The following is a 144179-nucleotide window of genomic DNA, read 5'->3' on the forward strand; positions in this document are numbered from 1 at the left end:
AATGTAAAATAAATAAATAAATAACGAAGTGATAACTGTGGTAACATTTTGATATGTTCTTATTACCACCATGCTATTGTACTATTACAGATGATACTAAATGTTACATATGTAGTACTTCCTTGAGATAAATATACAGTATATATCAGGTGCCTTCAAGAGAGCTCAGGCTCTCAACTGGCTCAGCCATGTTATTATTGTTATTATTCTCCACTATGTATCTGTATTTTTCTGGATAATTAAACTGTTTCAATATCAATATCAGTATTAAATTAATAAGTGGCGAAGATATGAAGATGAGTGGAGACTGTTTAAGCTTTCAAATGATTGAGTAAAATGTTGTCAGTCATAACGTAACACTTTTTTCTAACAAAAATTAACATAACATAAACTAAAGAGCTAGTGACAAAAAATTCTAGCATAAGCTGTGAAAAATGCTTGTAAAATTATGCTACGTTTAGCATAATTTTGTAGCAAGTTTAGCACTTATTACCACAAAAAGATCTGGTAATACTGACTCAGAGAGTTTGTTGACGTTCATCAGGGAAGTAACGCAGACACCATCCTCTCCACTATGCCACGAATAACAGAAATATTAAAATGTGTGTCTGATATGACCAAACAATCTTCAAATCTTCCGGAAGCATATATAAAACGAGCCATGGAGCAGGTAAGCAAGGAGTCTGTGTCCAATCCTTCAGAACACTTCCTTGAGACCTAATCGCCCGGTATTGGTGAGGGTAAAGCACAAGAAATTCCAAAAGGGCTTGAAACAGAGTAGATAATAATCGAGAAGCAACAGAAACAGACTGGTAGGTTATACATAAGCAGACGGTAGTGGAGTAACAACGGCGAGGGCGACCAATATGACCATGCCGTAAACAAGATTATTAGAGAAGATGAGGTAGCTGCTGATAATGCAAAGGGTTTAAAGTCATTAAAAGACTTTAAATCTGAATTTAAAGCTATGTACACAAACACACTTTCCTCAATAAAAAAAAGTTTAAAGCCAAGTTACGGGACCTAATGCTTAATATAGTTTGGTAGGTGTTACAAAACTGTTGATTAAAACGAAAAAGAATAAACCGGACGGATTTATGCTTAATATCGACTACTATGACTTATTTACAAACCTCTCTGAGTTAACATGTAAGGGGGGTGTGGTTTTTTATGTTAGACCGGAGCTTAAGGTCACTCATGTGAAGGTGGAGAGCATAATGATTTTATGGAGTCAAAGTGGTGTAAAAGTAAACTGGGGAGAAGATAGGCGTATTATTGGATGCATCTACAGGTCACCAAATTGTGATCCATGAAGCAGAGACCAATTAAGATTGTTAATAGACAGTGCAAATGCTCAGTTCTAATTGTTGCCATATGGCATCACAAAATTTGTGACAAATTCCCAGGATGCTGATCTGACTGACTCTGCCTCATTTACATACAATTGCAGGGTCTCAATTGGGTATTACTTTAGTTTCGGTCATCTGGGGAATCTTTGGAATTTAACTACTGTATTGGAATCAGTAGTTTAGACAATTCTAAGACACTTGACCCCCTCCAGTTAAGAGGTTAGGTCAGGTCATTAGTAAGGGAGATGTCATAGAATAAAAGTGTCTTAAAATTGTTTAAATTATTGATTGCATAGATAAAATTTCTAAGATTCCCCAATGTGGGTCGGTGACCTGTACCCTGGTGGGCTGATCCCCATAAAAACCCAGTGTTCTGGTCTCTTGTATCAAATGCCTTCTACAGCTGAATTATTGTTTTATTGCTTGCCTGACTTGTACTGACTTGTATGCATTGACAACCTCAATTAGGTTTTCAATTGTATATTGAACAGTATTACTTACGAAGCTTGTATTTTGCACTGCACCGAAGATAATTTAAGTTTAAAATTGAACTACGCATATTTTTCATTCCAGGTTGAGTGGCGAACTCCTAAAGCCATACAGTACAGGCAAACTGAAATTAAAAGAAAAAAGTTCCGCTTCACTACAAACCGACCTTGGACACAGCAGTTTGAGAAGCAAAATCAACCTGGACTCAGGCGTAAAAAAGTGTTCGTGGAACCAATACTGGAATGGACCTTCTTCAAGTAAGTACAGACTCTAATGTGTTTCTTTTGTGTAACTGACATATGGGTCATAGTGAGGGACCTGTGTGATGTACACCACGAAACATCCCTGATGAGCTACACTGACTAGGAGGCCTAAATGTTTAATGGAAGACTGCAATTTTCAGATGAATGCTTCACAAGTTTTCTGATATAGAGAAAACTTCTCAGCCAGATAGCTCAGAGTCAGTTTCCATTTGTATCACAGGTTGGCTCAGGTCCAGTGAGGCTTCAAGTCAGAAGTTGCACCCCTTTCACATGTTTATATTCAAATAATCTTTAGTGCCAACCCTTTCAGACCTAAGTTTGGTTTGTTTTTGTATCCTGCAATAATTTTTTAAAGAAAAAAGGGAAAATTGACCATACAAATTGATGAAATATCATGTTAAAAGTCGTAACTCCCTCAAAAAACCTAAATCTCGTTTATTAGCTGCAGTTCCATTATGTTTACTTAGCAGTACAATAGCTTGGGCCACTACATCTTCCTGGCACCTCCCTGTGCTGACAGGTTGTTATTATGCACAGGCATCTCAAAACCGTCAACAGTAATGATCATCCTAAAGAATGTCTAGCATTGCATATTCACGGGGATATTTCATTGTGCTTGCCCTTCTATAGATATACTTAATCACTGTTCTGATCACTTACACTTATAGTACCATCACCACTCGCCCTCCTTTGGTTTTGATGGCATTTATGAGGATAGACTCCTAGCTTTTTATGGAGGTATTTCATCTTGCAGAACCTCTGCCTACCAAATATCATTTACTGTATTCTGTATCTGAACAAGCAGTCTATGAAACTCCCTCCCACAAAGTATGTTTCCTATATCATATAACGTTCATCAGTTCTAAAAATTTTGCTTCAAAGTGACACTTGGCTGATCTCTTCCTGCACTTTTTATTTGCTAAAAAAAATTATATATATATATATATATATATATATATATATATATATATATATATATATATATATATATATATATATATATATATATATATATATATATATATATATATATATATATATATATATATTTGTAGTTGAACTACTAGAACAAATCTTTTGACATATAATATTCCATTTTGTTCTGCATCAGAGGTGACCGTGTTGAAATCCTAGAAGGGAAGGACAAGGGCAAGCAAGGTTTGGTGAATTACATTATTCAGGAGAGGAACTGGGTCATGGTGGAAGGCCTCAACTGTCACTACCGCACCATTGGCAAGAAAAAGTAAGTGCTGTTGTATATTGGTGGTACTTTAGTACTATACATTATTGGAGGTTTGTTGTCATCTATGATTTATACAACCAGTCGCTCAAGATCCTTAACCAAGCTCACTCCTTTTACCCGGGGTTTGCAAATCCATTATACGAATATAAAGCTGTTACTGTATATGGTGTTTACAAACTTGTTTATTCATCATGGGTATTATTCATTAATTCTCTTTCCTGAAGGGTTATGATGTATACAGTATTAATAGAGGTATCTCTTGATTTACAATAATCCACATTAACGTTAGTTTGGTTTTAACACTCTTGTGATTTACATTAGGCAAATTCCACATTAACGATAGTTGTCAGGAGGCTAAACTTGCTGACATGGAATGTAAACACTGGGAAATTGTATCTTCCCGGAAGTGTATCTTCCCCCTTCTGTTGTCAAATCCAAAATGGCCGCTATGCGCAGAAACTGCTCTTTCATCCTCCGCCAGCTTCACTTACCCGTGCGCCACCTCACGGCCACCCTGCGTACGTACAGTCCCGCGCTTTGTTCCAATGTGATCGCTCCTACCCTCACTTGTGTCACCAACCTCATCGTTGTGTAACCTTGTGATCACTGTGATATTTGCCATTTATTGGTGAGAGGAAAACACTGTCCTTCAGATTTTGCTCTGTTTTAGTGACTAAAGTAATTAACTGCTAACTTTGAAAATGGCGAGCAAGCTTACTGCTGAGTCTCCTGCCTCTGGGAAAGCCAAGGCTTCGAGTAAGACTGTGTCTCTGGAGACGAAGTTAGACATTATTAAGTGGCATGAGTGAGGTGAAGGGTCGTGCTTGTTATTATGGATGTGGTGAGTGTTGTTTAATTGTTTGTATTTATGTAATTAGTGTAGGATAACTTTTTCTGTGATACATATCTGTGTCGGACAGGCCAGGAGTGTATCACATTGAAACCCATGTTAAAAGGCTCCTGATTTACGTTAATTTTGTTAGGTTTTCCAGGAACGCAACCCTCTGTAAATTGAGGGATACTTGTATTCATGATTAAAATACCATTAATTAAATGCAGTTTTCTCATAAGAAATGTGATATTCCAGAAATTATCCAGGAATGATGGTCAAGAGTGAAGCACCTCTTCTGGTAACAACTCAAGTGGGTCTTATTGATCCTTCGGACAATAAACCAACACAGGTGTGTTTTTGGGCTGCACATTATGGTTTTATGGGCTGTGATACTTATCTAATTACTTTCTTTACTGAGATACATATTTGATTGACTGATTTATGTCTTTTACTACTATATTGTACTATACTCTATTGTCTCTGTTATCATTCAGAATGTACTCTCTGAGTTGCTTAGAGTTATGTACAGTATAGAATTATAGTACTTATTGTACTTATTAAAACGATCCTGTGAATTTTTTTTATAGATTTTATAGAGACACTGGTGTTGTAGCTGCTCTATACAGTATATACAGTACAGTACTATATTTCATAGTGTTCATGGCATACTGTATATAAACGTTATGAGTAAAGCATATTTTGGGACCAGTTATCCAACATTTGGCAGCTTGTGTAGTGTGCTCTGTAAGTAATTGGTGTAGATTCTAGACTAAATAGGCCTGACATTAGTGGCTGGGACTAGTCTTACAATTAGTATGACCTCCAATACTAGTCATTAAATTATTCCTGACCACTAATTTCAGGTCTTGTGCATTTAGACCAATAGCTTAGTGAGTGCATTATGAGCCTGCCTGTTCCAGGCTTGGCCAGGAGAGACACCCATCACTTGACACCAGTTAAGCTCAATGCAGATGATTTTCTTTCCAGGCTGAATGGCGCTACACAGAGGAAGGAGATAAAGTAAGAGTCTCAGTACGTTCTGGAAGACTCATCCCGCTGCCTAAACTGGCTGAGGAGACTCAGGACTATAAAACCAAGTCAACTTACATAGAACAGGAGAAGGACACGCCTGCTGAGGAGCTAACACGGTACGTACTGTATAAATATGTACTTGCTGTTATATGTAGTCTACATCCTTGTCTTATTTCTTGGTCACTCTGCTGTTTTGCAAGGTATTGTATACAAAGTCTTTAGAGTAGCTGATTGCTACTGTCCTCTCTCCCTCTTTCTGTCTCTCTCCCTCTTTTTCTGTCTCCCTCTTTTTCTTTCTCTTCCAGGTTATTGGTACAGGTATACTGTACATACAAGAGCCAGGTTATTGGTATACACACTTTTTCGGAGTGAGAGTTGTGAACTCTTGGAACAATCTGCCAGAAAGTGTTGTGATGGCACCGAGTGTGAGTTCTTTCAAGACCAGACTTGACCAACACTGGAGCAGGTTATGGTACATTCAGGAGCCGGTGCATACCCAGTACCTGCCAACAGAGCGTAACAGAGAGCCAGTACATGACTAGTACTTGCCAACAGTGCGTGACAGAGACGTGACCGATCGCCCAAGCGGCTAACGAGCTGATCAATGGTGAAGAGGATAAAAGTAAAAGTAATATAATGATGGCCAGGTTATTGGTATAAACATAAGAAGCCATCATTGGTATACATATAATGGAGGCCAGGTTATTGGTATACATATAATAGACCAGGTTATTGATACTGTATTCATATTTAAGAAAAATTGGAGACTTAGTTTAACACCAGACTAAAGAATAGCACTCAACTAGATGGACACGACAAATTCAACCAGTTTGGATTTTTTTTTTTTTTTTGTGTGTGTGTGTGTGTATGCATGCGTGTGGGTTTCATGAATATTTTGTTTTCTTGGGAGTTGTGGTTAAAGTGCTGCTGGATATTAAAGAGGTTGCTGTTCTCTTCAAAATTCTGATTAAAGACTTGGCTTCAGAAAGTTAGCTATGCATGTACAGTATTGTAGTTTTGATAATAAGTTCTGCTACTGAACCTTGATAATTTACTCCCATTTTTTAGTGTTGATTATTCATATCCTCTAAGAATTTAATTTTTTCTCTATTTGACTGGAACAACTTTACTATTTGAATGTGATGATTTTCATTTTCAAAGCAGAGAGCATTTTCACGCTAAAAACTGTAAGGTTGATATAATTCTATGCCATTTTCGTATATTATAATATGAGTGCTACCCAACTTACTGATTAAGGATCTACAGCTTTTTTATTTTTTTAGTACTGTACAGTACTATACTGTATTGTGTTTAGTTGTGATAGGTTACTCTTAAGTTAAAATTTCATCAGAGTTGGAGCACTAAGTTATGCTCACTGTTTTTAGGTATTTACCCCCCGGTATATGATAGACTGAACTTGCTGAATTTATTCAACAAATCCAAGACATAACATGTTTTTGTTACAAAAATTTTCAAGTGCAATCCATTTTATTAGATTTTTCAATTTTTTTAGACTGTACTGTATTGTCCAATATATCAGTATACTGTACCCTGTAGGTACAGAACTGTTCTGTATTCCCCAACAATCATTGAAACTCGGGGATAAAAAAGTACGGGGACCCCCCAAGTTTGTGGATTTTTATTTTGCGGTTCTCTATTATTCACGGATGTCTGTGGGTAGTTTTAAAGTTGCCGGCATTTTCGCGGCTGGGACAGTGAGCCATAAAGGGCATATACATTTCTTTGTACACAAGTAAAAATGTACACCCCCCCCTCCTCCGCAAATGTTATTCGCGGGCATTTTGAGAACCTAACCCCGGCGAATTTGGGGGGCACCCTGTCATTAGTTGTGTTAATGACCCTTGATACAATTTTGACCATTTACAAGTGCAGTACTCTACATACTGTACAATTGAGGTGTTCCGTGTAAGAAGAGCAAGAGTTCAAAGATTAGGGTTTGAGAGAAACATGTTTGAAAATTTTTTATCCATCCCTGTCCATACCTCAGGCAAAACATTATCGATTTTCTTCAATTTTGTCTTATTTTGTAGTTTTAGGGAAATACTTTATGAATATGTAAGAGTAAAATGATTAACCAGCGCAGTTGGCAAGTTGTCCAGTCTTCTCGGATTGTTCCTTGACATTGAGCCATACAGCTCATTAACTTAAGGTGTAGTTGTTGTGTTGGTGACAGCTTCTACACTTTAAATAAATTAATTCCTCGGTGACTCTAGGTCAGCCATCCTTGAACACGGGGGGCAACCATTATATTATAAAATACTGTATATGTGTTTTATTTATTTATTTACAGTTATTTATAGTGCAGTTACACTTAATTACTTGGTGAAATGAATTACACAAATCATGATTGTTCACAAAGGAGCATCTAATTTGGAATATTTCATAAGAAATTTTCACAAAATTCCACCTAATTCAGAAATTCTTTAGCCCCAATTAATCTGAATAGTGTTTATTATAAATTAACTATATTTCTGCTCCAATATATGTAGCTTATCTGTATTCAGGGTCATCCATCTTATTATTTTTGATACAGCACCTATGCTGCTACAGACCTACAGTAATCATTCCATATAATGGAACAAAGCGTGTAGATCAATTCCGCTAAATCGAATACTGTACTGTATATGTTATGTCCAGGGACACTTTCCTCTGCTTCAGACGGAATAGTGTTGGTAGGTAAATCCTTCCGAAATTGCCAGTTTTATCACCTTTATACATTTGGAGTCATGAAGATTGTTCTCTGTATGGAACTTTTTCAACTCCTCCTTGAAGGGAGCAATACTGTCAAGATTGGCACTATGCCTCTCCCTTGCTATCTGCCAGTTACTGATGTTATGGCAAGTACAGAACTTCTGCAGCCAACCACTATTGGTATGAAATCCTTCGACGTTGAGGAGTGTTAAAAATTTTTCACCTGCTAATTGTAGCTCAGGACCTCGTACAGGTTAGCCCTATGCTCGCAGTTGTTTATACCATTTGTAAACAGCCTCATCAACTGTTGGAAACACAGCTTTCTTCAGACTTCATTTTGCCATGGCCTGACACTCTTTTCTGTAGCTTTCCTAATATTTCTAGTTTCTGTAAAATTGAGAGCTTACCTCTTTTACCCTTCTATTCACTGGATTTAGCATTCACTTTAGGCATAGTGACATTGATATACATGCACATATGCTGGGAGAATATGAAAAAACCTGGTAGACCACAACAATGTGCAGCGAGGCGTGGCAGGAAACTGACTGATCGTGCCAAAACAATGATGTGAGCCCACGTGGGCGTTAGCGGAAACTCCCTTCATCTAGATGGAGAAGCAGATGCCAGCATAAATTTTTCTGCTAAATCAAACTTACACTAAAAGGAATTATGTTATAAGGAATGATTACTGTAGTTATCTTTCCACCTCTTAGCTGGATGTTTCAATTCTAAAAGAAAATTGAGGATTGTTCTTATATGACTGAGAGATTATAAGACCTCCCGAGTCCTTCTCAACAGACTGTACCTCTATTGTCTCCCAGTTACAGAAAACATAAGGAAATATATCCTCTGTTTTCATTTTCTATTTGTCTTACTAATCTAGCAACTACACCAAAAGAACTAGAAGAGATGGCATGCTCCAGGTCTTTATGATTTTTCCAGGCCATTCACTTGCCACTGGTCATAAACAGAAATTTTAAAATCAATCCTGTATTTTTTTCACAGCATCACCTTTGAACCTCAACTGAAGACATTTGCAATGGATATAGCGGACAAAATGGGCATCAAAGAAGATAGAATTCCTCGTAAAACTTACTGGTATTAGATTTTTAAACAAAATCACTGTACATATATTTGAATGTAACAAAGTAATAAAACTTGTTTATATAAATGAATTGTATCTTACTTCCTCTCCAACTAAGTGGGGTAAAACAGATACACTCTAAACTCCACTGAAAATTGAATAATCTAAGTGCTGTTATCATAAACATCCTTAAACTGTAATGTAATCAAGTCATTCACACATAAACATGCTGAGAAACTTGTGTAAGTCCTGCAGTTTTCGTGTAAATCTGTTTAAAGTTAAAGTTCTAAAAATGGAAAAAATTGGTTAGCAGAGATTTTTAATCAATTCATAAGTTATGGTAATAAATATTAGGTTAGGTTAGGTCCAGTCAGCAACTTAAGTGTAATGTACAGACTGTGTTATTCTCCCTGTCTTGATGTTATCTCTCTCTCCTCATACTGACAACCCGTGTGAGGAGAGATGTAAGCACGAAGTGACTAGCGGGTAGTTTTACTTAATAGCAAAATCGACCATATTGCCGCTTCCATTCTAAGTAACCGGGTGTCTCTCAGGATACAGAGGTGGGTTCCCTATCATTTTGTGAATTAGTCTCAATTTTGACCATTTTGGCACTTTGTACACTCTGGTCATATGCACCTCATATTGTCTCCTGTCTCTCCAAGGAGACTCGCAAATGTAATTTAGATAATGATAGGGACCACAGTTAAAGGACCAAACTATATGTTCCCTGCAAATGTAGTGGGGGAATAAAAAGGTTAAGAAGAAAAATTTTCCATTCAGAACTTATATACAGTAGTACTGTGTATACTGTACTGTATTGAGGACATTGGTAGGTGCTTAATACTGTAGTAGCAGACCCTCTCCTTACTACAGGGTGAGATTACATTGACGATCATACATCTGGCAGCAATGCTACAGTGGTCATGAATCTGCAACTTTCATAAACTACTTATTTGACCTAGTTTAAAATATTTACTGTACTGTACTACAGTATTAGGGAATACGCTTGAGCCTGCCACTTCCTCTACAAAGATTAAATTGAAAATCATTATCATTTTATGCAGAATAAAATAGATTAATAATTTCATAATGGAAATAGAGTAGTGGATGAATGGAACAAGTTACCAAACATCATCATTAACTCGAATACGCTCAACAGCATCAAACATAGGTTGGATGGACGTATGAGCAATAGGGGTTGGGTGTAAATGGAACTGCCCAGTATGGGCCAATAGGCTCGCTGCAGTTTCCTCCATTCTTATGTTCTTATGTTGGTGATGGTGTTGGTTATTTTATAATTAGTGATGGTGGTGGTTGTGTAGTTTATGAATGTTGTTGATGGTGAAGGTGATGTAATTGGTCATGATGATGGTGATGCAGTTGGTGATGGTGATAAGGGAGACAATGGTGGTGAGGGAGACAGTAGTAGTGGTGGTGGTGGTAACAATGGTAGTGATGGAGACAGTAGTAGTGGTGGTGGTAACAATGGTAGTGATGGAGATAGCAGTGGTAGTCTTCCTGTTACGGACCCCACCAGCCAATCAACAAGTGACAGTAAATACACCCTCCATTTTTTACCATGATCACTTGCCGACTCCACCCGCTCCACATTGTATCATTTACCCTTTTTGTTGAAAAATATGGACCATGCACCGTGTTGGTCACTCCATTCACTTATTTAGAGCGAGAATCATGTGCGGGTTAGTATATACTGTACGTATGTGTATGGCTGTGTTGTGTATGTGTGTGAGTGAATGATATTTATTTGTTTGTGAGTAGTTTGGTGTTGGTGAGTGTTGTGTTGTTTTTAAGGATTTTGTTTGAGAATGTTCTGCGTTTTGAGTGTTTGCTGTATGTTAGTGTGTTGTGTTTTTGATTGGAATTGTGTTTGTTGTTCGAGGGTTTGTGTTTGTTTGTGAATGTATTGTGTGTTTTTTAGTGTTGTTTGTAAATTGTGTTTGTGTGTCGTTTTTTAGTTGTTTGTGAATGTGTTGCGTTTTTGAAAGTTTATTGTGTGTACTGTATTGGAGTTGTTAAAGTGTTTTTATTAGTAAAGATCACAGAATTCACCTGGACTTTTAGCGAGCTGGTTGACCTTGTAACGCTACCTCGAACATATCCTCATCCACACTTCCTTATATGCTCCCGCCTCCCGGACGATGCTTTAATATACGTACTAATAACATTTCCTTCCGCTTTGTTCAGAATGCTTTTTGACTACGATTAAAATGGTAACAAAACTCTACAATATTATTCAAGTACCTGTATATATTTGTCTTTTTGGTATCGATATAAACAAGTAACAAAAATGGTATTGTAAAAATCGCTCCCTCAGTCGTGGAAGTAAGTGGGTTAGCTTATTTCTCCTAAAGATAAACTACATTATCCTAACCTATCCTATCCAATCCAAAGCTATCGCTGACCTAACTTAACCTATCCTATCCTAGCCTAACTCCATCCTACTCAAATCGTACTGTAATGGGGTGTTTAATCTTCAGGTGATCCCAAATAACAGGTGTTGATCTACGCTATAGCTGTTCGTATGCTGATGAGGTGTGCATCACAAAAGGTGTTAAGAGGGTCGATAACAAGAGCCGATTTACACTACAGCTATTACCAGGATCAACAAAAAGGTGTTAGAGAATGTGACATTGTGTTGACCTACATGGTTCCCTGAGGGTGACGGTAGTGGCTGCCGTGTTCGTGACCCATACATCAGACGCTTATTAACCAACAGTGGGATAAAAAAATTTTTGGAGGTTTTTGTAGGACACGGCAGGTAACCCGGGTGGAGTGTCGTAGTGCAAGTCATGGGTGGTGTTGCTGGTACTGTCTGAATGAGCTCTACTTATTTATATTTAATTTATCATTTCCATTATTAATTTATTAGCGGTTAGGGGCGTTCGGGCTGTTCTTTGTTGTGACCTCTCAGCACTACAGGTACTACTACCACTAACATCACTATACTACTACTACAATTACTACCATCACTACTACTACTATTGCTACTACATGGTTAATAAGTTTAAGTTAGTGTTGCAAGGTTTTGATTTGGTGAGATTAAATTTGTATTTTGGTCTCGTGGGTGGGTGTGGTAACACTGGTGTCTCCTCACTGGTGTCTGGTTCAACCCGGTATGTACAGGGTGTCCCAAAAGCCCTGTGAAAGTTGATCCCACCAGTGAACCAGGAGCATTTACGACGATATCTATTTAATCACATCACCATTAAATCGCTAAAGACGGGATGTAGTTTGAACATGCGATAATAAAAAACCTAGTGAAATATACCTTAACATCATTTATACTGTATGTTGTTTAATGTTTCCTCTATCACAAAGCCATTAAGGACATCCTGTGTGTGTGTGTTTGTGTCCTAAATTTTCTGTTATCTTTCACTATAAAGTTCCAGGGACGCTATTTATCATCAACTATGGCGTACCTTTAGCCAACAATAGGACAATAATACACATTGTATGGTTACTTTTAGAGTTTATAAACGTTAGTATACTCCCGGACACTGTAAGGAATGTGTACTTTTGTGTGACATCTTGTAGCATGGTCGGTTTTATACAGCCGGTTACAGCGTCCAGTAACGATAGTACAGTACAATATATATTTTAACACGTTTGTATGTGCATTTGTATATCGGTTCCTTGTTGTCATACATTATACATGGCAACAAAATATCGATTTGTACTTGCTTATTATATAAGTGGACAGCGAATAAGGAATAAATTTATATGTACAGTACAGTCGGCGTCAAAAGGTCGTTCCCTCCCAAAATGAAGCAGCATCGACCCCATGTGAGATAAAATAGCACAACCGCACCAGATGACACGCGGGGTAAATAATTTCGGAGAATCATTCCCGTGACTTAATTTACCGGGGAGCAAACTTTTGGCCGCGAATGTACACTGTACTTGCTAGGTGCATAAGTGGAGTGCAACATGGGGTCCACCCAACCCCTAATAGGAAGAAAAATAATTTCATATTTTTTTGACGAATTACAAATCAGTGATTCTCATACCACACCAATATAATTTGAATATTTTCCACATCTAATCTTTTGCACCACTAACCTAGCCTATAAAATGGTACTGCATCAAATTTGCCAACAGTATAGGAACTCCTGTGGTCACTGAAGCACCGTCCAGGGGAGGAGTTCTGGTTTAGGGCCCAGGGCTGCTATTTCCCGGAAACAGAAATACTAAGGAGATAGACATTTGGATATTGGCGTTTCACAGAGAAATTTAAATCCTTTTAAAGCCTTTGTCTCTGACTAAATCTTATAAACTGAACAAATATATTAAACAGGTTGTTGTCCCAACCTCCAGTTCCAGCTGCACCTAGCCAATAAGTTCACAATTTTGCTGCCGTGAATGAGTCAGGAAACAGGAAGTGATAGAAATCAGTGGTTCCTCGTTGTCAGTAACCGTTCAGGCATGGCGCTCAACGCGTCACCCTGGTTACCCATAACACTATACTCGTATGCCATTTACCATCACCAGCGACCCATAGTGTAAATCTGGTGTCAATTTGCCTTGTCCAAAGATATATACAGTATATGGTCACTGATCTGGCACTGGCTTTAAAGTGTCACTATCCTCATAGTTTCGCGTAGAAGCGAAGAGGGAACAACACAAAACACTGGTTTTGCGAGCAGCCAGGTTACGCCCAGCTGACTAATATGGATGCCACGCATTTCCACCCTATTTAGGCATCGCCTTTACCAGGACTGAATAACTGCCACACACTGATTCTAAATCTAAAAAAAAAAGAAGGGCATATGTTCTTATGTAATTTAAGATTTTAAGCTGTGATGGCAGTGGGGTCCATCAAAGCATTTGACAGAGTGCCGCATCAGAGGCTTCTGAGAAAAGTTAAGGCTCATGGTATCAAGGGAAAAGTTTTAAATTGGATAAAATCATGGCTCACCGATAGAACGCAGAGGGTCAGCGTAGATGGTGTTAAATCTGAGTGGGGCTGTGTAACCAGTGGGGTTCCCCAGGGGTCAGTATTAGGCCCACTCTTGTTCATAATCTACATAAACGATCTAGATACTGGGATCAGCAGTGACATAAGCAAGTTTGCGGATGACACCAAAATAGGGCGGCAGATTAATTCAGGGCAGGATGCAAATGCACTACAGGAGGATCTAAATAAACTGCAGGGGTGGTCTGAAAAATGGCAAATGAAATTCAACACCAGCAAGTGCAGCGTACTTAATATTGGAAGAACAAATACTGTCAATGTATACAGCCTTCACAACATCAACCTAGAGAAGTCGACTTGTGAAAGAGACCTAGGGGTACTTGTAAGCCCGGACCTACGGCCTAGAAAACAGTGCGTTAATGTTCGAAATAAGGCAAACAGAGTATTGGGTTTTATATCTATCTAGAAGTGTAAGTAATAAGAATGCAGAGGTCTTATTGCAACTATATCTTGCACTAGTCAGGCCGCACCTCGATTATGCGGTTCAGTTCTGGTGCCCCTATTATAGAATGGATATCAATTCACTAGAGTCGGTGCAGCGAAGAATGACGAAAATGATTCCGGGACTTAGAAACCTTCCATATTAGGATAGGTTAAAGAAACTAAACTTGCATTCCCCAGAAAGACGAAGAGTGCGGGGAGATATGATAGAAGTATTTAAGTGGGTGAAAGGAATCAATAAAGGGGATATAGATAAAGTTCTTATAATATCCGAGCAGGATAGGACTCGTAGCAAAGGATTTAAGTTGGATAAGTTTAGGTTTAGGGAGATAGGAAGGAACTGGTTCACAAATAGGGTGGTGGACGAGTGGAACAAGCTTAGCAACTTTGTAGTAAGTGCGGGAACTCTGGAAAGTTTCAAAAGGAGGCTGGATAGATTCATGGATGATAGAGAGTGGTAGTAACTCTCGACAGGAGCTGCCATGCACAGGCCAACCGGCCTATTGCAGACTCCTTATTTTCTTATGTTCTTATAATTTAGTGTGTGTGTGTGTGTGTGTGTGCACAATATTAAAAACACGACAATTAAATTTTAATGACAATTTTTATACTTAGGGTAAGGAAAGGTGAACTTGGGCCAGGTGATTCGATAGTGGATGAGATTGTTGAAAAGTCTAGGTAACTCAGCGCCTCCATCAGTGACTAAGAGTAAGAGCCAGCCTCCACCCTCCCCAGCGCTTGTTTACCCAGCTGGTGCGGTCACAGTTACAATGCAGTATAGCAGTGTAATAAGGTGTGACTACGTATTTACAACCATACACACACGAAGAATTTTTAGAGGACAATAATACTGATATCTGTGTGAGGGAGCTGTATAGATCCCATTATTAATGCACTGCGAGATACTAGTGGACATGATAGAAGCCTTCAACATGATACAAGGTACAATTATCAAGTTGGGTCAACCACTGTGACCACTTGACAACACTAACACAAGTCATAGTTTTAAGCTTTTCAGTACACGTCCAAACACTAAAAGCTGAGACAAAACATCCCCCTGAGCAGTTGGTCTTGTCTACAAATATGATGATCTTCGAGAAAAGACTAGACACGCAGTCGGCAGATCAAGATGCCATGTTCCATTATAAAGCCTTGAATCTATGTTGTAATAGAGCTACTCACCCGTCCGCTTTGGTGTGGAATGACGTCAGGAACAGACAAGGAGCTGAATATCCTGAAGAGTAATAAGTAAAATGATTAAGTATAACGTAGGATCCGCGAGAGAGAGAGAGAGAGAGAGAGAGAGAGAGAGAGAGAGAGAGAGAGAGAGAGAGAGAGAGAGAGAGAATCGGTTCAGCCACCATAGCCGCTTTCTGTAACCGGAAGTGTTCCTCATGATGCCAGGAAATACACCCTCTGTTGCTGTTGCCTACACCCACCCTATCCCCTACACCTTCGATACACCATCATCTTCCCTTACACCCACCATTCTACACCCACGGTCATCTTTCACCTGAGTATTTTTTTTCCGACGATTTTCTAAGGAAGTAACAGTCTGGAATATTTTTCTAGCTATTCAGTTTGGCCATATTTGATTGGTAGTAAAATTTGTATACGAATTATTAAATGGCAGTGGAACATTAACTCAGCACAATTTAATATCCAAATGTATAGTAACAGTAGTGAACACAATAAACGCACTTAGTCACTGGAAGTGACGCACTATGGCACAATAACTCACTAGTCATATAATGTTATCTGTTATTTTCCGTATTATACGGATTGCAGTCCCATGTCGCACAAAGAACATGGCGAGTCAATTCCAAAAATAAAAAAATAAACACTATCTGGCAACTCTTTCAATGAGTGTATAAAACAAACAAATTTTCGGACAGATCAGATCAGATCATTCCCAGCAAGCTTTGGGAGTATTTGTGCTGAAGAATTATTGGAATTTTTACACGACGAATTTCATAGCTTCTGCAGGATATTTGTAACTTCTGGAAGGACAGCATAATTATCTTCTGCCGGAGCATTCTCAGCTGAGTGGGTAATATATTGATTTGAAGATGAGGAATTGTGCATGTGTCTTCGGGTAAAAAAAAAAATAATATGTTTGCCTTTGTCTTACGATAGAAATTTTAATTTAGGGCTTGCATTCCTTGTTGTGTAAATTAATTTCGACCAGTAATTTTTAGGGTATTTGTGCTTATCATCAGCAATAGATGAAGTGGGCTCTCGTGGACATAGCTCACAAGTGTTTTCGTATTAATTATCTTATTTCTACTGGCAATAGTACAGTGGGTAAGTTGTACCACCATGGCGTTACTATAAGTGTTCAAACGGACTTAAACACTAATATATACAAGTGACAATTGTTGATTACAATTTTTTATATATTAGAGAAAATGAAATCAGGCATATCAATACTAAACAAAAGATTAAAATTATATATTTCACTTTTTTTTTACTTCCCCGGTTGATTCTCTCCCCTCCAAAGGAAGTATCTTTGGGTTCTCTCAGTAGAAGGCACTTGTGAATCTATAGAACGCTGCACGCTCCTGTTTACGGGCAAGAATGTGAGAACAATTCTGTAAATTTTAAAATAAATGTATTGTGCAGAACGTACGAGTTCAGCAGACCTGTGAAACGACACAAGCAGATCACGTGTTAAAATTGGCAAATACCGTGAACCTCGTCGACCGTTGTCCATCTACGGCTACGCCCCACACACGGAGAGCCAATTAAAATGGGAGGTTAAACATAGGCAAACAACACATAATTTAGGAAACCCACACAAAAAACGCGTGGGACTACAAAATACATCAACAACGTTCTTTTGTAATATAATTTCTATTGATCAGTAGCACACCCGAAGTACAGTATGATAACACATGCAAGTACAGATATTATAGCAGTGACTCGATGACCAATACACCGTCATTAATACTGGGTTTAGATAATTGTGTTGTCATGCAGTCCTGTACATATTCATTTAAGATATTGTTTATTATTTAGGAGTTCAGTGTAAATTCGTGGATAGTACAGCATGTCTATACCATTATGGAATCATTAGTACTGTACATGCTAGACATACCCAGCTCAGTCTGTTTCTTCAATTAACCTTTACATCCTCTCCGATAAGGGAGTATAATAAGTTCACCTACTGGAGATAATGTTCTTGCATTTTTAGTGGAAATACTGTATATGCCCTCATGTTGTGGGAATATATTTGTATCTCCACTAAAATGCAAGAACGTTCTTTCCTTCGACCATGCTCGATGCTGCCTCTCTGCTGGGTTTTGTGGTTTACAAAATACAGTTCAGGATGCAGTTTACAAAAAGTATGCGTTGTAGTACAGAATGTAGTTTCACCATCCGGTTGACTTTTTTAACACGGTTTTGCTTCACAGCTGCAAAAATATCCTATACTTCCGCTTGCGTTACCTGCGTCCTCTCCCAAACCTGAGTCAGCACCTGCGTGTGATAGCCTTATCAATAATTGTAAACAACTACATTCACATATGGATGAAAGTAGCAACCACAATTTAATAATTTAATACTAAAATAACATAATCCAACATTGTTTGCCTTTTTGAAGCGATTATGGGCCAGTGTTTGAGGGGCTAATAACTTTTTAATTTCTACGGGCCCTTTTGCTGTGTACAGAAGGAAGTTGATGCTACACAAAAGCTGCCTCGTGGATAAGATAATGGAGAACAAATTTGGGATGCTGGTGCGGATGTATAGTTAGGGGTTAGAGGTGATATGAGACATTATATTGAGGTATCGATGTGAGTTGTTTGTTTTACAATATCACACTGCGCCGCTTCACAAGTGTAAAAGGAAAGTGTTTGAAAATTACTTGCTGGTCCTTATAGCTATGAATATTAACAGCTGACTTGAATGTGTATTGAATCTGTACCCGCCATTTCTTTTTATAATGCCTCCTGTCATAAAACGATTTTCTTTGGAGCAAAATTATAACGGCATATTAGCTGTTTTAGTGAGGCGAACTTAGTCGAGAAGAGTGCGCTACCATACCAGTGAGTGTTTAATCACTCTATACATTGAGGGTGCGTTAACTGCCTTCCCTCGTCTCACATTGTCCCACCATTTTTTTTTCAATGACATTCTAAGTGCGGAAACGTAGGGATTACTGTTAGAGCGCCATTAACACACTCCACTACTGTTGCACCACAATAACGCTTCCTATTGCCCACTATACTCCAACAGGGACCAAGATGATCTTCCTGGTGGTGTTGGTGACCGCCCTACTGACGGTGGCGGCCGCCCACCCTCACCCCATGGATCTACACGGTGCGTATTATACAGGTACTCCCTTTGCTATGAGACTAACACGTGTACCCGACTTACGAACAAGGTACAAATTAGCCTTCTTATAATGTAGCCCCCAGTTTTTGTCAGCTTTGTTATGTGTAGTCTCATTAGTGTCAGCCCTCTTATATGTAGCCTCCTGTTATTGTCAACCCTCTTATATGTAGCCCCCTGTGTTATTGTTAACCCTCTTATATGTAGCCCCCTGTGTTATTGTTAACCTTCTTATATGTAGCCTCCTGTTATTGTTAACCCTCTTATATGTAGCCCCCTGTGTTATTGTTAACCCTCTTATATGTAGCCTCCTGTTATTGTTAACCCTCTTATATGTAGCCTCCTGTATATTGTCAACCCTCTTATACAACCCTCTTATATGTAGCCTCCTGTTATTGTTAACCCTCTTATATGTAGCCCCTTGTTATTGTTAACCCTCTTATATGTAGCCCCCTGTGTTATTGTTAACCCTCTTATATGTAGCCCCTTGTTATTGTCAACCCTCTTATATGTAGCCCCCTGTGTTTTTGTCAACCCTCTTATATGTAGCCTCGTAAATCACAACTGAAGCACATGCCAGTTTTGATGACGGCAGCACTGTAACTTTAACACTCACATACCATTAGAACACTTAACCATATCGACTAATTACCACTACTAACTACGTTCCACCGCCGCTAATGAACCCCCCCCACCCTCTACCACCCCTCCAGGAGAATGTATGGCTATGAGGACTCAGCATGAAGGTCGGCAGATGTTTGGGGTACCCATGCCCAACTGTCTCAAAGGGATCCAACCCCCGAAGAGCCACATCAACACCATGAAACAGTGTGCCATTATGGTAAGGTCCTGACATCTTATAATCCAGCCTACCTCAACACGTTTATAGTTTTTTGGGGGGAAATTCTATGATATATCGGAACATTTCATTTTTTGGGCATCACAATATTGCTATCTAGAATATTATCTCCCCTAACAAAGAAATAAGAGAAGATATATAATTTGAATTTGTATCCTGTAATAAAAACGAATTGCTATCTTTAGATATAGGTAAGCTAGTGTCCTCCCCTACGGACTTAAAGAAACCTAAGAGAAGATATATAATTTGAATTTGTATCCTGTAATAAAAACGAACCTTGCTTTCCGTCCCGCAGATCAAGAAGAAAGTCATCATGGTTCAGAAAGAGAGATTGTTGTCTTTGAGCTTCGATATGGAAGGTAAGCTCAGGCGAGTGTCCGAGATCCCATGTACGGGAAAAAAATAAGTGTGGCAAAACGGATCTTAAAGTCTCGCTAAAACCTAACTTAACCTTATCATACCTAACCTAACCTATGAAATGTCTAATGTTTTATTACGACTTCGAAGGAAATAATTTGTACATGTTGACGATCAATTCTTCATTGTATACTATAGACCTTACGTTTGGTTATACATTTCTGAATCCTACTTAGACTATACTGGTACTATACGTTTCCTGGACAGGGATGATGGGCATGGTGAAGGAGGCGCTGAGTGAGTGCCTGGTGGAGAAGATGGAGCTGGTGGGGGAGGATGACGCCCTCAACATCACCAAAATTCTTCAGACAGTTTCCGAGATCAGCCACCATTTTATTACCCTAAAACAATAGGAGTAATAGGTATAGAAATAGTGGTACTTGGCTGTAAGAGTAATTTAAGTAGTAGTAATAGTGTAGTAGTTGTAGTAGTAGTAACAGTCAGTAGTAGTAGTAAAAGTAGTACAGTAGTAGTAGTAACAGTATTACAGTAGTAGTAGTACTAATTGTAGCATCAGGAGGAGGTTCTGTTGACCATCCTTTTCTCTGTCGTTTCAGGTGATGTACATGAAGGTGGTTGTCGCGTCCTGTGCCTCCAAAACCACCGGCGACAACACAACAGAGGTGAGGTCACGTCTACGTCAGGTTAGGTGGAAAACCAATAACATTACAGGAGGTCAGATGAGAAAATAAGAATAAGGGGAACTATTAACCCATACTATATATTTTTTTTTATAGGCAGCCCTGTTTACACCCAGCCCTTAACACTCGAATGTCTATCCAACCTATATTTGAAACGTCCCAGCGAGTTCGAGTCAATGACGATGTTAGTTTATTTGTTCCACTAATGCACAACTCTTTCCCAACCAATGTTAAGTACCTTAGTTAAATCACCTTAATTTAATCTCATCTTTCATTTATACGTTTGGATCATATATCAAATATCACCCTTCACTCTAGTACGGTGACCAAATCTGAATCGAATAATCCAAGTGTAGTCTCATTAAAGCAAGGTGTAGTTGTAAAGTTAAACTCAGGTAATTAATTAAAGGTGAGGAAAGGTTAGGTATTATCGTGTCCAGTTAAGGGTGATATATATAACTATGGGTCATAATTATGTCATAAGGTTCATATATTGTGTAGTTACGGGTTAGAGAAGGTTAGGTCAGATAATGAAGCCATGAAAACAATATACCAGGTCTGAATTGGTCAAAGGTTACGTCGAAAGGATAGAAGATTGATAAAGTGATAAAGTTCAAAGATTACACACTACAGACAATAAAGGTCAACTTAATGAATAGAAAGTTCAAATAAGATAAAATGTATTTCTTGTTTTCGATGATTTAGGAGTTTTCGTGGTTCTTGTGGAATAAATTTGACTTCTAGTTTAATTTTCAATATTGTGATTTTTTTTTCTCGATTTTTCTCATTCTCTTCTGTATTTTTCTTTCTCTTTATGTGTCTTAACCCCGTGAGTGAACCATCAGTTGTGTGTGTGTGTGTGCTTTGAATCTCTCTCTCTCTCTCTCTCTCTCTCTCTCTCTCTCTCTCTCTCTCTCTCTCTCTCTCTCTCTCTCTCTCTCTCCTCATCAGGTGAAATAAGCTGGGTTGCCTGATCTTCACGTGATCCCTTTCAATTTCAGCACTTCATGAACCTGATGGACTGTGTGCGCGAGGAGATGATAAAGTTCTGTGAAAATCGTGACTCCATGCTCAAGATAGCGCTCCACAGTTTCACCGAGGCTTCTGTGTGTTCCCCTGTCCAAGTTCCCCCTGAGGTGAGTTCTCCTGTCTGTCCGTTTGTCTGGTTAGTCTTTGTCATTCTCTCTGGGGTATATTATTCACATTATTATTTTTCTCATATATATAGTTCTTTATGAGTATATTAACTAGCCTATTGGTGTAAAATTACTTATCTACTATCAATATATTAAAATAAATTCCTCCATGGGTATACACTAATCATTGTTATATTGACGATTTCAAGATTATGGTTTTTTTTAGTCTCAAAGAATTATTAACATTTGTAGCCGCTGATGTACTGCAAGGAATGTGCCAAGGAGCTGGGAATTGGCGGCTTCGTTTGTGGTACGTAGTGGTGAGCTAAGGGGGGAGGGGTGGGGGGGTGAGAGAAGGAGTGTAGTGGTGAAGGTTGAAATGTACAATATATAGATCAATTGAGAAATGCATGAATTTAGATACAAACTGTATAAATTTAAAGATATAAGCTTGATAGATTGAAATATATAGAAAACAGAGAACAATTAGAAAAGAATGAGGAAAGAGACACATGTATAGTAGTCACATTAAGACAATAAGCACTCACTACGCCCACATATCCAACAGGAAGTGAGGAGGATGAGGAAGAAGGAATCAGAAAGCACGGTGGCCACTTGAGATGGGAAGAGGAGGAGGAAGAAGTAAGTATTTCCTTCGTTATTATTTGTATTAATCTGTTGATATATAATGAATCAGCAACCATTTTTATTCACATATTAAACAGCATTTTTTTCTGTGTGGTCTGCTTATATAGTGTCGTAATACTGAACACAAAAGGTTCATAGCAAAAATAAAAGAACGTACCTCCCGCCCGAATGGCTAGTATGCTAAGTAGTGACATGATAAAAAAAGGCCAAACAAATATGGATAGGCTTTACATATTTCCTCCCTCCAGTATTAAATTTCTGTGGTTTGTCATGCTTTCACTATCTGCATATTCAACTGACTGTGACTGTGGACTGGCGAAATAAAACATATGCCAGTCATTCTTGAGGACTTTTTCAACTCCTGAAAAATTAAGTAATTTTCCTGGTGAAAACTCCACTGTTACGGCAATTAAAAAAAAAACTTATATGACCCCTCAATAAGCTCCTCTCCTTCCGGTGCTCAAGGTAGTATTCCCACACCCCCAGCAGGAGTGGGCTGTACGTCTATGCACCAGCGAGAAAATGGGCTGGTATAACGCGAGTGACAAAACCTTCGACTTCGAGGCTATGGGTAACACCATTGCTAATTTCGATGGTTGGCAAGACATTCCAGAGGTGAGTTTAACTGAATATTTATACATTTGTGGCTGCGTGAGTCATATGATTGCTTATGTTTATTTGTCACTTGTAATGTCTTTGTGTATATGTGACTTGAGGTTCTCTGTGTGTAAATGCGTTCATGCTTGGGAATTCATGATTATTTGTATATACAGTAATTATATTCGCATGTGTTGGTATATACAATTGTATGTATATAAATGTATTCATATGTTCGAGTATACATTAGTGTATATGTGTTCGTCTCTATATACGTCTACAACCGTGTACTCACCATCACACACTGGCAGACTCTGGGGAATGTGACGAAAGCGATCGTGGAGTGTGTGCCGCAGGAGGAGGGAAGCATGGAGGTGCAGGCAATGCTCTGGACCTCCTGCTTCCTCCCCAGGTACTTCGACAGCTGCGGCTTCAAGAGTGAGTACCAAGCTTCTCCCGCCTCCATGTATATATATAAGTTAATTATGTGTTCTTAATCCTTCATCAGGTAGTGAATCATTTAGAGTTTTTGGGTGTACCTGAACGTTAGCCTTGGCGAGTTAGCAATGAAATTTAGTTTTAGTGAGAATGTTACGTAGAATGAATTTCGGGTATCAATTATCTCTTGATTGTGTTTGTTGTGTAATAACCGAAAGTGATTATATTAGATAGATGACCTAATTATTAGACACCTTGACATTTCTTTTGATGATTATACACCCTAACGCACCTTGGGGGGTTGTTAGGGTATTTTAATGATCAGTTGAAATAAGCCATGGTGTCTAATATTCAGGTGATATGATAAACTTATACAATGTAAAGGAATTAACACCTTAGAGGGCAGCCCTACACTTAGTACACACACATACACAACGTCTTTAAGAGTCTCCTCCTCGGTACCTACAGGTAATCTGACGAGGCTGTTCTTCCCCGGGTTTGGGAGGAACATTATGAGGGAGATGAGCAAAGTTGCGAGGAAGTTCATAGGCCTGGGGGAGGAGTACCTGGGCTTCGATGACGATGAAGATGACTTGGACGCCGAGATGGTGGACGGTAAGTGGTCATTGTGTTTATAAAGTCCCTTGATGTTTGTCTTTACTCCACTTTATTTACACGTTGGACTTTATTTCCACACTGGACTTTATTTCCACGTTGGACTTTATTTATATGACTCCATGGCAGCTTATACTGACGTGGTTTTGTGTGTTCTTATTTAGCGGGCTTGTTGGCTGGTTCACCGGAGGAGGAAGAGGGTGCTGGGCTACTGGAGGAGGAGGAGGAGGAGGGTGACGGAGAGACCATGACAGCAGATAGCCAGGAACCTCAGCCTATGTCTGCCCCGATGAAAGTAAGACATGGTGGTGGTCATCACTGTCTTGTTTAGTTTCTTATTTTGAAATAATGTAATGTGTGTGTGTGTGATATCAGTAGTGTGTAAATTTTGAAGCCTGGTGTGGTTCATTGAATAGGTATATACATTCGCGTATTTGAGAGAGAGAGAGAGAGAGAGAGAGATTCGCGTATTTTAGAGAACGAAAGAGAGATTTGCGTATTTTAGAGAGATTCACATACTGTATTTATATTCCAGCAGGGTGAGAAAGCAGATGAAAATTCCAATGAGAAATCCACTGAGAACTCCGAGGGTGAGGACACATCGACGGAGGTTACGTCTGAGAACACCACCACCAAACCTCCTTCCACTTAATATAATGGACAAACCCAACTCCTGGTCATGGAAACTCAAGCCCTCAGTCCAACCAAGGCTATCCTAAGTTCGGTCCAACTTAAATCATCTTAAGCCCGGCCAACTTGAATCATCCTCAGCCCGGCCAACCTAGACGATCCTAAGTTCGGTCCAACCTACACCATTCTACGTTCGGTCCAACCTAAACCATCCTAAGCCCAGCCTACCTAAACCATCCTAAGCCCAGCCTACCTAAACCATCCTAAGCCCAGCCTACCTAAACCATCCTAAGCCCGGCCATCCTAAACCATCTAAGCCCGGCCATCCTAAACCATCCTGAGCCCGGCCATCCTAAGTCTGGTACAGCTTATAGCCAAGTTGGGAGAATAAAAAATATCAGTACGGAAAGGAGAAGAAATTAACAGGAAGAATTAAAAATATCAACAGAAAAAATCATCGGCAAATAAAAATCGGTATAAGGAAAGAAAAGAGAAGTAGGCGTCAGAAATAAACCTCCTCCATCCGTCTCCCTGCCTTCAGTGGCGCCAGAAACAGCTGTGACCTGAATACACGATAAATAAACCAAGACTGAGTTAATATAGTAATTGAATTAGTTTGAGTATTATTTTTATATTTCTAAAATTTCATGTTGTGGAAGATGTTTATTATTCACTGAAATCCTTCCACTTTAGTTATGCAATGAGCTTCAGGAATGTAAGAATGCCATCAAAGTGTTTATACAATATGTTAAGGGACTTTTTATATGTGGCTTCAGCATATATAAGTAAACTAAACCCACATAGACCTAGAATTAGCTTACTAACAAGGGGAGTGAGTGAGTATTCAGGGATGAATCGACCAAAAGGGACCGTTCCAGCCCATCGCCAATATTAACTTGAATGAAGAATGTAAATCAAATGTATTTCAAAGGTGATTTATATACAGTACAGTAGTGTATACATATTGATAAATTAACCGAGCAGAGAAAAGTTGGAGAGGCCTTGGTCAGCCTGATGGTCGATACGTCCTTGGTAGGATTAGTGTTACGTACTGTACTGTACTGTCCATTATTCATAACTATCCGTAAAGTATATATCCTATCTAGGCATATTAAATAGTACGTTACTTTAGATACATCAATTCTTTTCCAAACTATTCAATACACCTACCCTATAAAATGTTCAGCTAAGTATTAAAGGTGGTAGATGTATTAAATAAATTCAGCGCTGGTGAGACTAATAATTCCTGATGGAGAGTTGAATAATAAATTTGAGTTGTGACAAATTGAACACCAGCAATAGCTCACAGATGTTGGCAAATATTATAGAAATTTATCGTCAAAAGTAGAAAGTTTTGTATCGTGTTATCTGTTAATAATTAATTTGACCCATTAAAGCACTGCATTAGAAACTCCAATCTTGTTAATAGTGATCCTGAAAATATAAACTACACAATATACAGCAGTAAGTTAATACCTTATATCGCGATTATCAAAGAATGAAATATTAAAAAAAGTAACTGGTCTTTTTTTTTGGGCAACGCGTCTAAATTTATTATACTTTACTCTATTAAATACTTATTCAAAATGAACTTCAAATTACCAAATCAGAGATATCTTTATTAATCCATTTCTAAATGTCATGAAAATTTAAGGAAAACTCATAAAACTAATTGTCCTAATCTGGGTGTACTTCATCAGTTGGGGGATAGATAATCTTCAGGTGATCCCAGTAATATATTATGCTATCAACCAACACATTTCCTTCATTGATTAATAGATGTTACCAGAACCATTTATATGCAGGTGTTAAGCATCAGGTTTGTAGTTAATAAAAAAGTCATGTGTCCGTCATCGGCAAAACATTGGTTCACTTTCTCTGTGCCGGTAGGCCTATACTAGACGGAAGACCATGCCAGAACGTCAGCCCTGGCCTAGATGGCCCCGAGCCAGCGCCCTCTTTAGGGCTTCATATTGATCGTATGACCTAGTTACGGTTCCTTATGGTTCAAGGTGCAACTCTACAGTATGTGTTAAGAGGAAGGAGATGTAACAGTTTCATAATGCTGCAAACTTGGTAAATAAAGCTCCTGTTGCATAATCCGTAAGCTTTTTCAATAACCCCCCCATATTTTGAAATTAATTACTCTATTATTAATGTTGAAGAACGCATATTCTTTTTGATGCAGAAACCTCTTAAAATATTAGTCGATGAGTTCCGTAGAGTAGGCAATAACAGAGGCGGTGCTGGGTCGGTGACGTCACAGAAATGGGGGTCTACTTTAGTGACGTAGCAATGGTGGGCGGAGCGTAACGGGATCTCGCTGCTTAGTAACAACAGCGTACGCCACTACTCTCCCAACTACCGCCCGACACCCAACTGGTGCTCCTCAACCAAGTAAGTTCTCTTATGTAATAACCTTATTGATTTACCTATTAATTTATAACGTTATAGTTGATAGTGATTCATAGTTGCCTCATTTCTTCGACTAGGAGCACTAGACTGACTGAAGCAATTATGGTTCGTGAAACGTGTGTTGAAAACTCTTAATTTGAAATTCCTAATTATGTTCACAATATGATGAAGAATTCACTATCGTATATTGAACAGGTAGGGATTTCAAGGGGGTCTGGTTAAATAATTAGCCTCATAACACAGCTCATGAGACTTCCCTACTTGAATGTGTCTGTAAAGATTTAAGACTCACTTGTCTGTAAAGATTTAAGACTCACTTGTCTGTAAAGATTTAAGACTCACTTTCATTGATACTTTCGGACGCCTTCACGACTCAAAATACAGACGAACGCTTGACTCCACCAGAACCTGATAAATAATGTGTACGCATAGTCATAAAAGTAATACTCACGTTAGCCTAAAGATTGTATTACAAGTTTAAGCAGTTATGTTAAACTATTCAATGATGATTAGAGTATAGTGAGGTAGATAACGATGGTAGTTTAGGGGGGGGGAGTGGTGTAATAAAGAGTTGGAGAAGGATAGAACACAATAATTTCTCACCACACGACGCTGGGTCTAGCCTAGTGTGTATCATGTTCCCGCAACCTCCCTGACACCTACACCCGACACGAGGATATTATGTTCTTTCCTGGAGTGGGAACTGGTTGTCTTTAGTCATGAGTGTGACGCCCTTTCTCGTTCCTCCTGTACCCAAAATAATCTCAGTGCGTCTCTTGCAATACCATCACACTACCTTGTTTCAAGCAGTCTGAACTCTTGTGAGAAACTCTGCATCTTTTCATTAACTTTTGCTTGTAAAGAGATGGCAGGTACTCCCCCCTCCCCAGGCGAGAGTTTGACGAAGGTGGTCTCCCCTGACATATTAGTGACGCCCTTAACTTGTTGCAGAATGTCTGACGAACAACCCGCCGCATCTGTCGAGACTGAGGTTGCGCCCGCGTGCCCAGAGACCAACAACGCCTTCACACTGTGGTAAGTATTCACCATCACAAGTTTATTCCTTGACGAGAAAACCCGGCAGCCAAGTTCTTCTCATACGATTTTAAACGACGGACCGAGAACAATTGTTATCACCTTAATCCTACTCTTATGGCCCAGGCCAAGAATAAAGTCTCAGAATGAAGTAATTTACTACAAGTGTTCATTTCCGAGCCGTAAAAGTGTTAGACGATGAACTTATAGATATAGATCAAGGAACGTGGACAATGTTTACAGTGAACAGTGTACCGTACATCCACGGCTTAACCACACGACCTGGAAAGCGTATTAAAAGAATAAGTGGATTTAACCAAACAATGAATCAGTCCTCCCTAACATATATCTCAAACAGTTGAATGTTGTTATACGTATAATGTTAATGAACTTTGTCAAGCTCTTAATTACGCCTCGAGACATAATTATATTCCTAAACGTATTCTAAGTAGCTTGGTGAAATACAATATTTATTTGAAGGACAGGCAATATTTTTTAAGTTTTTATATGGGGAGTTTTAACCTTTTTTAGTCTGGGGGTAAAGACAAAAACCAGAGCGTATAAGTCGGCGGCTGTGACAATGAGGGAGGGGTGACGGGAAGCCTTATTGTGTGTCAAGGTTACGCCTCTGTGTATACCTAGGTCCATAAAAGAGATTTGGCTGTGAATGTGTACACCAAAAGTATTGTACAGTACTTTGGCAGAGTGGAGGTGTTCGTATTTCACTTTGGCTGTGTTTAACACCACCAACATACCAGCATTAGCTTGGTTACCCCCGCTCCCATCTTGTGTAATGACGCCTAATACAAATAAGGTAGACAATAGTGTTAAAGGAAACATTTAGAGTAACCTTATTTTATTTTTATATTTTATGAGTTACAACATAAAACATGCTCCTATGAACTCTTCCATCTCTAATACCTTCAAGGAAACTCCTAAAAATATTAAGGGACCCACAACCGTATTACTTACATCAGTGAACTTGTATACATCAACCTCTTTAAAGGGAAATAGTGAGGATTTCCTCTAAATTGTGCGGGGTGGCATCTCTGTGAGCCTGACGACAAGGACAGAAATACCTGCATGTGTGTCGTTAGTGCCGTGCTGTCGTGTATTGTATGGATGCCCAGTTTGTAATTTCAGTTGTGAAATTACCAAGACTTAGGTAAACAATTGACCGCCTTTTCTTCCTCAACTGTAAATTTACGTACCCATTTACAGGCGGATATCTATACATGATTACGTATAGAATTTTACGATGTGATATTTCTACATTGTCTTCAAATTAGTTGGCGATGGTGTACGAAATGCCCAACTCTTATAGAAGCTCCACAAGGCCCTCATGTTCTACCCTATCACCGCCCCCTCCCCCTCCGCCTCCCGGTGCCGGCGTGGTCGCTTACATAACCCCCACTGAGTGTGCGGTGTGCCAGCTCCCGCGATCAATATAAACTTCTCTCACGGCAGATAAGATTTTTGATCAGTTCACCACTACCTCGGTACTTATAGCGTGGCCAAGCAGTCTCAATGGTATTGTTATATTCTATTTTTGTTATAAACCAAGTAACATAATATCGTTTGACTATAAATCTTCTCCCAGCACTTACACGAGATATGGCGTATTCTTGCAGTGAGAGTACTGTACGTGCACGATTATTTCTCCGCCAAATACTTCTTACAGCTATTTTGTGCTAGTATACTTTATTTGGAAGAGCGGTTGTTGGCAGTTGGTGGTACTGGTGGAGGTAAGTGTTCATGTAGTGGCTGCAGGAGTAAAAAACATTCCTGACTTTGTACCTGCCATGAATTTATGAGTAGTGACTGCGTGTGTACTTGTCCACGACTGTGCACTTGTCCACGACTGTGCACTCGCCCATGAAATATGTATTTGTACCTGTTCATGACTGTGGGTACCGATGTCTGCCACTTAGATTTCCGTGTGTGCGTGACGTGCGAGTATGGGACATGACAACGATTTAAACACTGTAGAAGAGCACTGTCAGACTATGAGGGACCAGTGGTCTATATGTTTCCTCTGTACGCCTTACACTTTAGTTTATCCATGACTTTGAAATATCCAGAACATTGCCGCCATTCCTTTGCTCGAATACGCTGAATAGCTTCAAACATAAGTTGGATGCTTATTTGAGCAATAGGGGTTGGGTGTAAACGGGACTGCCCAGTATGGGCCAATAGGCCCGCTGCAGTTTCCTCCATTCTTATGTTCTTATATCGCCATAGACTTTATAAATGATGTATCGGAATGGAGAGCCTGCACATCAGTTAGGGATTCACTGCGCATGACATTGTGGATTTGGAGGATCATCTGCGTACGATTTAGGCCTATTCCGGACATGACTTAAGAAAATCTGCGCATGAATCATTGTGTTCGTAGTCCTGAGTAGGCTTATAACACATCTTAAAAATTTCGGGGGCCTTGTTTGGGCCCAGTAAGCATTATTGAAGGTCAAGGAGGAAAAATGAAGTTCAGGGAGCATAACGTTAATTCAACGAGCACAATCTAGGATTTTGAGCATAATTTAGGTTATCCCTGTACATGACGGTGTGTAAATGATCGTGGTGGGACAGCAGGAGAACTGGCACCTCCTCGCTGGGGTCGTCGTGACCTTGCCAGTCCCTTGGTTATGTAACACTGGTAGGGAGGACTAGTGGCGCCTGATACAGCAGCTTCAAGTCCACGCTGGCCTGCCTTAACCCTCCTCTCCCCGTTTGTGTGCGTGGGTGGTTATGTCGCAATGAATGACTGCTTGTGTGTGTAGTATATGCGTGTAGTAAATGCGTGCGGCAAGCGTGTTTGTACGTGCGTATAGTGTCTGTGTGCGTATGTTTGAGTATATCTACAGTATATTCCCATTTCAGTTTGTAGATACTAGGAGATTACAGTATATAAATTTCAATATTTATTCAAGTTATTTTACTCAGTGATATAATACTGTACTCGTTGGATTAATAAAATTTATTCCGGAAAATTAAGGACGATGTATCATTTAAAAGTTTTGTTTTAAGTTATTACACTGAGCAGACAATTTGTTATACAAAGAGGGCTTATTATTACATTCAATGGAATATTCCCTGATGTTTTAAGTTATTTTACCCAAAAGTAAAAATATCATTGGTACGCAATGAAACAAGGCGTTGAACCTAGAGTTTCATGTTGCACTTAGAATCGTACTCCCTAGGACCTCATCGTACCACTTTGACAGGGTCAGGATTCAAAACAATTCAGAGTTGTTGTTTTTGTCTTCTAACTGGTACAAACTGAACATAGAATGTCAGTGTAGTTTTCATGCAAATTTGGATGGATTTTTTTGTGATTCCGCGTAACCTTAAAGAATCCGGTCTCTGTCATTATGGGCCATTTCAAGGGTTCACGGGTGATGTAGTATTGTTGTTGAGCTTATGTGTATAGAGATGGTAACAGTGTATTTATGGGAACCAATATCACGAGTGCCATGTCATTTCAGGTGTGCAGTATGTTAAAGGTTCACAGTTGACACGATACCGGTGATTTTGGACACGTAAATACACTATCAAGGTTTCCTGTACATAAATAACTCGAAGACAGTAACATGCCACCTTTGAACCCGTAATGACTCCTTGAATTACCTTACTTATAACCACTAATTGCTTAAACCTTTCTCAGTTACTCTGACCCCAGGAAACAGTCATCAGTATTTTTTTATTCTGTACTTCAATCCATATTGTACACAAGAACAATACATAAATCTGATCTAAGCTGACTCACTCACTATGGCTGGCAATATCTATTAATAAATAAGTATCATGAGAGGCAGAGTACTGTGAACAACATGAACTCGCCTCCAGCCACACTCGAGCTGATGGTGTCTGGGCAAGGTTGAGTACGTGATGGAGGAAAGAGCCTGTTCCCCCACTGCGCTGCTCCCCTCACCCCTCTTTGTGCTCTTCACTATCACTGAGGTACTCGTAAGTACACTTTTTAGTGAACGCTCAGTACAAGTACACTGTCTCCGTTGTCAGTTCAGGGTTACCCAACTTAGAGAGAAAATTCTGTAAAATATGACAGGACCCAAGTTGCAAAGTATTGGTGTGTGACATATCGTCCGTTACTGATCACAACTCATTATACCGAGGGTTAACTTTTCTGAAGGTCTAATATAACCCTTGGACTAGTGGATTTTCGGAATATTGGATACTATTTTTAATCCTTTGAACTTAGCTGTCACCTTGTTTTATGGCCAAACTCCTCCAGTAATTATACTGCAACTATTTTATTTTCTGTTATAAAAGATATAGTAGTTCGGATTATAACTTCCTGTTATAGGAACTCGAGAAACGTGAGTAGATCATAATGAAAACGTTTTATGAACCGAATTTCATTAAACTTGTGATGACGAATTATCACTTTAGTACTAACAAAACTACAGGTTTCAAAGCTTCTAATGTTATCCAAATTATCCACAAGGAAGTGATGAAGAGATGGGGTTGGAAGTTGCAGCTTGAAGGTCACCACCATGAATATGTTAGCGGCGGCGGCGCGGGAGTTACGTAACGGCGCTGGCATGGCGGATGGAAGTAGGTTGTAGGGGCTGGGGCCAGCCCTTCTCTCAATATAAACATGCAGCAACGCCAGCGTAAACGTTTCCTGCGGCGACAGCGTCACCCCTCCACCTATATACTGTGGGCCAGCTATTTGGGTCTCGGCGCCATGGTGCAGGGGAGCTGACAAAACTTGGCCTTCTATGTAATTGATGATCAAGTAAGCTGTTGCTAGGAGACCAGATGTAGCAACCAGTCAGTTTGTGTTTTACCGTCATGAACACAGCTGAGGTGACCAGCCATCAGCACCACCCACTTATCTCCTATGAACTGGTTTGAAAATTACACTGCTTTCTTACGAACACTTAAAAGTGTGTTTTTAGCGCTATAGAAATATTTTAAGTATTTTGAAGTGATATTTACTGTGTTATTATCATAGTTACGGTGCGCAGTGTAAGTGGTATTGAAAATCTAAGTGATATAACGTTGACTGTAGTGTAGCCTATCTGCCAGCCGCCGGTAACAGATAACCGGTGTGGTAGACTCCACACCTGTCACCATGGGCATTAATTGTTACACAAAAGTAGAGGGCACATTACTCCCTAAGAGAAACACTCATGGTTGATGCTGACACTAGGTCTCTGGTGAATGGTGAAGGAGATACAGAACCAAATTTCAAACTTGCTGTGTGTTTTGTTAGTCATTCAGTGTCCCAGAGCTTCTTGGTTCATGTTGGCCATCAATTGCGATGAAGTCTGGACTATAAAATGATTTTTGGGGGGCGTGTGATCCTGACTTATAAGTTCTATGGTTAATAATTAAAAGGGCCTCGTCTTCTGCCTGCTGAACACCTCAAACAATATCTGTATAATGTTCCTGTTCGTTTTTCAGTAGTTTTGTTAAAATTACTGTATAATATTGTTTGTTCCATTCTTTCAATTTTGAAGATTTTCTATGTAAATCTTAAAAAGTACACACAAGACTTCACATATAAAATATAATTTGTTTGTTGCTTCTCCACAAAATGTTTGAGAGACGTGATCCTGATCCCCGTGACCGACACCAGTGAGCGAAGTTTTACCTGGTGTCGCTTGTGACCACCAGTCTAATTTGGCCGGACATTTAAGTTGGTTCCCAGCTTGGACTGGTTTTTTCTACGACTGAAGCTTCAGAAACCATACCAAGACTTTTCCTTTGTTTGATTATTATTCGGAGGGATCCTTAGAAACCCAGTGAGACCTTTTTTCTAGTCAGGTTTCTTCATGACCCCGGCAGATGAATGCTCTTTACAAGTTAGTAGAAGGTATACATAGATTTCTTACGTATCCTGTTCGCCAGTTGTCAGCTTGCTAATAAGTCGGTCAGTGCTCTGCTGCCCACTGTTGACAGGTACTACAGTATATAAGATTTTATAAAGGCATGTACGTGCTGGGATCGATTTTTCTCCTCACACATGGCCAGTTTCACCCGACGGTGTAAAAAATAGTCGTGGCGTTATCAGGGTTACTTCAGAGGCAGGAAACATTGTAATGTGAACGGTCAGGGCCGGTGGGTGAAGGCTGGTGGTAAGCCTAACCATGATCTAGTTAGATCATGAGCCAAACTAGCTATCAGCTGGCGGGGTACTCGGGTACAGCTACACCTGGCGGCCCAACTGAAAGTGAAAGCGTGTACAGTATTCAGAAACAACATTATAAGTACACTTATTTCTTATTAAGTTATTCAAATGTCAACGTACGGGTGTTGTCTATTATACCACGACTTTTCCTCATGGTAACTGTGTTGAACTGTACATGTCAAGGGTAAATAGTCTATTGGGCTTAGGTTTATTTCCATTGATTTAGGTGACATATTCTGTCACACCGATATCCTGGTGTCATATTTAGACAACAGGAAGTTAGGGACGAACGTCATCTAATTAATGGGTTCCATGTATCATCTAAAGTTTAGGCACTACAACATCATATTAGAACTCGTTTATATTACCCCTTCGTTTGTGTAATTTATTGAAAATGTCAATGAAAACGGGATCAGCTAAAATAGGTCATTGACTAAACTAAGCAGCACTACAAAAATCTAAATCCCTCGAGGAAAACCTCCAGTAATGTTGTCAAGTTAAGAAAGACAAGATCTGGACATAAAACAGTAAAAAGCGTATGTTTTGTTATGTCATGAATCACCTCGTGAGTTAGGATAATCCCGCCATGTACTGTACGTGTCAGTACAGGACCATGGATTCGTAGGATTGCTCAGTTGTGCGACGTTCATACTAACTTGTGGCTCGTGGAATAAACTTTTATCTTTCAAATCCACTTTACCTCATCTTACAGATAATTTTCTTAAGAGGCTTAACCCTGGGACCGTTAAAAGTGAACCTGGCAAATTTTCTGACGGGATGCATAAAACAAATTGAATGTCTTGAGAAGAAATTAAACCAACAGGCTAACAGACGACGGATAAATGGCTGGCTTAGATAAAGAACAAAACGTTTGGGCACATTTCACCCGATAATTAAACACCCTAACGCTACATGGGGTGGGGGGTCACCTCACTGACTGAACAAAAATTTCCTTAATTTTGTACTAGGGCAGGGGTTCTCAACCAGGGGGGAATTTCCCCCCTCAGGTTTTCAGGTGGGGGGGGGGGGAACTGATACTAATATGGAAAAAATAAAGGATTTTCAGTATTATATGCATATTATTTGGAATGCACTTTTTGAGGCAGACAATCTTGGAAAGGAGGGGGGAATGACATTCTGACATATGGTGAAAGGGGTGCATGGGGCAAACAAGGTTGAGAACCACTGTACTAGGGAATTATTTAACCTGGGAATGACGCACCCCTTGACCTATTTTTTTTTCTCGTGGGATAAAGGTGTAGTGGTGCAGGTGCATTATGTTCCACCCTCTGGATTAAGGACCATTATTACTACTGGTACAACTCTTTATCTCCCCTTATCTTATCAGTTGCCCGGCTTCATCACCAACTCTTACAGTGTCTAACCAGGAATGCATTTTGAACTATACGGTGTCTCGGAAAAAATTGTATACACACTGTTTTGCGTATTATCTAAAAATATCGTGTTAATGCTGGTATTGATTTAGAAATTTTGTCCTCACTTGTTGATGTGTACTGTCTCCTACAATTGAGGACAGTGTAATTGTAATTTAAGCATTCACGCGATCTCCACGAAAATCTGTAAGATATCTTTTAGAACCTGTTGAATCCCATATGAACAGTTCAAGATTTTATTGAAGAATATTATTAATAGATAAATTGCCATCAGACAATAGAAGTGTGTTAATTATCTTGTGATTAGTTTAACAGAATATGTAGTAATTTGGCTGCCAGCACCAGGTGAAATAAGGGTCCGGTATAACTATTAACTACACGGCTCATTTTTCAGCGTGACGGAGAATGGAGAGACCAACTGTGCGGCACTGTTGGAGGCCCACCAGGAGTGTCTCAAGAAGCTAGGTCTTCAAGGTTAAGGTGAGGGCCACTCGCTGCCTTAACAGTTTTAATTTAATACTCCCCAAAATACATACGGTAGAATGGAATAAAGCATAATTGTTTTAAATACAGAGGAGTTAGATTACATATATTTATTTTGTGGTTTGAAGAAGGATGAATGTCATATCCGCTAGCCAGAACTTTCCCGTATCCGCATATCACATCCATTCTCTAAACCGGAATACGATTAGTACAGTAGTTGTGCCGGTAACTAAGCTTAATGCTGGCAATTATTTAACGTAAGAACAAGAGTTTTCTGTGGCAATAATAAGCCTAAAACGTAACCTATCTGAGCATGAAGTTTATTATTATTATTATCAACGCAAAAACTTAAGTTTGCTAATATTTATGTAGTGATGGTATTAATCTTGTAAGTGATTTATGAAATATTTTATTACAAATATATAATATAGTTTTATTATGTTTCAGGTTGTTAATAAAGTTAATTGTGTTACAGGTGGTGTAGGAGCAGCCCGGGGTGATGGCTGGAGACCACTCCCGGTTTGGCCGTTGTTCCAGTCTTGCCTCGGATGACACTCTTGATCACCAGCAATTTTATAAATATATTTGTTAGTTTAGAGAAAATACTCTAACCCTTCCATTTATGACAATAAATAAATACACGGTAGGATCCTCCTCAAAGTCATGTATATTATGTTCCATATTAGTGAAATACAAAATAAACTTTCATTTGTTGAAAGTTGATGCACTAAACCATGGTAGAGCTCACGTGTTCTCCGTCAGGTACTACTGTAGGGACAGGTCTCAGTCCACGGTTATCCTACATTGTGTGGGGTCTATCCATAGGCCACATTCGTCCTGGGTTGTGATATGTCTTGTGTTGACACTTTAATTGCTTAGAAATAAAGAGGGATTTTTTTGTGGAGTATTATTCTTTCTCCTTAATTGTTTATGCTTTTCCCTAGCTGTTATCTTTAAATATCAGGGGACATATACCTACCATAGTCACTTAGATTTATACAAAAATTAAATAAGAATAACTTATAATGTGTAATTCGTACTTGAATTATTATCTGGATAACTAATTGTACTTATATATATATATATATATATATATATATATATATATATATATATATATATATATATATATATATATATATATATATATATATATATATATGTATATATATATATATATGTGTGTGTATTGATAAAATCACACAGGGAAAGGGGAAACAATGGAGAACCTTAGCTTCCGTCTTTATTCAAAACATCTCCAGAGGCAACTGAATTACAGAGACAGAGGGAGCTTATAAGAACATAAGAAAATAAGGAGTCTGCAATAGGCCGGTTGGCCTGTGCATGGCAGCTTCTGTCGAGAGTTACTACCACTCTCTATCATCCATGAATCTATCTAGCCTCCTTTTGAAACTTTCCAGAGTTCCCGCTTATACTACAAAGTTGCTAAGCTTGTTCCACTCGTCCACCACCCTATTTGTGAACCAGTTTCTTCCTATCTCCCACCTAAACTTATCCAACTTGAATCCGTTGCTCCGAGTCCTATCCTGCTCGGATATTATAAGAACTTTATCTATATCCCATTTATTGGTGTGCACAGGGTGACTTTACAAAACATTAGGTCAGGTCAAAAGTCATGACATCCACACAGCAAACACAACTTATGTTTGCTGTGTGTGGATTAGTGGATGTCTTGATTTTTGACCTGACCTCATGTTTTGTAAGGTCACCCTGTGTACATAAGCTCCCTCTGTCTCTGTAATCCAGTTGCCTCTGAAGATGTCTTGAATAAAGACGAAAGCTAAGGTGCTCCGTTGTTTCCCTTTTCCCGTGTGATTTTATCAAGATTTATCTTATCCACGTTTTCATTGTGGATCTACATGATATATATATATATATATATATATATATATATATATATATATATATATATATATATATATATATATATATATATATATTATGCAAGTAAATCACTGTAGGTGCGCGTGATCCAAGTACATGCTGATAACCACAAGAAAACACGAAGTTCTCAAGTGCTTTCGTGCAATTCACATCTTCAGGGGTGAGTACAGACTAAGGAGAAATACTTGACAAGGCTAATATATACAGCTAATAATATTAGCCTTGTCAAGTATTTATCCTTAGTCTGTACTCACCCCTGAAGATGACAACAGCCAATGACAACCATTACAGATATTCGAACAGTCATACTATAACGTCACCTAAACGCCGAACTGCATTGCCTTCCGTACGTGTTTGTGAGTAGTGTGCCACTGAGAGCTAGTGAGTAGTCTGAGCAAAACAAGATTCTGAAAAGCTTAAGAGTGAACGGGCATAATCTCAAAAGAGGAGCTTGGAATGTGAGGACATTATACAAGAAAGTAAGAAGTACTGTAGAAAGATGTTTGCAGGGAGATAAAAATATTGCAGTGTGACATTTTGTCAATAAGTAAAATAAGGCAGTTAGGTTCAAATAGCACAAGTGGAGATGAGCGTCACTTTACATAATTATACAAGCAGTTAAACGAATGAAAAATGAAGATCATCTTGTGGTACAGAAGTTGATAATTTTGTAGTGGGACCTTGGGCAGTCATACAAAGTTGTGTAAGTCAAATTTTATGTGAAACGCGTCGACTTGGTTATAATTCAAGCTTATGTACTGTACCACCAAATGACAAGGGGGAATATTTATAAAAACGAAGGAAGATCTAGTTTAACTGATGTATATTGGTAAAATTTTATTTTCGGGGTCATCCCTGTATTTATATACCCAAACTAACCAAACCTAATGTAACATAACCAATTCCCAGAATAACAGAAACTAAAATAAAACCTTTTTTTTTTTGCTTATTCTGATAATGTTTTAGTGCAAACGTGGCACAGTAGTCTTACTTACTGCACAGGAGGAGGAACAACAATATGACAATGTTACGCCTATATAATTTTTCATTTTCTATGATTCTCAGTATACTAAAGAAAACGAAATTGTCATTTAAATCCACTATATTAAGGTTTTGTAATACATTTCTGCGAAATCTGATGACATCTTATTGTTTATTATTATATTTTTAATAGTTATGAAAAATTGGAACATATGTATTTAACGGCGGTAATACTGCACCATAAATTAAATACTTTTACAAGAATTCTAGAAGATTCTGGAAACAGCTGTGTGGCAGCACTCTCTGGGAGGACGGAATGTTCTAGAACATTCTGAACCTTCTCGATAACACGAAGTAACTCTTGAGTCACAGATAAAAGAAAACTGAAATAGTTTAGGGTAACTTCATATTACAGTAATATAACTTAGAACTACAAAATCAAGGTCCAAATCATTGGCAAAGCTTTGAAACAATAATATTGGTATTGCGATAAGGTGGGGGGAGGGGGGGGGCCTCTCGCTGTTGTCTCCCGTGTTTTGATTCCCTGGTTCAGAACAGACGTGAGAAGGGTGATATTCAGTGAGCGCCTATCAAATATCGCAGATTTCTTCGATTTCCTCCTGTATTAACAGTAGATAAAGGTTGTAACAAAATAACATAGAATTGACTGACTGAACGGCAAAGTCAGTAGAAAAAATGAAAGAATGTATAGCTTTCCTGAACTGTTAACATGATCATTATTACTTACAGTACTTCTGTTGTTTGCCTTGGAAAATGAAGAGAACCTGTCAGTCTCATCCACCCATTGGGGATATTATGTCAACAACGAGATCAATAATACGAATGAACGAACATGTAAAATTGGCAATTTGGTATTTGTACAAATTTAACAAACCAACTGTGGGTACCTGACGTTGTTGCCTGTGTTTGTTGTTTCAGCTGTTAAAAATTGCGGTCGTGCACACAGGGCCTATGAAGTGTGTACTTTTTTTTTTATGGGGATTAGCCCACCCGGGCACAGGTCACTGGCCCACGTACATGTAGATATCTTGTAGCGTACTGTATGTGGCCAGTAGTCAATTCTCTTTAATTGTCTATTGTCCCTTTGTATGGGCACACAAACGTACGTACATGTAGATATCTCACACTCAGGAATGAGGTAGAATAGAAACTCATAATGCGTTTTCTGTATATATATTGTTGTACAGAGTAGTGCTAAGGAGTTACTAGGTGAGGTGTAGCTTGCTCAGAGTTCCTGTAGGGCGAGGAGCTCTCTGAGGAAGCTGGGTGGTGAGGTGCTGGAGAGAGATCTTGCTGTTTATGGCAAAGTGTGGCAGGTCTCTAATAATGTCAAGTGCCAGGCCTGTCACTAGGAGGAGGGATATCTGGTCAGGGAGGGAAGAGGTGTTGGTAAAGGCTGGGGACCTGTAGGAGGAGGTCATAGGGCAAGTGAGGATGTGGTGAAAGAGGGTGTGAGAGTCGGTTGACCACAAAGTTTACAAACAGTGCGGCCAGGCTCAGGGATGCCAATGTACTAGGCGTGGCGAAGTACAGTGGAGGTGATATGGTGTGGTGGGGCAGGAACAGTAGGGGTGGAGGGAGGCACATAGGCATTGACAACATTGAGGGACACACCTTTTAGTGTAATTGTGATGGTGTGTGCGTCGACATGTCGGTGGGGTACGCTGTAGAGAGGTCTTGCAGGTCCAGTAGGTCAGAGTAGAATGGTCTCCCTGGCCAGCCACGCCCGTATTTATGCAATTCTGCCAACTCAGGAATCGAGGCGAGCGTAGCGCGGGAGCCTCTCCTGGAGTTGCTACGTGTGCGTCCGCACTGGGGAGTACAACTTTGGAGCTTCTAAACTTGGAAAAGCGAGACCGAACTCTCTGACCCTCTCTCACCATGAACGGTTACGAGTTTGACAACGTGGCGCGGATACGCCGACCTGCCCCAAGAAATTAAACCTCCTAGTTCTCAAGAAGTTCTTTAAAACTAATGGGATCATGGGGGTCACCACGGTGGAACGACTGAAGCTCCATGGTGACATCAAGATCACCTTCGCCGAGAAGGGTATGCCCGTACAGCTCGCGGAGATCCCCGACATCAACGGCATCCCAATAAAAATGATTGCCTACAAATGGGACAACCTGAAGCTGGGAGTAATCTACCACGCCGAAATTGCCCACGTGGACCAAGCAGAGCTGAGTGAACTCCTCAAGGGACAACTCCAAGTTGTCAAGAAGCTGTCCGACACCACAGCCCTCATCGGACACCATACAACCCTTCCCAAGGAGGCTCAACTGGCATGGGTAATTGTGCCAGTCAAGCCCTACTGCAGACCGAAACGCTGCTACAAATGTCAGCACTACGGTCACACTGTCAACACGTGTGAGGCGCAGGAGGACACCTGCTCCCTGTGCGGCAGCCACGGACACCGCTACACCGTCTGCCCTAACACTGAAAAAATGCGCTGCCTGTGGCGGCCCACATTCCTCCGCCGATTGGACCTGCCCCAAATGGAAGGAGGAATGCAGGATAGCCAAGGCACGACTTGACAAGAAACTGAGCTACAAAGAGGCCCTCCTTGCTGTACGTGCCCAAGACAAGAAAAAACCAGAAGAAAAAAAATCAAGAAAAGTAAACCCAAGAAAAGGCACGCCACAAAGAATAAAGCATGGCGAAATTTACCTCCAGGATTATTATAAGATATTGGCGAGTAGGGTTAAAACCGAGATAAGGAAAGCCAAGAGGAATAATGAGGTAAGGATAGCAAGGGAGGCGAAGACAAACCCCAAAGGATTCTACCAAATGTATCAAACTAAAACATGAGAAAAGATTGGACCAATACGGTCAGATACCGGCGAGCTCACTGATAACGACGGAGAAATGAGCAATAATTTGAATAAATATTTTTCAACAGTTTTCACCACTGAAAATGTAAACGTGATACCCGAGGCACCGACTCTATTCAGACATAGTGAAGAAAACAAATTAAGCGAGATAGTAGTGACTAGTAACGATGTTAGTAAGCAAATAGACAAACTAAAGCCTAATAAGTCACCTGGTCCGGAAGAGATATTTGCCAGAGTATTAAAGGAATGTAAGGAAGAGCTTAGTATGCCCTTAACAAAGTTGTTTAACATGTCCTTAAAAACAGGTGTAGTACCAGAATCCTGGAGGATAGCGAATGTAATACCGATTTTCAAGAAGGGGGATAGATCACTATCCTCTAACTACCGCCCAATCAGTCTAATATCAATAGTAGGCAAATTACTGGAAGCAATCATTTCAAACTCTATACGAAATCACCTGGAGAAGCACCAATTGATCAATGATTCCCAGCATGGCTTCACAAGAGGACGTTCTTGTCTAACTAATCTATTAACATTCTTTTCATCAGTTTTTGAATGGGTGGACGAGGGGCACAATTATGATGTGATATATTTCGACTTTAGCAAAGCCTTCGACAGAGTCCCCCACGAAAGACTAATTAGAAAGGTAGAAGCACATGGCATCAAAGGTAACATCCTTAAATGGATTAGGGCATAGGGCGTGGTTACAGGACAGGAAACAGCGAGTGAACATTGACGGCACTAAGTCCCATTGGAGCAACGCCACAAGTGGAGTTCCCCAAGGCTCAGTACTTGGACCATTATTATTTACTATGTACATAAACGACATAGATATCGGCATAGACAGCAACATAAGTAAATTTGCTGATGACACTAAAATAGGACGTGTTATTAAATCTGACGAGGACTCCGCAAAACTACAGGAAGATCTAAACAAATTTTTCGAATGGTCTGAAAAATGGCAGATGAAATTCAACGTGGACAAATGTAAAGTACTCAGTATAGGAGATGTAAACAGGGAAACCAGATACCAGATGAACAACGATGCCATAGAGAAATCCGACTGCGAGAGAGATTTAGGAGTAATGATAAGTAGGAACCTTAAGCCAAGTAAACAATGTGTTTTTGCTCGTAACAAGGCTAATAAAGTACTTGGGTTCACACAAAGGAGTGTTAGTTACAAGACTAGCGAGGTCATCCTAAAACTGTATCTTGCGCTTGTGAGACCGCACCTGGATTACGCAGTTCAGTTCTGGTCACCGTATTACAGGATGGATATAGAATCATTGGAAAGAATTCAGAGGAGAATGACAAGACTAATCCCGGGCATTAGGAACCTTGAGTATAGAGACAGGTTAAAGCATCTTAATTTGCACTCCCTCGAGAGACGTAGAGCGAGGGGCGACCTGATAGAGGTGTATAAGTGGAAGTCAGGGCTAAACAAAGGGGACATTACAAAGGTACTCAAACTATCCAACCAGGAGCGAACTCGTAACAATGGTTTTTCTTTAGACAAATTTAGATTTAGGCGTGAAATAGGTAAACACTGGTTTGGAAACAGAGTAGTGGATGAATGGAACAAGTTACCAAATATCATCATTAACTCGAATACGCTGAATAGCTTCAAACATAGGTTGGATGCTTATATGAGCGATAGGGGTTGGGTGTAAACGGGACTGCCCAGTATGGGCCAATAGGCCCGCTGCAGTTTCCTCCATTCTTATGTTCTTAACACCACGAGGCCCCAGGAGCAGAAGCCCACGTCGTCAACCTCACCGTCACCGACTTCATCCACACTTACGAAAACCTAAGACACGATGAAGACGAAGAACAAGACCCAAACACGAATGAATGGACACTTCAAGAGAGCAAGAGGAGGAGGAGAGTAAGAAGAAAATCAACTTCAAGCTAACAAGAATACCAAGACAGAAGACCAAGACATTTCGTCCAAACAAGAAAACAACACAATCAAGCCGACCAAGTACTGAGAAACCATTGCCCAACCCAACATGCACCTCACGCTTGACCTGACGCTCACCTGACTCTGTCCTGCCGCGTCCAGGCGAGTTGCTGCTGCCTCCAACTTAAACCCCCTCACGCAAGCGGTGTTTAGCCACGGCACCTTTCTCTCCTTCTAAAATGCATTACAGGAGGATCTAAATAAATTGCAGGGGTGGTCTGAAAAATGGCAAATGAAATTCAACACCAGCAAGTGCAACGTACTTAATATTGGAAGAACAAATACTGTCAATGTATACAGCCTTCACAACATCAACCTAGAGAAGTCGACTTGTGAAAGAGACCTAGGGGTACTTGTAAGCCCGGACCTACGGCCTAGAAAACAGTGCGTTAATGTTCGAAATAAGGCAAACAGAGTATTGGGTTTTATATCTAGAAGTGTAAGAAATAAGAGTGCAGAGGGTTTATTGCAACTTTATCTTGCGCTAGTTAGGCCGCACCTCGATTATGCGGTTCAGTTCTCGTGCCCTTATTATAGAATGGATATCAATTTATTAGAGTCGGTGCAGCGAAGAATGACGAAAATGATTCCGGGACTTAGAAACCTTCCATATCAGGATAGGTTAAAGAAACTAAACTTGCATTCCCTAGAAAGACGAAGAGTGCGGGGAGATATGATAGAAGTATTTAAGTGGGTGAAAGAAATCAATAAAGGTGATATAGATAAAATTCTTATAATATCTGAGCAGGATAGGACTTGGAACAACGGATTTAAGTTGGATAAGTTTAGGTTTAGGAAGGAGATAGGAAGGAACTGGTTTACAGATAGGGTGGTGGACGAGTGGAACAAGCTTAGCAACTTTGTAGTAAGTGCTGGAACGCTGGAAAGTTTCAAAAGGAGGCTGGATAGATTCATGGATGATAGAGAGTGGTAGTAACTCTCGACAGGAGCTGCCATGCACAGGCCAACCGGCCTATTGCAGACTCCTTATTTTCTTATGTTCTTCTGTTCTTATCCTTCCCCTGATCCTCCTTCCCCCCTGTCACTAGCATTTAAGTCAAGTCAAGCTGTACGCTGATTGGCAGGAGCTATGTCGTCAGTTGTAGGGGAGAGGATCCACTGCAGTATCGCTTCTCACTGCCACGCAGGACAGAGGTTCATACACAAAGAAACACATCATATTCATTAGCAGTATATATAGGTCAGAGTCGTGTGGGTGATGTCCCTTTTCGCTGCCATGCAAGACAGTGGTTCATATACATTGGACATCATATTCTAATTGAAGACTGATCAGTTTGGGCTCGTAAATTTGGGATAAACAGCAAGCAATTGTGTGTAAATGAGGCAGAAAGTCAGGTCAGCAACCTGGGACTTGGTCACAATTTTCGTGATGCCATATAGCTGCAGGGTCTACCATTAGACAACACATTATGCTTCCAATATCTTCCCAAGCAGTAGTACCTCCCTGTGTGGGGCAGTTGTTTGATAAGTGTCGGGCCCAAAGTAAGCTTATCTGGGCTCGGCATGCACAAGGGTGAGGGGGGCACTTTAACGTGGAGGGGTTAACCACCCGGCACCCACCCCTAGTATAAAGTTCTTGAGCATTATTGGGGTTACTTTCATTAAGCATACCAAATTTCGGAACAACCTTATCAGTGTGCGGTTTTGGAAGAGACTGTCTTGAATTCTTGATGACACCATCTGTAACCGCCAATCAGGCGTTTAAAGGAATATTCAGGCTCGTGACGTTGAACTCGAACATTATAATTCGGTCAAACCTGTTGGATACAATTCCTTTTAGTATTTCACATAAATCATACATAGGCAATCACATAAATGTCTAATCCAATATATATTTACATAACAATCATAGCTATGTAATCAGTCTAATCTTAACACTTACAATGAGTACTTAATTTTCCATATTTTTATGTCGTCACAATGATAATCGATGCAATGGACACAGTCTACCTGTGTACACAATAAGTACCAGTTAACTTACGTGTTGAAAGTCTCAAAGGAAACCAGGTTAGGTGCTGCCTCTGTGATCTGAATGACGACAGAGGAACCAGGTTAGGTGTTGCCTCTGAGGTGTGAATAACTACAGAGGAACCAGGTTAGGTGTTGCCTCTGTGGTCTGAATAGCTACAGTGCCTATACCCTGCTGTCGTCTCCCCAACCCTCTCTCGATGGGCAAGGCTGAGTCAGGTGAATATAATTTTACATAAACAAAACTCCCCTTACACACTCCGACCTCCTCTGGGCCTCTCATCTCCACCATGTCAATACTCTACAGTCTACACACTGTATACGGGCCGGCACACTCAATGAACATGACATGACTTACAGCCTAACATAATATTTGTTTATGTGTCATCCTACTCATTACTGCTTGCGGTAACACCATCTGTCGTCTAATGTCACGGGGTGCCATCATGACAGTGTTCCTAAGAGACTCACAGGATGGTCGACATCCTCAAGTGATGATGACGTTAGTCCTCGTTTTGGGAGGAGGATGCCTTTACTGTATTATCATTTAATTATATAATCCCATTTAATTATAACTCTTTAGAAGTGTACAGGAAGGAACACCTATACTTATTAAATACACTGTTACTCAGTAGTCAGTAAACACCTTTGTTAGGTTCGTCCGTAAAGGTGCACCTCCACAAAGACAAGCAAAGGACAAACAGCCACCTCTTGCTCTTTTGAAGTATAAATTGGACAACTTCAAAAGCTCTCGTCTTTCTTAGTAGCCCTTCTACGCACCTTTTAATAGATATTTCTATGGGTCGTAATTCGTAAATTGCAAGGTAAATTAGTATCCCTTGAACAATGGTCTGGTTTGGTTCAGGAGACAGTCCATCTGCAAAAAGTGTACCAACTCTTCTAGGGACCATAATTTGTTTCCAAAACCATCTTAAATTAATGTTGTCATCCATTTAATCTAAAGAGTCTGTAAGGAAAATGAAGAAACTTTTAAAGATATTTTTGGTAGTTTACCATTTCTCTAAAGATTGAAATACTGTACATTCAATTTTAAAATCACCTAAAACTACAAATGAATCACGTATTTCTACCTGTACTATAAAAGGTAACGGTTCACCATATTGAAAATCATTTTTTTAGTTAGTCCACTGAATAGTGTTGGAAGACTTGACTCAAGAATATAAAGTGTAGTAATAGGTATCCTGGCCCCCTGGGCTTTGCGCTGCCAGATGGAGTCTTGTGCGGCGATGAAGGTCAAATTGTACCTTATTTAGTTTTGGGGTAAAATAAATGGTATTTCATACTATTCGGCTTAATTTTCAGTTAGAATATGTGAGCTGTCTTTTAATATATGTGCAAAAACGACTCCAAATGGTTAATGTGGATATCACAAATTAGCTCTAGCCTTATACAGTATAAACAATTAATTCAGGATGATTAACGTTGCAGTGTTCTTTATAACTGACAGTCAAGTAAGCGGATACAGTATACATCTCATCCCTATTGACTATTTAGTTGTAGAGCATTATGTTGTACACCTAATTATAATGATAGTTGTGCAGTATAACTTATCTCCGGACGACAATAGATATTTTCTTTTGTTGGGTACATGTCGACGGATGAAAACGTTTCAGGGAATGGAGAAGCTAGATATGGGCATATGACAAATATAGATGATATACACGAGCAACGTGGTAGTATGGATACAGAGAATTTCATTACACTGAATTAGTGCCATTGGTATAATTAATCAATGTGAATTACAGGTGCAACAGTGACCAGAGATGCGTGAATGTGGACATGAGCCAATGCCATATGTTATTTTTCATATGCACCGTATCACCATTAATAGTTATAAATTCAACATTATGTTCCTAAAATACCTGAGACTATAAATCAGTTTGAAATAACATATTCTCAACACATAAATGAATGGAAATAAGTATTGCTGACACAATGGGTAAATATTTAGAGGGAATTACTGACGTAATGTTGGGCGGCTCTGCGCGTGCGCCACACAGACACAGTCACAGGAGGAACTAAAACGTGTGTAAACAAAGCTCAGTGTCAGGAGCTATTTCAGCAAAAAATAAAGTTTTGTTACACTAATTCCTAGTTATGCATGCGATAGAAGGATCAGGAAATGTGCCTGCGTTTCTCACGAAGTTATGGAGACTTGTAGACGACGCGAAGACAAATGATTTGATCAGTTGGACACAGGTGAGTTGCATGGATCACAGACTAAGTTTGTTGTGTTACCGCTGCTGTCACCTGCCCTGCTCTATTGTCCACTTATCACGTGTTTAACGCTCTGTTTTTGACACCTTTGCAACATTAACTGTATGGCACCCTTTCAACTATTTTAGCGAACATTCGCAGTGTTTAGTTAGCCACGAGAACTGTCATTTGAGTTGTAAATAGTCTTTAACTTTTCTTACCATAATAATTCGGGTAACACATAATAATGTGAGCATCACCAAACTAACAGTGTTGGGAGTTTTGTTTATAAAAAATAGTGCTTAAATGTTCCTGTATCTGATTTATCCAGTGTGGGAGCTGCAAAAATGATATTGATTATAAAAGTACTGTAGAAATGGTAAGTAGGTTTTGGCCTTTGTATGGTAATAATTTACAACATTGTTTTGGTATTATTTCACTTGTTGCCACAAAACGAATCTCGAGAATTTTATAGTTGCAATCGGTAATTTTGACAATTTTCAGACACTTTTCCTCAATGGCATTTCTGGCACTAATTATATTTAAGCGAGATATTTAACATTTTATTATGGATGTTCGTAAGCGGCGGTACACACCCAGAACATCGAACGACTGTGGAGGCCGGTAAGTTAGGTTAGATTCAAAACCTTTTCCGATGGTTATTGATGTGTTTTGAACACATTTTACCTTGGTTTTTATCACAAATCTCAAGGTTCTGAGATGGGAGGGGGCCTTATCTCAGAAATTATTGATTTGCGTCTGTAATGAAGGTCAAATACGTTCATAACATATTAAAAGCCATCGGAAAAACAGTTTCAACTTCGATATCGTATAGTGGCAACAAGTGAAAATTTACCATTGTTCTTTTAGGAGCTACGTTGGTTATTATTTAGAAGTTGCCAAACACGGAACTATATTGATTCTTATCGAGGGAATTAGAAAAAAAATGCAATTGCATTTTTGTAGGAAATTTATAGTTGTTGAGTTATTTGGACTTTTATATCTCCCTTACATATAGTAAAAATTTACTGTTTTCTTATTACCCAGCCAATCAGCAGAAGTTTATGACACTTAATATTTGGATAAAATTTTAGTTTCGGTCATCCCTGTTTTTAGATATCCAACCTAACCTAGCTACAGAACCCAGGAACTATAGCTAACCAAAACGGGGGTGCTTCGCCTTCAAAATCCCCCCTTTCTGGTGGGGGTTAAATTCCTAAAATTCCCCGGATGACTGAAGCTAAAATAATGCCGATATTTGGGAGCCAATTGGCAGACGACTTGTGAACGTGCACAAGCTCTAATGTTTGAAATGGGTGGTTGCAGGATAGCGTTTGTCTGTGAAGGTTCCTCCTTGGCGATTTGGTGTGTATTTCAGTGAGTTTTTGAGAACAAAGCCGCAGCTGTTCAAATCTTAAGGGCTCATAGTGTTTTCCCTTCTTCAGTCAAGTTTTCAAGGGGTGATTCAGACTTTCAGTATTGTGAAGATTGGCATACTAGGTACTGTATTGCAGTAAGCTCCAGGGGGAGGGGGGCTAGGAGGTTAGGTCAGGTCCTTCTGGTTTCTCAGGTTAAGAGGTTTTGTTTTGTCATTTTTTTTCCTGCATGTTTTTACCCCATAATTTCCCTCTGCTTTGTGCAACCAATATTGTTGGTAGGTGTGGGGTGGTCATCTCCATAACTAACTACTCATTTCTGATGGAAATGAATGTCAGATTCATATGAAACACAATAAAATATACTATAAATACAGTGGATATTTTGCCGTGACCGGCTTAGTTCCTGCTAATGCTATTTTACCGTGATTGTGCGTTGATTGGCAAATAAAATCAAAACGAAAATGCACAGAACCTATTAGAACCTTACCTAACTTCCTAACCTGTGCGAGTAACACAGGGCACTGATCCTAATTAATATGATCCATGATTTTACTTATTTCTATTGTTTTAGAAAAGTACTGGTATTGGGATAGAGTTAGTTCAGTGGTTCTCAACATGGGGGCCACGGCCCCCAAGGGAGCCAAACGACAAATGTTTAGGGGAGCCACGGCGAGCTGTTATAAATTGTACGTTTCCAAATAATGTTGGGAATCTGAATTAAACAAAACTTGTATTACTTATTTTGACTTGGCAGAAGAGATCTCTGACTGTATTCTGGTGCTCAATGTATCAGTCATATCCAAAATTTAGGGAGATTGCACCTCGAGTCCTCTTGCCTTTTTCAACTACCTATTTATATGAATCTTGTTTCTCCACCCTTCTACATATAAAGAGTAAAAGCAGGAACCGACTGGATGTGGACCCAGACATGAGATATGCGTTGTCAGTGACACAACCTCGGGATCAGTCACCTGACTGAAAGGAAATAATGTCAGCCTTCCCATTGAGCTGTGACAAAATATGCAGAGGTCATATGAACTTTTTCCCAACCAAATGAAAGTTTGCTGTGAGGCTTGTCTAGTAGTCACTCTAGCCTAGTGACGTCAGTTATGTAAATCATGTAAGCCTTATCAAAATATAAGATAATGATGATTGTCAACTTTGAAATAAAATAAGGGTATTCTCTTCATCTGCATTTTATTTTTCAACATTACTTGTGGGGGGGGGGGTTGGGAGAAGAATGAAGGAGGCCACGAGGATGTTGAAAATTCCTCAAGGGGGGGATGGAGTGAAAAAGGTTGAGAACCACTGGGTTAGTTTGATGAGTGTGTAGTGGACACTCCCCTACAACTGCCACTGCAGCGAATTTCTCTGCCAAGCCTAGCTGCCTGGACTGCGCGGGGGTCGGCCAACAGCCTCACCGTGAAGGGATTCTACTCAGTGCTCTCAAACAGACAAAACCTCCTCTCAACAAGCTCCTCACCACACAGCAACTCCCTAGCACTGCATTGTATATAATATATACAGTATATATAGAAAATGCCAGTACAGTAGCTGAGTTTCCCTTCTCACCTCCATCCTAGTGCGATCCAACATCACGTTAACCCCACAAGTTGATTGGTTGAGTAATTGATAGGTTTATACTGTAGATAGATAGATAGGCATTTTGCATATAGACAACATAGCATATACAGTACAAAAATGACAAGTACTGTATGAATTTTCAGAATGGCCGGAGCTTCATCATTCAGAACCAAGCCAAGTTTGCCCGGGATTTGCTGCCACAGTACTATAAGCACAACAACATGGCAAGTTTTGTCAGGCAACTTAATATGTGTAAGTAACATTTCTTGTTATTGATATACAGTATACCATATATTATATTTAAAGGGATCTTATAACATTAAGATATATTTTGATCTAGTGAGTAAGGTACAGGTATTACTGGTAATCTCACTTGCAGATAGGGACTGTCATGATGGAACTGAATGTCCATTGAATTGTCCATTTCATTTTCCCTTTATCCATGTATTTTTCTCAAGGGTCATTGGCAAAGAATTGGGACATTCTTTCGGGAAACTTTCCTTATCTTTAGAATATAGTTTATGGCATATTATGTTAACCTCCAAGGTTGGGGAGAATCTTGTGCTTCTTACTTTACATGTTGCAATTATGTTATTAGTTTTTTAATTTAATTTGGGATTTTATTGTTGACTGAATTTCTTATAGAAGTTTTTTCCAATATGTTGACCAAACGGTGATATTGAAATAGATATACAATATGTCACAGCATACAGTTCTTCAACAAGTGGCCTGTGATATCCCTCCACCTTTACAGTATCCAATGGGTTCTGATTTGTTTCCTGTCTTGTCATGCTGGCTGCTTAACTATTGAATCAGGATTGACTCTGTGCTTTGAAAGCCAGTGAGGCTTTGGGTTTATGAGGGTAAACCCTACTTGAAAGCTGTACCTTCATCTTTTCACACTTCTTAGGCAGTATGGTGCTCCTGATGGATCATCCAAGGAGGTAAATGCTTTCTAAATTGGTGCAAGTCTCACCTACTCATGTACGGGTTACACCGCTTTAGGCATATTATATTCATTCCTGGAAAAAAGAAGTACAGTACGTGTACTGCAAGAAAAAGCTATACAGCTCCTCCCCGACTTACGACCTACTTGACTTACGACCACCCGCACTTACGATCTGCCTCAGTCGTTCAGTCGTACCAACATTTTGTCAAATTACGTATTTTCGAGTCCCAATGTCAGTACAGACAAAATTTTCGTTTGTAATTCACTTTAAAATGGCTGGCAAGCTTAAAAGTGAGAGTTTTGTGGTGCTGAGAAGAAAAAGAGACCAATTTTAGATTTTCAATGTATTATTTAAGCACTTTCGTCTTTCGACCATTTCGACTTACGACTTGGATTTAGGTCCCTAACCCCGTCGTAAGTCGGGGAGCAGTTGCATAAGAAGTCATTAAAACATGCTTGCAGTAGAGATGCATTTGTGATAGTGCTATTTATTACTTATGAGTGTTATGCAATACTGTATAGTACAGTCCCCGACTTACGACGGGGTTAGGGACTGACGACCAGGTCGTAAGTCGAAAATGAGAAAATAATACATAGAAAGTCTAGAATGGGTGTCTCTTTTTCTCCTCAGCACCACAAAAACTCTCATTTTTATGCTTGCCATCCACTTTAAAGGGAATTACAAACTAAAATTTTGTCAGTACACAGCGCAATCACTATCGTCGGGACTCAAAAATACCCAATTTGAAAAATATTATATACTACTGCAGCGGTCGTATGTCTGGGTGGTCGTAAGTCGAGGAGTACCTGCTACTGTACTTTATAAAAAATTTTTAGATGTCGTAATTGCAGAATAATGATACTGTACACTTGATAAATGTATTAAAACATTTTAAATATATATTTTTAATGAAAATGGACATAAATAATTACAATTAAACAATAAGTTTAGGTTTCAGCTTGTATAGGAAATGGTTACTAAGTTACCCATCCACCCCCTGGTGTATTTTGATGGAAGATACTGTATACATTACATGTATTTTAATATTTTTATTTGTTTTTAGATAATGTATCCAGCTATTTTTTCTTTAAGCCTAAGAAAAGTCTACAAGATAAGAACAACCTTCTTGTGTTAGAAAAAAAGTCCTGTGCCCAAATACATTATCCTTAGTAGCTGCAGTATGATGTATGTTACATGATGACTGAAATTACAGTACTTAAAAAAAACATTTGTTCTAGATGGTTTTCACAAAGTGGTGTCAGCGGATTCAGGAGGACTGCGGGTGGAAAGAGACGATATGGAATTTGCACACCCACATTTCCTCCGTGGCCAGGAGGCTCTCATAGAAAACATCAAGAGGAAGGTATTGACTGACTTAGAGATGACCTGATCTCCATTTAATTAATATTAATTGTAATTTTGATGTAAAGGTTTTTAACATTTGAAGTGCTTGAATGGCAAGCAGCCTGCCTCTTTTAAAAGCTTGAAATAAAGAGAGCAGTTGCTCATGGTAATTATTGCACATGAAGATAGATGAAGTGTTAGTGATGGAAACTGTTAATTATTTAATTTCATTGAATATAGAAAAAGTGCTTTTATTTTTAGCTAATATGTTAAGCACTTGCACAATATTTCTTAGTCTAGCAGGATATAGAAGTTACCAGTAAAAACTGTGTACAGTATTCATCATCACCACTCTTTCCTTTGTATCCATGGGCTACTTTATCATCTTGGTTTTACATTAGATTTTAATGATATAATATCATGGTGTAAATATGTTTTGCAGTACTGCTATCTTGTTCTGTTTATTCATATAAAATTTAGAGATTGATTTATTAAGGATGTTTTTTAAGGATATAATGGAGAGTAATGCTTCTCATTCTTCTCTATTGTGTTTTTAAGGACATAATGGAGAAAAATGCTTCTCATTCCTCTTCATTGTTAACATGAAAGTTGTTCTGAGATGCATATGGGAATTAAAACTTAAGCTGCGTCAGCCAGTGCTGTGAATACTAGTCTCGACCGACTGTCCGGCTGACACTTTAGGAGTTCTCTTTGCCCGTGCTGACGCAGCTGTTGACCAAATTTTGGTCAATTTTTTTAGTTTGACTTGGTGGACAAGCTTTAAATTCTTAAAATAGAAAAGTTAATAATGCTTGCACAGTGTGTAAATAATATTTTCATAATTATGTACCACATATCTATTGTCCATGCTTGCATGAGTTAGTCATTATTACCAGTTGACCACTCTCCAGGCTGCATGATCTCTTCCAACAGCTCTAGTCAGATGCATATCCTTGAGATCATTTCTTACAACCTCTCCTCAAAACATTCAAACTCGCGCACCTCTTGACCTAGTTGATGTCCTCAGTTTTGTCCATGTGCCTGGGTCATCTCAGTCTTCCTCTGTGCAAAACCTTGTCAATACTCTCAATACCCAGTTGCCCTCTTAGCTCTGAATAGGGTTTTTTCTCTCATATTCATATTATACATCCATCTCACCATTCTCATTTGACTTTGATCAAGCCTTTATATATCATCTTCTTTAAGTTCTCTACCATACAACATAACATTTCTTACACCAGCTACGTACAGCTTATCAGTAAAGAGAAGGTCCACTTACCATCAATAAAAGCAACAGTTCTCTAAACTACTTCCAACCACTTCTGTTTCTTGCAACTAAAGCATCATCACCACCTGTAATGATCATGTCACCTTGGTGGCAAAAATCAACACATTTGAGGGATATTTTCCCATTGCTGATCTTTTCCAGTCGTACTAAGGCCACCTGATTACTTGCACATACTGTACAGCATGACTAATGTCAGCAACATCCAGCACTCTGCCATTTACTAACTGCACCCCTTGTGTACACACTGGCCATTTTTCAATTTCAACAGTAGGTTCATCACTCATGATACTAATATTTACTTTTGTTTTTGTTACATTCACTCTCAAATCCTTTTACTCTATTCCTTCCATCCATTTTTTTAAACTTCTCCATTATCTTCATTACTGTTTGCTATCAACACTAAAAGTCACAAACACTATAGGTTCAAGATAGTACCTCTAATATCTTGATAAACAGAAGGGGCCTCAAGACAGACCCTTGATGGGTCCCTGTTTTTACCTCAAATTCCTCACTTTCCTTGCCATTTACCCTCACACAGGATCTCATGCTAGACACACCTTGAGCCCTCATTTTCTCAATGCTCACTGCACTACTTCACATGGTGCAGTATCAAATGCCTTCTCAAAATCTACAAATACAACAAAGTTTTCCTTCCTTTCCTAGATATTTTTTGTACTGTAATTCAATCAATCAGAGTACAGGTGCTCCCCGACTTATGACGGGGTTAGGGACCCAAATCCAGGTCGTAAGTCGGAATGGTCGAAAGTCCGACATAGATAAAAAAAGAAGAAAAAAAATCTACAATGAAATACAGTACAGTAAAAGTAATAAATAATGAGGAATGGATACAGTGTGACTGAGCACTTACCTTTAATGTAGTCAGCTGAATGCACACAGGGCTCCCATAATTTTCTAATTATACATGGAGACTACATTAACTGGAAGAAGCAGAGGAGGAGACAGGGCTGGGTGGGTCATCAATGTCGCTTTCTGCAGACAGGTTTATGTGCTGTGGAAACTTGCTGGTTGAAGGTATTGGATCATCTTTGAGGGAGTGAAGAGGCAGCACTGGTGGGGCGTGAGGAGACAGCACTGGGGGACTTCTTAAAATAGATGTCCAATTTAGACTGCACAGTTTGCTTTTTCTTTTCATTATAAATTTCTCTGTAGCAAGCAAGTGAATCCTGGATCATTCTGTCAACTTTGGCATAATGCTCATAATTTTGATCCATGCCATCAAACATTTGCATTCCTTTATTAATTGTAGCAAATGCCTCTGCCATTTGCTTCACTGAAAACTTTTTGGGGGGTGCAGGTCCTTCTTCTACATTTAGACTGGCTTCACCCTCTGTATCTTTGTGTGCTTCCAGTTCGATAAGATCTTCGTTACTGAGCTCTTGTGCTACACTTTCAACCAACTGTTCAACGTCTTCATTATCAATTTCTAACTGAAGCTGTTTACCTAACTCCACTATCTTGTTACTAATATCCGAAATAACTTCATTATCATTAAATCCTCTAAAACTGTTCACACATCTTTTCAGGATTTTCTTCCATATTCCATTCATGCAATGTTTTGTAACCTGATCCCATGCTGCACTAATGTTTTTCATACATGACAAAACGTTGTACTCCTTCCAAAACTCTCTGAGCGTTTTCTCACCTTCAGCAGCAGCAACAGTCTGAGTGAAGGTCGTACGTAAATAATACGCTTTAAAGGCAGCAATAGCACCTTGATCCATGGGTTGGATGACAGAGGTAGTGTTAGGTGGAAGGTAGACTACCTTAACATCAGGGTGCTTGTCGTCCAGGTGTGGTGGGTGTCCTGGAGCATTATCCAAAATCAGCAAAATCTTGAATGGAATCCGTTGTTGCAGACAATACTCCTTGGCTCGAGGAATGAAACAATTCATGAACCAATCCTCAAACAGTACAATGGTCATCCAGGCTTTCTTGTTACTGCGATAAAACACTGGCAGTGTGTGCTTGCTGACATGTTTAAAAGCCCTGGGGTTCTCGGAATGATAGATCATGAAGGGCTTTAGCTTGAAACCAGCAACATTCCCCCCTAACAGAAGTGTAATTCTGTCCTTGAATCCTGGCATTGTTTTCGCCTCTTTGTGGATGTATGTCCACTCAGGCATGCGCTTCCACAATAATCCAGTCTCATCCACATTGAATATTTGCTCAGGCAAATAATTCCCTTCCACAATCACATCATTTAACTCCTCCTTAAAAGCTTCGGCAGCACCAACATCAGCACTAGCTGCCTCTACACTCGCCTTAACATTGTGTAGACTGTAGCGTTTTTTAAATCTATTAAACCACCCATGACTTGCTGTAAAGGTTTGCTCACATTCATCTCCTGCCTGCTCCTTCAGGCTTTGGAACAGGCTTCTTGCTTTAGCCTGTGAGGTTAGAATGCTTAAGGGTACATGCTTCTGTATCTGGTCTTCTATCCATATCACCAATAATTTTTCCATATCGTGAATAGGACCTTGTCTTTTCTTCGAAATTATAGTTCCCTTTATAGGTGTTGTTCCTTTCTCTACATCGCGAATACGTTCCTTGTCCTTCAGAATAGTGGATATGGTCGAGTGCGAGAAACCTAGGTCACGTGAGATTGTTGCTACAGGTTTTCCATTCTCATATTGCATTATTATCTTCATTTTCATCTCAAAAGTAATTGCCTGTCTCCTTTTCTTTGGATTACCACCAGCACTCTCACTTGTACGCTTTCCAGTCATTATAAAGTCAATTAAATACGATAATATCGTAAGTTCACAGCGCGATCAGCATAGGATACGATAGCCAAACACCAACTAAGCGCTGTACTGAGTGAGTGTCACCAAGCGGTGACCCAAGCCACGCCACGCTCTCGCTCAGGACAGAAACGTTTCGGTATAGAAAATGCGCGCGTCATTTGAAAATATTTTTGGTCAGAACTGCGGCGGTCGTATGTCCCTACGGTCGTAAGGTCAGAGCAGGTCATAAGTGCGGATTGACGTAAGTTGAGTCAGTCATAAGTCGGGGACTACCTGTATTGTCATAATATCTGAGGGTTGGCAACCACAGTCCTTCACTCCAAATGTTTTTGGGCTGTTTTTATCAATTCAAGTCTGCACTTATAATATGAGTGAGCATAAAAAAGGAAGAGGTGATATAAGGACAATCCAGTACCCTGAAAAAGAACTGCACAAGTGAGCATATGGAGAACATGACACTGGTATAACTGTACAGTATTGTAACTTATATGCTGATATGGTAATGTCTTAGCAAGCAAGAATGGTCACTGCTGCCAAATTGCTTATAAGCACTTTCCTGGAATTGACACTTGTTCTTCATAAATTTTAATAAGTATAAACTTTTCAGTATGTTTATTCATAAAACTCCACTCTTTTTTACGATAAGAAATACTGTTTAGTAATTCTGCAGAGAATTTATCGGAGCTGCTAAATATTCAGAATATGATGCCAGAAGTAACATGAAACTGTGTGTCTACTGTATGTTGATTATAATAGATTTTGGTATTGAATTACTATACAGGTAACCTTATATTGACAGTTTTATGATACTGGTATGAAATCTGATTCCAGAGGAGTTGCAGGACATAGGATTTTTTTTATCGAGAAAAGGAGGTTTATCTCTCGGGATTTGTTTTGCATAATATTGTAAACATTGTGCAAGCATTATTAATAAAAAAAATTGCTGGAACTATTAGATTTATGTAAAATTATATCAAAGTCATTTTCCACCAGATTGTTCGAGAAACATTGGTAATGGACTTGTCCTTGTGTGTAGGTTTCCCATTTGCATCTCTTGCAGCAACAACGGAGACTTGCAAGCGATGGCGTCGATTTTTCCCAGATACCCACCAGCCGCACGATGATCATAGAAGAGAACAAGAGTGTGAGCAAGCTGTTGAATGAGGTGCGGGATATGAAACGTGACCACGAGTCTATGAGCACCAAACTTCTCGGTCTTAAACGTGAAAATGAGGCCCTTTGGAGAGAATATGCCAGCATGAGACAAAAGTTCTCCAAGCAACAACAGATTATTGAGAAGGTGAGTTCTGAGTATAATTTTTATGTTAATGGATTGATGTTTTAAAACACTTAAAAAATAAATGGTTTTGGAAAGTCCCAACTACTGCAGTGGCTGCATTGCTTTATGTATTTTTCCCGTACTGTTTAGTTGGTGGTTCTGGGTATCTTTGTAACTTAAATGTCCTACGAACACAACACCATCTAGAGTTACTTTTGTTTTAATATAAAAATGGGGAGCAGGACCTCAAGGACAGATGTTATATGCTGATTGTTGGCGATTGAGTAAAAATTAAAAGCTGTTATTGTTCTGGGCCATTTATTTTTTTTATTTATATTCTTTACTTACCGTTCAATTTGATAAAGATGCCATAAGTTATACCTTGATTAAAGTTCTTGAAATGATTACCTGGTACTCTGCTCTGTGCAGCATTATGATTCGTTGACACTGGCAGAATTGTTGTACAGTAAAGCCTCGAATAACGACGTTAATGTGTCCTCCAATATTGCAGTGTAAGGTGAATCGTCTTATCGCGAATCATTAATTACCATTAAAATAAAGCAACAATATTGAGATGTGTTCCCAAGTGTGACCTTTTCATATCCCTTGTGTGGCTTTTTACCCTCTTTTCCCCCAAAACAATACAATTAATGAAAATTGCAAACTATATTCTTTGAATAATGTTTCTGAATGCACCTTACACAATATAAATGAATAATAATATGGTCACACAAGAGGAGATGGGACGCCATTGTTTTTGTTTGTGTTTACGTCCGGGACGATAGTTCTACACAAGAAAATTAAGAAAATAAGACCCTGGTTGTTGTTGTAGTAAAATTAATGTAAAAAATATGTATGTTTTAATTAATATTATTTAATGTACAGTAGAAATAACCACTGATATTAAAGAAAAAGTGAGACTGCTGGTGGAACGGCGGTGTATACAGTACGTGCGCACTCAAGGAAACATATTCATTTATCTTAAGAATACAGGGGTCCCTCGATTAATAACGGTCCAATTAACAAAATTTCGGTTAGCGAATTAGCTCACATAAGAATTTTCAATTCCATTAACGAACAAATCTTCGATTAGCGAAAGCCTTACGAGAAACGCGCTTTCTTGTGCGCATCAGCTGATTGGCTAGTCCGCCAATACAGTAATTGGTTCTATGTTTACATTCGTTTCCAGTGGAGTAAATATCAAGAAAGTTGTGCTCTTGAATATTTTTGTATTTTTTATATTAAAATTATTGGTCATTCTAATTTAGTTAACATATTGATAATATATACAGTACAGGGAACAGTTTTTGTGTGCCCTTCAGCTGATCGAATCACCCACCAACGCTTCTCAGTTTATCTTTGTTTACGATGGAGTGAACATCCAGTTTGTTGGTCTCTTGAATATTTTTTGCATTTTTACATTAAAATTATTGGTCATTCTGAAATTTAGTTCACATATTGATTATATACAGTGCAGAAATTATTATGAAACATGAAGAAGGCATTAGAACCAATGCTCTCTACGATCAGCTGTTTGATATGTAAACAAAGCTGCCGGTAATACGACATACACACCTCAAAGTAAGTTAAAATATAGTTTTTCATTGTTTTTTTTATTTATTATTATACAGTATATTATACAGTATAGTACTTTATTTAGTTTATATTTAATGTTTTGTTAATTCTATTACCGGTATACAGTACTTTGTATGTACTTTCTCTGTGAGTTGGAACCAATTACCCAATATCCCATTGAAATAATAGATTCAGTTAACAAAATTTTCGGGTAATGAACGACTCTGTGGAACCAATTGTGTTCATTAATCGAGGGACCACCGTATGTACAAAAGATTCATTATTGTTTATTAATGAATATGTATTTGATTGAATTAACGTTTATATATGTGAAATGAACAATGCAATTCTTTAATAATACAGTACGTAGAATATTAAAATACACACGAGGAGACAAGACGGCATTGTTTTCGTTAGTGACGATGGCTCTACATAAGAAACTGAAGAAAATAAAACCCTGGTTGTAGCTGTAGTGAACTTAATTTAAAAAAAAATAATACCTTTATGTGTTATTTAATGTTAATAAATGGAACACTAGAAGTAGCTAATCATTAATGGTAAAGAAATAAAGCGAGACGATTGGGAACGCCAACAAGTGGAACAAGCTTAGCAACTTTGTAGTACGCGCTGGAATGCTGGAAAGTTTTAAAAGGAGGCTAGATAGATTCATGGATGATGGAGAGTGGTAGTAACTCTCGACAGGAGCTGCCATGCACAGGCCAACAGGCTCCTTATTTTCTATGTTTCTTATGTTCTTATGTATGAACAGTAAGTGAGTACATGTGAAAACATATCGTCATTTCTCTACCTATGAATATGAAAGCAACACTTATTTACTGTTCATATATGTTTTAAATAATATTTATGAATGTAAAACAAAAATTCTACTCACCAATGGTGGTAAAGTCTAAAACATGAGGACAGCCAATGAATATTGTGCGAGTTTTTACTCAGATGACGAAGGCATCAGGTTCAACTCTGGCTGAAGCTGTAGCTTTCCATAAAGCTGTTGCTGCAACTGTTACTGAACCTGAAAAGTTGATGTTGAAGCTGCTTATGATGCAGAATTTGATGGTGTAGCTGAAGTTGATGGCTTGGGCCTTCGAATAATAAAGCTGTTGAAAGAACCTTGCACAGCTGCTTTCTTTTCTCATTATACATCCTTATGTAGAGGTCATTTGCGTTTATTTAAATTTTAACGCTTTGTTCTGTTAATGGATCCACTTCAGAAAATATGTTCATTGCTTGCTCCATATAATATCCACAGACCTCTCACCTTTTTCATATTGTTTTAGCACATCTAGTTTCTCTGCTAAGCTTATACACTTTCTATTAGCTAACACCACTACCTTCACTTGCTCTCTTGCTCATGTTGAATAGAGATGTAAAAATGCTGTAAGAAACCTGAGAAAGTTTTTCTCCTGTTCCTGTTCCAGATGGGTGAAAACAAAAGGCTCGCCAAGCTCTGACTGTTGTTTACCACTTATTAGTCAGGTAGCATCTTTGTGCAAGGCGTCTTCATTTTATTTTACAGTATTTTGTTTTATTATGCATATTGGATTTAGTTATTATTTATATGAAAATGTAATTTTATTGTATTTTTTATTATATTTTGGTCGTAAATACGAATGAAATAAAGACAAATTGAATTGGGTCCTAAATTAACGAGGGTCTTTAATATGAAAAGTTGTTGGTCGAACCGTTGTTATTGGAGGCTTTATTGTACAGTGACCCCTTGTTTAACGAAATTTCGGTTAACGAACTGCCTTCCATAAGGATCTTCAATTCGGTTAACGAATTTCTTACGAACCGACCTCAACATGTTTTCGCTTGCACTGACCGGGCAACCAGCTTTAGTATCAGTCCGCCAATACATTAATCGGTTCTAGGGCTTAAATTCCTTACTATTTTAGTAAATATCAAGAAGTTTATACTATTCAATAATTTTAAAAGTTTAATATTCAATTTTTTAGTCATTTTAACAATTATTGAACATAATTGAAGGTAAAGTGACTAGTTTAATGCGCGGCATCCAGCCTCTTAACACAGCAAACAGGCGTTAGTCTCTCTCTGTTTTCACTGGAGGTAACATCTTGCTTGAGACTCTCTTCAACTAAACGCTTTTTTTCTGTGTTTCCAAGCAAATTATTGGTCATTTTGAAATATATTTTACATATTGACAATATATAATGCAGTGCAGTGTTGATTTAAAGAAAGTAATCTTGAAATACACCAAGAGAACTAAAATTTTATGGGTGAAATGGTGCCATGGGGTGATTTCTCTTCCACCCCAATGCCTTCTCTTCTTCCTTCTCCTCCACCCCTATTCTAATTCCCATCATCATCATCATCATCCAGGAGCCTTCTACATACACACCTCAAAGTAAGTGAACTTTTCTACCATTTTTGTTGAATTTAGGCAATTTTCGGTGAGCTGGAACCAATTACCCAAAAACCCATTGAAACAATGGTTTCGGTTAACGAACTTTTCGGTTAACGAACGACCTTCTGGAACGGATTGAGTTCGTTAACCGAGGGGTCACTGTAATTGCTTTTGTTTTATGTTGGAACCATGAAGGTAAGTACAGGTACTGTAGTATATAGAAATTTGAGTTGTCTAGTTTAAAATAGTTTTATTATTCTATTTAGTATCTATTTATTTATTTTATTTATTTTCAGCTCATCCACTTCCTCATTGCCATGGTGAAGAGTCCCTCTAAGACTCTGGTTCCAAAGAGAAAATTTGGTCACTTGGCTTTGGAAGGTGGAGAGGAGAACTCGTCTTCATCCACCAAGATCAACCCTCTCCCACAGTTCTCTCAGGGAACGCCCATTGATGTGAGTTTCTCTCAGGTAAATCAGTCATATTTATGTTGAAATAACAATAAATCTAAAATTATAAATCTTAAGATATATAAGAACATTTATCATATAACAATGAACATACTACTAACATTGTTAACATTTTAGTAGGGTAAAACCAGGTAGTTTTATTGTAGCACGTCTTTTATACATTTTTTTTTCAGTTGCACATAATGATCTTAAAAGTCTTTCATATGTAGATCTTGGTGTATTATCTTTTAGACTTGGGTCATTGCATTTTGGATCTTGTATATATGGATAGAATGGTGAGGGAGATGAAGGCTAGGGAGATTTGGGTAGTAGCTGCAGGGGACTGGTTAATAGGATATATATGCAGCACAGTATCGCTGGTAAACAATGCCTCTAACAGAGAGTGAACAGGAATTGCAAAGGGTTGTGAAACTTTAATTTTCTGCTCTAGATCTATTACTTTGTTTACAAGCATGTCCTGCACTCTTACTATCATGTGGGCACTTTCCAGTCATTTTGCAACACAATTAAGAGCAAAACCCTAGTCATCCGTAACCCAGAGAGTGTCCGCTGCTCTAAATGTTTCACTCCTCTTCTTTGCACATGCCTCATCGTTTGAGGTTATCATTGCAGGGAGGAGGGAAGGGTGGTTTATATTTGTTGAGACTGGTTGTTCATGTCTGAGGGTTAAATAATCTCCTAGTTAATCATGTTACAATACTGTACATTAAAAGAGCTACCTGGTTTTGGACTCTACCAGAAAAAGGGGTTTTGTGATCAAAACTCCATGAGGTAGATAACTTGTACAAAGTTTAGAGCAATTTTGTATGTATATATATGAAAATAATTGGTGGATGTGTGTATTAACATGGAACTATTATTAGAAAGTTACAAATGAATTCCCTTTTTAGTTTTTAAGTAAAAATTTTTGCAAAGAGTTCACATTGAGAATTGATAATACAGCTCATCCCCGACTTACGACGAGGTTAGGGACCCAAATCCAGGTCGTAAGTCAAAATGGTCTTAAGTCGAAAATGCTTAAATAATACGTGGAAAATCTAAAATGGGTGTCTCTTTTTCTTCTCAGCAGCACAAAACTCTCACTTTTAAGCTTGCCAGCCATTTTAAAGTGAATTACAAACGGAAATTTTGTCAGTACACAGTGCAATCACTGACGTTGGGACTCGAAAATACGTAATTTGACAAAATTTTGGTACGACTGAGGCAGTCTTATGTCCGGGTGGTCATAAGTCGGGGAGGAGCTGTAGTTGTTTTAGAGAGATCAGACTGACAGACATTAGTAGTATGAATAAAGTATTTAACTAAGTGAATTCTTTTCCAAAATACCCAAACATTTTAGCTTGTGGGAGACTGTGAAGGTGGGGCACAGATCCAGGAAGTGACAGATCTCGTAGATGCTGATGATCCCAACATCTTTTTACCCGATGATGATAACCCAATAAAAGACACATTTTATGGCATGGCTGCAAAGTTACCTGAAGTTGACAAGGTGTAAGTATATAGAGAGGATTCTGTCAGTATTAGATAGATTTAGCGGTACCATAGTTGCTTTTCACCTTTAGATTCAGTAATTACTTACATTGTTGCAACTTTTCAGCCAGTCCAGTTGCTTTACAGTATATCAGTTACGTATACAAGTGGGATGTGTGACAGGTGATCTGGTAACACTGTATGCGAAAGAGTTGACAGATATACTTTAATGACTAGTTATTTGTTGCCTAACGATACATTTCTTGCATATAACTTAATTAGTATCAATGTGTAAAATGTGGAAAAAATAATAATATTGAGAAATATATGACATTGCTGCAAGATGATTCATAATTGGGAACCAGATGTATATGGTTATTTGTACTGCTGATGCCAACGAGTGATAAGCTTATAACCTTGTGATCTGTATAAATGTGAAAAATTACCTCATACTGTGCCCTTACTCTCTTCACACCTGTAATATGCTGTACCTACAACTGTATAAAATAACAATGTCATATTTCTCAATAACATTGTTTTCCCACATTTTACACATTGATACTAATGAAGTTATATACAAGAATTGTATTCTTAAGCAAACTCTGATCATAAATCTTAAATAACAAGCCATTTAAAGAATGTGTTAACTTCCCCAAACAGTGTTACCAGATCTCTTGCCTCATATCATGCAGGTTGGCTCAGGACGAACTTCTGCTGTTGACTGTACATTGCAACAAAAATTTGGGGCTAACTTCCTGTTACTTTCACTGGATCCATGGAATTGAATATGTCTCAGTGCTTTTATCCAATTTACTCAATTGAATCAATTAAAGAGCTTTGATATATACCTCATCCTTCAAACATTGTAGTCACAGTTCATCTTATCTTCCTTATCCTCAAAATAATACTGGTACATCATTTTGCTCTTGATTTTATTGCTAGTTGTTGTGCAGATGATCACACTCAAGTCTGTGTCAAAAGTAAGCTGAACGTTATAGGTCAAATCAGGCAATAGGCATATCATGAACTGTGATGATTTTGTTGACACCTACCTTACCATTTTTGTGCTCTGTTGGTTACACATGCAGCCTTCCCTCTCCACACGTGATACACCTGCTGCCTTAACCTCTACAATAGTGATATGCTTATAACCTGTGACCTGTATAAATGTGAAAAAGTACCTCATACTGCGCCCTTACTTTCTTCACACCTGTAATATGCTGTCCATACAACTTTATTCTCGCCACATGTACAAACAGGACAGTTCACAGGGTGCTCTGATGTTTGTTCTTGGCTCACATAGAATTTAGCTGCTGTTTTTATTAACTGGCCGAGCATTGGTTGTGTGGGTGGAGTTTACATGTTACTGAATATTTTATTGTACTACAGTATATATACCCCCTGTATATATTTATATTCTGATTGGAATACAGTATTGAATTTTGCCTAATTAATTAATCTTCTAATTTATTTTTATTACAAAATTAATCCTAACATTGTATTTTATAGCATGAGGACCCCTGCAGGAGAATCCAGTAATAACATAATGGAACCAGAGACCGTACTCACTGTCAATGGTGAAATATTTCAGTTCCCGGAAATAAGTATCCAAGAACAACCTATCCTTGGTGAGTGACTTGTTTATTTTTTGCTCAGTTGTGGGCATTGTAGGAAGGAGAATGTGTGCCATTGTAATTCAAGGTTAGTAAACAGGAATGTAAATGAAATAACCAAGAAAATTTTATTGCTCTTGAACATTAGTGTATATCACCACTCTACGAGGCAGACTGACTGTGTTGGAGTAGGTACACTTGCTTGACATGAGCACCCAGTGATGACTGAACTCCAGGCAAAGGCTGTTGCTTCCCCTCCTCCCAATTGTATAAGTAAAAATGGTAGATAATTCTGCAGTTGATGAGGGTTGGCTGTATAGTTGCTTCTTATATCTTATAGTACATTCTTTTAATCATGTGCAAATATTAACATATTTTCAAAATCTTTTTCTTGCAAATTATTTCAGGTTTTTTGTCATTGTCATTACTCGGGTTTTAAAGTTAAAGCATATTGGGGACCTTTGCACCTTGTATCTTTCAGTAGTTTCAGATTTTGCCACTGTGGAGTCACTCAAAAAACTGGACTACCTATTATCTTTACAATTTAAACAAGTTAGTATTAATTTTCTCCCAAAATATCAATTTACATCAAAAGTAATCCTGGCCTTAATTACCTAAGTTTTTTGGTACTTGGGGTAAAAAATAAATTTTGTTAAAATTTCATACAAAGGTACGACTTTACGTGCTGATTAAGGATCTGGGATCACAATTTAAAAATTCGAGTAATTAGTGTTAATTAATGACCTTTGAAATAATTGAAAATATTTAAAAGGTTAATTACCATTAAAATAAAGCAACAATAATGAGATGTGTTCCCAAGTGTGACCTTTTCATATCCCTTGTGTGGCTTTTTACCCTCTTTTCCCCCAAAACAATACAATTAATGAAAATTGCAAACTATATTCTTTGAATAATGTTTCTGAATGCACCTTACACAATATAAATGAATAATAATATGGTTACACAAGAGGAGATGGGACGCCATTGTTTTTGTTTGTGTTTACGTCCGGGACGATAGTTCTACACGAGAAAATTAAGAAAATAAGACCCTGGTTGTAGCTGTAGTAAAATTTATGTAAAAAATTAATATATATGTTTTAAGTAATGTTATTTAATGTTAATAAATGGAACAATAGAAGTAGCTAACCACTAATGGCAAAGAGAAAATAAAGAGATGGATTGGGACCGCCAGCATATACGTGCGGATTTAAGGAAACCGTGTCATTTATCTTTTCAAAAATATGTACAAAAGAATCATTATTGTTTATTACTGAATATGTATTTGATTGAATTAATCTTTATATATGCGAAATGAACAATACAATTCATTAATAATACGTAGAATATTAAAACACACAAGAGGATAAGAGACGACATTGTTGTCAGTGTTTACACCCATAATGCCAGTTATCCACCTGATACTGAAGAAAATAAGACCCTGGTTGTTGTTGTAGTAAAATTAATGTAAAAAATATCTGTTTTAATTAATGTTATTTAATGTACAGTAGAAGTAACCACTGATATTAAAGAAAAAGTGAGACTGATAGTGGAACGCCAATGTATACAGTACGTGCGCACTCAAGGAGAGTCTTATATCTTAAGAATATGTACAAAAGATTCATTAATGTTTATTACTGAATATGTATTTGATTGAATTAATGTTTATATATGTGAAATGAACAATGCAATTCATTAATAATACGTAGAATATTAAAACACACAAGAGGAGACAAGGCGGCATTGTTTTCGTGAGTGATGATGGTTCTACGTAAGAAACTGAAGAAAATAAGACCCTGGTTGTAGCTGTAGTGAACTTAATTTAAAAAAATTGAATACCTGTATGTATGTTTTAAGTAATGTTTTTTAATGTTAATAAATGGAACAATAGAAGTGGCTAACCGCTAATGGGAAAGAAATAAGGCGAGACGATTGGGAACGCCAACGTATGAACAGTAAGTGCGTACCTGTGAAAACATATCGCCATTTCTCTACCTATGAATATGAAAGCAACTCTTATTTACTGTTCATATATGTTTTAAATATATTTACGAATGTAAAACAAAAATTCTACTCACCAATGGTGGTAAAGTCTAAAACATGAGGACAGCCAATGAATATTGTGCGAGTTTTTACTCAGATGACGAAGGCATCAGGTTCAACTCTGGCTGAAGCTGTAGCTTTCCATAAAGCTGTTGCTGCAACTGTTACTGAACCTGAAGTTGATGTTGAATCTGCTTATGATGCTGAATTTGATGGTGTAGCTGAAGTTGATGGTTTAGGCCTTCGAATAATAAAGCTGTTGAAAGAACCTTGCACAGCTGCTTTCTTTTCTCATTATACGTCCTTATGTAGAGGTCATTTGCGTTTATTTAAATTTTAACGCTTTGTTCTGTTAATGGATCCACTTCAGAAAATATGCTCATTGCTTACTCCATCTAATATCCACAGACCTCTCACCTTTTTCATATTGTTTTAACACATCTAGTTTCTCTGCTAAGCTTATACACTTTCTATTAGCTAACGCCATTACCTTCACTTGCTCTCTTGCTCATGTTGAATAGGGATGCAAAAATGCTGTAAGAAACCTGAGAAAGTTTTTCTCCTGTTCCTGTTCAGATGCGTGAAAACAAAAGGCCCGCCAAGCTCCGACTGTTGTTTACCACTCATTAGCCAGGCAGCTTCTTTGCACAAGGCGCTCTTAATTTTATTTTACAGTAATTTTTTTTGTTTAATAATACATATTGGGATTTAATTATTATTTATATGAAAATGTAATTTTATTTATTTTTATTATATTTTGGTCGTAAATACGAATGAAATAAGGACGTAAATTGAATTGGGTCCTAAATTAACTTGGGTTTTAAATATGAAAAGTTGTTGGTCGAACCGTTGTTATCGGAGGCTTTACTGTAGTTCAGAAATAATTTGGCCTCATAAATGTGAAGTCACAGATAATTATAGATGACTCGGATAATGAGTACCCCTTTTACAAGGTAGATGGTAAATAACATTAATTGGTATCTAGGTGCCCAAATTAAACAAATTTCCTGGATCCATCACACATCACTGCTGGTTTGTGAAAAAAAAAAAAAAAACAGTGTCCCTCTCTGAATCCAGCCATGTTTAAATGTGTACTGTACTCTATCACAATTTTATATATGGTCATTAGTTAAAAAGCTGCTCCTTTTCAGCATCAAGTATTATAAGTCCTGGTGGAACAGACTTAGATGAGGGTACGCGCTCAAAATTTACTCATAGTACTTTACTTGATGAAGCACCCCTCAGCCCTGAGCTCCTAAATACTGTTGATCCAAGTGCTGTGACGCAGTCATTCAAGTATGACGTCAATGAAAGCCCTGTCTTAAGCTCCAGGTGATTATATTTTGCTTATGTTTCTTGAAGCATGTTTTAGGTAATTACTGTAGAGGCAAATGTTTAACTAACAACTAATGGATTATGTATTATATTATTTAGGTTTATAGATGAATGTAAAATGAATGACATAAGTCTTTGATCAACATCTAATAAGTCATAATTTGTGTAACAGTAACATTGGTCATGTAGTCTCCCCAACGTACAGATATTATTACATCATATAGTAAGACCCCTATAAGTCAGACTTCTGTAAGTCACATGAGCTTTGGCTTAAGGGAGGTTGTGTGGGGCGGCAGTTGGGAGAGGAGTCAGTTCCCACATTGTTGTTGTGACCACTTCTCCGTTGCTCACTCTGGTTTTGTATGTACAGTGGTCCCTCGGTTAACGTATTACTTTCCATAAGAATCTTCAATTCTGTTAACGAAAAAAAATTTGATTAACGAAATTCATACGTAAACATGTCAACATGTTTTGGCTTGCTCATCGGCTGGTAGATTAGTCCGCCAATACAGAAATCGGTTCTAGGGCTTACATTCGTTTCCATTGGAGTAAATATCAAGAAGGTTGTGCTATTCAATATTTTTCCAAGTTTTATATTAAAATTATTAGTCATTTTAACACTTATTTAATATAATTGCAGTACAGGGAACTAGTGTTTGGTGTGCCCATCAGCCACTTCACTCACCCACCAAGGCGTCTGTTTGTGTCTCTGTTCAGTGGAGGAAACATCTTGCTTGTGGGTCTCTTAAACACAGAGTATTTTTACGTTTTTACAGTACAATTATTGGACATTCTGAAATTTATTTAACATATTGATAATATGTAGTGCAGTGCAGTGTTGATTTAAAGGAAATAATCTTGAATTACACCTTGTGAACTTAAAATTTTATTGGTGAAATGAGGCGTCAAGCATTGGACCCCTGAAAGGTGATTTCTCCTCCATCCCCACTTCCTTCTCTTCTCCCTTCTCCTCCACCCCCACTTCTAATTCCCATCATTATCATCAACCAGGAGCCTTCTACATACACACCTCCAAGTAAGTGTACTTTACTGCATTTATTTATTTTTTACTTTGTGTGTACAGTACTTTTCGGTGAGCTGGAACCAATTACCCAATATTCCATTGAAACAATGGATTCGGTTAACAAAATTTTCAGTTAACGAACGGCCTTCTGGAACGAATTGTGTTTGTTAACCGAGGGACCACTGTACTGTATTTACTGCTTCCTTGGTGTATTATTATGGTCACTAAAGTAAGTAAAGGCAAAACAACACCACTGAGGACCACTGGAACAAAAAGGATGGTGTTCAGAACTACCATTGAAGAGAAACTGAAGATATAAGACAGAATTGATGCTGGTGTCTCCATGAACATTATCTGTAAGGAGTTTGGGCTGGTGTGAAATACTTTTTATGACACCAGACAGATTTAAGTGCATACTACATATTAGTGTAACTAAATAGAAAGTGTACTGCAATTAAATAACTGTGTGAATATACATACTGTAAGTGTAAGCAGCCCCTATCATCCTCCACCTCTTGTTTCATCTGATACAATATAGCACAATAGGTGCAGTATAAATGTGTACCATTATTACTAATATATTTTTTTATGGATTTTTCAGCAAAATAATGGTTGAAACCACCTGGGGGATTATGTATAAGTTGGAATTCAAGATAAGTCAGACAGCCTCAAGCCTCATATACTTAACCAAAAAGAAGTAAGAGGAGGATAGAGTTTGCTTACTCTTGCTTCTGGCCTCCCTGCATTATAGTCAAAAAAGGTTTAACAATTTTAGTTCAGTATAATTAATTTTTTTAAATATTTTAATGGCATCTGAGTTTGTTTATGTATTGATTTAGCTGTTGCATTTTCAGTGGAGCGAAGTCTACCATGGCACCTAGCACTTCAACCTCTTCTACATCTGCAAAGTCTCAGGTCCACAAAGTAGCACAGAAGGGTAAGATTAAAGCTGTTAAGACCGAGAAGTCTGCTCCACAATCTTCCTCTATGAGTGTTGCTGTTCCAGAAAAGAACATGCAGAAGTAAGTAAATATTTAGATCTTTTGGAATTGAGCAGAGCCTTGCCTAATGGCATTAGAGTTGTGTTGCGAGAGTGCTGAATTTTCTTCATGACCCGGTATTATCACCTTAAACTAACCCCTAAACACCCACAGTACTAAATTGACAAGCTAACACATGTTTTGTACACCATAGTTCTTTAAGAAGTTCTCTTACTTACAGTATATGGCTGATGTCAGATACAGTAATTGAGAACATTCTCAAATATTAAGAAAATAGTCTTAACTTTTTTCCATGAGATAATTGATTTGTAAATACTAAAAGCACAAATATTTGGGAGATTACTGCGTGTCTGATGATATTATCCATTATTTTCTGAGGTGATTAATTATAGGGGAAATTTTATTTTAATTCTAAAGCAGGCAAGAACTACAGACCCACTTGGAGGATATGCAGACCACCATCGATTCCCTGCAAGATCTACTTAATGCAGGCAATTTCAATGTTGAACCATCTATGCTTCTTACGGTGAGAAATCTCACACTTTATGTTGTATGTACAGTAAATTTCACTTGTGATGTTGGTTACATTTCCAATGCTAGCTTTCATCACTTGGACAAAGCCTCTGTCTAGTTTGGCACCTTGGTAGTCCTCCAGCTTTTATTAGTTTGGTCGAAATGTTCTGAAATAATTAAATTGCAGCACCAAACTTGTTTCTTGCAAATTATTAATTTAACAGAGGTGTACCAGCAATATATGGTAATTTATAGATATTTCAAGTTTGGTATGCATACCTGAAACTAATCAGGCCAGACTAGAGATAGGCAGTTTTTTTGATTCCAGGGTCTTAAATTCTTGAAAAAATCTTAATACGGTACTTGCTTTTTTCCATATTGAAAGAGAGAGTTCTGGTTTCCTAACATTTGCATAGGGACTCAAAGGTTTGATAGAACAAATAAATTGAAATCATCCAGTCACTAAATTTTCTCATACTTAGCCTGTCCATATTTTTTTATTAATGTACTTAATGTGTTTTCACTCTGGATATTAAACAGGAAATAGATTCTGTTGTATAATTTTCTTTTTTAGATAATTTATATGTAAAACCTTATACTGTACTGTATATTCTTTAATGATGTTTCTTTTGCAGCTTTTTGGATCTGATGATGGCTACTTACCAGAGCTAGATAGTTTGTCCCCTGTTGCTAATGGTAAGTAAACAATTATGTGACATTTTAAGCTCTAAGGATTTGTAGTACTGTAGTAGTAGTAGTAACATTGCAGTTTGACCTCACAAATTCATGGTAATTGGTATACCATCTTGGCTGAATTTCCAAAAGGCATGGATTTGTGGAATCATCTGGATTCTCTTCCCCCCCCCTTCCATCATTGTCTTCGTCTCTTGATACTATATCAATGCCACTCAAATCAAGCAACTCTTGAAGAACAGCACTACTATCAAGCAAACACCTTTGCTTTCGTTTGGGTGTGGAGGAGTGAGGCACTGGTCTTGAGACAAAAACACTCGAGTCGAGTTGCTAATTACACAAATATTCCATACGAAGTATTTCTTCCCTCCAGGACATTCAAAACATGCCATAAAAAATAAGAACGATCAGTTGTGCAAAAGAAAGGGATATTGGACTTGTTGTGGATGGGAAGTTGACAGATTACTTCACATCTTAACTAACAGACTAGAGAATGTGTCCACAGCTGTATTAGTGATGCTGCAATTATATTAAACCAAAATCTCAAAATCCAATATGGTTGTGTTGTCAGCCACCAAGCGAGATTTGGCACAATTTAATCTTTGTTGTCAGTCACAATGTTTAAGGACTCACAAATGTAGTGAGTTACCCAAATATATCACAGTTTAAAATGTTATAAACTTTTCCTTACGAGCCAGGTGATGCGAGGTGTAGAGTGAAGTGAAGTAAAGTTAGGTGGGAAGGTGTATGTAGATTTGCTTTTGAGGTGGCCTGGTGGTGGTGTTGGTAATTGTGTACATGCTGTTGTTGCTTTGCTATTTGTTTTTGGTGGCGGTGTCTATCATAGAAGTATGAGACTACTGATGCTTCTCCCACCACCCTAGAGCATCATCAAGGAAAAATTAGTCCTTCAATCATTGAGTAATTATATTAAAATTATTAATGTACAGTACAAGATAAATTTTAGAAAGTACTGTAGGACAGATATTTGACTTGTTGTATCCAGTAGATAAGGTTTTGTTGGATGAAAGGTTATGGAAAGACATTGTCAAGGTGACACCCTTACAGTGTGCAGTGGTCCCTTGGTTAACGAGCACAATTTGTTCCAGAAGGTTGCTCGTTAACCGAAACCATTGTTTCAATGGGTTTTGGGGTAATTGGTTCCAGCTCACCGAAAATTGCCTAAAATCAACAAAAGAGGTAGTAAAGTACACTTACTTTGAGGTGTGTATGTAGAAGGCTCCTGGATGATGATGATGATGATGATGATGGAAATTAGAATGGGGGTGGAGGAGAAGGGAGAAGAGAAGGCATTGGGGTGGAAGAGAAGTCACCCCATGGCACCATTTCACCCATAAAATTTTAGTTCTCTTGGTGTAATTCAAGATTATTTTCTTTAAATCAACACTGCACTGCTCTATATATTGTCAATGTGTAAAATAAATTTCAAATTGCCCAATAATTTGCTTGGAAACACAGAAAAAAGCATTTAGTTGAAGAGAGTCTCAAGCAAGATGTTACCTCCACTGAAAAGACACAGAGACTGACGCCTGTATGGTGTGTTGACAGGCTGTTTGACACGCAAAAAACTAGCTTCCTATACTTCAATTATGTTCAATAATTGTTAAAATGACTAAAAAAATTAATAAAAAACTTTTAAAATTATTGAATAGTACAAACTTCTTGATATTTACTAAAATAGTAAGGAATTTAAGCCCTAGAACCGATTACTGTATTGGCGGACTAATACTACAGCTGGTGGATCGCCAAATGCAAGCGAAAACATGTTAAGAATCTTATAGAAGGTAATTCGTTAATGGAAATCTCGTTATCTGAGGCGCTCGTTAACCGAGGGATCACCGTATAGTAATTACTCATTATTATGTAAATTGATATGATATGATTTGCATCAATGAGACAAAAAATACTGGACTTTCATCTTTTTTACATGTCTCCTAGCAAGATTTTTTTTTTCAAGGGTAATGGGAAGTGCTTACCGGTAGGCTTCATAGTTTTTTATTATTATTATTATTATTATTATTATTATTATTATTATTATTATTATTGTTATTATTGTTATTATTATTGTTATTATTAACAACCCTTTCCTTGTGAAGGCAATTTTTCTTTGAGTAAAGTCTTAAAAGATAATCTACAGAAGGAAAAAGATAGGACTTAATTTTGCAGAGATATCATAACTGTCTTTAGGTAGGTGCATGGATTAAATACTGTAAAGAGAAATTTATGTTTAAAATTTTTTCATTAATCTCAATTTACTTTGTACAGGCAATGAATTGTCACTTTACAATCCGAGCCTGCTAGACCTTGCCGGAGATATGGAGGAGGAGGAAGACCCACTGAGCTTCCTTAATAGTGGTAATTTTAGTTCTTCTATGGCACCCTCATCTACATCACCTGCCTCAAGTGCAGCATCTTCGAACAGCTCCACAGGTCCCACACAACCCAAACAGCTGAGACTTAGCATAAAAAAAGAGCGAGTTGAGACTGATTCTTTGGAAACGCCCAAGATTTTATCACCCGACAGGAGCCCTGTGCATCGGGGGAAAAGGCGTACTAATTAAGGGAATATAATTTTTGATTCAGAGATGAAGCATATTCATGTTTGTCATGAAATATTAAGCAACCAAGGATGTGAGTCAGTGAAATCCATTTGTTGTTTCAGTGATATTAAACGGCATATCTTTCTGTATGACAAGTAGTTTTGACATAGTTTTCCTATGTAAGTACAGGTGTATTGTAAATTGTCATGATATTTACACAAAAGATTTGGCATATAATGAAACCTTACATGGACTTTTAATATAATTTGTGAATTACAAAACTGAATTTTTACAGTGTGATTCTTTGTAAAAAAAAATTGCTTTATGTACAATTTGAAGAAATCTGATTATATCATACTACAAACACATAAAATACACTGTATATATGAGTCAGATAGAATAAAATATTGTAATTTCTCAAGAACCTTAACATTATATGTCACACAACTACCTGTGCTAATTTCATGATTGTCATATGCTTTTGCACAAAGAATTTCTTAGTCTTCAAGTATAGGATTGTGCTTACAACACCACTAAAATCAGCTAGTTTAATCTGTACTCCCAGAGTAGATTCTTGAGCAGAGATTATGTTTCTGTCATAATTAACCTTAATTATTAAAACTGTAGTACCCTGGATATTTGTAGGAATGAAATTCTTCATTTCAGTATAATTTTTTCAGTTGTACATTGTTATTTTTTAACGGTTTGCCACCATAGAATGCCCACAACTACTCAGGCAAGGAATTAGTCAGGAGTATTGCTAACTAACTATTTTTGTTGTTGTACTGTAAGTCTATTTCTAAGTTGGTTCTGGGAAGGATGACTTAGGGGATACATTACAAGAGAAAAGATTTTGTTTTTTGGCACAGAGATCAATTGGTTTGTGGAGCACACATGAATATGCAATTAAGAATTGGTTTTGGATAGATAAATGGTTGAGGAACATATATTTTCTTTTATGTTGTAATTATTCTGACAGATTTCATTATATGGTAAGTAGAAAAAACTGAAATGTGTTTGTTAAATAAATACCTCTGCTTAGGTGAAAATCTTAGTGAATGGACAGGTAGAGAGTGCATACACCTAATGCCCCTTTCTGATAGTAGAAGTGGGAGAATTCAAAATAGGTTATAGTGTTGTGGTTTGGACCTCAGTAAATATGTACAGTATTAGGATTAATATTATGAAAATGACCAAACTAGCATAAGTTGGATAATAATCATTATGAAGAGAAAAAAACCAAAGATTTTAGAGAGAATCATTTTATTTTGGGAAGTGTACAGTATATATAGTGAATGTGTAGATATAAATGATCAGGGAAATATTTGGGAAGATTCTGTGTTTGTGTGTTAGTGACAACTCTCGGCAAAAAGTGAATGAGTGGATGACGCCTTTGAGTGCAGTATATAACATTAATAGTTTAATTATTTTTTTCAGGTAAGAGGAGAGTAAGAAATTTGGGTGGAAGGTTATCTTATATTTTAATGATAATATAAAGGTTAGTGGTACAGTATATTTATGATGCTCAAGGACTAAGGATTTCAGTTAAAGTTTCCAGTCCTTGATCATATATAGTACAGTAGTGACCTGCCTATGTATTATTATCAACTGTCACCCAAACTTATGACTGTCCTATTACTCTACACGGCTTATTTTACTTGAAAAAAATTTATCGTTGTACTTTGCTCGATGATGTTTTTGCATAAGTATCACGGATATCTTATACAGTACATACCTGTTACAGTTTGACCTTGCAAATTTGTGGTAATTGGTGTCCCACCATGGCAGATTTAACAAAAGGCATGGAATTTTGGAGTAAGCATTAAAAACATTGGAAAATTTGCTCATTTGCTAAAAACACTCAATCTAATTGAATACACTAATCTTTATTGTTTCAAACTTGCACTCCAAAGTCATATTTATTGGACAGTTCTTTTAACACTTATTCCACTCTATATGAACGATGTGGTTCACAGTTAAATGATTTTGTGAGCACAAGATTAGCCTTATTTGAAAAAAAATCAAATTGCTTATGTAAAAAAATGAGAAAAAATGCTGATAAACAATAAAATTGGTACATAGCATATCATAAAATACAATAGCACATGTTTTATGTACAGTCACTCAAAAACAGTCTCTATTTGGGGAATCGATGAATTTCAGAATGAACACTGCAAATCCTGTTGTCTCAGTAGGGTTACCCAAATCCTTCATCTGGTGTGTCATATTTTTTCAACACAATTTTGTATAGATATTTTTTTTTTGAGTGACTGTACAAAAAATAGCTCCTTCCACACTCACACCATCCTCTGGGCGATGTGACACAGCTCAGCTAGGCAGTCACCCAGCTGACTCAGAGACGTGTGGCTGCTGCCGCGCTGTGCTGTGTGTATGCCATGGTGTCAGATGAGGGGAAGGGCGAGTCGACGACATAGTTACAGCAGCCTGCTGCCCCAACAGATACTGTATGTTCACTTCCCACACATACACACTAATGCTCTTCATTGTTCTGATTTTAAAAGTTTTATATTCTATTTTCTTTATTTCCAATCCACATTTGAATATTGTAATGATTTAACTTGATTTGATTTTTCTCAATCGAGCACGGACAAGCGATAAATATGGTTAACCCCCATCTCTTTTTGCACATTCTCTATTACAACAAAAATATCAAGGAAGGTTATATAATACATTACACCAGAGGAACCCTTTACATTAATGATGAAGTAGAATTTGCAAAAGGAAGTATAAGAGTGACAGATGAACACAAAAGTGAGACAATCCCATTACCTCAGCTACACTGAGAGATTAAAGTGCCTGCAATTGCCTAGCTTATACTACAAACAGGCAAGGGGGAGACCTAATTGAGGTGTATAAACATCTCGAAGGGCACTACTCCGTCGAGTGTCCTTACCTGGAGCTGGCGGACGCTCGCCCCACAAGGGGTCACAGATCAAGGTTCAAGAAGCTGTACTGTGATGGCACAGGGTGTGAGCTCTTTAAAGACCAGACTTGACAAGTACTGGAGCAGGTTCAGATACATTCAGGTGCCAGTACTTGCCAACAGTGCGTAACAGAGACGTGACCGATCGTCCTAGTGGCGAAGAGGATAAAAGTAAAAAGTACAAGGAACAGGAGTGTAAGACATTGTTGAATAAAATTTTGGCAGACAATTGATATACCTCATAATTTATGAGGAGGAAGCGTTTGTGAACCAAAGACTTGGCTGGATATATGTTACCTAGAGGTCAATGGTGGACCACACCAATCTCCACCCCTGCTATAAATAGCTGCCACTCTTCACTTTATTTAAGGCCAAGTAAGGTTAGTACTGTATAAGTATTGTTTTATGTTTGTTCTATACAGTAAACCCTTGTTATTCATGGGGGTTAGATTCCAAGGAATGGCGCAAATAGGCTAAACCACGAATAGCAACTGATACAACCTTAGTTCACTACTGTATTCCTATATCAAACAACCGACCAGCTGCAGCAGCACTCATCCCCTTTTTTTAACTTAACTAATACCCGGTAATTCAAATTTCTTTGTCAGGGTCTTTACTGACTTTTGCCTTTTACATTTCACTCCACTAGCACCGACACAAGGCACTCTTTTTCGGGGCCATTTCACACAGAAGCACTATAGTTTGAGAGCACAACACGAGATGCTGCATCACGGTTGAGCTTGAACAGAGGGAGAGTCGACACTGCAGGTGTGTGGGGTGACTCGTTGTGTTGCGAGAAAAGGTTTGCAAGCTAGCCACCATAGCTACCATCTGCTTACCGCGAATTGTGGAAATTGCGATTCGCAAACCTGCAAATGGCAAGGGTCTACTGTCTACAAATAGTAATCTATATTAATTTGTTTTCCCCAAAAGTGCACATTGAGGGGTGGGACGTAATTATACAGTGAGCAGCAGAAGGTTTTTGTGCAGCAAAATTAAGTTCTTGGAATTTAATTTCCTTAATTTAGCTATGTCTGTGACAAAGATTTTATTACTGTATCTTACCTTTGATTCACTTGAGTTGCACTTTTCAAGAACACAATTATGACTATAGGTGGGGAGCCCCATAAATATATACAGTACACATAGAGATGAAGCAATGGCATTTTAAATACAGTATTTTTATCGTGATTTTAAGTTTCATTCATTGAGCAGGTTGTAAATCACATTCAGTAGCAAAGAAGGGAAGAAAGGGTGTAGAGTAAATGTAAGGATGATAGAGAGCAAATAAGAGATAAGGCAAGATGCAGAGTAAATGTGAGTGTTTATTTCTCCATAAACCATTGTCTTGCCATTTTTCATTATTATAACAGTATTTTTTTTTTGTATTTTAAGTCACAGTTCTCAAGCTCAGGTTCTAAATCAATGCAAATAAAAAATATCAAATGTTATATAAAACTGCATACCTTTTAATAGTCTCTACTGAAAATGTGCCAATAATATAAGTAAATTGTGGAATCACATGAACGTAAATGGTCGTTATTGACATAGGTACAGTACATTGTAGTGTGTGTTTTTAACTTTTTTTTTTTTCAAGCATTCTTTGAGCTGTTGATGGAATATACAGTACAGTAGATTAATTGTCGAGGTGACCACTTTGATCAGTGCTTTGTTTTTGGTCTATGTTTTGAGGTGCACTCATGTCATACAACTTGTTTTATATCTGCTGATTGATAGTTGTTGGCCAGTTTGACTGAATGATACAGTATTACAGGGATTTCAGTAAAATTTGGAGTTTGATTTATCACTTTAATGTAACTGTTTTTGAAGAAAAGAGTTACGAACATCATTATTGTTTTCTGATTAAATAATTGTGTGTTACAGTAGGGTCGGGATATATCGCAAGATAGGGTCCAACGATGTTTGCTATATACGTACTAAATTGTGATATATAATTACATGTACTCAATGGGGGAAAATAGGGTTAGGTTCTGGAGGCCCAAAAAAGTGACTAAACTTGACTTAACGATTTAATTTTCTTACTAACTGAAACACCAATGAACACTGGACTCGGGAACAACAGGCTTTTTCAGTATCAATATCAGGGAACACCAGACTCGGCAGCTGACGCACCATCCTGGGAACACCAGACTCGGCTGCAGACCCCACACTGCCACCCTCACTTGACAGTCCCATACCTACATAAATGAACAAACCAAAAATATTAGTTAACAGTATTAAATCTTTTCCACTAAGCTTTCCATTATCTTCACTTCACTTTTCACATCGCTAGCAACCCATTTACACTCGCCATAGAAGTCGTATTCTGCAGCAGAGTCGGCTGCTTTCTCGTCACTCACTCAGAAACACTGAGCGGGCGAGTGTGAATGATGAGTGAGAAGCCACGGTGGGGCCCGTGGAGAGAGCAAATAACGCATTTGTTTGCCATGGCGGTACATTTGAAATATTTCCTGCCCGATTTCCCTAGTGAAATACAAAAAAAAATTATCGCTATATACCTGTATAGGAAAAGTTCGATAATTTTGGTAGCCGCGATATAAAAAAATCGTTATATAAAGTCGTGATATATCCTGACCCTACTGTATCATATTAGCCTTAAATAGAGGAGTTTTGTACCTACTCAGTGCTTCTCTTCATTTATTATCGGTGAGATGAACAGAGGTGTATTCACCATGACATGATTAAATGGCCAGTGCTTATGATGCAGCACTTGACATTGAAATCACTGTAATGCATACACTATAGGTACTGATACTTTATTCCTAGCATATACCCTAAGACAAGGTGTCTTTTGTAATGGATGCGGCTAACTTGTGGTTTAGGGTTCTCCCTGTAGTGCTCCTTAATGCAAACCAGGACTTAGCCATTATGTTCCATCAGCCCACTTCTTGCCAAAGTTATTGTCTGCCATTTTGATATTCAATTCCAAGTCTGTGTTTCACATATCTCCCATGAAGATATTTATGGACTGAATGGTTTGTGAGCAGAACTTTCAGGTTCAATTTTTTCTTGCTCAAATTATTTTCTTACTAACCTGCATGGCATGTATCCAGTTCTTGACTTCGGAGACAAATTGTCTGATTCTTTTCCAGGGATACACCTGTTCCTCTTGATTATTTGGCCTCTGGATACTGAAGGTTTCTTCTTTCTCAGAGATTCCAAGATAATACTGAAGAACAATATGGTAAAGAAGAATTTGAAACTTTACAGACTTTCCTGGCCACAGTACTGTAGATGGCACGGTAAAATGAATCTTTTCTCCTGGGAGGTGGGCACAAAGTGTGTTGATTGGACACACTTTGTGCCCAAGCTAGGTCTTCACTGAGCCAAGTGTGTCAGAGAAGACCATTAAGCCTCTGTTGAGTAACTGTTGCACCTAGTCTCTTTATTTTAATCATTATGTGATGGGAAGGGAGGGGTTATTAGTTTAGTCAAATGGTTTAATAAATATGAGGCCCTTTAGATGAGAAATAGACATGTGACAAAAGTAAAAAATGAAAGAAAATGCAGTTAAAAATAAAAAATTTTTTTAGTATAACTCATGAACTAATAAAGGTATTTTCTTTAATTGAATGCACTTTTCCCTTAAGCTGTCATAATCTACAGGACATAAGCTAAAATATAGATGAAATGAAAGAGATACTTAGGTTAGTGAAGGATTTTTATTTCAATATATTTATTTGTACTTGAACTATGTATATTTTCTTGCATATATTTTCTTGCATTTTTTACTCTCGTCACTTGTCAATTTTTGGCCCGCTCCGGGCCTTACATACCCTGACTTGCATTATGGGAAATGTCAGAAGGGTCACACTTAACCCAGCTAGTAGCCTGTGTTACAAGAGCTGCCTGGCTTTGGTTTCCTCTAGAAAATAAGATTACAGGATTATCTGTCAGTTTTGATAATTTAATTTCGAAAACAATAATTTCATCCATAGAAAAACTGAGACCATAAATAACTTGTTTGGGAATGCAGTTTTGCTTAATGTGAACTAAACTAATATTTATGATGTATATTAACATACTGTAAATCTTTTGGGAGTACAGTTGGGATCTTTCTCTCCATGAATAATGTCCTCATTTGCTTGTAGCCAATGATCAATATTATGCACTATGTATTTATACTTTCCCTGTTGTAACAGTGCAAGGCTACTTTTATCCTCTCATAAATTTGGAACAAGAGAGCCAAATATAGGAACATTAAATTGGTGAAATTAGTCAAGTTATTTACATACTGGGTATTTTTGTGTATTTGAAGTACAGTACAGTACAATACCGTACATGACAATGAGGAAAGTTGGGAAACTTTGCTAAGATGTATCATAGAAAGAGTTCAGGTGTAGAGAGTGGCAATTTGGTCACAAGAGTGTATGTACAGCTGTAAGACTCCACCCTATCCTTGGTTGCTTACTCCCATATCCATACTTTACACTTAGAGTTAATTGCTGAATGCTGGTATGTGCAAAATAAATGCAAATACTATATGCAGTACACCATCACAAGCCATAGAAGGTGTTGACAACTGTTTTTTAATGCTTGTCAGATATTTATTTATTGAATTTGCACAACAAATATGTGCTACATAACCATTTTTTTCTTAATATATGCATAAAAAAAAGAAAAAAAGAAAAACAAATATGCAGATATATATAATGTCTTTTGTGTACATTTTTCCAGTCTGCATTTGAAAAACAAATTCACATTACTCTGTAAGGTGATGGTAGTGTCTTTGCATTTACAATATAAAACAGCTCTGCAGTGTACTCATGGGAATCATTAGTGATTTCTCAGTGAGTAGTAACTATATACTTAAGTTTGATTACTGTAATTAAGATTTGTTACATTGAGGACATAGTCATTATTTTTTGTACATTATTGCCTTAAGATTGTGATTTAATATATTGACTTGCAAGATGCTTTGTACAATATAACATATATATCTTTGAATATACATACTGTATAATTATTGTACATAAATTAACAAAAGGCTCAGATTTTAAAATGAGACATAATTAGTTATTTTGAGCCAAATTGTGCTTCTGTACGGACTGTTAATCCTTTTGTGGTGGCTTATTACTAGTAAGATGCCTGAAAGGAACCCACAGTAGGCTCACAATCACTATACATGTTGCAGTAAATGTGTACCATAGATATCTTTCAACAGTGAACTACTCTGGTGTGTGCTAGCTGGAGAGCAAATTGATTGTGATAGAGATATTACTGCGTACTCATTCATTTGTTGCTCTGTGTTTTAACCCTTTTGCTGCAATAATCAGCAAATTGATCATAGGTTTAAAAAAAAAAGAGAGATTGCAATTGTCAGCATTATTGTCTTTGTTCTCAATAATTGATAACAGCCCAAGCACATAAAATATGTCTGTTCTGTTTGGTTATAAGGAAGTTTAATATGTCTTGTACTTGTTAGATTTGAATTTTTTTTTATAATTTAGATTGGAAAAGAATCTCAGTATGAATTTTTAAAACTGGTAAACCCAGAAGAGAGAGAGAGAGAGAGTTATTTAGCAGTTAGGATGACATATTTAGTTTTGTAATTGTAACATCAGTCTTAAGTCAATGCGGAACTAAATAGATTTTATTTACAGCAATGTTAACAGCCAATGAATTAGCTTCAAGTAGTTGTAATGTTTACAGCCATTAGGGATGGACATTGGCCAATTTGCTTTGTGTGTGAACTAATTACTGTACTTAAATAATATTTATGTATGATCTTTCTGGAATTTTGGTATTCCAGACATTGTAAGATTTTATCGTGTTGTTGTCAGTTGTTACGAGGTATACTGGCAGTAACGTTGTATGCAGATACTGTACACGTAGTCATTTTAATGAAGAATTAGAAATTAGGCAAATGCTTTAAAATGCTAAAATTTTCACTTACATGAAGCCAGTAATAGGTTAGTGTCCATTTCAAATACGGTTCTGAATATTTATTTTATAAGTTACAGTATAAACATATTAGGTTGCAGTAAAAGGGTTAACTATCTTAACAAGTGTTCTTAGTACTAATTCTCCTTTCAGGGTCAAGCTGTAATATACATAGCTTTACTGATACTGTAATGACAAAAGCTGTAATATACATAGCTTTACTGATACTGTAATGACAAACTGGTATCTCAATATGATAGCTTGTAAGAATTAGCTATTGTTGATTTCCAAGATATTAATCAGAATTTAGTTAATAAAATACTGGTCATATTTTTGTCCGATATATTACCTAGAAGGTACTTGAAAGATATTATATTCCTCTTACAGTACTAGTTTGGATACATGTGTCTATATGTCACTCATGATCCATAATACTGACCTTTATCACCATTATCCAAGAGCATGATAAGAATTTTACCGTACACTCTTCTTTATGATGTGTAAGAATAATTGTTATATTACTTCTTATATATAATAAACTAGCTTGAGTTTGTGATACATAACCTTAGCCCCCTCCCCCTTTTTTTTTTCAATGGTATTTACAGGAATTATATAATGCAAACCAAAGTAGAGGTCAACATTAACATTTACCCCATAGATTTTGGTGTAGAGTGGATAATATTTGCAGTACTGTAATAGTAATGTCATTCATAATGGAACATATTGTATGTTAAGCAGATTCATTCTAGTAATGTAAAGTGAGCAGATTGTTATCATGCAGAAAAAGTCAAATTTTATGCAAATATATTTAATACCACAATCTGGAGTTACAATATATTTACCACAAGGTGTACTGTACTCACATTTATGACACTTTTCAGGTGACTTGTTTCTTCAGTCATTTTGATGGGAACTGTAAATACATTGCAAATTAAGAATGTAGTGTCGAGATCCTCCCTAAATGTATATATCCAGCATGATATTTACCAAGTAACTACATGTAAAGCAGGTTTGATATGCAGGTTCTTCTCCCATCATAATCCCCACTGTACGTCACTGCTGCACACTCTTAATGTTAATTGTCCAGTAGCAATACTTCAGAGATCTTGATGACAAATAAATCCATCAATAACTAATAGGTCACATATGACACCTCAAGTTATGTGTGATGTAGGTTGTAGCCTATGATGTTGTGCATGAACAGGAATACAGTATTGCTGCCAAATAGTCATCTTACCAGATACAGAAAACTGCTTCTCATGCATCATTTACTCATTGCCCTTGATAGTTGTACCAAAAGGAAAGATATGGATTATTCCAGCTGTCTTAGGGACAATTTAGTATATGCCAGCCAAGATGGAGAAGGGCAAATCAAAGTCTCCTTTTATTTAACCATTGTGGGCTCATAATGTTATAATTAGCAACAGTGTCATGAATGTTGAATATTTTAACAGGAGTGATGTTTGACATTTATAATTGTTCAAGTAGTTAAAATGAACAAACAGCTGCCAGGTTACATGGACTTGCTTAATTGAAAGAGTGAGTAGAGTTGGGTAGCAAGAAGGAAAGCAATGAAGACTTCTTTACACTTGACCCCTGTGTTATGGAATGGATGTGTTTTTGAAAATGTGAACGATTTTTCCCATATACTCCCAGTTCATAGTGAAGATAAGTTCACATAGAAATTTTTTCAGTCAACACAAGTACAGTACTGTAATAAACACACATTTATAAATGGAGGTATACATTTATTAACACTTTAATTATGTTTTCAACATTTTATAATTTTACTTCAAATAATAATGAATACATAAAAATGCATTCTCCAGGATCAAGTTTCTGTAAAATATTGAGTTTTACATCCAGTATAATTCCTTTACATGCTGGCCTTTTTGCAGACATCTTGAGGGGTAATACACTTTAGAGTGTGGACAAATCTTAAAGAATAACAGCTAGATGCGGAGGCAGACCGTAACTGACGTGCTCCCAGATTCAAAACAAAACCTGCCTTCAACGTCATCATTGTGTAGAGTGAGGGGCGATATGATCTAGGTGCATAAATGAAAGTGGAAGTCAGGGTGATAAAACAAAGATACTCAAACTATCCAACCAGGAGTGAACCTGTAGCAATTGTTTTATATTAGACAAATTTAGATTTAGGTGCGAGATAGGTAAACATTAGTTTGGAAATAGAGTAGTGGATGAGTGGAACAAGTTACCAAACATCATCAATAACTCGAATAAGCTGCATAGCTTCATATATAGGTTGGATGGATATATGAGCGATAGGGGTTGGGTGTAAATGGGACTGCCCAGTAAGGGCAAATAGGCTTGCAGCAACTCCATTCTTATGTTCTTAAATGCGATTTGAATTTCTTAAAATATAAATTTTTGGTAAATTTTATCATTCTGCAATGTTAATTGTATATGTAATTCCAGAAGGGCGAATTATATTCTGTAGCTTGATTTTTGGTGATTTACAATGTCCATAAGGGCGAATTTCCGTAACCTGAATGCCGTAACGCGGGGGTCCAGTGTACTTGTTGCATGGGTACACTGTAAGAGGGAGTTATATGGAGATCCTAATTTTCCATTGCCTGGTGTCAGCTTGTGTAATTAATGAACAGTATTCAGGGCTATACAGTAATACAAAATGTAGGTCTTGTACAAGAAAAAATGTAGCAGTACTCAAAACTCTCATCATGTTTACAGTGAATGCTTAGACCTGTTATTCATGTGCAGTTCAAGTAAATGCTTCATGAAAGGAAATATGCATACTGTATAATATATCTAATTTTTTAATGTAAGTTACATTATTCAGTATAATGTTTGTTTATGTAATTTTATGGTCCATACAAATCTTGCATTATTATTTTGAAAATACTTACATTAAGGTGAAAGCTTGCATATAATACATATATTTTTATGTGAGAAAATGATCAGTAATGTATACTGAGGTAAGAGCCAATATTTCACAAGGTTGACTAAATAGCTGCATTGTGTGTTTCATAAAAACTAAGTTCACCTTAATCATACAGAAATTACACATGTTGTGGTAGTGAAGCAGCTCTTCTTTCATTTTCAGTTTTATGTATCATGTCTTTGAAATGAATGTAACACTTTTGTATATTTTTATCCAGAATAATTGGTTAATAGTACAGTACCCTGTACTGTACTTTAAATTACTGTACAATTAAGAGTAACTTTTATTCAGTTAATGTTTGTAGTGTAGTTGGTTACTACAATTGATTTTACTCTTGGTATACTGTAGGTTTAAAAATATTATCATGAGGAGATACAGAATGGGGTTGCATTAATCAAAACTTGTCTGTCTTAAATACTGTGCAGGATTATAAAAGTAGATACTGTACTGTACTGAACTAGATTATGATTTACTGGTCTCTAATGATCTTTAAAATTTGAGAACTGTTGTTTCAACCTTTTGACCATTATTTGAAAGTGTCCAGATTTAAAATGAAAATAATAATTAAACATTGTTTCATGAAATGCACATTATTTAAGGTTCTCTGGAGATGTTGAGATGGAAATGTCTGTTTTTATATTTATACGAAATTGATTACTCGAGAAAATGTGGTTATTAAAATTCAGATTTTATATACTGTATATATATATATATATATATATATATATATATATATATATATATATATATATATATATATATATATATATATATATATATATATATATATATATATATATATATATATATATATATATATATATATATATATATATATATATATATATATATATATATATATATATATATATATATATATATACATACAGTATAGTCTCGATTTACGCGGATTTGGCTTACGCGGCACCTTGCCAGACCGACAATTTTTATTTACACAGTTCATTCCATCATTTACGCGGGAAGCGGCGCGGGCAGGGTGCGCACAAGGTCGCCCAGTCAACAAAACATTACCGAGTTCTTCACCCTCCGCCCACCACAGCCGGTCCAAGTCAGTGATAGTGAGGATTTGGACTGGTGGATAGTGATACAATTGATACAAGTGAGGGCCAATAATCTGCCCTCTGCCTCGGAACAAACCCCCCATCCCCGTGTGCCCAGCCATCTCTTCTACTAAGTAAGTGTTAAAAAACCTAATATTATTGATATTTCTCTTATATATTAATTGTGTGTGCATACCATTATAAAATTAAGATGTTATTTTTACTACAACGTACGTATTGTGTCGGAAAAAGTGTAGTTTGGGGGTCGGCCCAGTCTCTATTTCAATTAATCCCATACGTTCTGTTATTTCGTTTACGCGTTTCTCGTTTTACGCAGACCTCCACGGGTTCAATTGACCGCGTAAATGAAGACTATACTGTGTGTGTGTGTGTGTATATATATATATATATATATATATATATATATATATATATATATATATATATATATATATATATATATATATATATATATATATATATATATATATATATATATATATATATATATATGATAAAATTTAGAAAATTACCAGTGTGTCTTGTTTTAGAACTTGATAAACAGGTACAGTACCAGGATTTCATGTAAGAATATAAATTTACAGTACAGTACTGTTAACTACACACATTTTCATCTCTGAAAAAGAATGCATGATATACGGTACTGTATGTAGATTGAGCTCTCTTAGTATTTTTTAAGTTCATTTTAATTACTTAAAAGTATATCTGTATCAGAATGCATCATTTATCACATTCACTAAAGAATTCAGCAGAACCTACTCATGGCATTAGTGCTATTTCATATAAGTTGCTTTTGCCTCCTCCGCTTCCTTTTTATGCTTGTTCTCTAATCTTCTTCGTACCATCATCATTAACTTCTGTCCCTTAAATTTAAACTCTTTTTCAGTTAGTAAACATCTTCCTTCCTCAGCAAATTATCTTTATGGGTCTGCTCTTCTGAAAATGTCTTGTCTCTCACATCCACCTTTCAAATATCCATCTGAAATACTTGTGCCTTGTTATTAAACCATTATTTACACTTCCATTAGTTTAGACCACATCAGTCCTGTCAGTGACCATAATTATCTAACTCACACTTTGTCGTCTTTTAACCTTACGTTTCAGCTCTGGTGTTTTATTTACCTTCCTAACATGTCAAAACATCTCCCAAGTCTTTTTAGTTGTATTTATTTAATTCATTTGGCTCTTCTCCCTTCTCTCCCCCAACTATCATACACTGTACAGTACACTTGTAAAGCCCACAGTTCTGAATTTCATCTCTGATTTCATTTACATTTTCATTTTACTTCATACGAACCCCTTTATTAAAGACATGAATGTGTTAACTGATTAGACTGAATGTGAAAAGGACCTAGATGTGTATTGACAATGAGCTGAAGTTCTCGGGCCATTGTGAGAAGATGGTGAATCAGACAACTAAATTATTACGGTAGGTCTTATAAGAAGGTCGTTCAGATATCTAGACGGTCCATCCCTTGTAACGATCTTCAAGAGTGAGGTGCTTTCCCATCCCAGAGTACTGTCACCGTCTGATACTCGAGATATGCTAGGGACTGTCAGTTGATAGCAAATGTCCAAAGAAGGGTCACTAGGCTGGTGCCAGCACTTAGGCACCTCAGTTACCCTGAGAGATTAGAGTGCCTGCAATTGCCTAGCTTATACTACAGACAGGCAAGGGGGGGGGTGGGGGCTAATTGAGGTATGGTATATAAACATTTGAAAGGGCACTACTCAGTTGAGTGTCCTTCCCTGAGGCTGGCGGACGCTAGCTCCACAAGGGGTCACAGCTCAAGGTTGAAGAAGCTGTACTGTAACAGCACAGGGTGTGAGCTCTTTAAAGACCAGACTTGACAAGCACGAGCAGGTTCAGATACATTCAAGAACCAGTGCATGCCCAGTACTTGCCAACAGTGCGTAACAGAGATGTGACCGATTGCCCAAGCGGCTAATGAGCCGATCAGTGGTGAAGAGGATAAAAGTAATTTAAATGCTCCCTATCCATGGTTTATGAAAAAAAAAAGCTACCGTGCATACCTAAGTGAATGCTGCCTTTTGTAAAACTGGTATAAGGGATTTCAGATGGGTATGTTGACAATTTGAATATCATGGCCTGTAGTATAGCTTCAAGTGGACCCCTCCCATGGTATTCTCACTGCATTTACTTGAAATACCAGAAAAAATCGTCTTTGAATCTGCAGATAATTATTTTTTTTTATGCTATAAGTGCCATCTGCTCATTCTCTGCTTTCAATACTAGAATTGAAGAGCACAAATTTGTTCTCATTATAAAGGCATCTAAATCTCCAGTACTGTATCGGTTTCTCTTAAATAAATTTCACCCACATCATCAGTATTAACTCCTAGTTTAACAAAAATTACAAGGAGTGTAATACAGTACACAATTGCTCAGAGACTCATTTCAGCCACAATTGCTCCAAAAAGTATGCTACATAATATAAAGTTTGTCACTATAGGAAAAGGTTTTGCAAGGTTCTTCACTGAAGTGTCTTGATGAGTGTGACCAGGTGTGTGTATGATGTAAACTAACCGAAGTCTCATGGTAAATATTGCTGTTGGGCTATTTAAAACACACATCTTGAACACTGAAATGTAATTGCATTTGAGCAAATCCCATTCATTTTCCCCTTCATTATCTTTCTCCCCTGTACTTTTTCTCTCTCCCCCTCCCTCCCCCTCATGGCTTGCTTTTTGGGGGGAAGGGAATTATATCTAAATATTTGTACTGTAGATAGCAAAGATAGAGAAAAGGAGATTAATTGGATAATTGGAAAGAAGAGATAACTGACAAAAAACTTAGTTATATACTGTAGTATATTAAATTAAGAATAGCTTAAAAGTTACAATATTCAGTCTGTACTGTACATACTGTACATTTTAAACTGGATTCTCTCTTTAATACCTTATTTCCTACTTCTAAGTTGTTGGATGTACAAGATGTGTATTGCTGGATCTGTGAGGAGGACTTTTGTTCCCATGTACTGTACCATTAGTACATTTCCATTATTGTATATGAAACACATCTTGGTTGTGACAGGTTTTACAGGTTTGCCAACAATTATTTCTATGAGAAGGAATTATTAGACATAATGGCAATCAATAATTTTGTAATAATAAAGAGGAAACATATTCAATGGTGTGAATACTGCAATTTGCCTTGTGTCACTTACATGTGCACAACCATTTTTCATGTAAAATTCATGATTTTCTGTACTAGAGTAGGCCCAGATACATAAGGATGTGTAAGGACACCATTATTTACTGTAAAAGTGGAACAGTCAAAGAGCCTGTATGTTAAGAATACTGAACTTTAAAATTTCCTGTGTTTCATTAATCCTGGCTTTAGTTTATTGAGTAATCTATCTTTCTTTAAGTTTGTATTAATTGCAATTACAGCCAACTGCAACAGTCTATAAACGGTATGCAGTTGAGAGCACTGTGCATTAATCTCCAGTTAGCCGTAATAATTGCTGTAGAGCAGTACCGGGATTAAGAGATTTCTGGAATAAAATGCACATCCCCAGAATTTTTCCAGGTACAGTACTGGGGAAAGTTTTCAAGGTCTAAACTATGCATCTCGCATGGACAGACCAAATTTAAATTCGAATTATGAGAGAAAAATACATTGGTGTAGTGATAGAGATCCCCATTCACACACAGGTCCAGGATTCGATACCCGACTAGTGAGGTATTGTATATATATATATATATATATATTATATATATATATATAATATATATATATATATATATATATATATATATAATATATATATATATATATATATATATATATATATATATATATATATATATATATATATATATATATATATATATATATATATATATAATATATATATATATATATATATATATATATATATATATATATATATATATATATATATATTCAAATGTTCTTAAGCCAATTTTGGCCTCAAATTAGATTCTGTTCAAAATATCAGTACAGTACTCTACTGTAGGTACTCACGAAGATGCTGATTCTAAATCTATGATCAATTACTCGATTGCAGGTTAATTAGTGATTGTAGTCGCTTGGAAGATTTTAATTACATTTTTTCAATGCTAATTGCTTGCTAACTATAGGTTCCGAGGTTTCTTTTTTATGCTTTTGAGTTATTCTGGAAGTGCTTAGATAAACAGCTTAAATTCCAATTCCAAGAGAAAGGTATACTGTACAGTACTGTATATTACTAGTTAGTGGGTAATTAGCATTGAGAAAATGTCTTTAGAATATTCCAAGCATTATTTTGACCACTAATTACACAGCAATCGAATTGTCGACCATAGAATCAGAATCAGCATGCTCAGGAATATTTTAACCAAAGTAAACTTTTCCCTCTGAATTGAAATTTAAGGGGTTTAACTAATTAAGTACTTCCAGGGCGGGTGTTGTACATAAATTGAATACAGTAATTTTATATTGTCATTTATCACAAGGAAACAAGGAATCATTTGAAAAATTTCTTAATTAAATTTAGTCATATTCTTGAACATACATTTTCTAAAACCAACAGCTGAATTCAATATGGGTACCATTATGAAAACAGTAACAAGTAGCTCAACCAATCTGTCTTTATTTACAGTCATAAAAATTACAATCATTAACTGTTATGATCACAATTAGCAGAAACCCTACAAGGTCAATTCACTACAGAAAACTACAGTTTATTTTATTTATGTGATGCTTATCAATGCACCAATAAATAATGATCTACAGTATAAGCAAAAACACATAATTCACAAAATGTTAAGAGTTATTAAGAGCAACCAACTGTCAATAGCTAAAGTTTGGAAAAGATGTAAGTTCCCACTTTTCTGGCCTTGGAGGGTACAAGGTGACAAAAATACAGATAAATACATCACATTAAGTACTCAGCACTGGTAACTAATAAGCAAAAATTTAAACACTTGAAAGGTTCTTTATAAAGAACGAGGCATCTACTTAACTTATGAGGCAAGACAATTGCCATTTATGGTACTTATTTTAACATTTATTAACCCTTAAAGCCCGGGCGACATAAAACCTGCCGGCCTCCCCACATGGGCACATTTCGGCAAAAAACAAACAAATACTTATTCCACTATAAATAAACGGCGTTGCTTAAAAATAAATAAATGTAATATAAATCAAGAAAATGAAGAGCATGGATGTGTATGTGTGAGAAGTGAACATATGTGGAGGTAGTTATAGCCAAGGCCTTAGTTAGCCAGCCACATATAATGTTACTTGTACTGAAACTATAAAAGTTGTAGTAAAACCATTATGGTACAAGTACAATACTCTAATGTGACTTAGAAATATGGGAAATATAATATAAAACTATAAAATAAGAAAAAGGAAGTGCATATGTGGGAAGTGTGTGTGTGTTGAGGCGATGGGTTACTGGGCTATAACACGTCTGTGAGTCAGCTGGTTGACTGCCTGATGAGGGTCCATTGCACAGAGGATGGTTTAAGTGTGGAAATAGCTATTTTTAATATAAAATACGTGCTATTGTATTTTATATGTATCAATTTTATTGTTTATCTTACTTATAAATATGGCAGCAATAATTTACTGAACAGAGGTTGAAGGACATGCATCCCTCACGATAGTTGGCGGGTAACTTAATACGAGGTACATGTCTTGAGACAAAGATTACATGTGACGTGAATTGTCAATTAAACAACTATCCAATACAAAGTATTTCATCCTGCCTGGACATTCAAAATATGCTTAAAAAATTTAGAACATTGAGAAACGACATCCGAGCTTTAAGGGCTAATGTATGAAAAAATGAGTGCTCTACTGTGTGTAGTATGGAAGTCTCGATTTACTAAGGTTTGCTCAACACCACTTGTGGGAAATGGAATTTTTGTGACAAAGTTTGGGAGCTTTGATGTAAAATTCCAAATACTGTATAGTCTGGGTTTACGCGGTCAATTAAACCCATGGAGGTCCGCGTATAACGCGAAACGCGTAAACAAAATAACAGAACATATGGGATTAATTGAAATAGAGACTGGGCCGACCCCCAGACTACCCTTTTTCCGACACAATACGTACGTTGTAGTAAAAATAACATCTTAATTTTATGATGGTATGTACACACAATTAATATACAGGTATAAGAGAAAAATCAATAATATTAGGTTTTTTAACACTTACATTAGTAGAAGAGATGGCTGGGCACACAGGAATGGGGGGCTGGTTCTGAGGCAGAGGGCAGATTATTGGCCCTCACATGTCACTTGTATCACCTGTATCACTATCCACCACAAAGGCTAGCAGGTCCTCCTTGTCAAACCCCTCAAAGTCCATATCCTCACTATCACTGACTTGGGCTGGCTGTGGTGGGTGACGGGTTAAGAACTCGGTAATGTTTTGTTGACTGGGCAAGCAAGGTTAAATAGACCAATCACAGCTCGCGGCGGAGGGGATGCGTGGGTGGTAAGGATACGTGGCCCAATCACAGTCCGAAACGTCATCGGTGACATCAGAGCGACCTAGCGCGCAGTTTGCCCGCGCCGCTTCCCACATAAATTCAGGAATGTACGGCGTAACTAATAATTGGCGCGTCTGGACAGGTGCCGCGTAAATGACCAACCGCGTATAAAATATCCGCGTAAACCGAGACTATACTGTAGATGAAAATAAGCACTATCTCACTAAGGATACATTGGATGGGATGCACAAACTTTCATAAATTACTGCTTAGGTTTCTTTATAATGTAACAGTTTAATATATGCAAAGTAACCTACTAATAAGACCACTATTAAGCTTAAAATAATTCATCAGTGATGGTAACTGAGCATAACTTTATAAAGAAAAAGTTTTCTCTACTTCTTTGTGCTCCAACTCTGCAGCTCAAGATAACTGTTCTTTATATCTGAAACTTATTACAAAGTTCATAAGTACTGTTCGAGTTAAAAAAAAAGTTAACAGGTTACCGATTTTTCCGAGAACTATGATGCTGCTGGTTGGGCAGGAGTGTCGTGTAGCTTGAGATAAGTGCCATCAATACTCCTACATTGCAACAGAAAAAAGCAATGCCTTCTAACCATATGGGTACAAAAGCATTGATAGAATGAAATTCCAGTAAATATGCTGGAAGAAGCCATGACACTTGAGCTGCAATCCACAGCATAGACAGGAGTACTGCTTTTTGCCAGGTCACCCTCAGCCGTGGCACCACAATAGGTAACAGAAGAAGATACCACAAGAAATACTGTGATGTTACTACCTTGTTGAATGTAACAAATACTACAGTTTGTGTAAACATTGCAAATGGAACATCAACACGGTTGCTGAATTTATATCCAAGAGCAAGTAACAGAATTATTTGAGGTCCAAAAGTGGCAACATTTAACCCTGGAATATGAAAATCTGCACCAATGTACAGGAGGTAAAAATATATTGAAAAATTATGTCTGGTGTCTGTCCGTGAAATGTGGTACAAGAAAGCTTCCTCAATATATTGTTCCCCGTACATTGCAAATCCCATACCTGTAAGACCAAAAAATGAGATGAGTGTACCCATCACAAGTTTCATTTTGGAATAGGTTGGCAAAAATCTAGTCCAAAAATAATCCTGATGCAAGTCACTGGTTAATGATAAGTATAGTGGAAGACTGTAGATAATTGGGTATAGTTTGAAGTGTATGGATGTCCCTAAGAAAAGACCAGCAAGAAGATTAAGTCTTAATTTCATCATGTACAGTGTAAACAGCACTAAAACAGCCATGATGGCTTCTGCACTTCCCCGTGTAGATACCCCAATCACCAGAGGGTTGTATAACCACATGAAAGAACACTTGAGGGCAGCCAATTTGCTCTGTCCATCACGTAAAAGTACCTCATATATTAGCCTTGAAGCAATGCAATCAAAGAATGAGAACATTAATTTTCCAAAAGTACTATGAATATAAATATTTGGTAAAAGCATCCAGGCAAGAAATGGTGTGTACCGATAAGTGTGTCGATCAAAAGGTGATCCTCCAGCAGCTATCTCACGTGAAGCATCAGTAAAAACATGGTAGTCAACATCTGTGTATTTAAGGGTGCTTGTCTTGTCACGATGCTCACCATACACAATAAATATTAATCTAACCAAGAATCCTAGGAAGAGATGGATCTGGATTACCTCAGTTGATCCAAAGCGTGAGCCTCTTGTGCCTAGACCCATTGTGATGATTTTCCACAAAGCTCCTTGAGATATTTAGTCTAATTCTCCTTCAAGGAGGTACACATTTAACACCACAATACTTTGCTATCAACTAAGTGCAGTTGCATATATGTGTTTGAATTTGATTGATATAAAGTCAACTGTACAATCACACACCAAAGAAGAATACTTTACAATCACACTGACTTCATGGGAAAAGGAACATACAGTATTTGAGAACCAAATTACCCCTCTGGCTAAGTGGAATACTGTACCCGTACTTCACAATCTTGTTTTCATCTTTCTGGCAGCCTCCATGATGCACTTCTTGAATGATGAAAATTCTGCAGCACAATCACCTTTAAGAATATTTTCCTTCAGTGCTACACAGCGTGCATATTCCACTGCAGGAGATCCACATTCAGCAACAAGCTTGGGGTACATTCGAAGACGGCTTTGTGCTTTTTTAACAGATTCCATTGTGTCAAGCTCTAATGACTTTAAAAGCTATAACCTCTTTCTACCTTTGCTCGAGGTCCTTGTTTGCCTTCCTTTATCAATGCATCATAAAGGAATCTGCTAAAAAATATTCCAAGTCCAACACCAATGGTAATGACCTGGAATTTTAGAGGATTGCGCTGAATCCAAACTTGAACACGCCCAACTTTCCTCTGTTTCTGGCCCTGTAGGAAGTAAGACTATACTAGAGCAGTAAATAAATAAAAATTACATTAAAAATATATTAATAACAATATACTGAATAAACAAAGTACAGTATTATGTTTCATGCTGTGGTTTAATTATCAGGCATTAAAATTTTTCACCTACAGGGTATTTTCACGCTAAAAATTCTATCAATCTATGCAGGTACAATATACGTAAGTATGGAACTAAATGAATAATGGCAATTTATGGGAATAAAACAGTTTAGCATTCATCTAAAACTAAAAGTCACAACCAAGCTGACCATGGGTTATACAATTCAAGAATGTGTAGCATAGAGTATCCCTATAAGCAATGCCTACAGTTTAACGGTGTTACGAACTCATTTTAGCTGCTTACCAGCTTCCACCACTGGTTACCAACAATCAAGTTGTATATACAGAAGCAGTAGATATATCACAAGTGTCGTCAAATTACCACTAGCTGTCCCGCCAGTCTTTAGTAATTTCCTGACAATCGGTATCAGCGTGCAGTAAACCCTCGATAGCTCGGCACATATGGGGCTCTGGCCTTGCCGAGTTATCCCAAATTCCAACTTATCGAGGCACTTGCCCCCTCCTACAAAAATACAACAATAAAAAATTATCGACCCATATATGTGTACAATCAAAGACAAAAGTCGTGTCACGGTTTTGTCCGAAAATTAAATATAACTCGTGAAACATTATGAGAGCCCCTACCACAAGTTTAGCTCTTCGGCATATGTTTTCACCAAATTTCACGACACTACTTTTGTCTTTCATTGTACAGGTAATTACTAAATGTAAAAGAGTAACACTTACCAGCACTGCAGGCAAAGAATCATAATAGGTGACACAGATGCATGGTAGGTGACACAGATACATGGTAGGCAACACAGGCATGGTAGGTGATGCAGGTGGATATGCCGAGATTTTCCCAGATAATTTTACATATCTCGGCATTTCCCGAGTTATACTAATACATTCCGAGACCGTATCCATGCCGAGTTATATGAAATTCCGAGTTATCAAATGCCGAGTCATCAAGGGTTTACTGTACAGTACAGACAAACAACAGGCAGAAAAAAAAAAAAATAAATACAGTAAATAAAAAAATACACCCCCTCCCCTCTGCATATGTTTGCACCCCTGGAACAAGGTGCACGATTTAACCAATCTAGAATATAAACTACATTGGTGATATAGGCATTCCCTACAGTAGTGATTACCTCTGCTCCATATTTTTTAATACGGTTCCATACCTGATCAAGATATGGCCATGATAGAATAGACTCTAATCGATCCTATCACTACATACCGCCTTTGTCTGGTTGGCATGAAGATTAGCCACCCCCAGCTTATTTCCCTAATGATTACCGTAAACACCCTAATACTTCAGGGGTTACGGTGATTTTTTAATTATTTATGAAGTGAAATAAGCCGGGAGCTAATTTTCAGGTGATCTATCCATTTTTATTCCCCTTATCCCCTCCTAGTTTTTTCCTCAGTGCTGTTCAATTTTTTCCTTCAGAGATGTTGGTAGTCTCTCTCTATGAAGCTACTACAGTAAATCCTTGATTACTCGGAATTTCATATAACTCGGCATGGATACGGTCTCGGAATGTATTAGTATAACTCGGGAAATGCCGAGATATGTAAAATTATCTGGGAAAATCTCGGCATATCTGGCCACCTGCATCACCTACCATGCCTGTGTTGCCTACCATGTATCTGTGTCACCTACCATGCATCTGTGTCACCTACTATGATGCTTCTTTCTTCGCCTGCAGTGCTGTTAAGTGTTACTTCTTTACATTTAGTTATTACCTGTACACATATATGGTTTGCTAATTTTTTATTGTACAGTAGTTTTGTAGGAGGGGGGAAGTGCCTCGATAAGTCGGAATTTGGGATAACTCGGCAGGGCCAGAGCCCCATATGTGCCGAGTTATCGAGGGTTTACTGTACATTGACCCTATATACCCTCTTTACAATCCACTTCTGTCTAATACTGGCAGGTCCTTGCCCTGCCTCGCTAACCCCCAGTCTGACTAAGTGAGTAAGTGTTAATGTAGCGATTTGCACTGATCTACCAGGACACGTTTACCTATACGTCCTATAGTATGCAAATAACCTCCTGGAAAAGTCACACATGTTCTTAAGGGATAACCTCACAGGTTCCCTGTTGAATGAACCAGAGGACATAAAAATACTGTACACTGTAGAGAAATCCTACTTTCATTTAGTAAAGAATTTACATAAAGAGGAATAGATTTGGAAATGTAGTCCTGAACCTGTAATTCACTTTACCTGGTATGTTCCTGGTGAGAACTTATGTGTCCTTGAATCAGTCCTGTCTTCCAGATTTAACTTGTATCTATTCACACCTTGAGATACATGACCTGTTGGACCAGATCGGTAGCCTTCAGGAATGGAGGGTTTCGGTGCCTTTATCTGAGGTCCATCAGGTTTAGACATTACTTCTGCAGAAGACCAATAAAATTCAATATATCTCTCAGATATAGCTAGTAATTTAAAAAATATGTTTTAAAAATGTTTATAGCATCCTATTCTGATTAGTACATGAAAATCATCCCATCCGTCAATGATGACAAATGCTCAAACTTTCTACTCTATCAACGTGTTAACCTAAAGTGGCAAATATATAACTACAGTCATCAGAAGAGTGGTAGATCCCAGACCAATATCTTTCTGTCCACCTCTTACAATAATGGTTGCCTCTCGTGTTCGAGGATCCAGCACTAGGGCCGTAATTTTTTTATTATTATATACAGCTAGACCCCAACTTACGACTGCTTTGACTTACGACTGTTGGGACTTACGACCGCCGCAGTTGTGACCATTTTTTTTTTCTTCAAATGACGCACGCATTTTCTATACCGAAACGTTTCCAGTTAATGTAAGTTAATGTAGTCTCCATGTAAAATTAGAAAATTATGGGGGCCCCATGTGCATTCAGCTGACTACATTAAAGGTAAGTGCTCAGTCACACTGTATCCATTCCTCATTATTTATTACTTTCACTGTACTGTATCCATTCCTCATTATTTATTACTTTTACTGTACATGTACTGTATTTCATTGTAGATTTTTTTTTATCTATGTCGGACTTACGACCATTCGGACTTACGACCTGGATTTGGGTCCCTAACCCCGTCGTAAGTCGGGGTCTAGCTGTATATATATATTTTTTTACTGTTACATGCACATACATTTGTTCATAAAAAAGTGCATTTCTTAAAAATAATTATCATAAGGTAAAAAACATAAAGGTAAGAAACATTTCTTACGTGCGTGGGAGTTAGCATACAGATCTGGCGATGGAATGTTTTTTCTTTTATTTTATATCTTATTATTACTTTTATTTATTCCTCACATTTACTGGTACAGTATACAAGCAGCACAGTTCAGTCGGGCAGTTACCCAGTTGACTCAACAGACGTGTGTGATTACTGGCTGTGTATCCTGTAACAATACATAGGAGGAATGGAGAGTGCAGTTGGCTGCAGTTACAGCTCACTGCCTCAGTACATTACATACATTCATTTCCCACACATACACACCTATGCTCTTCAGTTTTCATATTTTATAGATTTATATTATATTTTCTTTATTTCTAAACTACATTAGAGTACTATATTGTATTGTAATGATAAGCAGAGAATCCCCAAATTTTTCTGACTTTCCTCCAAAGTTCTTCCCAGAGAGTCGAATATCGCTCAATGAATTTTGACCAATTGTTAAACAAGAAAGTGCTAAAAATTTTATATTGCTAGGTGAATGAACATTAAATAAGGGCTACCTGTATCATAAAGAAACTTACTTGTAGTTTTTCTCTGCCTTGGGACTAAACCAGAGTGGGAAGAACTGATTTATAAGTTACACAGATTATATAAACAGTAAAATCACAACACTTATTTATCACAGTTAGTCTCTTCTCTTGTTGCCTTCCAATGTGCAAAAATTCAGCACGTGGAGATTAGCTGGCAATGTTGACTGTTCAAAATCCTAGCAGGAACCGAGAGATCAAAATGTGAATTTCTTTTTATATCCATTTAAAGTGACAGCTTACTTGGGTATTAATTGTGTTAGGTGTCTTCTCTGCCTCACTGCCACTATTCTGGTCATCTAGCTTCACCCCAGCACAACAGCCAGACTCTTTACTCCATGTTTTACAACACTGGAGTAATGCAGCAATCTGTGCCTGGCATGCACCTTCTTGGTACTTATTCCCTGAAAATAATAGGTTTTTTAATAGAGAATACCTATTGTGATCACCATGCAATTCTAGCACTTATCACCAAACTCCTTCCACCACTGGAGCTCCCAAGTTGTACCTAATTCTGGCTGCTGAACTGTATGGTAAAGCTCAGTCATATGTTTTCTCCTCACTCAAAAATACTGTACCTTATAAGGCATGCATCCAACACTGTAATGTAACCCTTATATGAAGAACTGACACAAGTTACAATAAAAATAATATTGTACACCTGCCAAAAATCTGTACAAGTTGTACAGTCAAGGAAAAAGGTCCTGTATGTACTGCATCCCATCCATGAACCTGTGAATCCAATACAGTACATCACACATTGTTGGGGCCATTGATGGTGCACTGTGTGATGTCTCGGATTTACAGGTTCAAGAGTCTCAGGGTTCATAGATAGGACAGCACATTATTTTAAAATCTTTGTGAAAAATGATATACTGTAGTCTCTCCTAAATGATTATCTCTTTGAGAATAAAATCCCATATAAACATTGAACACAGCTTAAAGAATCAAGTAAGCATTGACAGGATACCCACCGCCAATTTCTCATAGAATATGAATTTAAAAATGCCGCAATTTCACTGTGTTTTGCAGCAGACACTGTCGTAGTTTGGGCAAATATGTTAAAAAGTAGTTTATTTCTAAATTAAACTTAACCTAACCTTAGTTGATAAGAAGAACAAGCAGCAAAAGCATTGTTAGAAGACCGCACCAAACTAATCTTACCTAACTTCCAAGCTGTGGGGCTCCATCCCCACAGCATACTGAACAGGAAGAACTTACTATGATATGGTATAATTTTAAAATTTTTGTGGATGTGACAGAAGCTGCCTGTACTGAGCCACCCGAGCGGCTCATAAACATACACTGAGCTCAGGAGCATCGATCGGGGAGCTTTACCGATTTATCACTACACAAGATGAAGTAGTGTCGCTAATGAGAGCCAAGGTATTATTTCACTTGCTACCACTAAATGATTCTCAAGAGTTTTATACTAGTTGCACTCAATAATTTTGACAATTTTAAGACACTTTTCTTCAATGTCATTTCTGGTGAAAATTACGAGATATTTAATATTTCATTATGCATGAAAACTTTTTATTATTTTACTTTCGAACATAGCGCGCCAAAAGTTATAAACTACTGAAACATTTAGATCTCCCTATTCTGGGCATTTTGAACCCCATATATACCTGGCGGAAATGGATAATAGCAGACACAATTTAATTGAATTTATTTTACGTATTTTTCAGGTTTTGTCTCTGTGAGGAGATGTTATCGGCACATCAAGCATGCGCAATATTGACTGACGTCATCCAGTCGCTACCAATGATATATCAATATCATCATGCGATTTTTTTCGACCCATCACATTTGAATTTTTTCAAAGGAAGCAACCTGGGTACGGATTTTAATTTCATTGACCAGTCTGACAATGGCCGTGGTGGAGGTTGGTTGTCATTCTTGCTCCTATGATTATTTTAAGTTTATTGTTTAGTTTTACGAGAAAGACGATCATTCTATCCACTCCTAGCTCAGGTATTGTACTTTTGGTTAGGTTTTGATAGGTTAGATGACTCGTTTTCTTCCCCACCCAAAAACCCCGATTTCCCAGGTCTCTTCCCCCATTATTGTTGTGGGGGGGGGGGGGTGCAAAACCGAGTAATTTCCGCCAAAAATTAAGGTCAGATTCGTTTAAAATACACCAAAATACACTGTAAAAACATATTGATCAACCCTGACGGGCTCATGTCAGAAAGAAAAAATTTACCTTTCAGTTGTTACCACTAAATGAATCTTGTGAATTTTAGTTGCAATTAGTCATAAAAACATCAAAACAAATAACACGGTAGCGGGTGTCTCGTCAATATTAACAGCTGTCATATCCAGTATTACCTAATATACAGTTCCGTGCAGAATATTAACCCCAGTCTACCCAGCTAGGAACTCCTGGCTAAGTTACCACTTCCTGTAGGTAAATTGTAAACCTCCACTGTCTGGATATATAGTTTACCTGCATTGTCTGCCTTTAAGTGACGATTATACTGAATAATTATCTATCTATCAACCATTCGCCGGTGTCACCATCAGTACTGAGGTGCCAGGATCCACCGGTACTGCCCTGCACCCCACGATACCTCCATAATAATGCAATAAAACTTCATTATACAATTCCTGATAATTATACACACTCTGCAAACAATCCTGAATGGCGCAGGCTTGCTTTTGACATGGATCCCTCTTCATGAATAATATACAAGACGTAAAGTAAAAGATTCCTTCACAGCCGATGTTTTGGTCTCACACACTCACTTCACTTACTACTACAGGTGGTGGATTTTATATTTTATTTCCTAGGCCTTTTCCTTTAGAAGTTTATATATTATAGATACTATAAGAAGTAATATATATACTAATTTTTTACGAATATTAATCATATAATATTTACCATTGTATACCTTTACTGTTTAAGTATTGTACATTGTTTATCTGTCCTGTCTATGTTTATTTAATGCATATGTTATGTACTTATATAGAAGTTTAATCAATGTTAACTTGAAATGCGATCTTTTATATCTCTTATCTATCTATCTTTACAATATACAATATGTCATAAGGTGGTATAATATAAGTGTCATGAGCCTGAAGGTGTCATCTGCTGCTAAGTATAGAGAAACATCAGTAACATGTTGGTTAAGTCTGGCGGAAAAATAACTAGGCAGTTGTAGGCGTTCCAATCTCTCTGGGTACCTGGTGGTCTTCATTTAAAAAATTCCAATCACCCAACAGTCTGTACTAGCATATTCAGGAGCCAGACGGGGTTGCAGGGTAAAGAATTGGAGATTGTCAACCATAATAGTTTTTTTGTATTGTATTTTTGTAGTTTAAATGGAATCTGGGTTAATATTAGTTTAATGGCTACGGCAATATTTTAGGTTTTGTTAGGTGGTAAAATTATCGTTTTGGTCATGCACCTATTCGGAAGTAACATGTAGGTCAGATTCGCCAAAGTGTACTTTCTTAAGTTTAATCTAAAAGTCCAAGAAACTCCAAAAAATATTAATTTCCACTCAATCTCCCTTTGTAAATATCAATATAAAGTTCTGTGGTAGACAATTTCCGAATCTTACCCGGTTACAGTACTCCAAACGGAAGCATTTTGAGGAACGTTTTAAGTTACGGTATACGGGTTGGACCGTCTAAGGTACTGTACTGTACAGTATGTCAAATGACTAATTATATAGGACTAACCCGCCAGATTTTCATTGTTATATTATAGTAGACACTGTTGTAGTTTGTGGAAATATTAAAAAATTTATATTTTTAAAATAAATGCTACTTAAAATTTGTGGGTATGAAGAACAGACCTAACCAAACAAACCTACCTAACTTCCCCGGTATATTAAACAAAGAATTTACTATGATATAGTGAAATTTGAGGCATTTTCTGGATGCGAAATATGGCCTCATCGGTGCTATGCAGCCCTGGTGGGTTAGTCCAATATATTAACCGTGAAATGCCCTAACTCTCTCTTGAAACCAGCAGGAAACTTGAGTGACTTAATCTTAGATATACAGTACTGTACTGTTTGCCGTCATATATTTCTCTTCTATGATATTCCATGAATTTAACATTAGTAGGTTACTTGCTCTTTTGGCAGAATTCTACTCTGACAGTGAACCCATAACCATTTGTTTGCAAAGCTAATGGTCTACCAATTAGCGATGGAGCCACCTTGTTAATCTCAAGTAAGCATAGAGTACGGTAATTAAAAAAAAAACTTACACATCAGGAAAAGAAAACAATAATACCTATACGTATATATATTTATAAAATTGTAAATTAACATTTGCATTCAAGACAATCATTACTAATGAAGTACAGTCCCTGATACTGTACTGTATATGTTACCAATATGAAAAGTTAATAGAATGATATAAAAATGCCTACTGGTACTTACAAAAACTATCATCATTGTAATAAGATATAAAGCTTTTTTTCACTTACAAAGTATAGGGAATTGTAAACGTGATTGAACATTACTGTATTCTTACCACAGCAAAACATCACGCATTTAAATAATGGCCATGAAATTCACATCACTGTACAGTATTCTAATGTATGAAACACTTAACATATAGCATAAATTAATCTTGCATGGAACTAACCAGGTAAGCTACGAAATACAGTATTGCAATTTATAAAAGACCATGAGTTTGCTCTTCCTTGAAATATACAGTACAGTATTTGACTTTGGAGTACAGTACAAGTACAGGTACTGTAAAATAAAGATGCATATGGAATTTTGCATCTGCAAGTTTTTCAAATTGTTTAAAAAAAGTGGTTAATGAGCACTGGAATTCTAGTTTGAGTTCATTAAGACTATATTCTACTGATTTTATGTTTGTGATATCTTACTGTGAAAGTGTTTTAATGTTGAGTAAATCCATAAAAAAAATTTTCTCTTGGAAATTTTCCATTTACATACACAGTCTGCTGCAACACTTAAATCATAAACTTTTTGTGATCTTTAATTGTAGTACAGTTAGGGTATTTCTTCTTTTTATTGTCAAGTGTTTTGAGTGCTATTGAATTCTTTAGAATAACTAGTCCTTTTGAGAAACAAAAGACCACCCATTAATATTATAAACAGTCTCCTTTCATACACACTCTTATTATCCAGGTTGCTCCTGTGAATATTCTGCTGTTATACTGTACAGTATTGTCTTGTCATACAGCCTTCTGTCATACTCATCCTTCTGCCAAATACAGTCTGCTGCCATACACCAAAACTACAATATTATAATCTATTCTTTAGCAGTCTTACCTAAATTGGAACAGGCTGTAGATGGAAATAACTGAAGCATTGATGTCAAATACGATATGTGCGATTTAGCTTAGAACAGATGTTTATTTATCAGAGAGAGCATAGAGTGATTTAGTAATATGGTACTTATTTCTCAAATAATTTTGTGTTCTTTTTGACCCATTCACTGTGGAGAAGCTACATACAGATTGGAAATATATTACTGTACGTGTTCAAAGTGCCACACTGAAAGTACACCAGAAATTCAGAGCATCTACATTGAATGGGTTAAAAATTAAATAAAAGGTTGTTACTGTTTATAAATATATAACCTTTAAGAAAATTTTTTTTTTAAAATGTCATGGTAATTGAAAGAAAAAATTAAAACATCAATACACAGTAGTATGTACAGTAATGTACTGCCTTAAACCAAGGTATTAATAAAATGTAAAGACCATACCACCTACCTTATGTTATTTAACAATTGTACTACTTCAAACAACATTTGTATACGATCAAGATGGAAAAAAAAATTAATCAAAAACCATTAAGGAAAAGCTAAATGATAGTTCGACACAACTGCAAAACAAATTTTTGGAGATATGACAGCTGGTCTCTCACTTTGCTCCCCCGTTAACTCTCACTCAGACATGCAGAAAAGAAATATTTATTCCATTTATGTTTTTGACCTTATAATTTTTTGTTTCAATTTGTTTGTAGAATTGTGTGTGCATGTATTTTAATTAAAAAAAATATGAAGAAAATTTTGCATATCCCTTCAAAATATCAAGTTGAAAAATATCCATGCCATAACTCAACCTTGAGTTTAGTGGCTACAGTGATGAGTCTAACCTGGTAACACTGCCACCAGCAATGTAAACATATACAAATGAAAAGAAAATTATCTGTAAATCCATCATTTACATCAGGTATTTGGAGATTTAACGCAGCATATACTGTACTGTATAGTGAATGAGATTCTGTTACTCATGGAACAATATAAAGACAGAATCTAGGGGTATGGTAGGCAGGCCCAGGTTAAATAAGCTTACTTGTAAGGTTAGCTTACCACGAGCATGTACCATGTAGCTATCGTTCACCATGAATGACCCACTCACGAAATTGCATGAATATTATTACATAACCAGAACTTATGATTACCAGCTGTATTCTAGTATATACAGGTATTGTATTTACCAGTACAGTATATTCTCAAAATTTTATGTTTTCCTTAAAAATACTTTAAATTTTCAGGGTAGTTTCAAAGATTTTTTTTTTTTTAATTTCCTTGTAAAGTAGGGGTGTGTGTCTTGCAGGCTGGTAAATGCAGTAACTTTAGTCTGTATTTGTGAGCTTTCCTGTTTCTACAGTATAATTGCTTTCTAATGTAAGTAAGTTCTTCCTGTAAGTAAAGGGTGGCTGCTTCACTTACAAGATACACACATCAACATTTAAGTGTTTTTTTTTTTTTTTTGCTACATATACAATGTCTGTGTTGGATCTTAACTTCAAGCAGTAACTGTGGCTAGTAGGCAACACTCGCACACAAAATAATGCATCCACTTCCATTTATGTAAACATATGTTAAGAATGCATGTACAGTGTGTGTGAGTTTGAGGGGATGTTGTTCTTCAGAGTGTGTTACATCCAAACATATATATATATATATATATGCAAGTAAATCACTGTAGGTGCGCGTGATCTAGGTATATGCTGATAACCACAAGGAAAGAAGAAAACACGAAGTTCCCAAGCGCTTTCGTGTAATTCACATCTTCAGGGGTGAGTACAGACTAGAGAGAGTAATACAAATCAAGGTGTATATATACAGAGGAGGGTGAGACCAGGTCCACAATGGTCAGGTATTAGGTAATGACCCTACTAATCTTTAAATAGCACACAACGGTTGGTGGTCAGGTCAGATGGTCAAGTGACCCGGCCTTCTCACCTGATCACAAATCTTCTTAATTACAAAGTTGTCCAGCTTGTACAAGCCGTTACTCAAATTCATGTTGAATGCTTCGGTATGTTTGATAAGACTAGATTCTATGATGTTCCTACTATGACAATACAGGTACTCCTCGACTTACGACCTCCGCAGTTGTATAAAATATTTTTCAAATTACGTATTTTCTAGTACCAAAATGTTTCTGTCCCGTACGACAGCGTGGGATGGGCCGCCTCGTGGTGTACAGCATCCACGCCGTAGCCCGCTCAGTTGGTGTTTGGCCGTCGTTGTTGTTAGAGATCACACTGTGTACTGACAAAATTTTCGTTTCTAATTCCCTTTAAAATGGCTGGCAAGCGTAAAAGTGAGAGTTCTCGTGGTGCTGATAAGAAAAGGAGACAGTCAATTACGTTTGAGATGAAAATTAAACATACCGAAGCATTCAACATGAATTTGAGTAACGGCTTGTACAAGCTGGACAACTTTGTAATTAAGAAGATTTGTGATCAGGTGAGAAGGCCGGGTCACTTGACCATCTGACCTGACCACCAACCGTTGTGTGCTATTTAAAGATTAGTAGGGTCATTACCTAATACCTGACCATTGTGGACCTGGTCTCACCCTCCTCTGTATATATACACCTTGATTTGTATTACTCTCTAGTCTGTACTCACCCCTGAAGATGTGAATTACACGAAAGCGCTTGGGAACTTCGTGTTTTCTTCTTTCCTTGTGGTTATCAGCATATATATATATATATATATATATATATATATATATATATATATATATATATATATATATATATATATATATATATATATATATATATATATATATATATATATATATATATATATATATATATATATATATATATATATATATATATATATATATATATATATTTCATGTAAAGCGTGGATAAGATAAATCTTGATAAAATCCTGCAGGAAAATGGAAACAACGGAGTACTCCGTTGTTTCCCCCTCCTATATATATATATATATATATATATATATATATATATATATATATATATATATATATATATATATATATATATATATATATATATATATATATATATATATATATATATATAATGTACCACATGTTGTAAAAAATATATATATTAATATGTATACACAGTACAGTATATATATAAATAACCTTATTATATTTGACATAATATATTACAATTTCAGTGATAAAACTTGCTGCAAAAGATACTAAAGGAAAATGTAATAAAAAACTTTTTTTCATGTCTTCACCATATTCATTATTCTTACAAAATTATATTTATTATATACTGTACTAAATACCATGTAACAAAATAAATTGGTAAGACCACAAATTTTTGCAAATGTCAGTTAATCCATGGAAATATGATTAATTAAGTTTGGTAAATCCTTGTCCAGTGAGGCACGTAACAATACAGTAGCTCCAACTATGAAAGTTGTGCCACCATCTGTTTAGTGTTAGCATACTGCAGTACCGATGATAGGAGGACCATACCCTGCTGGATGTAATTTTTGCCACTTGCCGTCTGTCAACAAATGGAAAATACAAAAATTATTAAATTTATAAATTTTGGTGATTGTTTTAATTCCTTCATCATCATGATTCATCAGGCAATAGATCGAGATGTATTGGTGATTTTGTTATCTACCCATGTCACGACTCACCTGTAAATAGATATTGGTGATTGTGTTATTAACTTGTGGGTCAGCTGCTGAGGCCCCGGCTGTAATAGCTCCACATACTTGGTCTGCGATGTTTTCAATGCCACCACACACAACATTAGTTAACCTGGGAAATTGTGGTTAAAGAATTCAGAAGAAAGTAGGTGAGAAAATACACTGCATGACTAATTATGACAATACAGGTACTCCTCGACTTACGACCTCCGCAGTCGTATAAAATATTTTTCAAATTACGTATTTTCTAGTACCAAAATGTTTCTGTCCCGTACGACAGCGTGGGATGGGCCGCCTCGTGGTGTACAGCATCCACGCCGTAGCCCGCTCAGTTGGTGTTTGGCCGTCGTTGTTGTTAGAGATCACACTGTGTACTGACAAAATTTTCGTTTCTAATTCCCTTTAAAATGGCTGGCAAGCGTAAAAGTGAGAGTTCTCGTGGTGCTGATAAGAAAAGGAGACAGTCAATTACGTTTGAGATGAAAATTAAAATAATAATGCAATATGAAAATGGAAAAACGGTAGCAACCATTTCATGCAACCTTGGCTTCTCATTTGACGATATCAACAATTTTGAAGGACAAGGCAGAGGAATTTGCTACTATTAATAAGAGGATGCAAATGTTAGAAGAAATGGATCAAAATGTTGAGCAGTTTGCAAAAGTTGACAGACAGATCCAAGATGCACTTGCTTGCTACAGGGAGATTTACGATGAAAAGAAAAGGCAAACTGTGCAATCTAAATTGGACATATATATTAAAAAGTCCCCCACTGCTGTCTCCACGTCCCATCACTGCTGCCTCTTCACTCCCTAAAGATGACCCAATACCTTCAACAAGCAAGTATGTTAGCCTGTCTGAAGAAAGCGAAATTCATGACCCACCCAACCCTGTCTCCTCTGCTTTATCCAATTAATGTAATCTCCATGTTTAATTAAAAAACTGATTGAGGCCCCGTGTGCATTCCGGTGACTACATTAAAGATAAGTGCACAGTAACATTTTATTCATTTTTCATTATTGATTACTTTTACTGTACCGTATTTCATTTTAGAATTTCTATGTATTATTTTCGCATTTTCGACTTACGACCTGGTCGTTGGTCAGGAACCCCGTCGTAAGTCGAGGAGAGACTGTATACAGTGCAGTAATTGATCTTGGGCATTGAAGGCTAACAATCTACACATCTTAAAAACAAGTGTATGTAGTTACAGAAACTTTAACAGAACCTTGGAGTCCAAACAGATAAAATGTTGATGAAATTAAAAGGGAAAAAGAACTCTTGGATTAGTTAATTTTTAAAAGAAATGGAAAGTGATTTGGAGTACAAGCATAAAGCACTGTTTTAATTTTTTATTACAACTTAAGGGAAGGTGTTTAAAGTGATCACCTTCATTCTCTGAAGAGAATATTTGAGCCAATCTGTATATTTCTCAGTACAGCACTGTATTACCCTTTCAGAATAGTACTTTCATATAGTGTACTGTACTCTTTAAAATGAAATAATGTACTCTCATCATCATGACATAAAGGTCAACATGGTGCCCACAGCAACAAATATATCAACTCACTCTTTAAACTGTACAGCAACAGTAAGAGGATCTGCATCAGGGGTGATGAGAGACAACTCTGCTCCCTTGTGAGCCATGGCTGACATCTGTACCACAAGAGCTGCTAATGCTGTATATAATTCACGTTCAGCTGTTGGACCATCAACAACTCCAGCCTCTTGAATAAGTGATGCAGTCTCCTCAACTGAAGACCAAGCCTGTTTATTTGTGAATACAGATTTTATTCCACACTCAACATGCTCTATCATATTCTAATGCAATTTAAGGAAATGCACTCTTTTTTTTAACTTTACAGTGACCCATGTTATTGTGGTTAGCAAGTTGTTCTCACGTGCTATCGGACCTGGCTATTTCCGTGATTACCTTTATAAGTACGTACTGTAACAATAAGATAAGAACACACTGGAAAGTCAGGGATCAGATGTCATTATATTTTCAATTACTGTGACTAAAGAATCCAATCATAAGACTTAAATTTTTTTTGTCAATTCTATATGGTGACCACAAGAATAATACACACTTGATTCATGAAAAACTTTGAATAACATATATAACAGATATGGTTCATTTTCTGATTAGTTATGAGTAAAATTCCTTGGCTCTAAGTGAAATATGAAGCTGAAATTACTTTTTAAGCATTTAAGCTTACCTTATTTATTTTTTGAAAGTGAAGAGGAAGACCAATCTGCGGTACAATATTTGTTACTTGTTCTGCTAAATCTCCTTCCAATACATTGTCTTCCTCCAACTCACATGTGTTCTACAAACAGGAAATATTAAACTAGAGGCAACTTAATTAAACAAAATATTAAAAAAAATTTCTTGTCATCAAAGCAATAAAGCCACACTTCACAATATAACACTAGATGACTGAAATGTGAGATTCTATTTTAATTTTATGACTGATGGTATGCAATGAGTGAGTGAACAGTAAGAAATATAACATTAACTCACCCCTGGTAAAGCTTGCCTCTACCGGAGAGCTTGACATGTTTCAGGGCAGGACATACTATCTGGATGGACAATTTCGTTTACGGTATATATTTTTGCAGGCAGCCGTTTCTCACCCAACTGAATCAGGGTCAATCCAAGGATCCGAGTTCCTATTTATCTGGTGGTTGTCTCGGGACAAGGGAGGCTTCAGATCTTAGATTCAAGTCTTTATGAAGCTATACTCCTTTAAGCCTTAAAGGAAGTTTCTACACTTGCCTCGGTTCCCATTAAATTACAGTCTCACTTAATAGAAAAGAAGTAATACAGATTGCCTTCTTTTATGCTGGTTTTGCAATAACTGAATTTACATTTACACAATTTACTTTTTACTACCCAAATTTCATTAAGGTTCGCATTTACATGGGTGTACATCATGTTTTTCATCCTTTCTGTGCGTAATGCATCACAAGATAAAAGTTTTGTGAGCCAGAATATACTGGGAGTTTGTTGTATGTAAACATTTGTTCTACTCTGACTATTTCATCTTACCACAGAAGCAGCCCTCTGGTAACCTGGAGCTTTACCTGGGAGTGATTTAACAGTATAAATCTTGTAAGTCATAAAAGCAACTAAATTTTTTTGTACAGTACCTTGATTTCAGCATTAGTAGCATTAAGTTTCTCCAACAAATAATGCGGTAAACTCTGCAGCATGGTTCCCAACTTGGATTCACACTGCCTGGCAACCAATGACAGAGCCTCAAGATGCACAGGTCCCTCAGTAGCTTCCCATGTTTGGTCAAAAATAATCCTCTGTGAGTGCTTTGAGTCTTTCCCTCCATCTCTTTGCTCATTCTCCTCGTTAGCTGCTCGTTGCCGTGCTTCTTGCAGCATCTAGAAGGAGCATGTTATGAAAACAAAAAGAAAAGGATTCTCTCTGGTGAAAGAAACCAATTCTGAATGGGCAACATTACTGTGCTGAGAAACATGTATCAGAGACAAACACAATACAGTGTATTAGGATATAAGCCAATTAGCTGTATGAAGAAAGGCAAATATACAACTCTTGAATATTAGAATTCAATTGTGAAGAATTCATCGAAGTAGGCCATTTATGTATGAACTTTACACTAAAATACAGTAAATCTTTAGGAGGTCTTCAATATCGTCACAATAATACCAAAGACAAGTTCGGCTTCCTATTAGAGAGGATCGCTCTCTTTTTCCTCAGTCCAGGATCTCCCTCCTGAATAACATCCATTGCCTTTCGTCCAATGACTTCCAAGGTATCGAGTCCTCCTAACAGCACCTGTAACACAAAGTTATCATAAATATTTAAACTTCCTGATTTCATCCTCTGAACTGGAACAATAATCTATTATTTTATTAATAAATATAGACTGACTTTCATCATGTAAACATGTAACTTTTAACTTTCAAGATAAAAGGTCTTCTTGGTCCTTGCATTCCAGCATACAGTACAGTAGACACTTGCGATTCGTGATTTTGACGATTTTCGGTAAGCAGATGGTGGCTAGCTTGTGATCCTTTTCCTGCAGCACAATGAGTTACCCCACATAGCATCTCGTGTTTTACTTGCAAGACTTTAGTGTTTCTGTGTGAAATGGCCTCTTAATAGACTGCCTAGTGTCAGTGCTAGTGATGCTAGTGGAGTGAAAGGTAAAAGTCATTGATGACCATGACAAAGAAAGTTGAATTATTTGATAAGTTATAAGAGGGGATGAGTGCTGCCGCAGCTGGTCGGTTGTTTGGTACAGTACAGTCATGCGCCGGTTAACGTCTGACCGAACAACGTCCGATCGCATATACGTCAGTTAAAATCGTGACGCCCTGCTGGACCACCGCTCCACGACCCCCTGACGGAGACACGATGATCCTCCCCGTACTGGTCAGATAATTATGTGTTAAAGGAATATGCTTCCTTCCTTAGGCTTTTTTTAAGCATTTGCCTCCAGGTGTAATGTTAACCTACATCTATTGAGGATAAAATCTTTCACCTACAAGTTGACAATAACACATTTGCTGTAATCAGACATATCTAGTTGCCTCAACAATTGCAACCCCAGTTGCAATTGGGGTTGCAATTTCAAATTCTGTGTCATTACTAAGGAATAGCAAAGTCTCTGGTGCACTCTAAGATTAAGAGAGAAAACGGAGGACTCAGGCGTCCTGATGTGAGAGAAAACGGACTCATATGATGGGGGACCAAATAAAAAAAGCATAGCTACATGTTTTGTGGACTACAGTATTAAGCGTACCCTTTTCATCACTTTGTAATAAACCTAGCCATGCCTGTGTGTTTATGATATTTACCATAACATTATATATATATTTAGTGGGTCTAAATGGTCGTAAAATGGGAAACTTGGGGTTGGGTCTTGGGTGCCTGGAACCAATTAGAATAAATCCCATAGGTTCTGTACTTTCGTTATCATGCACTCGGCGGGGTCCCAATTAGGCACGATAACCAAGGGATGATTGTACTGAACTGTATATACTTGTGACACTGGCCAGTTGCTTCTGGTGTTATGGTACAGGGGTTCCAAGTGACAGCACTAGGATCCCGCTTCCTCTATCATGGAATAAACAATTAAAATTTAAATTGAAAAAAAAAAAAAAACATTCAAATAATAGGAAGTAGTGAACCTAAATGGCCCTAGAGCGGGCACAGTCACGTTTACGTCACGTATGCATCGCATATTCTTATAGATTGTGCTGCCAGGCGTACGTTATCTAGTGAATTTAGTCAATATTGTACAGTAACAATGGACCTAAGTGCAAACCTGTATTGTACATGTACTAAATGATTACGGTACTAAAATTGTTATGTCTATTGCAAATATAGCTTGTTTATACAGGTATTCAAATAAATTACTATCTTACAAGAATCCCAGCAATGTAAGTTATATTTACCCAGGTCGTTTGGGTGGCAAATTATGATTAGAGGTTAGTCACTCTTAAGTAATGATAAATAAACACGCAGGCAGGCCTTCAGCGCCAACTGTCAAATCTTATCTCAAATAAATAAACAAACAAACACCAGACATTCTGTCACCTCACCTCCCGCCCCCTCCCCCCTGCTCCCTCCTTCACACACGCTCATGGCTACCTCCCTCCTCGTGTTCCCAGACAAAAGATTGGTGATTTCTTTATGTTTATTTTATATAATATCTCAGACTAAAGTTAGGGTAATATAATTTGCATTGCTGAAATCGTTGCAAGACAGATTAATTTAAATATAAGCGTCATATATTTTGCTCAAGATATGAACAGTGTAGTACATTAGTGTACAATACTGTAGTACAATTATAATAAAAATTTTTCAACTGTATTTTTGGGTAGATTTACATAAATTTCTTCATTTATTTTCATCCATTTACATACACACACCATACTAAAATAAACGTAAAAGAAATAAATGACCTTAGTGCAAAGCTGGCATGCACATGTACTAATTTGATTACGGTACTAAAATTGTTATGTCTAGTGCGAATTACTGCATGTTTATATTCAAATAAATCAGTATCTTACAAGAATCCCAGCAATGTTAATTATATTCTCCTAGGTCATTTCACTGGCATTTTAAAATGAGAGAAGCTTAGTAGGACTGTTAAATAAACACACAGAGACCATCGGCTCAAACTGTCAAACATATCACCTCAACCCCCCCTCCCCCACCCCTCGCTGGCTGGCTGGCTCCGTACCTCTCCCCCAGCCAGGGTTTTAGGCTTACAATTTTTATCTTATATAATATCTCAGACTAAAGTTAGATTATAATTTGCATTGCTGGAATCCTTGCAAGACAGCCAATAATTTGAATATAAATGTCATATATTTTGCTCAAGAGATAAAAATTGTTGTACTGTACATTAGTGTACAGTACTGTAGTATGTTTATAATATAAAATTTTTCAACTGCATTTTTGGGTAGATTTACATAAATTTCTAAATTTATTTTCATCCATTTACATGCACACACCATACTAAAAGAAACGTAAAAGAAATAACTGTCCTTAGTGCAAAGCTGGCATGCACATGTACTAATTTGATTATGGTACTAAAATTGTTAAGTCTAGTGCAAATTATAGCATGTTTGTATTCAAATTAATCAGTATCTTACAAGAATCCCAACAATGTTAATTATATTCACCCAGGTCATGTCACTGGCTTTTTATAAGAGAGAAGCTTAGTCACTGAAGAACTGATAAATATACAGGTACACGCGTTAGACCTTGGGCCGCTGCCAACTGTCAAACATACTACCTCCCCTCCCCCCACACCCCCTCGCTCGCTCCCTCTCCCCCAACTGCCCAGCATTGCTGGAATCCTTGTAAAACAGTGAATAATTTTAATATAAACGTCATGTATTTTGCACAAGAGATAAAAATTAATCACCTGTATCACATTACATTAGTGATTTAAGAGTAAAAGTGTATATGTACGTATATAGTATTCCACATACAAGTAAGTATAAATACAAAGTTTATGTGATGATCGGACAATGTCTATTTCGGTTCACGTCACGTTTCCAAGAACGTATCAAGGACGTTAACCGGCGCATGACTGTATAGGCATACAGTACAGTAGTGCACTAGGGTAGTATAAGTTGCTCTTTGCAGTTTTGCCTATTCATGCCATTCCTTGGAACCTAACCCCTGTGAATAACAAGGGATTACTGTACAGTACTGTTCAGAATTTAAATTTTGTTCAAATACTGTATCATAGAAAGGTCTGTACTCCGTCCACTCCAGGGCCTTTGAATTCTTACAAGCTGGCTTCTTTTCTTTTGATGGTCTCATCTGTAATTGCTCTCTCTGTTAACTCATTTTACACCCCTGAGGTATACATTCTCTTAGGTACTGGCATGTTATCCATGTCTCTTGTGTGAATACTGATGCAGAGTACAGGTACTCATTTACGGTATCAGTTGTTTGTCTGTCGTCCCCCTACCAATTCTCTTTATCACAACCAATTTTTTTTAGCTCATATTGATTCTAAGCTCATACACCGGCTTCACCTGACACAAAGACAAAAACCAAAAGTACAGTCAATGGAATGAAATACTGGACATTGTTTTGTGGAAAAATTAAGCACAAAACTCCAGTACTGAAGTTAGCTTAGCTTATCTGATATATGATCTGCTGTACACTACAAAACGTCTACCTTTGAGCTGGCAGTTTCTAGAACTCCTGAAACACCAGAAACCAAATTTCCAAGAGAGGAGAGGCCACCAAAGCTGTAGTCTACTACACCCTTGCTTCCTTCTCCACCACCATCACTGTTCTTGCCTGCTGCACCATCTTCATTAATGTTCAAACCTGAGGAAGTGAAATTATAAGTAAAGATTCACACACTTACCAGTACTGTACATCATTTTAATTATTCTTTGAATATATAATGTTTGGTGGCATTTGATAAATTTTGCCTGAACATATTGTATTACTATAGGGGGTGTAGGAGCACATTTCTGCAACTGTTCATTATATATAATTCTTAATCCAATTGCTCAGAGGGGCTGATATGATCACTAAATAACTGTACACTATCAGAGGAAGGGAGAGAGTGGGTATATGAGGAAGGGGTGTGATGGTTGGGGATGCATGTGTGGAGGGATGAGTGGTTGAGGTGTGTGTGTGTGTGAGGGAGGGGTGTGTGTGTGTGTGTGTGTGTGTGTGTGTGTGAGGGAGGTGTGTGTGTGAGGGGGTGTGTGTGTGTGTGTGTGAGGGTGTGTGTGTGTGTGTGGGGAGTGTGTGTGTGTGTGTGTGTGTGTGTGTGGGGAGGAGGGGTGTGTGTGTGTGTGTGAGGAGGGGGTGTGTGTGTGTGTGTGGAGGGGGTGTGTGTGTGTGTGGGGGTGTGTGTGTGTGTGAGGGGGGTGTGTGTGTGAGGGAGGGTGTGTGTGTGTGTGAGGGGGTGTGTGGGGAGGGGGGTGTGTGTGTGAGGGGGTGTGTGTGTGAGGGTGTGTGTGTGGGAGGGGGTGTGTGTGAGGGGGTGTGTGTGTGGTGGGAGGGTGTGTGTGTGTGAGGGTGTGTGAGGGGTGTGTGTGTGTGGGGAGGGGGTGTGTGTGTGTGTGGGAGGGTGTGTGTGTGTGTGGGGAGGGGTGTGTGTGTGTGTGGAGGGTGTGTGTGTGTGGGGAGGGTGTGTGTGTGTGAGGGAGGGGGTGTGTGTGTGAGGGGTGTGTGTGGGGAGGGGTGTGTGTGTGTGAGGAGGGGGGTGTGTGTGTGTGTGTGAGGGTGTGGGGAGGGGGTGTGTGTGTGAGGGAGGGGGTGTGTGTGTGGGGAGGGGTGTGTGTGTGTGTGAGGGTGTGTGTGAGGGAGTGTGTGTGTGAGGGGGGGTGTGTGTGTGTGGGGAGGGGGGTGTGTGTGTGAGGGGGTGTGTGGGAGGGGGTGTGTGTGTGGGAGAGGGGTGTGTGTGTGAGGGGGTGTGTGTGAGGGAGGGGGTGTGTGTGTGTGAGGGAGTGTGTGTGTGTGTGTGTGTGTGTGAGGGAGGGTGTGTGTGTGTGTGTGTGTGTGAACACTCCATCACTCAGCTGGCAGTCCACTGCCCACCATGTGGTGGTCAGCCTTTTATCAAACAAATAAACAGAATAGGCTGACCACTCAGAGAAAGAGGTAAGAAAACAGATGAATACAATAAGCTAAACACTCACCCCAACACGCGAGGAAAAAAAGGAGAAAATTTTCTGAATAGACCTAGTGGGATATCAGTGTTTTTTTAATAAAACTACACTATTGTCATATCAGAGCAACTTCACCCTCTCGGCTTTTTCTATTGTTGTGGAGCATTCTGGTGGGATGCTTGATGTAAGAGGGGTGTACCGGCTAAATCTCTCTGACTCGAGGGGTCAATCCTAATACAGTACATAAGCAAACCAAACACTAATTTTCCAAACCGGGAACATATCTAAAGAAATATTACTGTACTCTCAGTACATGTATGGAAAAAATAGGGGAATAAGAGCATTGAAAGAACGCAATGAAGATATTGCACAGAGATCATATGAGGCAGTAAAGTACACTAAGACCAAGGCTCGAGAAAAGAAATAAAGTATACTGTACTCTGTACTATTATCTCAGAGAAACTTAAAAAAATTTTCGAATGATTTGAAACCAGATACCAGATGAACAATGATGTTAGAGAAATCCGACCGTGAGAAAAATTTAGGAGTCATGATAAGTAGGAATCTTAAACCAAGTAAACAATGTGTATTTGCTCGAAACAAGGGTAACAAAGTACTTGGGCTCCTACAAAGGAGTGTTACCGATAGTTACAAGACTAGCGAGGTCATCCTAAAACTATATCTTGCACTTGTGAGACCTCACCTGGATTACGCAGTTCAATTCTGGTCACTGTACTACAGAATGGATATAGAATCCCTAAAAAAAATTCAGAGGAGAATGACAAGACTAATCCCAGGGATTAGAAACCTTGAGTACAGAGACAGGTTAAAGTATCTTAATTTGCATTCCCTTGAGAGACATAGAGTGAGGGGCGATATGGTCGAGGTGTATAAATGGAAGTCAGGGCTGAACAAAGGGGACATTACAAAGGTACTCAAACTATCCAACCAGGAGTGAATTCGTAACAATGGTTATAAATTAAGACAAATTTAGATTTAGGTGCAAAATAGGTAAACATTGGTTTGGAAATAGAGTAGTGGACGAGTGGAACAAGTTACCAAACATCATCATTAACTCGAATATGCTGTGGATAGCTTCAAACATGGGTTGGATGGATATATGAACGATGGGGGGTTGGGTGTAAATGGGACTGCCCAGTGGGCCAGTATAGGCCAATAGGCCCGTTGCAGTTTCCTCTATTCTTATGTTAAACACTAGTCAATATACTTCTACATTGCTAGTTTTTAAATGGGCATCCAAGAGCAACAGCTCTCTCAACTCCAAGATTTTTCTCCCTCACTGAAAAAAAATGCTGCTTATGGTAAGTTTGATATGGGGAGAAAGAGAGAGAGAACTTCCAGGGCAAAAATCAGACATAAATATATTGTAGCCCCAAAGAAGTACTACAGTAGATTATTTCACAATGCATTATAGTACTGTACTTACACTCTTCCTCATTTGATCCTTGATTTTCCTCTTCTACTTTATTTGTTAGGCATTTTTCTTCACTTTTCCTCATTTTTTCCTTCTCTGCAACTTGCTGAGCCATAGTGACAGGATCTGGGACACCTAAAGTGCCCTCCACAGTCTCCATGACAGTACCAACACCACGGCCAACTTCTCGTGTGAAGGTGGAGGCAGCAGAGAGAAGAGAAGTACCCCAGCCGCCCCAAGATCCTCCCCACCCATCAGTACCACCTTCTGAAGACATCTAACATAGGCATAAAAATGTTAAAAAAACAACTACTACTTATTTTCCAGTAGAACAAAGGCATAAATACACATATACAGGAAAATAAACCAGCATTGATACTCAGAGAGACATACTCAATTATCCCATCCTCACATGATACGGGGAATAGGTCTATGGCAATGAGCACTAAGAATTAGGCCTGCACTGTTTCTACTGTACATACAAAACATCCAAGTATATTTTCTCTCACATGTATTACTCAGGACTTCTTTCTTTCAACAAATTTCTAACTTCATTCATCACACAATCACTTCTTATACCTAAATTACAGGTTACTGCTAAAACTATTAAGGTCTTGAAATTCATCGATGGATTATGGCAGGAAATGAAAAGCAAATGGAGATTAGTTCTACAGGTGTATCCACTTACATATCAGAATGGATAAATGAGAAATGTTCAAGGAATGTGTGTGTCTACGATTTTTGTAAATTTATAATTACAACTTATCAACTAACTTGCAATTCAGGCGGTCAGTCTGTTCTTTGTTATGAACTTTACTGTCCGGTGTTAGTATAGAAGGAAACCGGAATACCTGTAGAAAATCAGCGGTGTTTGGTAGGGACACACTGGATAACACCCTTCTCAAACCTGGCCTAAGCACAGATCGAACACAGGGGTGAGAGGCAAATGTGTTACCTCTGTACTGTACGACCAACATTTGATCACTTTTGTCTCATTCAACACAAGTTTAAGAACAACAGATCTATCTTATAGTCATTACTATTTATAGTTTCTTTACCTACATATTTTCTACATTTACAATTATTTTTTCTTCACTTCTAGGAATTTAAGTATTTCACCTGTATGACAAAATCACTGTTGGGCCAAATATATAGTAATCCTTAAAAAATTATATTCAGTACTGTCCAGACAGTTCCGAGTTACGAATTCCTGACTTACGAACACCCATACTTATGAACGGGATCCCAGTACTGTACAATATATTCAGCACAGAAATCTGTAATTAAAATTATATACTTTTTTGCATTACATTACAGTCCAGTAATTATGTTTAACATCACTTTATTACATTTACAATAGTTGTTATGTATGGGCTGGGTTGTGTTTTAACATACGTGTACCTGTATTCGTAGCTCGGGGACTGTCTGTATACAGAATAAAATAAAGAACAATTATGTATTGGCACAGACTAGAGAACTGTACATGGCTGCAGATGAAGGTGATATTAGCATTTCCTGTAAAGAGCCACAAAAACACACACATACACCCTTGATAATTTTATGTAATAATAATGAAGGTGGAGTGTAAATACTGTATACATACATCTCTCCTCCCATCATGATGCTGATGAATTTGCTGCCACCTCTGTTGCTGCTCCTCCCACTGTTGCTGCTTCTTCAGTTTTTCTGCCATTTCTTTCTCTTTACTTTTATTTAGCTTATCTACAACCTTTTGTGGCATGCTCTTGTCTACTTCACTAGGAACGTCTTTGGGTTTAATGATGCTATCTGAACTGATACTCTCTAAGGTCTTCTTCTCTACTCTTGTGCCTATTCTTCTTGTGCCGAGCCGTTCTCCAAGTTTTTCACGGGGCTTTTTCATGCCTATTTTACATTCCCGGATCGGTCTGGAACCTGAATCCCTCTTTTCAGGTACTGTTGTTTTTTCTTCTTCTGCCTTATTACTTAGATTACTACCACCTGACTTTTTCACTTCCTTTTTTCTCTGGTTAACATTTGTTTGCTTAGTTTCTTCAATTTCTTTCACTTCTATTTCCTGCACATCATCTTCTATCTGCTTTACTTCTACAGGTATCTTCTTTGATTCAACATCTACTTTGGTTTTCTCCTGTTCATCTATTCTCTTCTCTGCATGTTTTGTTTTGTTTATGACTTCTTGTACATCACTGAAGCTATCAATCAACTCTCCTTTGCCTCTTTCTCTCTCTTCCATGAATCTTGTATCTTCTTCTTTAGTTTCCTCTTCACCACTGAGGTGTAAGTCAGCATCTCTGGTGACATTATCTTCTACAATAGTGGCTTGGTGAAAATCCTTTTCTTCTCTATTCTTTTCTAAATTAAAATTTGTCTTATCTAATTCACTGAACTTCTGAACATCCACAGGAGAATCTCTCCCAGCTGTGAGAGTCTTGTCATTTTTTGGTGGTACATTTTCTATGGTCTTAGGTATAATATCATTGAGACTCAACTCACTTAAAGCTGCTCCAACTTCTTTAAAGGTGTCAGTATCATTATCTACTTCCTGTTTTATCTTCTCCTTCGACATTTTCTCCAGTAAATCAGTAGATTCAGCAGATTTACCAATATCTTGTACCTTCTGTCTGCATTCAAATTTGTTATTTTGTTCCTTAACTATATCAACTTTGTCAAAGGTGTCAACATCTGCCTCTTCCTCATCACTAGATAGTGGGATACTCTGTGGTAATAATGAGGGTGTCAGCGGCTGGGGCTGAGTCAATGCTTCCTTAACTGGTTCTCCAGGCTCAAAGCCTTCAAAATCAGAACCTTCATCTGCTGACTGGAAATCATCTTCACTCTCAGATGACATGATCCTGAAAATAAAAATTCAATATGAATTTCCATTTAATGACTATGGGGAAGAGTAACCTAACCTAACGATGATGTAATATTAAGTTTCTTAGTTAGGTTAGGATAGGTGCCTTTAGTTGGTTCATGTTATCTCAGACTAATGATACTATACTAATGTATCAGACATCAGCAATCGTTTGAATGACAACACTGCTTCAAGTGTAAAAATGTCAGTGGGTAGATGTAGGTTAATTGTAGGAAAAAAATTATGATAAAACAAAAATTCAAAAAATTACAGTTCCCTAATTTTATTTTGGTGCCCTCTCGAGGTAAGAAAGAATGTTAAGTGTTACCAAGCAATGTCTACTTAAGTTTTACCTTATATGTAAGGTTAAACTTTCAATTCTTTATACCTGTACTGTATTTATATATTATTTTGAAAATCATACATATTTTAAATTTAGCAAAATGAACCAAACAAACCTAATAACAAATATTTTGAGTCAGCTAAATATTCTCTGACTAGCCTTGGATGAATCAAATTTATGTGCCATTGTTTAAACTGTTATACATTATTGCACTGTTTATCTATACTGTATGCTAAAAAGTGGTCAAGGAAAATATTTTTAGTAAGATATCTTTTACAATATTTTCCAAGCTCCAATGATGTCAGCCCTCCTTATTTTAGACTTGGAAGAATGTCTTCAGGTTGCTGGGTCAGATGTGAAACTGTTGTAAATGATTACCAATGCTGAATCCAATGGGAATTTCTAAAATGATTTTATTGAACATACATCAATCCACCTACAATTAGACAATGCAGTGGCTAAGTTGAGACAGCACTTGTCTTTTGTCCTAAGGGTCAATGGTTGAATCCCAGGGCACCCAGATATAAGTGGGTACCAGGGTACCTCACTTTACAGTTAAGTGATGGTAGCGCCAGCCACACTCCTCAAGTGCTGAAAGCTGAAAATAAAGTGTTCCGGGTAATCTTGTATTTAACAGGCTTGAAATCACAGAAGCCTTTATTTACAATCAGTGAGTCTGGGAACTTCTCAAAGCACAATACCAGACACTGTTACATCATAAATTGAACTAAATTAGTCCATCTAACCCAATCTAATCTGAAATACTAAAGATATCTTCTATCTTGCAAAGGAAGGCAAGATAAGTGTTGCTTTTCCCCACCATTAGTGCTGTAGGCAGAATATTTTGGTTGGATCACAGCAGACCAGCATGGGAATTATATACAGTAATAATGTTTAGGTGAAGCTCAAATTTAGGTAGATTAATTTGGTTAATTTTATGGATGATAAATTATACAGTATACATAATATTTTGGAAGTCTACAGACTCACTATCTGTAAGCAAAGGCGCTCGTGATTTTATCCACCTGTTAAATACAAAATTACTGGCCCAAACAGACTGGCAAGCCTGTGCAACACATTTTTCACAAGAGGGTAGGGTGCTTTGTTTCACCCGTTTTATTAGAAGTTTATAATACTGCAGCTGCTCGGTTAGAAAAGGGGTCGCGATACTGTTCTTAATAAATAAAAGTACAATCAAATCTTAAAATAGATTCTACCAGCGAGAGGAGTAATCTTTAGAGTGGTTTTCATCCCACAAGTCAACTGACACGAGTACCTAAATTTGATCTTTACCAATTAATTTTCATTATGACTAATATAACCAACACACATGTAATTCTAAAATGTAATTCTTTTATCATGTGAGTTACTTTCACTTACTCAGCACGAACGAAAATCGTACGAAGCTGACTGAAGGAGATCAGCTGTTCAAGTAAACACGCACACGTCACAGTACTGAGGCGGCCGTGTGCTAGCAGTTTGTGACAGTCACTTGGGGTTACATTTAAGTCTTTTTTATATACAGTATTAAATTTATATAATTTATTTATATATCACACTTTACTTATGTCACTATTATTTGAAGGCCGCGATAATTGTTGGGGAAAAGCGGATGTAGAGTTCCTTGGTGCGTACTACGTCGTGGCAAAAAAATAGGGATGGGCAAACCGAGTATTTCGGTACTGATTACTCTTTAGAACCGAGTAAACCGAGTACTAATTGATTACCTTTTTGTACCTGTCTTGTTTGTCCCATAATTTGCTTGTTTCGCATGTTGCATACATCACAGATCTACATTTTGATGTATATTTTCATTAATACAGTCGCATATTATCAAGCAAGTTTTAAAATATATGCGATTTCCATTTGTTGGAGTTCTTAAGCATATTTGAAATACCACCCCCTCGTCTCACATTGTCCCCATAATATTCACAAATAACTTCATCTTTGTTTATATCCCTTTCCCAGAAGTGCTTCCAAGCAATGCTACGTGTGCGATATATTTTCCACTCATATTTTACCTTTGTAACTACCGTAACCACGATTTCCAACCGACAACTGAAGCTCGTCAACATTCAGCAGGAGCTACACACCAACTAGCAAGCAACGAGATGACAAGTCACAGTGGCTCTGTACAAGACATGTTCAAATGAATGAATACTATATCATTGGACGTTCAATGCTTCACAGTTCAATTGGATTTCCATGTTTTAATTTAGCATATAAATATATATAACTATTGAAGATCTAAAAATTTTGTGATTCAGCATTAGAGATGGTTATTTTGCGTAAACAAAGTGAGAAGTAATCACATTCAAGAACCGAGTAGGACTCGGTCGGTCACATCTCGGTTTCGCACTGTTGGTAAGTACTGCTGTACTGGTTCCAGTCTCCAGAATGTATCTGTAGTTGCGTAGCCGCCAGTGTGGCCGGTTGTTTCAAGAGTTCTCAACTCTCACTCCAAAAAAGTTTGCCTTGGCATTTTTCTGAACTTGTGGCTTCTTAAATCTGAGAATTAGTGTAATTACTATCCTAATTACATATTTGAAAATCTTAATTGTTGAAGCGCAACAATAACAAAATAACGTCACAGCGGTATTGTAGCGTACTGTATTGTGGCCAGTAGTCAATTATCTTTAGATGACTATTACTTTTTACTTTTATCCTCTTCGCCACTGATCGGCTTGTTAGCCGCTTGGGCGATCGGTCACGTCTCTTCATTTATATTCTTCACCAAAAGATCGGCTCGCTAGCCACACAACGTACGTACATGTACAGTAGATATCTCACACTCAGGAATGAGGTAGAATAGAAACTCACGATGCGTTTTCTGTATATATATTGTTGTACAGAGTAGTGCTAAGGAGTTACTAGGTGAGGTGTAGCTTGCTCAGAGTTCCTGTAGGGCGAGGAGCTCTCTGAGGAAGCTGGGTGGTGAAGTGCTGGAGAGAGATCTTGCTGGTCCTGTAGGTCAGAGTAGAATGGTCTCCCTGGTTCAGTTCAAGTTTAGAAGCTCCAAAAGTTGTTGGTAGCGAAAGTCAGAGCGGGGAAGATGACAGAGGAAGGAGCAAGAGGTTAGGAAGGGAATTGTAGTGGGAGAGATAGTGCCGTGGCTTTACACGACTGCGTTTATTTGGTTAGCGCATAGGCCTACTCTCCAGCGCCGCTGGAGAGTAGGTCTACCGGCACCGCTGGCTGTACGCTGATTGGCTGGTAGGCGCGCGGGGGCTCAGTTGTCCCTTGTAGGGGATGGAGTCCACTACAGTATCTCGCACATCACTCACTAATATGTCAAGGGTGCGAATCCTGCTTGGCCCAGACACATGTGAGTGTGACCCTCACTACCAAACAACACAGGTTAGTTTCGCGGGGTCCTGTTTCCTCCTGTACTAACACTGGATAGACCAACTGCCCGAGCAGCTAGTGAGCTGATAAGTGGTAAAACTTTAGAAAAAATAAATACTGTACTTCTGAATACGGAATCAAATAGTGCAGGCATCATTGGATAATTCTCTTTTCGTCTCAGTGTATTTGTTATTTTTGTTATCTTGCTAATTGTAAAATTATGAAGATTTAGGGTCAAGAAAGATGATGACAAGGGAACTTATACCATTCGGAGTGCCTGAGTAGTACCCCAACTCAGTGCATACTACAGCTAACATCGTCAACTAATTCTAATACTCACTAGTATCCTTATCTAGCAAAAACGCTGACGTCATAATGTTATTGCCAAGGACTATTCAACTAGATATTCCTTGGTTATTACTGTGCTTCGACAGCTAGGTCTTTCTACACATCACAAAGTAATTCCACTATAATCCATCAGTTGAATGATAATAAGTTTAGTGGGACACACACACACAGTTAACAATAACTATTTAACAAGATCATAAAATGCTCACAGCCGCTAACTATTTTGAGGTTAATAAGAAATTCCCGTTATCTCAAAAAGACTTATTTTTACATACATAAAGTTAAACTTCCCAAAACTACAGTAAAATACACCCGAACCTGAAACTCCCACAACATATTCGGCCAATTACTATACGAGTTTTTACCCACTAGGGATGGACCATAACCGCCGACTTCGTTTACAGACAGTTTTCTCTCTCTCTCTTGTTTTATTCAATTAAATTTTTGTACAGCCGTATAAATGGCCTGAAAGTATTGTGATATTTTCTAATTTATAAATAGGATTAGTAATAGATCGTCATGGCAGTTTCTCCCACCTTTGGAAACACACAGGGAAAGACTCGCTAACTATAAGTGAGATTATAAGGCCTTATGGTTGGTAGACGAGAAGAGGTGAAGTCATCCTGGTTGGTGGACGAGAAGAGGTGAAGTCATCCTGGTTGGTAGACGAGAAGAGGTGAAGTCATCTTGTTTAGTAGACGAGAAGAGTTGAAGTCATCTTGGTTGGTAGACGAAGAGTTGAAGTCTTTATAAACACACCCTCCAAACCCTTTGTGGTCGAGTGATAGAGCCGATTCCCTTGTGGTTTACTTTAGATACTAAAACAACCTTACATAAAAAATTTCTTCCACCTTATTATATATTATTTCCCTTTCTTAATACTCTAACCATAATAATAAAACAACCCATTAATGCCTTGTCAAATATCAACTATCATTTTCCTGTTGGTAAAGACGACTGACTCTGGAAATCGTATTTACATTCCATCGTCTCTATGATCACCTCTCTTATAATACTCCATAACTGTCCATCTAGTATATTTGACACAGACCTGACACACAAGGATGTTACAAGGTTAGGTTAGGTTAGGTTTATATACCAGGGGTCTCAATAAAACAAATATTGTTGTGTTATTAATTGGTCTTTCTTATTGTCATCCTGAGACACACAGGCGCGAGTGAAAACCAGACTTCTGCTGTCAACTACCAATAACGACTCACAATACCAACTCATCCTTCATATAGCAGTTATTAATGCACTATAATTCATATACACACACACACACATACACACACACACACACACACACACACACACACACGCGCTGGAAAAAAGGCAAAAAACAAAAGCCACTCATTTATTATACGCGATGTTGGCGATAATAATAGCCATGTTGTGTGTGTCTACTGCTACTGGTGATGGACAGCTGGTAACTCATACGGGGTTACAATCATCGGTGTTGACATTGGCGGGACTGTCACACGAAGGGATGTTTTGGTTCCAGTAGAGGCCATCGGCACACGTCTCCATATGAGGGGAGCCTTGGTAACACCAGTAGTACTGTAAAGTATTAGTAATGCCTAGGTTAGTGTCTCGGCTTTTATAGTAACTCTTACAAATAAGACATCACCTGAAAATTAGTGAAATAACCCGAGGGTTATTTCACCGTAAGATTAACCAAAACGAGTCAGATGTAATATTACCCTGATATAACCTACAAAACCACGGATGAAAAACAACACTGTCCCACCTGGTTACAGTCAGCAGCGGGGTAGTAGATGTTATCCACCTGACACGTCCACAAGTGACAGCCGGAGGTGTCCACGTCATCCTCCCAGTCGCAGGATTTCTTGGTGTCGTCCCACACAGTCCCACCGGCACACATCATCACTATAGAGGCTCCGCTTATACACTCCCAGAACTGAAACACACACACACATTGGTCAATACCTGTCGTTGGATAAAGGGAGAGGTCTCATAACTTTGATGCACACTGTACTAGGAATAATGTTTCATGTTCCAAGGTGAATATTACTGCATCATCTACTGTATAATTAACATATGCAGAGTTCTTCTTCCTCCAGATAGCTCAAACGAAGTCACTCACCTAAGCTACCTAACTTAACCTAGCCTAACCTCTTAAATGTACAGTATTCCTGTCTGGGGGTCTTAACTACAAGAGGCTTTTTTCTAATCTCATTTAAACAATTTAAAATATATTAAGTTAGGATTGGTTTGGTTTGGTTAGATCACATTAAATTAGGTTAGATCAGGTCAAGTCACGTTATAAGTCACAGACACCAAAGACAGATTACTGTATATTTAACAACACAGTTCTCTTTGAGTGGGTCAGTCAGCCAGTCAGTCAGTACGTAAAGGTATTCACTGAGCTGGCTGCCTAATTGAAAACAAAATACTTATGTTACTAACCTTATTGCAGTCAGGGTGAGGGAAGCAATGGCCGTCTGGAACTCCTGTACAATTTGGTTTCATGACAGGTTTCCGAGTAGTTACTGGTATGTGCTCTGTGGTGGTACTTTCAGTAGTAGTGCGAGTGGTAGTTGTTGTGGTGGTGGGAGTTGTGGTGGTGGGAGTTGTGGTGGTGGGAGTTGTTGTAGTGGGAGTTGTGGTGGTGGGAGTTGTTGTAGTGGGAGTTGTGGTGGTGGGAGTTGTGGTGGTGGGAGTTGTGGTGGTGGGAGTCGTGGTGGTGGGAGTTGTGGTAGTGGTGCTGGCGGTGGCATTGCATATCTGTGGAAATTGGATAATAAATTCAAATGCTTCCCAAAACCATATATTGAATATTTACTATAACAAGATTCACTCCCTTTTCAGATAAGGTATGATGATAATAATGAATGAATCTCTGAGAATCTACTTCCAGACCAGAATTTTAAAGGTTTATACAGATATGACAAATTTTACCCTTAACTGGATGCATTTTCACGTCACTAAGATGATGAAAAATACTAAGCAGTGTGAATCTTAGGAAAATACAATGGGTGACTTATTCACCAACACAACAATATTTACAGTGTAAGTTGAAATAAAGTTAATGAGAGTGTGTGTGTTAAATGAGGATGCTTCTCTGAGCTTGATATAAAATATATATTAAAGGAAAAGAGAGAGAGAGAGAGTGTGTTGAAGGGTCGCGGGTTAGGATGAGAGCTGATACACATAATCCAGGAGCCAAGAAATACAAAAAAAGACTTAATACTAACCACAGAATCATCGCTAGGAGGCTCCTGTATGGCTCGTTTCATGCTTTTGATGAGGGGGAAGTCTTTGTCACTACAGAAAGCGTGGAAGTCATCTGTATCGACAGTCCAAACCATTACCCCGTCCAGTCCCGCGTTCCTTGCTGCCCGAGCCTGAGGTGGACACGTTTATTTAATTCAAAGGTTCATCACCGTATCCACCAATGATAGCACAAACACAGTAAAACAGGACAGGTACAAGAATGATTGTAGATAGAGACAAACATAGGTAAAAGTACAGTTAGAGGTACAAGTACAGACACAGGGACAAGAGCTGGTACAGGGACGGTTACAGGTATAGTACGTACATGGTCAGCTCTGGGTATGTTCACAAGGTAGGGTTAATTAGTAAGAACAACCAATTCAAATCTTCTACATCACAGCAGCTTTGGTAGACAACAAGTAATACTAAGATGCTCTGGCTATTTCATATCAACTTCTTACAGACGAACACACAACTAATTTCTTCTGTAATACTGTACCATGATGCCAAATACTGCAAGAAACGGTTCCATTAAAACAAAAAGATTTTTAATTCGAATATTTAAAAAGGAAACATTAATGTCAATTATTAAAATATTAATTTGCTTATTTACTTCCAAACTGATCATCGAACTTGTTCTTTTTCAATAAATATATTTACAAGTGAGAAATTTGGGATCTAGTTGACCATCTTGAGCAATGGTTAAAGGCACGATCATCAACCATACCCCCCCCCCCCTTCCCCAGGACAGGATGTTTATCTTAATATGTGTGTAATGCCAGAGAGTTCCACCGTCATATACCAAGTAAATGGAAGGACGGACAATACCATTCCCATATACTGCACCAACAGGCGGAGGTATATATCTCAAATGTATAAACTAATGTTACTAAATAGTGAACCATTCTTGTACCCGGACAATACACAGCCCTACCGCTGAACTCTGATAACAGACCACCCTGAGCCTACACAGTCCTGACATAGAGGCGCCCCGAATCCTGCCAGCACAGTTCCCAAACCTTGAGGTAAACAGAGTCAACATCGTCGTAGCTGCACCAGATGTTGTCACTCCTGCAGTAGAAGTATGGCTCGTGGAGGGCTGGGTCGTGCACCACAGTACAAGTATCGTCGGTCAGCAATCGTTCACAGATCTGCGAGACGTGGGAGTTGACAGTATTTATCACACTGGGCTGAGAGTGATGGCCATGTTGTGACCACTCTGCTCTGACTGTTAACTATAGGTCATCCATAAATTAGTTAGTGCCTTGTATGTACACCAAACTTTATATGAAAGATGTTACTATTTTAGAGAGAGACTCACTGCAGGAGGAAGACGCTCAACTCATGGGTATATGTGCACCAACTACTGTACTTTACTGTACGGCCTAAAGAGGAGACTAACTCACCTCATTGGCTCCCAGCGTGCCAGGGATTCGAATATATGGTCCCGCGGGTCCGGGTTCGCTGGCGGGTGCCAGCATGCCATGGTTATCGATGTCATCCAGGGTATAGCAGCGGCCGTAAGCAGGGATCCCTAACACCATCTTCTCAGGCGGCATCCCCAAATCAATGTAGTAGTTTATCGTGTAGATCTGCAACATCACACTGAGTCACCACACTACGTCCTCTCACTAGCAGCACGAGATAATAGATAATATTTTGGAAATATGGCTTACCGAAACCAAGGCCTAGTTCTTGGTCACAGTTATCTTTATTTTTCGCATAAAACAACGTACAATAAAAATAGTGAACTGGCCGAACAAATGCTGGAGGCAGATAATGCTGATCAAAAGAAATGAGATTAATTTTACTTTATAATCCATATCTTGAATGTCCTGTGAGTGATGTCTTTAATAATCATCTATATTCTGCACACACAAGGAAGATGTTTATTTGTCAACTTATTCTTGTCATGAATCAAAAATCAATCACTGATTCAATGGAAAGAACAAAATTTAACAGAATTTATCAGAACTACTGTATAATAAAAAAAAATCCTTAAGATATTCATATATGACTTTATACGTTCATCTGGACCAAGCTTTTCTACATAAGCTGTGTTGAATGTTTGAATTAGAGGTGCTTAAGTGGACAGTATTAGAGATGCTGCAAATTACGCATCCCTCCACATACCGGATTACACATAAGCCTACACATTATTCCCACCCTTATCCCTGTACACCACCTTACACTCTACACACCCACACACCACCCTACACACCCCTATACACTCATCTCACCCCTTCCACACCCTACACTTTACAATCTACACATCCACCCCCAACACCTACACCCTCCCACCCCGAAGCCCCCCATCAACCCATCATCCCCCATCCCCCAACACTCACCACATTGAAGTAGATAAACTCGCCCCAGTCAAGGTAGTAGCCACAGAGAGGAGCGTTGTGGTGAGTGAAGTTCTCCCAGGCTCCATGGTAGTCGTATCCCATGACGTTCACCAAGTCGAACACCTTGGCCAGCGCGGGGACATTATAGGCGTCGTCAATGGTCGGTTTGCCTGGAGAGAGAGCCCCCGTCAACCTCAAAGGGGGACTGAACTTGTCAAATGCTTCCCGGAACTCGGTCAATAACGTCACGAAGTTCTCCTGTAGGTTAGGTAAGGTTATGTTAGGTTAGGTTAGGTTAGGATAGATTAAGTTACAGTGGGTTTAAAGACGCTGTCAATCAGGGATACATTTCCACTTGCAACTCCTCAAATTTATCCACCAAACGTCACACAGATCCCGAGGCTAAATCCTCCACCGCCATGAGAGTGACGATAAGTAAACAAACACACCCATGGGATGCCTCACCTACGGAACATTATTATCAAACACACGTGGAATGAGACATAATTATGTCTTGTAATAAAGGTAAAAGAAACAAAATATTGTACAAGCACTAGTGATAATTCCTAAGTTACACAAGGATGACAAGAAAATGTAGACAGTCTTTAGTTTTACTTTAACCTTGTCCTCGAGTACTCCCTCACCTTGTCCTTGGGTATTCCTTGTCCTCGAGTACTCCGTCACCTTGTCCTTGGGTATTCCTTGTCCTCGAGTACTCCCTCACCTTGTCCTTGGGTATTCCTTGTCCTCGAGTACTCCCTCACCTTGTCCTTGGGTATTCCTTGTCCTCGAGTACTCCCTCACCTTGTCCTTGGGTATTCCTTGTCCTCGAGTACTCCCTCACCTTGTCCTTGGGTATTCCTTGTCCTCGAGTACTCCCTCACCTTGTCCTTGGGTATTCCTTGTCCTCGAGTACTCCCTCACCTTGTCCTTGGGTATTCCTTGTCCTCGAGTACACACTCACCTTGTCCTTGGGTATGCCTTGTCCTAGAGTACACCCTCACCTTGTCCTTGGGTATGCCTTGTCCTCGAATACACCCTCACCTTGTCCTTGGGTATGCCTTGTCCTAGAGTACACCCTCACCTTGTCCTCAGGTTTGCCTCCTCGAAAAGCTGGGTACTCCCAATCAACATCGAGTCCGTCAAAATTGTGTTTCCTGACCAGAGCCACCGAACTGTTGATGAAGGTCTTCCTCTTTTCTGGGTCTTCCGCCATCTGGAGGAAAATGTCTCTCTTAGAAATTTAACTCACGCCCTTCTTTTTTTTTCTTCAGGAAATTGATAGAAACAATACCAAAATTTACCCCTTGGCGTAATTCTAGCATAAGAAACACCTGTTTTTTATTTACATGTGTTACTTCACGTTCTAATAATTGAACATCAGTGTCAAGAGATCTACCATGACAGTAACCTAACCTCACGTGACTCTACCATGAAAGTTACTTAACTCTACAATGACAGTAACCTAACCTCACGTAACTCTACCATGAAAGTTACTTAACTCTACCATGACAGTAACCTAACCTCACGTAACTCTACCATGAAAGTTACTTAACTCTACCATGACAGTAACCTAACCTAACGTAACTCTACCATGAAAGTTACTTAACTCTACCATGACAGTAACCTAACCTCACGTAACTCTACCATGAAAGTTACTTAACTCTACAATGACAGTAACCTAACCTAACGTAACTCTACCATGAAAGTTACTTAACTCTACCATGACAGTAACCTAACTTAACGTAACTCTACCATGAAAGTTACTTAACTCTACCATGACAGTAACCTAACCTCACGTAACTCTACCATGAAAGTTACTTAACTCTACCATGACAGTAACCTAACCTCACGTAACTCTACCATGAAAGTTACTTAACTCTACCATGACAGTAACCTAACCTCACGTAACTCTACCATGAAAGTTACTTAACTCTACCATGACAGTAACCTAACCTAACGTAACTCTACCATGAAAGTTACTTAACTCTACCATGACAGTAACCTAACCTAACGTAACTCTACCATGAAAGTTACTTAACTCTACCATGACAGTAACCTAACCTCACGTAACTCTACCATGAAAGTTACTTAACTCTACAATGACAGTAACCTAACCTAACGTAACTCTACCATGAAAGTTACTTAACTCTACCATGACAGTAACCTAACCTAACGTAACTCTACCATGAAAGTTACTTAACTCTACCATGACAGTAACCTAACCTCACGTAAATCTACCATGAAAGTTACTTAACTCTACCATGACAGTAACCTAACCTAACGTAACTCTACCATGAAAGTTACTTAACTCTACCATGACAGTAACCTAACCTAACGTAACTCTACCATGAAAGTTACTTAACTCTACCATGACAGTAACCTAACCTAACGTAACTCTACCATGAAAGTTACTTAACTCTACCATGACAGTAACCTAACCTAACGTAACTCTGCCATGAAAGTTACTTAACTCTACCATGACAGTAACCTAACCTAACGTAACTCTACCATGAAAGTTACTTAACTCTACCATGACAGTAACCTAACCTAACGTAACTCTACCATGAAAGTTACTTAACTCTACCATGACAGTAACCTAACTTAACGTAACTCTACCATGAAAGTTACTTAACTCTACCATGACAGAAACCTAACCTAACCTAAGCTAACCTTCCATGACAGTAACCTAACCTAACCACTTGACCCACCACGGAATAGTCCTCAGAGCCTTCATTCCAGCCCCCGACGGCCAAGAGAACGGTCAGGTCAGGATTAATTTCCTTGAGCGCAGTGAAGCGGTTGTAGGCACAGTGATCACCACCATCTTCGTCAGGGCAGAGTTCATTCCATGGATCCAGCACCTGCAGGAGAAGAGGTGGATAGAGTCACGGGATTGGTTTAAGACTAAGGAGAAAAGATGGATACAGTAACCTTGCCTCACCATACCTAACGTAACTAGCGTAAAGGTGTTTTAATCATCATGTGTTAAAAAAAATAAAATAGGAACATATATCAAACCAATATTATTCTCCAGGTGACCCGTGAACACAAGTATAGATTAATTAATTAACTTACACGTGAGAAAAACAACACCAACGGTAGGATGAAACACAGTACAGTACCTCGATTTCCCAGGTGTGGTTACTCAGGCCAGCGAAGCCAAAGATGAGTTCGGTACAGAGGAACGGATCAACATTATCCACATCGAACATGCCATTCCCAGGTCTGTACACAGCCCACGATGAAAAGTAGCATACAACTTTCTGTCCTGTTGTGGAGTGGAAGCGAGTCCAGATTATAATGTATGGTTGTATGGTGGTGTATGGTGTATAGGGATGGTGTATGGTGTATAGGGGTGGTGTATGGTGTATAGGGGTGGTGTATGGTGTATAGGGGTGGTGTATGGTGTATAGGATGGTGGTGTATAAGGGTGGTGTATAGGGGTGGTGGTGTGTGGTGTATAGGGGTGGTGTATGGTGTATAGGGATGGTATAAGGGGTGGTGTATGGTGTATAGGTGATGTGGTGGTGGTGTATGGTGTATAGGATGGTGGTGTGGTGGTGTATAGGGGTGGTGGTGTGTGGTGTATAGGGGTGGGGTATGGTGTATAGTGGGTGGTATAGGGGTGGTGTATGATATACTGTATACGTTATCAGCTTCATATAATGGTGTAATAAGGTAGTAATGGCTTTATTTATTTATTTATTATTATTATTATTAGTAGTAGTAGTAGTAAAAAAAAAGTAGTAGTAGTAGTGGTAGTAACACAGGCTATCAACCCCTCCCCACCCCTACTCCCTATCTCCCCCTCACCCCTCCTCCCTACCGTTGTACAATCTCTTCTCAGGTCGGTGCTTGAAGGACATCTGTGGGAGGCGATGCAGGTGTGGCTGATACCCCCCCTTCCTTACCCCTCCCTCCCCCACCTCCTTTCTTCTCTCTCATCGTCCATAAAAACGTAATTATTTTCTAGGTGTTATTTATGGGTGTATGAATAGTTGTGATTTTTTTTTAGGTGGAGTCTGAAGGTTTGGTCGGTTCTGCTGGTACGATGGTTCTGTTTCGTGTTATTATTATTATTATTATTATTATTATTATTATTGTTATTCATCTTTTGTTGTCTTTCTTACAAAAATTACTATTTATTGATAGAGAAATTATTTATCATGAAACTTTAACCACACAATATAACGAGATTACAGAGAGCCCACGGTGCGGAGGTCGAGTGGTTACAGGGCTCACTTCCTATCCTATGAGCAGCTGGTTCAATCCCAAGGTATACTGAAAATAGTCTTGCTAGTTGCTTTATAAATCAGTTTCATTTCTTTATGTAACAATTACTTGCTTACGGTATTTTTTTTTCACTAGATTTTGCCGTTTGTGTTACAGTGACAACATCTGTACTGAGTGTTATTATTATTATAGTAAAAATCTATTTAGTATAAAAGATAAATAAATAAATTCACCGAACGTGGCCTCAAGCATGACGTCATGGGCTGTAATGGTGACCCAGAAAGAGTATACAGGTGTTTCGTTTCCTTCTTCAGGCCTATATTTTCATCAGTTATTTAGATACTAAGAACGTATGTAAATTATAATAAAAACTGAAAGAAACGCCCAAGATTATCAATATGGTCGGTGAATTTTCGATTTTGCACCAGTATTTCTCTCGCCGTTATTAATATGTTTTTCGTAAAGTTTAGACAAGTCTAAGACCTGTGTTAGGTTAGGTTAGGTTAGGTTAGGTTTTGTTTTGTTGGTTTGTTGGTTTTTTTATTTGTGATTTACTCGAAAAAAATAAATTTTCGTTAAGATTGATGGGTGAGATCTAAAAACTATTGATTTCCGGCTGAAATGAATATAAAATTCGTTCGAAACTCATCAAATAACACTGGAAAAAACATATTTTTAATATCAAAAGACCGGTGCATTAGTGAAAATTGACCATATGGTCTATCTACCTTCCTCACACACACACACACACACACACACACACACACACACACACACACACACACACACACACACACACACACACTGCTTGTTAGAGGTCCTAACACAATACGTCTTTGTAATAAGTACGCAATTTTTATTTTTTTTGCAGTATTTAAGTTTAAAAATAAATAAATAAATAAATAAATTATATATATATATATATATATATATATATATATATATATATATATATATATATATATATATATATATATATATATGCAAGTAAATCACTGTAGTTGCGCGTGATCCAGGTAGGCTATATGCTGATAACCACAAGGAAAGAACTTCGTGTTTTCTTCTTTCCTTGTGGTTATCAGCATATATATATATATGTACGGGGAATAGCCCACCCGGGCACAGTTCATCGACCTATAACGGGGCCTAGGGGATGAAAAAATAAGAGTAAAAAGAAATTAAAAATAGAAAAGAAGACCACATTAATCTACACCCGAAGATGCAGGAAAACCAACATCCACAGAGAAACGGTGGGCACCGCGGACAAGACGAGTGACGAGTGTTACGAGCCCACGGCCTTTCCGGCGGTACACAAGATGTCAAATTCACCTAACATTGCCCGATAACATTGCCACCTAACATTGCCTGTAAAAGAGAGAGAGTGAAGCAACATTGCGGCGAAGAGAAAGGGAAGAGAGATTATCAACTAAAGGAGGAGAGTTAATAAGACGAAATGCCTTTGATTCTACCCTATATCTAACAGTTGGACAGAAGAAGAGCCACCCCAGATATGAGAGCAGTACTCCAACAAGTTAGGACGAATGAATCCCTTATAAGCTTGAAGCAACTGCTCAGGAGTGAAGTAGCTACGGCATCTGTACAGCATTCCCAGCTTTCGAGAGGCAGCTTTAGTAATGTTGAGGATGTGTGGCTTCCATGACATATAAGAGGAAATGGTGAGGCCTAGCATACTTATTTTAGAATTTGGCAGAATGATTGCATCCTGAAATGTGATTGGTAGATTATCTGATTTGGAAAATGTAATTGGTAAATACTGCGTTTTATTACTATTGAATTTAACCAAGTTTCTACCTCCCCATTCGGAGATGTTACACAGATCCGCATTGATATATAAAATGATATCAGCTCTAGAAACAGATCTAGTTTGAGAATTAGGGGGAAGGGAAAAATGTGAAGAAGAGTGAAGAGTAGAGTCATCAGCGTAAGAATGGATAGAATTGGTCGTAGTGTGAAGTAAATCATTGATAAAATGAAGGAAGAGAGTAGGTGAAAGAACAGAATCCTTTGGGACACCACTATTGGTAGAGAAAGAGTGAGAGATCGATCCCGCGACAACAACTGTCATGGATTGGTTCTCAAGGAAGCTAGAAATTAGAGAAAAAAGTGGAGGAGAGAAACCATAAGAGGGAAGTTTAGAAAGCAAAGACTTGTGCCATACCCTGTCAAATGCTTTGGAGATGTCAAGGTCCACGACGAAAGTTTCCCCATAACCCCTAAGGCAATATTAGAGGATATAAATTACTAGTATCATTATCATAACCAATTATTATTATTATTATTATCAATAACAACAGTAATAATAATTCAGTTTATAAATTATTTATTATAATATTTCCTTCTAAATGTATAGTTTATATTACTATTAGCAAAATCATAATTAGTTACTATTATTGCTATTACACATGTTACACCATTCTTCATTATCACCTATATCATCACAAGGGTATCACTATCATCACTATCATATCAACATAAATAATATCAAAGCAGTGTTAACAGTACCTTTCTCAGTGCCAGAGGCCAGAAGGGCGTGTAGCCCCACTAGCAGTAAAAGGATGCGCAGTCTCCCCATGTTAACTACGTCAACCAAGTGACCAGGCGCACCCACCACACCCTTAATATACCCACGCCTTATCTCCCAGCACATGCCTCCCTCACCTTCAAGACAGCTGAACCACTCGAAAGCTCCAGTCATGTCAGTCAGTGTTGTTGTTCATTCTGTATCTGCATTATTCTGGTTAAATAAACTGCTGTAATTTCGCCACTCAAAATTTCCTCAAAATCTTTACGTTTTCTTACGCTGAAAGAATTAAATAGCTAATTTAATTGAGAGAGATTCTTAAGTGCAATTTCGAACGCTGTTTTGGTCGTTTCTCAAGTAAGCCAGTTCGAGGCTGTTTACTCATGAGACATAAAGGCAAGCATGAACTTAGCATGCTTCCCTGTTGGGCGCTGTAAACGCTTCACCTTACACAAGGATGTAGGGAGGTGCCCAATAAAAAAAAATGAGTGAATCAATGAGAAGCGACAACACACACACACACCAATAAAAATGCAATTCACGTTAGAACCAGTGAGAATCCGGGCCGCGTGCAAAGCCGAAACAGGGACCTGATTACTCCTTCCCGCCCTGACAACAACCTCCAGATGGCGCGATAAGCAATTTCCTAGGAAAGATAATGAATTCCTCCTGCTTACTAAAAACTGGAGTAGGGCAATCCCCCTTTTTAAACGATAATTAAAGTTTACTGCTACAGCACAGATGCTTGTGCTTATGATAGCTTCCCGTTCTAAGGACAGCTACACGTGTTAAAGACAGCTACACGTGCTAAGGACAGCTACCCATATAGTGCTACAATATTTACTTGATGCCCAACTTCCGACAGAGAGAAAAAAACAGAATATAACAGACCCGATACCCAAGATCATACCCAAGTCTTCCCCTAGTCAGTCGACGTTTTCTTTAAAGTTTTCCCCTCGTCAATCACCGTTTTCTGTAAAGTTCTCTATTCGTCTGGCTATAATTGTATTTAAAACTTCCACTTATTCTCATTCATAGGTGACAACTGACAACGCCCAAGAAGAAATGTCATACTGAATGTGACAATCCTGAATTAACAAAAACAAACGTAACACACGGTGAACAGTGCTGGCAAGATAGGGCGAGGCAAGTTAATTTTGTTATCATTAGTTGCTATGATTAGGTCTACCTAGTGCTCGTCCAGTTTCTCATGAAGTAATGGTCTAAACTGGCCATAGTGAAGTACGATGTCTGGTGTGTGTGTGTGTGTGGTGTTGAGTCACTCCCACTACCACACTAGTACACCATAACATAACTTTGACCCTTTTCTGATATTATCTGGTACAACTCACAACACCCACTGTAAATCGATTCATTTAGTTCAGATTATCAATAAAAACAAAATGAAACGAAAGATGCGCACGGTACAATGACTGTCAAACCTACATCAAAATACTGTCTAGTTTCTCAATAGTATTAAAATTTTTTACTTAGAAATAAGAATATAATTGTACATATGTCAGTTCCGGGGTCGTGTTGAGTTACGTCTTGGATATTTTTTTTTATTTATTTGTATATATTTTCGCTGACTGATAAGAGAACGTATTTAGTTACTGCACAAGTTTTAATGAGATGGGAAAGAGGGGGGGAATTTTTTGTTGTGTTTTGGTAGCCATTTGTGTAGTAAATTCGTAACTTCAAGTGAACCAAAATAAGTCAGTTACGTTCTTAAATTTGAGTTGAGGAAGACATTGATTGTAAACCTGGGAGCGTGACTTCATCTATGTATCGTATGTATCGTAAGTGACATCATCTATGTATCGTACGTGACTTCATCTATGTATCGTACGTGACTTCATCTATGTATCGTACGTGACTTCATCTATGTATCGTAAGTGACTTCATCTATGTATCGTAAGTGACTTCATCTTTGTATCGTACGTGACATCATCTATGTATCCAACGCATCAAGTAGTGCTGTTAATGGTGTCAGTAATGGTACAAATATGACGTCAATATGGTACAGTAATGGTGCCAGTAACATCAGTAACAGCCAAATGCCATCATCAACATAATGGTGTGATAGTAGCGTTAATTATCTATTTCCCCGCTGCAACTAGATACAGCCGTGTGTGTGTGAGAGAGAGAGAGAGGGGGGGTGTGTGTGTGTGTCATGTAAGATGGTAAACCCTCGGCCCTAGAGAACTATACACATGATTGTCACTCAACATGTGGTAAATCTATATTGTATTTCCGTCCCCCCCATAACATTAGCAGAGAGAGAGAGAGAGAGAGAGAGAGAGAGAGCTGACGAACACGGTGCTGGTAATATAGGCATTTATTACAACCTGTGTACACGTGTGCCAGGCAGTGCCATATGGTGACACCTGCGTCAGCATCCATGGAGGCACTGAAGACTTACTTCCCTTCGATAACTCCCTTCATTATGACCCTTCTCTTTCCTTCCCTTCTTCCGTAGTTTGTTCCCACTATCTCTACTCACCATCCTCCCTTCCTTCCCTACTATGTTCCCCCTACCCTTTACCCCTTACCTCCCCTTCCTTCGCTCCCTACTCTGTTCCCACTACACTTACTCATCACCCTCCCTACCTTGTTCCCACTACTACCACCTTTAACCTGCCTTAGTCCCAGGTGTTATCAGTACCCTGCAACAGGTGGTGGGCGGGGTAACAGTTCCCACCAGTACAAAGCATCTGCAACGTCTTTTATAACGCAACCTTGTCTTAGTTCATCTCATGCCGCCCACAGGTTATGCCGCCCACTAAATATCATGCCAACCACCACATATCATGCCCCCCCCACTACATATCATACCATCCACTTACGTATCATGCCACCCCTCATGACTTTGAATACACATCCCCCCCCCCTCCCCTACTAAACTTAGGGATAAATAGCATGAACAACAAAACATGCGGACACATAACACATTAAACTCGACTCATAGACGGACGAGTACACCTGACCTTGATATCAATAGTCTTATTATAGTATTATTTCTGTCAACATAGGCAGGAGGAGGAAGAGGAGGAGGAGGAGGAAGAAGAGGAAGAGAAGTTAACGCTAGTGTACCGTGCACCCTTTTCCCCCTTCCCAACCTGCAGTTTCTCAAATAATGTAATTACTTTTTTCTTGGGGGGGGGGGGGAAGAGGGAGGTCTCATAAATTGCGTATAATTGATTTCTATTCTATATATCTATAACAAAATCAAGGTTATTATACGTCATTATATAATTTTGTCAAGTATTTTATTATATTGTAGTTTTAATTCGTATCTATTGTTTGTATACTTACACTGTTTACTATTGTTTGAATACCTGCACTGTTTACTGTTGTTTGTATACCTGCACTGTTTACTGTTGTTTGTATACCCTCACTGTGTATTAATAAACATGCTAAATTAATATGAACATGCATGATGATTTTATTGAATAATTCATCGTCCTTACTTATGGTACAATGTTGGTGTTGTAATAGCAAGCATTCACGCGTTGTCAATATATAAGGTAGTGTGATTACATTTTTCTGAGACGGTCTTCTTTCCCCCTCCCCTTCAACGCTAAATGAAAAATGATGTGTTGAGCCCGTAGAGTGTGTCCCCCATCGTGGTGTGATTTTTCCCACGTTTCCCTTCCCAATCAGACGCCGTCATCCTCCTGAACTCGTAGATTTTGTCCTTACTTGGTGTTATTTTTTCCCCGCATTTCCCTTCCCTGGATAGCGAAGTAGCCACGAAGTAGCCAATCAGACGCCGTCATCCTTTCCTACATGTTGTTTTGTAGTTTTATACAGTCCATAATTATTAATCTTATGTTAGTATTCATACAGCTTAAGGTTCTCAAATTCTTTACTCTGGAGATGTTGTCTTTAATTATAAGTATTTTGTCTCTATCTTCCTCTATTGTATAAGTTTAAGTCACTCGACATTTTGTTTTCCAAGTTACACCAAACGATCATTATAATCATGTAGTAAGTGTAGAGCAGTGATGTCAAACTCAAAACCTTTCGAGGGCCAATTCTTATTTTAGTTACCCACTTCAGGGCCAACACATATTTGCAGGATTGAAGTTTACAGTTTCACACATTGCCTTACCTGGCTTACCAGGAATACCTCATTTGGGTTTGTCTGATTTTAAGTATGTAAAATTCATTTTACTAAATAAACATGATTATATCTATTTTTTTCATAATTTCACGGGATGATAAATTTTACCGTCATCCTGCGGGCCACATCTGACCATCCCGCGGGCCACATTTGGCCCGCGGGGATCCTCTACACTGTAGAAGATCCCCGACTGTCAGTTAATCGTACAGCATCACTCTAGTAGAGTTGAATCCTAACCTCAGTACAGTCACAAGTCTTTCCCCAGCTAGATGGTAAAGAGAAGTGGTGACCGAACATTGCCTTGTCACACGCCTCTGTCCCTCCTGACCCCACCACAACACAACACAA

At 37.9% G+C, this 144179-nt stretch overlaps 8 protein-coding genes and 1 long non-coding RNA gene across 13 annotated transcripts; 5 read left to right on the top strand and 4 right to left on the bottom strand.

The window, feature by feature from the left end:
- The first annotated feature begins 518 nt into the window (after positions 1-518).
- On the top strand, positions 519-9091 carry LOC121861390 (probable 39S ribosomal protein L24, mitochondrial). The gene is made up of 6 exons (XM_042359064.1): positions 519-670; positions 1923-2095; positions 3213-3344; positions 4432-4525; positions 5164-5324; positions 8926-9091. The coding sequence occupies exons 1-6, from the start codon at positions 575-577 to the stop codon at positions 9023-9025; spliced, it is 756 nt and encodes a 251-aa protein (XP_042214998.1). The 5' UTR covers positions 519-574; the 3' UTR covers positions 9026-9091.
- A 7252-nt stretch (positions 9092-16343) lies between these two features.
- LOC121863484 lies at positions 16344-20402 on the top strand. Its single transcript, XM_042362160.1, has 5 exons — positions 16344-16487; positions 18678-18761; positions 19487-19614; positions 19928-19991; positions 20257-20402. The coding sequence occupies exons 2-5, from the start codon at positions 18686-18688 to the stop codon at positions 20400-20402; spliced, it is 414 nt and encodes a 137-aa protein (XP_042218094.1). The 5' UTR covers positions 16344-16487; positions 18678-18685.
- Positions 20403-20576: 174 nt separating this feature from the next.
- Positions 20577-26171, top strand: LOC121861398. The gene is made up of 9 exons (XM_042359077.1): positions 20577-20672; positions 21692-21826; positions 22079-22136; positions 22395-22468; positions 22961-23089; positions 23383-23509; positions 23978-24124; positions 24289-24419; positions 24660-26171. The coding sequence occupies exons 1-9, from the start codon at positions 20610-20612 to the stop codon at positions 24774-24776; spliced, it is 981 nt and encodes a 326-aa protein (XP_042215011.1). The 5' UTR covers positions 20577-20609; the 3' UTR covers positions 24777-26171.
- Positions 26172-27045: 874 nt separating this feature from the next.
- Positions 27046-37136, top strand: LOC121861404. The gene is made up of 4 exons (XR_006088019.1): positions 27046-27151; positions 28121-28204; positions 36150-36235; positions 36714-37136. It is a non-coding gene; the product is annotated as an uncharacterized LOC121861404 (long non-coding RNA).
- Positions 37137-47953: 10817 nt separating this feature from the next.
- On the top strand, positions 47954-77531 carry LOC121861409 (heat shock factor protein-like). 5 transcript variants are annotated; one of them, XM_042359097.1, is made up of 12 exons: positions 47954-48145; positions 51249-51357; positions 53294-53418; positions 58513-58752; positions 62986-63159; positions 64499-64650; positions 66139-66257; positions 69434-69614; positions 71496-71663; positions 72060-72168; positions 72791-72851; positions 75135-77531. In XM_042359097.1, the coding sequence occupies exons 1-12, from the start codon at positions 48044-48046 to the stop codon at positions 75428-75430; spliced, it is 1836 nt and encodes a 611-aa protein (XP_042215031.1). In that variant the 5' UTR covers positions 47954-48043; the 3' UTR covers positions 75431-77531. The 5 variants fall into 5 exon arrangements, with proteins under 5 accessions (XP_042215031.1, XP_042215041.1, XP_042215050.1 ...); XM_042359107.1 differs by having other exon boundaries at positions 72063-72168; XM_042359116.1 differs by having other exon boundaries at positions 62986-63144.
- Positions 77532-94648: 17117 nt separating this feature from the next.
- On the bottom strand, positions 94649-96739 carry LOC121861426 (GPI mannosyltransferase 1-like). The gene has a single exon (XM_042359149.1). The coding sequence runs from the start codon at positions 96471-96473 to the stop codon at positions 95235-95237; it is 1239 nt and encodes a 412-aa protein (XP_042215083.1). The 5' UTR covers positions 96474-96739; the 3' UTR covers positions 94649-95234.
- A 192-nt stretch (positions 96740-96931) lies between these two features.
- Positions 96932-99615, bottom strand: LOC121861434. The gene is made up of 2 exons (XM_042359160.1): positions 99446-99615; positions 96932-97135 (listed from the first exon to the last, which is right to left on the bottom strand). Exons 1-2 carry the CDS (start codon positions 99611-99613, stop codon positions 96953-96955), a joined length of 351 nt encoding a protein of 116 aa, XP_042215094.1. The 5' UTR covers positions 99614-99615; the 3' UTR covers positions 96932-96952.
- A 9768-nt stretch (positions 99616-109383) lies between these two features.
- LOC121861442 lies at positions 109384-125190 on the bottom strand. The gene is made up of 10 exons (XM_042359173.1): positions 125030-125190; positions 122056-123304; positions 120465-120729; positions 117565-117719; positions 113562-113690; positions 113033-113275; positions 112099-112209; positions 111450-111646; positions 109868-109991; positions 109384-109728 (listed from the first exon to the last, which is right to left on the bottom strand). Exons 2-10 carry the CDS (start codon positions 123298-123300, stop codon positions 109630-109632), a joined length of 2568 nt encoding a protein of 855 aa, XP_042215107.1. The 5' UTR covers positions 123301-123304; positions 125030-125190; the 3' UTR covers positions 109384-109629.
- Positions 125191-128464: 3274 nt separating this feature from the next.
- LOC121861448 (acidic mammalian chitinase-like) lies at positions 128465-139791 on the bottom strand. The gene is made up of 11 exons (XM_042359186.1): positions 139687-139791; positions 136053-136198; positions 135639-135791; positions 134012-134143; positions 132928-133185; positions 131986-132171; positions 131599-131730; positions 130561-130710; positions 129773-130090; positions 129093-129263; positions 128465-128902 (listed from the first exon to the last, which is right to left on the bottom strand). The coding sequence occupies exons 1-11, from the start codon at positions 139754-139756 to the stop codon at positions 128777-128779; spliced, it is 1842 nt and encodes a 613-aa protein (XP_042215120.1). The 5' UTR covers positions 139757-139791; the 3' UTR covers positions 128465-128776.
- Between the last annotated feature and the right edge of the window lie 4388 nt (positions 139792-144179).

Source organism: Homarus americanus, unplaced genomic scaffold, assembly GCF_018991925.1.
Source record: "Homarus americanus isolate GMGI-L3 unplaced genomic scaffold, GMGI_Hamer_2.0 scaffold40248, whole genome shotgun sequence".
Taxonomy (NCBI): Eukaryota; Metazoa; Arthropoda; class Malacostraca; order Decapoda; family Nephropidae; genus Homarus; species Homarus americanus.

What these genes read in the sequence shown, in the direction of transcription:
- LOC121861390 (XM_042359064.1), top strand. Translation starts at nt 575, where the DNA reads ATGCCACGAATAACAGAAATATTAAAATGTGTGTCTGATATGACCAAA. An exon ending in TAAAACGAGCCATGGAGCAG is followed by an intron (nt 671 to 1,922) that starts GTAAGCAAGGAG and finishes TTTTCATTCCAG; the next exon opens with GTTGAGTGGCGAACTCCTAA. An exon ending in CGGACAATAAACCAACACAG is followed by an intron (nt 4,526 to 5,163) that starts GTGTGTTTTTGG and finishes TTTTCTTTCCAG; the next exon opens with GCTGAATGGCGCTACACAGA.
- LOC121863484 (XM_042362160.1), top strand. Translation starts at nt 18,686, where the DNA reads ATGATCTTCCTGGTGGTGTTGGTGACCGCCCTACTGACGGTGGCGGCC. An exon ending in TCACCCCATGGATCTACACG is followed by an intron (nt 18,762 to 19,486) that starts GTGCGTATTATA and finishes CCACCCCTCCAG; the next exon opens with GAGAATGTATGGCTATGAGG. An exon ending in TGAAACAGTGTGCCATTATG is followed by an intron (nt 19,615 to 19,927) that starts GTAAGGTCCTGA and finishes TCCGTCCCGCAG; the next exon opens with ATCAAGAAGAAAGTCATCAT.
- LOC121861398 (XM_042359077.1), top strand. Translation starts at nt 20,610, where the DNA reads ATGTACATGAAGGTGGTTGTCGCGTCCTGTGCCTCCAAAACCACCGGC. An exon ending in GGGAAGAGGAGGAGGAAGAA is followed by an intron (nt 22,469 to 22,960) that starts GTAAGTATTTCC and finishes CCACACCCCCAG; the next exon opens with CAGGAGTGGGCTGTACGTCT. An exon ending in CTATGTCTGCCCCGATGAAA is followed by an intron (nt 24,420 to 24,659) that starts GTAAGACATGGT and finishes TTTATATTCCAG; the next exon opens with CAGGGTGAGAAAGCAGATGA.
- LOC121861409 (XM_042359097.1), top strand. Translation starts at nt 48,044, where the DNA reads ATGCATGCGATAGAAGGATCAGGAAATGTGCCTGCGTTTCTCACGAAG. An exon ending in AACAACAGATTATTGAGAAG is followed by an intron (nt 58,753 to 62,985) that starts GTGAGTTCTGAG and finishes ATTTATTTTCAG; the next exon opens with CTCATCCACTTCCTCATTGC. An exon ending in CCAAGAACAACCTATCCTTG is followed by an intron (nt 66,258 to 69,433) that starts GTGAGTGACTTG and finishes GCTCCTTTTCAG; the next exon opens with CATCAAGTATTATAAGTCCT.
- LOC121861426 (XM_042359149.1), bottom strand. Translation starts at nt 96,473, where the DNA reads ATGGGTCTAGGCACAAGAGGCTCACGCTTTGGATCAACTGAGGTAATC.
- LOC121861434 (XM_042359160.1), bottom strand. Translation starts at nt 99,613, where the DNA reads ATGTCTAAACCTGATGGACCTCAGATAAAGGCACCGAAACCCTCCATT. An exon ending in TCTCACCAGGAACATACCAG is followed by an intron (nt 97,136 to 99,445) that starts GTAAAGTGAATT and finishes TACTTCCTACAG; the next exon opens with GGCCAGAAACAGAGGAAAGT.
- LOC121861442 (XM_042359173.1), bottom strand. Translation starts at nt 123,300, where the DNA reads ATGTCATCTGAGAGTGAAGATGATTTCCAGTCAGCAGATGAAGGTTCT. An exon ending in TAGAAACTGCCAGCTCAAAG is followed by an intron (nt 113,691 to 117,564) that starts GTAGACGTTTTG and finishes TTTGTGTTACAG; the next exon opens with GTGCTGTTAGGAGGACTCGA. An exon ending in ACTTTCAAAAAATAAATAAG is followed by an intron (nt 111,647 to 112,098) that starts GTAAGCTTAAAT and finishes ACAAATAAACAG; the next exon opens with GCTTGGTCTTCAGTTGAGGA.
- LOC121861448 (XM_042359186.1), bottom strand. Translation starts at nt 139,756, where the DNA reads ATGGGGAGACTGCGCATCCTTTTACTGCTAGTGGGGCTACACGCCCTT. An exon ending in GCTCTGAGGACTATTCCGTG is followed by an intron (nt 134,144 to 135,638) that starts GTGGGTCAAGTG and finishes ATTTTCCTCCAG; the next exon opens with ATGGCGGAAGACCCAGAAAA. An exon ending in CTCACCCTGACTGCAATAAG is followed by an intron (nt 129,264 to 129,772) that starts GTTAGTAACATA and finishes TGTGTGTTTCAG; the next exon opens with TTCTGGGAGTGTATAAGCGG.